The sequence below is a fragment of the Desmodus rotundus genome, chromosome 3 (genome assembly GCF_022682495.2).
Source record: "Desmodus rotundus isolate HL8 chromosome 3, HLdesRot8A.1, whole genome shotgun sequence".
NCBI lineage: Eukaryota > Metazoa > Chordata > Mammalia > Chiroptera > Phyllostomidae > Desmodus > Desmodus rotundus.
The window spans coordinates 5,219,629-5,358,006 of record NC_071389.1 but is presented as its reverse complement, the minus strand read 5'-3'; the positions used below and the strand labels follow the sequence as shown (position 1 = coordinate 5,358,006).

Below are 138,378 nucleotides of genomic sequence, written 5' to 3'. Positions count from 1 at the left end.
TGGGGCCCAGGTGGGCCTCCCGTTGACGCCCTGTATGTAAATCTTCATTTGCTTTAAGATAAACTCTAGGAGTAGGCCATATGCTTTTTTTTTTTTTTTAAGATTTTATTTATTTATTTATAGAGAGAAGGGAAGGGAAGGAGAAGGAGAGGAAGAGAAATATCAATGTGTGGTTGCCTCTCACATACCCGCTACTGGGGACCTGGCCTGCAACCCAGGCATGTGCCCCGACCGGGATTCGAACCGGTGACCCTTTGGTTCGCAGGCCTGAGCTCAATCCACTGAGCCACACCAGCCAGGGTGGCCATATGCATTTTTAAGCAAAGCAGTGCTTTACCTGACTGACAGGTGTGATTTAGGCAGTTAATGTGGAATTTTAGGAGGGCACAGAGAAAATTTGGAAGAGTTTACTACTGTTGCTGTTTTGGGCCCTGCAGCGCCTTCAAAGGTGCTGGTTCTCCGAGAGCACCAGTCTCCTCCTGCCCCAGCACTGCACAGGGGACAGGGCACCCAGCAAGTGCCAATCCCAGGTCCCCACTGCTCTTCCCAGAGGCCCTCCCTATGGCCAGTCACCTGCAGAACTGTCATCCTTGTGCAGTGCTTTGCATAGGCCCTTGTCCGGGTGTTCCGGGGCCATAAGGGACCCCATCTAGACATGGCCCGTTTTGCTAAGGAAGCTCTTGTCCCTTCTGTTCCCCTCTCCTTGGCCTGGGAGCTGTATTACTGGCTCAGTGGCTCCACCCGCCTGTTCCGGCCTCTCCCTGATCACACTTTTCTGTAGGAGACTTTCCAGGGAAGGTCCCCAGCCTGGAGCCAGCTGGGTTCTCTCAGGGCTCTGCTGGCTTTGCCCCTTGGAAGCCAAAGCTGCTGGCTTAGGGAGGGCATGCTGCCAGAGAGCCTAAAATAGGTCCTTCGGTCTCGGGGTTATGCTGGAACCTTGGTAAAGTAGCTGTAGCCTCGGGCAAAGCAGCAGGGAGCCAGCAGCTCACAGGGAGTGGCCCACCCATGGCACTTCACAGCTGATGGCCTCACTTGACCCTCTCAGCGGCTCTCCACAGAGGTGCTGGCACCATCCTCTCCATTTTACAGCCAGCGTGGTTCCTGGAATCCTCTCGAACACCCTTCTGTCCTCTCACTCCCTCCATGCAGCCCTCCCTGGCCTCTTTCGGGCCCTCACAGCCCCTCCTCTTGCTCCTGAGCTGTGTCCCCAACCATACGTTATGTCAGGACCCCCGTGGGGCCAGGGTCTGTGCCGTGTCCTGCTTCGGGCACAGAGCGGGGATTTGCTGGACCCGTGCGTGGGCCCAGGCTTCTCCCAGAGGCCCCCGTGATGACAAACTGGGCCGGAATGGTGGTCAGGCCCTGGGAGAATTCCACTCTGGGATGGGAAGCTCATCTTCTTTAACTTAATCAACACTTAACATGAGAATTACCTGTAACCTAAAAACTTAAAAACTGAACCAAAAAATTCACATATACATTGAATCCAACTGAAAAATCAACCAGGAAGACTTGGTATGTGATAACTTGAATTACAAATAAATAAATAAATAAAACCCAGAGAGGGGAAGGAATGTGCTGAAGCGCAGGCCAGTTGCTCAGCTCCGCGACTGGTTCCGGCCCGGGAAGGGCTGCTTTGACCCTCCCTGGCCACTGTTAGGGGTCCTTGTTCAGGACTGAGAACAGAGGCCTCCGAGCCCCTGTGCCACCTCCAGACGCCCTGTGAGAGGCCGCCCCCTGCCTTGGACAAGAGCGCCAAGGGACCCGTCTCCCGACGATGGGACACTTCCGCTCACGTTAGCCCCCGGATCTGTGCGCCAGGCATGGTGCCAGGTGATGGCCCCGCGCTGGAGCTGTCGGTGCAGCAGGGTGGACACAAGGACAGACGTGTAGAGAACTTTGGACACACAGGTCCCAGGAGGACTGATGGATCCTGAGAGAAGGGAAACTGACCCGGGAACCCACGAGAAGATGTGCTGTTTGCCTGGGCTGGGAGGATGCGTGGGGATGTGGACGTGGGAAACCTGGGGTGGGGGGCCGTCCCAGGCCGAGGGGGCCCCTGGGGCTTGCCCAGCCTGTGCCAGTGTTGAGTGTCTATGTGTTCCCCTGGTGTGGCAGTCGCCGGGTGGGTGGTAAGTGGTTGGAAAGGCAAATGGGCTCAGGATGCAGTTCATTGTGAAGACTGCAAGGGGTCACCATGGGCCTGAAGGGGGAGAGAGCCAGGCCAGTCGTCATCCACTAAGGGTGCGCTCTGGGGAGAGGTCATGGGCCAGAGGGTAAGGCAGGGAGACAGCTGGAAGGTCACACTGATGTCACATGCAAAAGGATGCACATGCATCTCAGAGGTGAGTCACTTAGGACAGAGAACCTGCAGGTGGGTGGACAGGTGGGGATGGGATTTGAGACCAGGCTCCTAGTGGATGAGGCAGGAAGGGAAGCTCTAAGGGGGAGGAGCATGTGGGCGTCCACGAAGGGGTGGGAGCACGGTCAGAGCATGGGTTCGAGGTGGGAGGAGACAGGACTGGGTGTGGTTGTTGGTAAGACATGGAGTGGGGGAGGGTGTCACCCAATGGAAGGAGGCAGAGGGAGCTCAGTGAGCACAGCGCCGAGGACAGCAGGAGGACGCCAGGGAGCCCTGGGAAGACAGGAGGGTCGGCAAGGTCACCGTCAGGGCTCCCTGGCTTGTACTGAAGAGATCTGTGGTGACTTTTCTCAAAACAGTTTCTGGGGATCCCGGCGGGAAGCCAGGTTGCCGGGGGCTGAGCAGTGAGTGAGACGCGAGGAAGCGGGAGCAGGACAGGCGTCCCTTTCAGAACGCTGGCCGGGAAGGGACAGCAGCTCGGGGGTGGGGAGGGGCGGTCGAGGGATGGTTGGCAGCATCAAGTTCTCAGGGTGTGGGCTGCAGATGACCACTCTGGAGTCACCGAGGGCACTTGTCACACATGCAGACTCCCCGGCCCCACCTCAGTCCCATGGAGTCAGACAGACAGCCTGGGAATCTTTAGATTTGAAAGAACCCGCAGGTGGTTCTGATGCCTGCTAGAGTTTGGGAACGTGCCAGGACTCTGAAGACCTGGTCACCCCTGACCCCTAGAGGGATCCACCCATGCCCCCCAGATTCTGTCCCTTTCCCGCATAGCCAAGCTCTGGTCTAGGAGAACTTAATTTTGGGAGACCAAAGAATGAGAGTGCGGAGAACGGGCATCACGCTCACCTGGTAAGACAGACCTTAGGGGTAGGTGGTGTGTGTTGGGCTCAGGGTATAGGGGGTAGGAGGGGGCGATATGGGTTTGGGGGAGCAGGTCTGGGACTAGAGAAGGTGGGTTTTGGGAGCAGGTCTGGACTAGAGAAGACCAGATGTGGTAGCACCTGAGTTGTGACCCCACAAGATGCTGTTTGCGATGCTTTGTGCTGCAGGCATTGCCCTCGGTGCTGAGACTCATCGTGTTTTGCAGATGGAGAAACAGAGGCGGGTGGGCGAGTGGGCGGGACCCCGCCCCGCACCCCACACTAGGTGTGGTCAGGCCCAGAGTCGGGCTTGGGGTACCAGCATCCACAGAGGCAGCCCAAGTCCAGGGAGGGCCTTCAGTGGCTGGTCAGGAGGCCCCACAGCCTGCTGGGAGCTGGCTCCATGCTCCGAGTGCCTCGCCTTCCGGCAGCCTGGGTGCCTGGTGATGGTTGTCAGCTGGGAGGCCAGTAGGTGCCACCAAGCCTGGAGGCCTGTTTGGCTGTGAAGGCCTTGGTGGATCAGGGCTGCTGTCCCCGTGGCAACCAGTGTCTTGCTGTCTCTGGGTAAATCCATCCCCCCGGGGAACTTTGGGCATCGGAGCTGAGACGTGTAGAACCCCAAGCTCATAGGCTGTGGCTGCTAAAAGCAGTGATGCCACCCAGTGCTCAGCGTTTGTCTGGGAGGATGCCTAGTCCAGGGTGGCGCCCAAGCCTCATCTCCAGGGAAGTGTTCCCCCTTGGCGCAGTGTCTGCGACCTGCTTTTCCAGGGGCCCTGCTGCCTGGCTCACCTCCCCAGAGCTGGTAGCTGAGTCGCTGCAGTTTTCTATAGCCAGGTAGCAGACTAGCTGGTATAGCCAATGAGAGTGACCATGACAATGAGGTCATTGGGTGAAGAGGTGCCACCACCAGAAATCACATGGTCAAAGAAGGGGACAGGTGTCGGGAGTGTGTGGCCGTGTTTCCTCTCCAGCCTCGGCTATGGGCATGGAGGGTGTCTGGGCCTGGAAACCAGGTTTCCTAGATGGCTTTGGGCACTTAGCCAGAGCTAACACCCTTCGCTGTCCCCCACCTCCAGTGCTGTGGGATTTTGGAGGCTGGGGTTTCAGGGTTGTATTTCTGAGTTTCTCGCCCCAGTGGTTTATACTCCTTGGGAAGGTATTAGGCCCCTTGAGAGAGCAGGTCAGGGGATCCCTGCCCCAGCATGTCTGGCCCTGGAGTAGTTCTGGGAAGTCCTGCCCAGCGAGGGGTGTGGGGGTTTCAGGGAGCCTCTTGTCCCCAGAGCACATGGTTGTGGGGGGCTGGGCTTAGAGGAGCCCATGGCTCCAGATTGGATGACGTGGGTGCCCCCTGCCCGTGGCAGGTGCTGCTTCTGGGAGTAACCCCTTATCTGCGGGCGAGGGTGCGGGGCTCCACGAGGCTTTCCGGCCTGGTCTGAGAAACAGACTGTGAGCACCCTAACTCCACTCCTCCCCCTCAGCGCTGCGGCTGCCTCCCTGTCCCTCTTTCTGTTCTTTTTCACCCACCATCACTGACCCAGCTATAACCATGCGGCCGATAAAAGTATGTCTGACAGTTCTGGAAACAGATTGAGGTGCCTAGTGACGAAAAGACCTTTTTGGAAAGACATTAACTTAGAGCCTCAAATGTCGAGAGTGACTGTGTAGATGCTGGGGGTCGCGTCTCATGCCTTGGGGACTTTCTCCAAACCACGCTGCTCCCTGCGCCCCAGCACCCCCGAGTGAGCTGGGCTCCCTGGTGGCGACGTGGAGGTTCCCTCCGGGCAGCCAGGACGTGGGCCCGGCCGGGGTGGTGCTGCTGTGTGCGGCCTGTGCTGGGCTTCCCGTGCTGCTGTTGTGAATTCATCCGGAGCTTGCACACGGACCACTGACCCCATTGTCTGTCTCCCGCCCCCGGCTGGGGGCCAGCTTCCCTTTTTTAAGCTCCTGCATATTTGTCATTTTTCCCTCCGAGGTCACTTGACTGGACTCTAAAAGGGGCAAAGCTGGTGTTGGGCGTGGGCTGGGACGGCCCGCAGGGGCCCCTGCCTCTGCTAGGAGCTGCACCCTCGCCAGCTCCTCGGCCCTGCTTTCCACAGCAGGCGAGCCTGGGACCAGGGAGGTGTCTGGCAGGCAGTAGGCGTGGGGACCAGGACAGGCGTCTGGAGGCGGGGCTGCTCCCAGGGTGGCCTTCTGGGTTCCATGTTGAGTGTTCTCCAAGGCACCCCAGGGCTGCCCCGATGTTGTGTTTTCTCAGTCCCGGTCTTGGTTCTCCTCTGACGGGGGTGGATGGATTTCTCTGGCAGGAGGCCCGAGCAGCCACAGCTCGGGGCGACTGGAAATCAGTCGCTCCCCCTCCTAAGGGAGTGGCTGTGCAGGCTGGACTCGGGTCTGTGTCCGGCCCCGAGGCACCGAGCTGCTTTTTCTTGCTGAGCTTACAGGCTCTGCACCCGTGCAACAACAGAGTCCTGCCTCCCCGGGGACTTTCCCCGGTGCTGTGAATATGTGAGCAGGTGAGATGGAGCCCTGATCCTATGGAACGTTCTTTCCAGTGGAGAAACAAAGGTCACGTCAACATGGCACTCCGGGGTCCTGCTGAGCACGCTGAGGCTGGCTGCGGTGGCCTGGCTGACACGCGGCACCGTTTCGGCAGTGGTGGTCGGGGTGGAGGGGCCTCCAGGGATGGTGTGCAGAGACTGGCGTGAAGGACAAGAGCTGTGAGATAGACTCGGGAAGAGCGTTGAGGCAAAGGAAGCCGCAAGTGCAAAGGCCCTGAGGTGCAAGTCCTTGTGCCTGGGGGCGGGCCAGGAGCCCCTGTGGCGGGAGCACAGGGGGGGCGGGGTGTGTGGCAGGCAACCCAGAGGCACCCAGAGGCCAGATGCCGTTGAGCCCTGCAGGCCCCGGTGTGTAGAGCTGGAGTTTACTCTGAACGGAATGAGACATCTTGAGACAAGATGCCTTTGGAGAGTTTTGAGCAAAGGAATGGCAAGTCTGACCTGTGTTTTTAAGAACTTGCTTCTGACTGCTGTGTGGAAGATGGACTGTCGGGGCCAGCGCGAGAAGTCCAGGGACAGGGGGCTCAGGAAGCTAGTGAGGGGTGGTGGCCCGGACTGGGGCGGTGGTAGGGGAGATGGTGATGACACGTTCAGGATCTATTTTACAGGTAGAGTCAGGAGGATTTGCTGATGTGTTGTACGTGGAGGGGGTGGGAGTGGGGCGATCAGGAAGACCCCAGGGTTTCTGGCCTGAGTGAGGACGAGAGAAGGGAGGTGCGGTCAGCTGAGGCGGGAAGGCTGTGGGTGGGGCAGGCTCAGGAGCTGGCCACTTGCCATTTCCACCAGCAATGAAGGAGGGTTCCAATCTCTCCATGTCCTCGCTAATGTTACCGTCTCTCTGTTTGCTTCCCGCCACCCTAGTGGGTGTGAAGTGGGGTCTCATGTGGGTTTTTTTGTCTCGCATTTCCATGGTGACGAATGATGTTGAGCATCCTTTCGTGTGCTTGTTGACCACTCACATATCTTCTTTGGAGGAATGTCTACTCAGGTTCTTTGCTCATTTTCAAAATTCGGTTGTTTCACTGTTTATAATTATTGAGTTTTTATTTAAAATTTCAGACACCTGTCCCTCACCAGAGGTGCGCATTGCACACATCTCCTCCCGTTCCGTGGGTCGCCTTTCCACTCTTTTTATAGTTCCCTTTAAAGCACAAAAAGTTTCCAACTTGGATAAAGCCCAAATTGTCTGTTTTTTTATTTTATTACTTGTGCTTTGAGTGTCCTATCTCAGAAGCTCCTTCCTGACCCCAGGTTGTGGGGATTCGCTCCTGCGTTTTCTCCAAGGGCGTTGTAACACCAGCTCGTGTATTTACGTCATTGGGCCATTTTCAGTTAACTTTTTAATATGGTGCGAGTTAGGGGTCCGGTTTCATCCTATACATGTGAGTATCTGGTTGTCCCAATACCATTTGTCCACTTCTTTCCCCCGAGTCACCAGGGCACCCTTGTCAAAACTTGATCGGCGTGAACAGGAGGGGTCGTTTCTGAACTCTCCATTCTGTTCCATCCATCTACACGTCTGTCCTCACGCCATGCCCCTTGGTCTTGTTTCCCGTAGCTTCATAGTAAGTTTTCTAAAGGTTTTGTTTAGTTTTAGAGATAGGGGAAGAGGGGGAGTGAGAGAGGGAGGGAAACATCAACCAACTGCCTCTCACATGTGCCCCCAACTGGGGACCCGGCCTGCAATCCAGGCATGTGCCCCAAGTGGGAATCAACCAGCGACCTTTGGGTTTGCAGGGCGACGCCCAGTCCACTGAGCCACACCAGTCAGGGCTTTGCAGTACGTTTTGAACCCCGAAATTGTGAATCCAACTTTGTCCTTTCTCATGGTTATTTTGGCAATTCTGGATCCTAGTGTCTCCATATGAATTTTGGGAACAGCTTGTCAATTTTTGGAAAAAAAAAAGGTAGCTGAGATTTTGATAGAGATTGTTTTGAATTTTTTTCAGTGATGTTTTGAACAATGATGTTTTATATATTTTAGAGTACAAATGTTGTACTTCATTTGTTAAATTTACTTCTACTAAATTTATTTATTTTTGGTGCTATTGTAAGTGAAATTGCTTTTTTAAGTTTATTTTCAGATTGCTCATTGGTAGTGTATAGAAATGCAAATACTTTTTGTATATCGACCCTCTACCATGTAACTTTAACTTGTGTATTAGTTCTGATCGTTTTGTAGTGGGTTCCCTAGGATTTTCCATGTTTGAGATCCGGGTCATCGACAAACGTAGCTTTACTCCTTCCTGTCCAATTTGCGTGCCGTTTGTTTCTGTTTCTTGCCGGATTGCCCTGCGTAGAACCGTCAGCACGATGTTGACCGGAAATGTGAGAGCGCAGACACCCTCCTCTTCTTCCTAACCTCCGCGGGGAAGCGCGCCCAGTCTCTCCTCATTGAGTATGATAACAGCTGTGGGTGTCTAGTGAATGACCTTCTCCAGACTGAGGGAGTTCCTTCCATTCCTGGTGGATTGGAGGTTTTTACCATGGAGAGAGGTGTTGAATTTTGTCGGATGTGTTTTCTGTGTCTTTTCAGATGATATATGGTTTTTGTCCTTTTTTCTATTCATTAATTGACTTTCTGATGTTAAACCAACCTTGCATTCCTGGGATACATCTCGTTGGTCAGAGCATGTAATTATTTCTATGTGTTGCTTTTTCTAGTTTGCTATATTTTTGTCTGTATTTTTGCATGTCATGGGTACCATGAGCATCTATATTCCTAAGAGATGCTGGTCTGTGGTTTTGCCTCTTGTGATGTGTTTGTCAGGTTCCGGCTACTTTTGTCTTTTGCTGTGTTAGCGAGCACGGGCAGGAGAGATGGACGGGCCAGCCTCCCCCTCCTGCACTCACCCACGTCTGGTGGGACAGACGAGCAGAAGCTCTGCACCGAGTCCAGACAGTGTGCCAGGAGGACCCCTGGGTGCGCCCGGCCTCCCTGTGAAATGGGAGAGGAAACCTAGCCGGCCGCCTGGAGGCGAGGGCTGGGCCTGCTGGCCTCTGAAGGAGGAGGAGGGACTGTGGTGGCCATCCTCTGAGGTCCTGCCTGGCTCTCAGTCCCAGCAGCTTGACTTATGGCGACTAACAGAGCAGCTCAGCCCCCGGGAGGTAACTGGCCCAGATGCCTTGGAGAAAAGGAGAGGGAAGGGTGTTCTGGCCTAGAGGCCTGCTGGGTTCATGGCCAGGCACATGGGGAAGGGTGGGTGTCGGCTGCCGGTGGTGAGGCTAGGTCGGAGAATGCTCTCGAACAGCCTCCCCGTTCTTGGGCCCCGAAGGAAAGCAGATCCCTGTGTTGAGGCCTGGAAATCAGCAGGGCCCTTTAGGGACAGAACAGGGTCCAGAATGGGCAGCAGCTCTGCAGGCTCTTTCCACATGCGGCTCCCACAGCAGAGTGGGCGGCTCTATAAATGAGAGCTGTGGATTCCCAGCCTTCCCCACCCCAGCCGGGGATGGAGCCACCAGCTGGCACCGTGGCATAGGCGAGACTCTAGCAAGTCCTCTGCTTTAGGTGTCTTGTTAAATGGTCACCGAACTCCCCGGGTGACCTTGAGGCGGTTACTGCCTTCCCCAACTCTCAGAGTGTGGCCTGGATGCACACACTGGGCAGCTGTGGGGTGGGAGCCCTGGCCCTGGGTCTGGGCTCCTCCAAGAAGCCAGGGGCCCTCCCCTCTGCCGACTCTCGGTTCCCTCCTGGGGCCACCAGTGCCCTTTCTGTGACTACAGCTCAGGACAGAGGCCCAAGTCCCTGGGAGAAAGCCCCTGAGACAGGCCAGGAAAGAAGCGAGGGGGCTGGCACCGCTCATTGCAGCCCAGGAGTCTCGTGCTGACAGCTCCCCTGTCATGGTCTCCCTCCCGCCCCCCTACTGGTTGGCGAGCTGGGGAGGTGGCACCGGGGAAAAGTTGGCATCTGTTGGGTAACCGGCTCAGCTGCCATGCAGGGTATGATGTAATCCTGGATGCGGTGGTTGCTAGGAAAATTCTGCCTGCAGTGATATTGCGTGGTCCTGGGACTGAGGGACTGAGGGACTGAAGCGAGAATAGAACGTTCCTGAGAAGACACAGGAAGGATTTGTAAGGCTTCCCAAGCAAAGGAGCCCCATCCCAAGGAGTCAGACAATCCGGGCTCCTTCCCAGATCCCTGTTCCCCTGTTCAGAGTGAGCTGCTCAGAACCCTGTCTAGGCAGGGTGCGTGGTTACCGCGCCTTGTGCTCTGGCGCCAAATTGAAGGCACGTTTCTGCCATGTTCCATCCTTGTGGACAGGCCCTCCTTCTACCACATCTGTGGCAGGGTGCCCCCTCCGCTGTCCACGAGGCAGGACAGGCAGGAAGGAGGTCAGTAGGGGACTGCCAGTGTGAAAGAGAGAGTGCCCTGCCCTTGGCGTGGGCAAAGCGGCCAGCTCCGTGCCTGGGGGCAGAATCCGGCACTCTCTCCACTCCCGTTCCTCAGGCCAGAAGCTCCACCACGCACCTCCCACATTGGCTGGCCTTTTGGCGGCCTTTCTGTGTCTGCTGTTTCAATCCTCCCCTCCCGGGAGAATTCCTCCAGTTAGTACAGAGGACAAGTATATCCGAAAGGCCACGGGCACCCGCCTGTCCTTTAGAACGAGGGGAGAAAGTGGCAGGACGCGGAGGGCCAGGGCCCAGGAGGCGAAGTAGGACCCGCGGGGTCTGTGCCTCAGGCAGGTCAGGATTCCAAGTGCTTTCCCTCCCCCCTCTTGCTTTGCTGGCTGCATGTCAGAACCTGTCCGATGGAAACCAGGACAAAGGAAGTGATTTCATGAGTGCCTGGACCAGATTCTCAAGTCCATAAGAATGATAACGATTATGGCCATCCTCTGTCTCCAGAGGAGCCAGACCCACTGCGGCCTGGAAACAGGCCTGGCCATGCTCCTTGGAACGGGTGCTGGATTTGGGCAGAGAGGAGTGGCTCCAAAGGGTCCCTGGCTTTGGTGACTTTGGAGCAAGGGGTCCGAGCAGGGCCTCACTCCAGGACCAGCAGTGCTGGTTCTTTCACTTTTTCTTAGCTGTGTGGCCTTGAGCAGGCCTGAGCCTCACCCCCGGCCCATGGCCCCACGCTGCCCCTCCACCCCGCAGCAGGGTTGCTGGCACACCCCCTGGCCAGGCTGTGAGGAAGGCCCAGAGGGAAGGTGGGCTTCCTCAGAAGCACTTGGCACTGGACAGGGTGAACTGCCGCTGCCCCTGAGGGCCAGGACTCTTGGCCTGGTCCCAGGCTGCAGCCGGATGTCAGGGGCCCACCCAGCAAGGCTCTTCCCCTGGTCTGCAGGCGCAGAGGACGTGGTGATGGCGTTTTCCAGGTCGGAGACAGAGGACCGGAGGCAGTAGCGACGAACCCCTTGGAACACCCTGAAAGCTGGCAAGGGCCAAGAGATCTGTGTGAACCTCATCCGGCTGAGCGGCAGCAAGCAGGTCACCTTCCCCACCCTCGGCACCCCACCTACCCCGCCCCACGGCCACTCGGCAAGGCCGCATCGAGGGAAACTCCAGTGGTGTGGTTCTGATTGGCTTAAAGGGACGGACTCACGATTGGCTGCAGGAAGAAACCTTTTTATTTTTAAATCTTGACCAATGGAAACATTTTATTTTTATTTCTGACTCTTACTTTTTTTTTTTTTTTTTTTAATTTGCTCTTCAGTATATGGCTTCCCAAGAAGCTCTCCAAGCTCTGGTGCTTTATTTGGGTTACTTTTTAGGAATGTGAAGATGTCGGATTGGCTGGCTGATGGGAAACCGTTTTTTTTTCTTTGATTGGCTGCAGGTGTTCTGCTGATAGCACCAGCTTCTCTCTTTTGAATGCTGAAAACAGGGTTTGGGACATTGGTGGTTATATCTGACTTGAAAAAAAAAAAAAAGAAACCAAGTGCGCTTTGCAATATTTATTACACAGAGCTTGCTGCTTTTACATGTTTTGTGTTTGCATTTGATTGGCTCTCGGTATGTGTGTCTGGTTTCCCATCGGCTTGCCCGTGACTCCCTGTTGCCACGGCGTCTCCCCACTCTGCCGCACACAGTCCCTCTGCAGCCGGGTCCACCTGAATGGTGCATTTGCTTTAATGGCCACACCTGGCTCTGCCAGCAAGGGGACCTCGAGGACCCCAAGCAGGATCCACAGCTGGAAAATGGGGCCCCCAAGGAGATTTGTGTTGTCATGAAGGAGCAGCCCGGGGCTTAGAGGTGGCTGACCATTAGCCAGGATTGTGTGAATCACTTCCAGGAGCTGGCAGCCAGCCAGCTTCCCTGGCCAGGATGGAATTGCTCCTCCAGCCCGCCTGTGCTGAGCCGAGGCTCGTGGGCTGGGCAGCTCCACCCTGTCGCCATTCCCTCTGGGTCCCACTTCCTGAGGCCTTGTCTGGGGGCTCCTCCTGTACAGGGCAGGAGCTGCTCCCCCAGCTGTGGTACCCCACCATGTAGCACAGGTCTCTGCCCAGGGGTCTGGAACCACACACAGACCCCAGCTGGGCTCATAAAGCCTGTGAGTGCTTTGACCCCAAACACCCCCCACCCCCACCCCAGCAAGGCTCCCAGCCGGCACGCAGTGTTCTCTCATCCGGGCCTGTGCCTCTCACTGCTCTGCCTTCCAAAGGGTCTCTCCACGTCCGCCCGGAAGGGACAGAGACGGTGTTCATTTACGAAGTGCTTCCCTGAGCCAGGCCCAGCAGGCTGGTGCTCAAGCCCAGCCTGAGAAACACCCTGCAGAGCCCTGTCTTTGAGTGGCTGCGGGCACCCCAAGTCTTTCCACCTACCCTCCCCCTCCCCCTGGGGGCATCCTGCCCTTCTCCCCCGTCTCTCACAGGGGTGGAATCTGGGTGCAGAGGTGGAGGGAGACACTGGCCTCAGAGAGGGAAGCCTCCACCCTCCCCTCAGGCAGACGCCCATTCCTGCCCCCAGGACCCAGAACCAGGAGAAGACTCTCAGAGCCAAACACCCCTCTTCTCAGGTCTCGGGCTGCCATGGAGCACAGGGGCCGACTGTCACCGTGTCCCAGGCGCGATCCCTGGAGAGCCCTGTGGTCTGTGGGAGAGTCACGCTGTGCTGAGTCCCGCCCAAAAGGAGGACTCGAGTGTCAGGGCCTGGACCCCATGTCCTCGTGCTCCTCCACGCACAGGGCCCTGGCCCTGGTGGCTGACTGTTAACTGCAAAGGCTGTGGGTCCCCAGGGGACAAGGACTGTGGGGACCCAGTCCCTTGCTCCAGGGGGCAGTGTGTGCACACATGTGCCAGTGTGAGCACACACACTTACAAACACACTCACGCTCAGCTCAGTGCCCTGCAGCTCCAGCGGAGCCCCTGGGGAAAGGTGCATTTCTCCCTCCCCTCCCCCCAGGTTGCAGCGTCCGTTGTCCGGTGTAGACGCCAGTGTTGCTGGCTGCCCCTCTCTTTGTACCTGTCGCTCCCGTACAGGGTCCGTGCCATGGCCCGTGCTGTGTTCTCTGCCCCAGCCTGTCCCTGTCAACGTCACGGCCACCCTCTTGTAACAGTGGTGGCCTGATCTGTCTCATCTTCTGAAGGAGAAAAGTGAAAGTATTGCTGTGGCTTCTTATTTCAACTAAAAACATATATCTGTTGGAGAAGAAAATTAGCAATAAAGATTTTTAATAGCCTGGTGTGTGAGCTGTGTCATCTCCCTCGGAGTTAGGGGCATCTGCTGACTTCCACACATCACGTGGGCTGTGCAGCCCAGCCCCTCCCTCCCCACAAAGGCACCTGGGAGGGACCAAAGCGCGGTTTGCTGGTCGAATTGTCTGTGACCTGGAGTGGAGCTCAAGATTTGGGAGAATTTCCAGATCTATCCAGCCCAGCTGACAGGTCCATAGGAAGGTGGACCCCCCTTTTTGACCTGGAGATTCCAAATATCCTCCTAGATGAGACAGAGGCCAGTAACCTCTCAAGGCGACCTCACCCTCCCAGGTCCTGAGCTGACACGGAGCATGCCGTAGGCGTGGGGACCCTCCCCTGCTACACACTCCAGCGTCCGCGTGAGGGCAGTGGTTCTTAGAGTGCTTGCAGCAAAGGTCCAGGCAGACCGGCCGATCCGCCCGTCATCCCGGAAATGGAGGATTTATTGGTGCGTAGATGTAATCCAAGTTTGGAAGCTGCAGTCATTCCTGCTTTAGGAATTTTTGCTTGGGAAGCATTTTCTAGAATTTTTTATTTCTACATTTCATCATCCCATTTTAGTCTCTCTCTTTTTTTTTTTTTTTTTTTTTTTGCTCACTGCTTCTATTTCCTTTCTGAAGAGTTTCGCTGGATGCTAAATGATACTGGGTTGATGGAATATGGTGACAGATGACACAATTGCCATCGTTCAGGCTTAGGGTTGAGACAGATGCGGGGGTTACTCTGCATCCCATGCAGTGGCCAGATGTGTGAGCCCCTCTGAAACATCCCTGAAATGGGCCTGTCCCACCTTTGCTTGAATACCCTGGGGAACTCACTACCTCGATCTGCCTTTCTCTGGAACTTCCTTTTCCAGGAAGAAGTTCACAGTCACTGAAAGAAAGACAAAACAGGACAGCTGTGTTACCTAGAAGTTACATAGAGACACATATCAAGGGCTCATGTTAGGCATAGAATTCCCCCAACCCCACCCCAGGGCCTGGAGTGGCACTGTGGGGTGGTTAACCTTGCAGTTGGCCGGCTCTTCTAAGCAGGACCGTTGAGCAGAGCAGGAGGGGCTGGCGGGCCCTGGTCCCACAGGCCTGGGGCAGGCACGGCTAACAAATGCGGAGATAGAGGCATAGAGTGGCAGGGACAGGCTGAGAAAGGGGAGCCCTCCGGAGCTGTCTAACTCCCCTGGTCTGCAATGGGAATGGGGCCACATAGGAAAGATGACGCTCTGGCAGGCAGAGAGAGGACACTGGGGGCAGTGCTGGGTCTTTCATGGTCCCTCGGACCACACAGCAGGCCACCCTCCGCGGCCGCCTTCCCAGGTGCAGGCGCAGGTGCATGCACAGGTGAGGACTCCCAACGGGCAGGACTGAGACAGCTGGGGGCCAAGCTGGGCCCGGGAGGCCGGGCTCCCTGCTTTGTTGGTGTTTCCCAGCCCTGGGGGCAGGGTGGTGGAGAATGAATGAAGTGCTTCATCGCCCTGTCCCCGCAGGTGAATAGCAGCTGCGAGAATCCAGGCTGCTCCAGCCTTTGAACGGGAGGGCCCTTTGTAGCAGCGAAAACGATCCCTCTGAGGCACCTGGTTCAGCAGTGGGGGTAGGAGCTCCGAGGCCCCAGGGGGCCCCATCACCACCCACCTGCCCTGCCTTCCTGGGCCAGTCCTCTCTCCTCTCTCCCTGCCCCTCTCTCTGCTGCTCACAGCTGGGCACCCCTTTCCCTGTCCTGGAGGTGAAATCAGCCCATACTGACTCTGATGCCATGTGTAGAAAACACTTCTCTGTCTAATGAAGCATTCTCTTCTGGGGCAACAGCTGGGTGTTTAGGAAATTGGGGGGGGGGCTAGGGGAGCCATGGCTGCTAGTCCTAATTTAAAGAAAGGCCTCCTCAAAGGATAAGGGCGGTGAAATGCGTTCTGGATATCAGCCAGGGACTTGCCTTCACTTTTCTCCTTGGCATTGGAACCGCCCCCTCAGGGCCGGTTTCCCAGGGACGGTTTCTGCCAGGCCTTCAGGCAGGGAGGTCAGGGGAGCTGCTGACTGTTGATGAGCGGAGCCCCACCCTACCTGGGCCTCTTGCCGAGTCCCCAGGGAAGGAGCAGAGTGTGTAGCAGGTGGCCACCCTGTTTGCACACCTGTGGGAGAACCCCCACCTGCACAGCCCCAGGAGGTGACTGCAGACCCAGAGCCTCTGAGACTCTCCACCTCCTGGCCCTTGGACTTGGCCTTGGCTTTGTCCAAGGAAGGGGGTGAGTTTTCACAAACATCTTTTATGCAGGTGTCTCCGCATCCCAATCTTAACACAGCAAGTATGCAGTGGGTGCTGCCTGCGTGCAGGTGCGCAGCATTCCACACCCCCTCTTCTGTCTCGTGTGAGGTGAGTAGGCGATTTCACAGAAGAGAAAATAGGTTACGTAGTTTGCTAAAGTGTGGTACAGCCAGAACTTGGGCCCCGGTTGTCTGACCCCAGACTCTGCTTGTAGCCACTTCCAGCCTTGACACAAAGGGGTGGGGGGTGGGGGGTAAATCCTGAATCACCGGGTTGCCCGTGCCCTCTCCCCGGCAGGCTCTGAGACCCCAGTACCAGCCTGGTATTGGCTCTGTCCTCTAGCCCATCACGTCCTGTTGCAGTAGGTGACTAACAAACATTTCTCGGTGGGTCAATCCTGCGCTGGGTCCTGGGGCCCACCCTGGCCTCCCGAACAAAGCTGCAGCCCTCCCAGAATGCACATGAAGCTGGCCTGCCACCAGCTGCCCGTGGGGACCCAGCCATCCTCCAGGCTGAGCTGGTTTTTCTAGAATTCGCTGCTCCTTCACTTGGTATGACTCTTCCTGTTCACAGCGGCCCTCTGGCCATCCTGCATGGATGCACACCTGCCCCCAGGTGTGGTCAGCAGAAGAGCTCCGAACTGGAGACCATGGCCCTGCCTCCCTACTGTGGCCTCTGTACCCTTGGCAGGTCTCGCATTACTTTTCTCATCTGTAAAATAATAACACAAACAATTGTACCTTTGACAAACTCTACACAAAAATGCTTTGAACCCCGCAAAGCCCTGCTCCAACGGTCTTCTCTCCTGACTTCCATCGGACTGCTTCCTGCCACAGGACAAATCCTCGTCTTCCTGTAGCTGGGGGCCAGGGACACACTCCGGCCGGGGGGATTAAAATCTGGGTCTGACACTTGGCCGCTGTGTGACTTGGGGCAAATTATCTAACTATTGGAAGAAAAGGGGAAACAAGAGCACCCCATAAGGCTGCTTCTGAGAATGAATGAGAGGGGGCATGTGACAGGCTTAGCCGGGTGACCTGCCCACAGCGGGTGGTCAGCACATGTGGTCAGCACATGTGGTCATCATTAAGTCCCCATGAGAGTGTCCCCAGCCCATCTTCTCTGCTTCTTGTCCCTTGTCACTCGGAGCAAGGCTTTGTCCGCAGTTCCTGGGTGAAGGAGTGCAGCCCCAGGGCCAGTCAGGAGCTTGTTGGGTGCTTTCTGCTGAGGATGAAAGAGATGGGATGACCCTTGGAAAGAAGCCAAGTCGAAGCTGCCTCCTGCTCCCCACCCCCACCCCTACCTCTCTATGCTAGGCAACTTTGCCTGGGGGAGCCGCTGGAGTCCCTTCGCCTTCCTGAGTTTGCACAGTGAGGGGGTCCCCCACGTGGACCTTGTCGTGGCTGGCACTGGCAGGGAGGCACCTTGAGGAGGCTAGGGGTGGGAGTTTGGTGTTCCAGGGACCCTCCTTCTCGCTAGCTCAGCTCGTGCTGAAACTCTAAATAGACTCAGAGCCAGCCAGGGAAGGGGATAAAATTAAATTCTTTATCGTGATCAAGTGGTTAAAAAAAGCCTTCTGTCAGAGGCTCCTTCCCACTGCAGCAGTCTCTGCTTCAGAGCCAAGAGGAGGAGGACAGGGGAGCTGCGGGGCCCTGAACCCTGAGTACCAGCACCCTAACCTCCCTCTGCCCCTCAAGCCCCCACCCCAGGGCCCGAGGGTCCTTCTCCTACTTCCCACCCATCCCACCTCCCACTCCCATCTTGCCCAGAGCCAAGCAGAGCTGGGATAAAACCCCTGAATGCCTCTTAGTGTGATGGCTGCCATGGGGAGAGACCTCCTGCACTCTGGGCTCAGACCTGGGTTCGAATGCAGACTTTGCCGGCTAACTGCCTGCCTGGAGCCAGGCAGTAGGGGAGGTACAGGCTGGAGAGAATTTCAAAGCAATAAAACTGACTCTAAGTCTGGTTTCCCTTTTTTTTCTTTTTAATTTTGTCCCCATGTACCAGTAACACTGACCCTGGGGCTGCCCCCAACCTTTGATCTCCTCTTAGGCTGGAGCCTGTTCAGCAGAGGCCCCTGGAGCCTAGGTGAGCCATGGAAGTGGGTGGGCTGTGGGAGTGTGAGAGGGCTGAGATGCCCACCTTGGCAATGGGTCTGCCAGGCCTGGCTCCGGCACCCCCTGTGCCCCCTCCCAGCCTCACCACTGGCTCACCCGGCAGCCCCGTCTCTTCCAAGGCAGACCTGAGGAACAGCAGGTGGCTGAGCTGCTGGCACCTGGCAGGGCAGAGCCTGTGGTCCCGGCAGGCTCAGGGAGGGAGGACCGAGGTGGACCTTGGCTGGGGACCTAGGACACTGAGAGAGGGAACAATAGGCGGTAAAAATAGTCCTTTGTTTACCATAGGCCACACATCCTCATGAGTCCTGTGGGGAAGAAAACACCAACCAGCTGGGGCGCCAGAGCCAGCAAGAGGGGCCCCAGGCGCGGTGGAGGGGCCACGCTGTGAGTGGGCAAGGGGCCTGGCCCAGGGGGAGGGCAGTCTCCCCCTCTCTCCCCCTCTGCTGTTTCCACAGATCTTGCCACCGCCCTGAAGTGCCCAGGGCAGCCTCTTCTGGGCCACCCCTGGCCAGGCCTATTGTGCAGCCCCCCAGCCCCCCAACACTCTGCCCAGAGGAGGCCCGTGGCAGGCCCAGGGGGCACTGGCTGCCCCTGTCCACCAACTCCTTCACGCCACACCATTCCCTGCTGGCTGGCTTGCCCCTTTGGGAACCTGTCTTGGGGGTGGCCCAGCCTCCCAGGGGAAGGCAGGTAGTGATCTTGTCTCTGGGCAAATCTCCCCCGACTCGTCCTCTGCAGCTGTGCTCAGTGGTCAGGGCAGGGGCTGGCAGAGGCCTGCGCTTCCACCTGGGTGGTGGTCCCTGGCTCATCCCCAGCAGTCAGAGGGAGAGAGATGGAAGCTGGAAACTGCTCCTGAAGAAGGAAACCTTTGTGGCCCTGGGGGTGGGGGTGGGGGTGGGGTGGTCAGGTCACGGCAAGCCCAGTCTCAGGCACACTGTAACCCATCCGGCCTGGGGGGTTCCTGCTGGCACTGGGCAGCTGCCAGCCCTCGCTCAGGCCTGCTCTAGCCACCCCCTCTGGGCTGTGTGATCTATTCAGGGCCCCAGACGTTTGTCTGGGGTGCGGGAGTGGAGGAAGGGCAAGGGGAGGCGTCCTAGTACCTTGTCCCTCCTCCAAGATGCAGGGAGGATAAGCTCCTGTTTGTGTGTGGAAGGCTGGAGAAGCTTATGAGATTAAGCTCCTAGAGGTCATGAGGCAGAAGGGGAGGGTGGGTGGGGCAGTGTGGAGAGGGGGTGGGGCATCACAGACAGAGGGCTGACCTTGGTCCGGGCCTGGGCACTACAGCCCGCTCTGCTGGGAACCTTGGGCAATTCTGTCCATGTCTCTGAGCCTCAGTTTCCCTCTAAAACGGGGTGTGGAAGCCATTGGTGCTGCTCCCTGGACACTCCCAGCTCTGTATCTTCTGGGCATCCAGAAGGACGGTGTCCTCCCGGCGCCCCTCTTTCCACTTGAGTGTGGCCACCCTGACTTGTCTGGGCAGAGGAACGTGGGCGGCAGTGATGGGCCATTTCAGGTGGAAGCTTTCAGATCCACTTGGTCACGAAACAGAGGCGGCCTCCCCTTCCGCCCGGGTGCTGGCGGAGCCCCTGGCCAGTCCGAGAGGGAGTGAGGAAGAGTGTTGCTGTCCTGCGCCCGAGGGTCTTGGGCCTGCGTGTTTCTGCAGCTCACTTGGCCTCTCCTGACCACTAGATTCTCAGACACTCGGAGCCGCCGCAGGGCATTATGGCTCTTGCTGTATCAGAGAACACTGTCCGCTCCCCGCTGATGAGCCTCCCCGAAAGAATGTGCCTGGGAGCCGCCTGCTTTTCTGGAACCAGAGAAAATACAAGCAAGGCAGCGGCTGCCCTTGGCTGCCCTTGGCATTCAGGATAAAATCTCCCCTCCCTCTGGTGGGAAGCCAAAGGTCTGGGTGACCTGCCTTCTGTGGACCTCGTCTACCAAGCTCCCCACCTCGCCAACTCTGTGCACCAGCCTCTGGCTTCCTTGGCCCCTCAGATGTGCTGAGCCTGCCGCTGCCTCAGGGCTTCTGTGCTTGCTGTTCCCTCGGCCTGCAGTGTTCTTCCACGTAGCTGACTCCTCAAGTTGCTCATGTCAGCTCCAATGTCACCCCCTGTCTTGGCCCGTTCAGGCTGCTATAACAAAATATCACAGACTGGGTGGCTTATACACAGCAGAAATGTATTCTTCATAGTTCTGGAGACTGAGACCAAGATCTGGGCGCCAGCAGGTTAAGTGCTGGCAGTGGCCCTTTTCCAGGTTGCAGACGCCAACTCCTCACCGTGCCCTGGCGTGGGGGAAGGGGCAGGGCGCTCATGGGGCCTCTTTCAGAAGAACGGAATCCCATTCACGGGCTGCACCCTCATGTCCTAAGCACCCCCACTGGCCCCGCCTCCCAGTACCATCACGTGGGGGGTTAGGGTTTCAACATTTGACTTTCGGAGGAGGAAGAACACAAATATTCAGACCAAGGTCTTTACTGACCACCCTATTTTGCTTTCCACTCTCTGACATGCTCTTTCCCAATTTCCTGATTATTTTCTTTATCTGAAATAACCGTATTGATGAATTTCTTTCTTTGTCTGTTTCTCACGCCTCCCATTAGAAAGTAAGCTCGTAGGATCCGGGACCCCATCAACCTTCTTCTGCTGTGTCCCCAATACCTGACATACTGTGGGTTTTCAGTAAAGGCTTGTTGAGTGAATGAATGAATGAATAACCTTGACCTTGAGTTTGCTCTTCTGCTGAGCCCTGTGTGACCTACAGGTACAGTGACCCCATTTTCTGAACTAAAATTGTACTGACAACAAGGAAGCCTGGGCCCTGTGGAGAAGAGGACATTGTCTCTCTTCCTCTGGCTGAGGCCTCAGGGCAGGTTTCGGTGGGGCGGGGCCCTGGCACCTGTGTGGCACCCATATCCACAGTTTTGTTAGGCCTGTCTTGGCAGGTAAATCAATTCTGGGCTCCTGTAGAGGCTCGGGGACTTGTATTGGGCAGAACTTTTTGGTTTCCTGGCAACAGAAACCCAATTCCAACTGGCTTATGTCATTGGGGAGGCTCTGAGGGTAGTTCATAAGATTAAGGCAACTGTGGCAGCAACCAGGACCTCAGGGACTGGAACTGGAGCCTGGATGCTTCCAGAACATTCTCTCCCTTTAGGTCCATCTCTGCCTGTTTCTGCTTGACTTTGCCTTTTGGTCTCATCATCTACTTTCAGACTGACCTCCTCCTCCGACAGCAGAACGGGCTCCCGGCCACTTCAGTGGAAGGAATGTTCTTTCTCTTAGAGCCCCGAACAGTCCCAGAGCAGCCTCTGATTGGCTCTGCTTGGGTGATGTACCACCTGTTGGGCCAATCACAGTGGCCAGGGACTTAGTCATATCTCCTTCCTGTGGCCAGGGAGGGGCAGGCTATTGTGAATGTGATGGCCACCAGAGCCACACACAGTGGAAGCCGTGGTGCCTGAGTGTGAACAGGGACAAGCTGTCACCACCAGGCTCTGATGCTGGCTGAACCCCAGAGCGTGAGAAATCCCAGAGTCACAGCAAACTGGGTGGTCAGCCAGCCCAGTACGGGGGAGGCAGAGAACAGGGGCAGGAAGGGAACCTGCTCATTGACATCAGAGTTTTCATCTTCCCCAACGAGACCTGTGCCGTCCTACAGTGCCACTGTGGTGTCACGTAGCCCCGCCTGGAAAGGTAGGTGTCCCAGAAAAGTAAACCAAGTCTGTAAAATGCTGCGTGTTGTATGAATTCTTCCAGAGTCACTGAGAAGTCCTACAGGAAAGACATCCTTTTCATTTAGCTTTCCCCGCATCTGTTCGACCCCAGAACGCTTCAGTTTTTTTAAGGATTCTGGGGAACATCCAGCGAGAACTGCTGCTGTGGAGAAAGAGCACAAGGTACAAAATCGAGCTCAAGTCTGAGCCCTGCTACTGAAGTGTGACTCCTCCAGGCCTCGGTTTTCCCCCTCTGTGAAATGGGTGAGAATACCAACCCCCAGAGGGTTGTTCTAAGTGTGGAATGAGAACAGGTCTTTGATAAGTATCTTGTAAGCTGTACAAGCTGTACAGCACTGGGCAGACGCCTGACCGTTACAACTGGTTTAACCTGGAGAATAACACGTACGTTCTTTACCTTCTAAGGTAAAAGATCAGGGGAAAACAAAGGGAAAGGGAATGACGCACCTAGGACTGGCGGAGCCAGGTGACTAATTAGAGATGGGCGCAGGGGGAAGGAGGAACTCCAGTACCGGCGCTTCAGAGAATAAGGGTCCAGGGGCCAGAAGTACAGAGGTGACATTGATGGTGAGGAGCCTGGGGAAGCCTGGGGAGCCTGGGGAAGAGGAGCCTGGAGGGAGGGAGGGAGGGGCCTGCTATTGCTGCAGATCCCTTCTAGAGACTTCTGAACAGACAACAACGCTGGTGCCTCCTCTCTACACCCCTCCTTGTCCCACCCAGGGGACTCTGCCTGGGACACAGGGAGATCTCTGAGTTTGCTTGGACCACCTTAACAAAATAGCATAGGTGACTTACACATTAGGAATTTATTGCCTCACGGTTTTGGAGGCTGAACTCCAAAATGCAGGTGTGGGCCGGGCTGTTCCTCTGAGGACCCGGCTCCAGGCCTCTCTCCTCGGCTGCACACGGCCATCTTCTCCCTCATCTCTCCACACCGTCTTCCTCCTCGGCGGCCATATTTCTGCTTTTTATGAGGACACTAGTTGTACTGGATCAGGGCCCACCCTAATGACCTCATTTTTTTCCCTTTTATTTATTTTTAGAGGGAGGGGAAGGAAGGGAGAGAAACATCGATTGGTTGCCTCTCATACATGCCCTGACCAGGGAACCGAACCCACAACCCAGGCATGTGCCCAGACCGGGAATTGAACTGGCCCAGCCAACTGAGCCATAGCGGTGAGGGCCTAATGGCCTAATTTTAACTTGATTACCTCTGTAAAGACCCCAGCTCCAAATAAGATCACACTTTGAGGTACTGGGGGTTAGGTTGTCAACATAGGACTTTTGGGGAGACACAGTCAACCTGGAACAGTGGGTATCCTTCCCAGGGGGCATCTCCCTGGGTCTCACCAGCCCACCTCCTTGGCCGAAGGCATGTGGATTGTGTCCTGCCGGAAGATAGAGGGCCCGGAATTGTGTTCATTGCCACAATACCAGATCTGCAATTAATATGCCATGGGAACAAAGAGCAAAGACACTAATCACACATAATTGGGCTTAAACTACACCCTCAGCAGAGCTCTGCCACAGAGCCCCACTGTTTATGCTCCTTTTCAAATTAGCAAATTAGCATCCGTTTCCCCTTCACCCTGCTCAGAGCAGAGCTGTGGGGGAGCCCCTGGAGGAGGAGGCCTGGCGGGCAGGCTGACCGGATCCTGTCCAGAACCAGGCACCTGGGCCCAAGCTTTGGAGCAATGGTGACTACCTGGGGCCCTGGGGCAGGTTTGGAGGCTTGAGGCTCAGTGGTACAACCATCTCCTTCCATTCCTGGGGTGGCAGTCAAGTTCGGGGGCAGGTGGCAGATGCCCCCTAGAGAGACGGAGAATGAATGTTCTTGTCCCCTCTTCCTTCCGCTCCCTCAGCACATGGGCCTGATGGCTCTGTGTCTCCATGGCCCTGGGGACAGACTGTCTGGAGTCTGCCCTGCCCGTGCTTGCCTCCTGCAGCTGGAAGGCACCGCCCAGGCCCGGAGGTGGCTGGCACAAGCTTTAGTCCTAACAGGCAGCATCCCCTGCCTGGCCAGTGCCAGGCAGGGCCTCCCCTGACCCCAGTGTGCTGTGTCTGGGGCTCCCTGCCCTGAGCTTCTTCCTCCAGCTCCCTGGCCTTGCTGCGCAGGCGGGCTTCCCTTGTCATCTACCCACCCGACTCCTAGCTGGGTCTGTGCAGCGCAGGGGGCAGCATGGGGGTGGGATTCACAGACTCCTTGGCTGGGCCCTCCTCGCCCCTGCAGGCCACCAGATTACCTGCCCCTGCCTCCCAGGGCTTAGGGGAGGGCAGGAGGGGCTCTTCTTGTTCTGGCACTTCCCAGCAATTTGCCTGGCTGCCTCTCCCAGGTGGCTGGGCCTCCTGCCTGGCTCCCGCTGAGCTAGCCACACAAAACTCGAGCGGATTCGCAGGGCCTTCCGTGAGGCTGCTTGGAGGAGAAGATGTCTTCCTCCCACAGGCAGCCTCCTCCTTCCAACCCCCTCACTCAATGCCCTGGGATGATGGAGGGCGAATGAGGGGGAGGGGACAGGAGGCAGGAGCCACCCCCCTTCCTGCTGCCTCCTAGAAGTACACAAAAAGCAGGGGCAGAAGTGCCCCCCTAGGTAAGCATCCCCTTCCCCTGGTTCTTCCTCTGGGCTGGACAGAGAGGGGACAGCGCCAGGCCTGAGCTGGCCAGGTTGCTGGAGATCCCGACGTGCCAGCCTTGAAGGTGGCAGCTGACTGGGCCCATGGGCACCTGGCTCCGCCTCCCTAGTCAGTCAGGCCAGAACTTGAGCCTCGGGCCTCTTAAGGAATGAGTGGGGTTTGAACAGGTGGAGAGAGGAGGGTCAGTCACTCCTGCCTGTCTGCGCCTGGAGCTGACCAAGAAGGGACCTAGCTGGAAGGACAGCCATCGTGTATGGAGCACTGACAACACTCCAGGAACAGGGCTGCACACTTTCTGTGTGGCATCCGGTTTAAGTTTTGTCCACACGACCTCTGTGTGTGCCGTTGTGATCCCATCTGACAGATGATAAAACGGAGAGGACAGGCCGCAGAGCTGGGAAGCGGTGGACTCAGGTTAAAAGCAAGAAAGCTCCACAAGGACAGGTGAGAACAGTCATGTCTGCAGTGGTGTGAGGGCAGGAGCTGGCCTGGGATGATCAGGACAGACCTGTCCATTGACAGAGGGGACCGTCCTTTGGGATGGGATGAGCACAGGTCCTTGGTCAGGACACTCCCTTCCCCGTACTGCCCCACCCCAGCATCTTGGATCCCCAGCCTGACTACCCTGCATACCACGAGCTACAGCAGGCATCAGTCTGGACAGGGATCAGCCAAGCGCTTCTCCCACCTTGGTGCCCCTCTGACTTTCTGTGGCTCTACAGACACCGTCCCCACTGGAGTGGTTTCTGGGAGATAGTAAGGTCCCAGGTAAGAGCTTCCTTCGGCTTTGGGGTGTGACGGATCTGGGTTTGAATCCTGGCTCTCCCACTTAGCTGAGTGACTCTGACCTCTCTCAGCCCCAGCGCCCTCCTCTATAAAAGCAGGGCAATCACTGTGTTCCTTGCGTGCGATCGCCGAGCCTGAAATCAGATAATGCACAGGAGAGAGAAGGCTTCCTACAGGCCCAGCCCACAGCCGACACTTGTGCAGATGAGGAAGGAGTAGGAAAAAGTGGTACCTGAGCAACTCAATGAGCTGGAGGCTTGAAAGGGCCTGAAATTCTGGAATCTGGCTCTTGATTTTTGTTCGAGTTTGCTGACCCAGGGGGCTTCAGGACTGGGAGAAAGTGCAACACGACCAGAGGAGCCTCGTCTGAGGCCTGGATGGTCTTGGCCGGTCCCTCCACCCCTCTGAACCCTAGCTTCCCATCAGTTAAACAGAGATGGATAAACACCTGCCAGGGAGATTGTTGTGCGTCCTGAATGCACCCAGTGCCCTTGAGAAAGGGAATATGCTCGACCAGCACAAACGGGGAAAGTACCTCTTATAGCCAGCACCTCCCTCGACTTCCCAGAGTAGGTTCCCACGTGTCATCAGCATCGTCGCTGTCATCGCGAGAGCAGCCACCACTACCTGAGTATCTTCTAGGTATCCCGGACTGAGCAAAACCCCTACAGGCATCCTCTCCTGTAATCCTCACAATAGCCTAAAGGAGGAATTTGATGATGACGAAGACGATGATGTCCATTTTACAGATGAGGAAACCGAAGCGCAGAGTAATTAGGCTGTCTAGTCTTTCCTGCTAATAACGAACCAGCGTCTGTCTGAGGCAAGACCATATGAGTGAACCATTCCTCCTGTTTTTTAAACTGCTTTATCCTACAGGCTCCTCTCGGTTCTGAGGAAACAGGGCGGAGCCGTGGAGAGAACCCAAGCCCGCTGCTGTCCTCACTGTGCTGGAACCTCGAGCGGGTTTCCTCCACGGTGCTGCGAGGCTGGCTCTTCCTGCCCTCGCCCTGCCCTCCCCTCAGAACCCAGGCCGGTCCTTCCCACTGGGGCGTCGTGGGCAGACAGGGCGCATGGAGCTTGGCTCGTGTGCCCCCAGAGGGACCGCGTCTGCCCGTATGTCCGTGTGTGTTGCACAGGTGTGGGATTCGTGCTGCAGAATTACCATATTTTGATGCATATAATGCGCACCCACATTTTTGGCCCAAACTTTCAGGAAAAAAAAATCTTGCGTTTCAACTTTTAATTCCATTATTTATTTATTTATATTTAGAAACAAAACCAGTGATTGTACTCCAGGGTATTATTTTGCATATGGAATCGTTATTGCTTTCTAGAGTTACACTCCTAACGCATAGCAAACACATAAATAAAAGAATGGAAAACATTTATATAGATATGGAATTAGTACTACCCATATATAGTGCACATCCTTATTTTTCCCTCAAAAATTGGGGCAAAAAAGTGCGCATTATACACAGCAAAATATGGCAAATAGCTGTCCCCTCCTCCCCCACCACGTGCAGAGCGGAGGGGATGGCAGGGAGTATGCTGTGTGTGACCTTTGGGAGGGAGTACAGCTGGAAACCCCAAGCTCTATCCCACCTTTGGGGTGCGGGTTGGGGGGCAAAAGTGCAAGCTGCCTGGCTTCCCTGGGAAGGTGAGGTGTTCTTTCCCTGGAAGTTTTCACCAGCCAGCGATGGCTGACCCTTCCTGTGTGGGAGTTCTTGGTTTCTTTGCAGGTGGAGAGCCCTAGAAAGTGGTAGGGAGTCTGCGCCTGCTTCCCTGGAGACCGCAGCAGTGCCGCCGGCGAAGCTCGGAGCCCGGGACGGTAACGAATGAGATGATAATGGCTACTGTTTAATGTTGGGCACTGGCTCCTCTATTCCCTGCAAGCACTGAGGTGGGCTCGGACTCCCTCTGTTTACACATGGAGATCCTGAGACGTGAGACGAAGGGCTTCACCCGAGGCCACAGAGCAAGTGAGAAAGGGCACAACAGGCCAGAAATACAGAAAAGCTGGCCACCAAACTCTTTAAAAGGGAAGACTGGAGAATGCCCTCAGTCCATAGGGGACTGAGGGAATCAACCCTAGTATGTCCGCACCAGGAAAACTGTTTCTCTACTCACAATAGCGCAGGTGTGGGGTTTCGACACCAAGCAATTCTCTGATTCTCTACGCGCACCGTCTGTCTGGCAGCTTCATTTAGTTTTGACACTCGAATGGCGACCTCAAGTAGTGGGTCCCCAGGTTGCCCACTCTTCTGTCTGAATTGGCTACAATTCGAGAGTTCCCATGACCCCTTTCTCAACTTTGATAATTTGTCGAAATTTGATAATTTACTTACCTCTCCTGGTTTATTATAAAGGATACGAATGGACAGCCAGAGGAAGAGGCACATAAGTCGAGGTCATGGGAAGGGTCCCATGCAGCTGGGGCACATCACCCGCCCCGCACGTGGCTGTGTTCACCGACCCAGAAGCTCCCCGAATCCTGTGGTTCAAGGATTTTTATGGAAGATTCATCCCATAGGTATGATTGATTATTGACTCAACCTCCAGCCGCTCTCCTCTTACTGAGTCTGGGGGTGGAGTGGGGCCAGAATTGCCAAGCTTCTAATCGTGGCTTGGTCTTTCTGGTGACTGGCCCCCATCCTAAAACTCACCCAGGAAATTCCAAGGAACTTGGGAGCTTTGTGCTAGGAACCAAGGAGGATATATATCTCCTTCTTACTATACCATAATATCATATCATGCAAGGGAATACTATGCAGTTGTGAAAAGGAGCGAAGCCTGTTTGTGTACTGAGGTGGAGCCATCTCTGGGAAATTTTATTAAGTGAAAAAAGCAAGATGCAGAACAGCAGGTGTGATATGCTGCTTTTCATTTAAGAAAGGGGCAGGAAATATATTCAAATAGTTGCTGTATTTAAAAAAATAATAAACCTCGCAATGGAAGGATAAGCCCCAAACAGACAACATGGTCATCTCTAAGGGGAGGAGACAGGAATGGAACTAAACTTCCCTGAGTGTCCTGCTTTCTAGATTTGACTTCGAAACTATGCAAATATTTAATATACCATAAAATAAAATTAAATTACCCTGGCTGGTGTTGCTCAGTGGATTGGGTGCCAGCCTGGGAACCAAAGGATCACTGGTTCGATTCCCAGTCAGGGCACACGCCCGTGTTACAGCCAGGTCCCCAATTGGGGGTGTGTGAGAGGCAGCTGATTGAGGTATCTCTCACACATCAATGTTTCTCTCCCTCCCTTCCCCTCTCTCTAAAAATAAAATGAATAAAATCTTTTTAAAAACAAAATTTTACAAAAGGGAAGGAAGTGGGTAGATACGCATTTGAACGCAGGTCTGTCCGACCACTCTTGCCCTAAACCACATCCTTTATTACCCCTTCTAACAGCAATGGAGTGACCTGGCCAGGCCCCTGGAAGGCAGAGATGGGGCCAGACCCAGTGCCTGGCGGGGCTCCAGGTACATCCTGGTGGTGCTGCTGGGGGCCGTGGTTTTAGTACTTTCGGGAGGTCGTAATCAGCGGCTCTCCTCGGATTTCTCCCAGCCTTCTCCCCAGCATCCCTGGAGTGGGTTTGCTCCCAAACACATTGTTAGGCGAGCAGTTGTGATGGCTGCTTTGCCTGCCTCCAGCTGGGTTCCGTGAGCACTTGCCAGAGACTCCCTGCGCTAACAGGAACAACAAGCTCGCCTCCCGCTGGAGAGTGTCCCGGCTTCCCTGCACAGAGCTTTCCTGCGCGCGATCTCACCTCATCCTCACGGGGACTAGGGATGGTTTTCCAGGAGAGGTGAGGAAGTTTAGTCTGGGTGAGGACCACCACCCGTGGCCTGGTACAGCCGGAGGGTGGCAAAGCCCCCCTCTGACAGTGCGGCTCCCAGCTGGGGGTCCTGTGCCAGGCGTTTTTTCCGTATCTGGGATGTAACTTCACATAAGGGCCGAGGCACTGTTTTGGGGCTCAGGCAGACATGAAGCCGAACCCCAGGGCTCCTTCCTAGCAATGAGCTCTTGTACAAATGTTCCATTTTTCTAATCTGGAACAACAAAAGTCCCTTCTGGAGCTGTGTTGCTGGAGACATAAATGATATGAGCTTAGTAGAGGCTGTTGTTATCGGCAAGGCTCATTTCAAAAGATGCAGCACCCTGGATATTCTGTGTCCTCTCCAGCTACGGCTCGTTCAAGAGTTCAAATGTTCACATCTTCCTTGCCTGGCTGACAAAGCCACCGCCTTCTCTTCCCACATGTAAGTATCCCTTAAGGACAGGCCTGGGTGGTGCCTCGCTCCCGGGTGCTCCAGGGCCCCTGGCAGGGCGGACTCAGAGAGGCAAGGCCCCTGTCTGCTCACCAGAGCACCAGTCTGCATCGACCCCCTTCGCAGGGCCATTTTGAGAATTAACTAATCCATCACGTGGAGACCTTTGAAGAGCGCCAGCATGGCCGATGCTATTGTCAGGCCAACCGGAAATGGAGTTCACTGGTTCCCTGGCTTCCAAGACATTCGGGTGGAGCCTTGCTGCTGGACGGCCTCTCCCGTGGGCAGATCTCAGTGTGTGCAGGTTGCCCTGGGCTCACCGGCTGTCTGCCTGCCCTCCTGCTGCTGGGCCTGTTTGATCTGCCTCTTTGTTTCTTTAAGGGACCATGAGGGTGAGAAGATAAAGGGATCAGGATTCCAGGCACCAGAGAGCTTTTGTTTGTGTTTCTAATAGAACTGAATACATTACACTGTCCCTCTTGGCTTCAGCCTGGAGACTCAAAAAACGCAGTTCTGAGATTATACCTTTTGGATTTTGTTTTGTAAATCTCGAAGGTCCTTGGGAACCTACGGGGCAGTCTTTTACTCTCTGATGTAGGATCTCCCCAATAAAAACAGAAACAAAACAAAACACAGAAATTCACTTAGTTCATCACTGGATTTTTATTGAGTTCCTACTGTGTGCTCAGCAGTACACTAGGAGCTCAGAAGGCTCCTGAGGGAGAAAGAAACTGCCAAATGTTTAGAGCTACTGAATACTAGCCTCTGTGAGGCACTTCAAATGCATCATTTCACTGAATTCTCACAATTAGGAAAAAGGTACTGTTATCCCGTATCATTGGTGAGGAAAGACTCGGACAGTTCCTAAGTTGTCCAAGGTCATCTGTAGGAGCAGGAGCCAGAATTCCCATTCTGGGCAGTCTGACTGTATCATCTGGGTCCTTCCCACTGCAATAGTGGGGAAGGGAAAAGGACACAAAGTAGCAGATCATCAAGTCTCGGCTAGTTAAGTGCAGGTGGGGTTTGGGGAGGGAGGGTTGATAGTCAGGAGGACTTCCTGGAGGAGGCAGCCGAGGGGTGCATTGTAAGGACCTGAGGCTCAGGGCAGAGGTGGAGGAGGGTGTACCAAGTGATGCTGTTCCTGGGGAAGAATGAACTGAAGGCAGATAGTGGGGACAGAAGGCCCTGAGGTCAGCTGGGTGGGGCCTGGGGCTGAGAGGTGGGAAGCCTGGCAGAGCTGTCTGGACCCAATGAGGTGGCCAGCCTCTAGGAGCCAGGGAGGGATGGAAGTAACAGCAATGCCTGGAGAGGATGACTCTGCAGTGCTGTGCTGGCTGGAAGGAGCGGAGGGGTGGCCTGGAGATGGCAGGGGCCAAGCAGGAGCCTTGGTAGGGGTCCACCCAAGGGGAGTCTAGTCCTCCTGGACGAGGAGGGGGTGGCAGGGGAAGCAGAGGTGGAATCTTCAGGCTGTGGTGGAGGATGCCTTTGAGGGACAAAGGACAGGGAGGAGCACATTCATTACAGATGGGTTTGATACCCTCAAGTCACATCGTGCCTTTGTACACTGCTGTTCAGGGTCGTCCCTGTAAGATTAAGTCCAAATCCCTCAGGCTGTCACTTAAGGCACCTCACAATCTGGCCTCGGGCTGCCTTTTTGGGCTCCTCACCCACGACTCTCCAAAATCGACTCTCCAAAATCAGTGCTCCGCTCTCCACAACCGGAGTGACACCCTCCCAGTCTCCACAGCTGCCCACCCCCCTGCACCCCACCCCACCCTGGTTGCCACAAGCCCACTGGCCAGCCAGCCCCTCTCGGGTGTGACAATCCTTGTGCAGTGAACCGGCTTTGATAGCCCTTCCAGCACAGTCTGGAACAATTAGCATTTTATTGTCATTTAACTTTTGTGGTTGGTGTCTCCTGAATGCACCCGTCCTGTCAGGCCAATTTTTCTTTTTACAGTAGTTGTCTCAGCTGGGGACGTCATCACCTGTCTCAGTTTCCTCATCTGCAAAACAGGATCCAATAATGTCTCCCAGGGCCTGGCCCACAGGAGCCCTCCGTGACTGTTCCAGTTCTTCTCTCCAGCATGGTGGGGGGGTGGGTCCCTGGACAGGAAAAGGGAGGACCCAAGACCCCTCTAGGGAGCTACCGGAACGTCTCTTTTACCCATTTGGGTCTCTGCATTTCTAAGGGGGGCAGCTAGCATCACACTAAGATCTTCTAGAAGGGGCGAGCACAGAAGCCACCTTTAAAAAGCCAGAGACGGATTTCTTCAGCAAATGGAGAAACCTTGCAAATTCAGGACGGCCTCCCTGGGACCCGCAATGCCCCGCACCCCGCGCCCGCAGGGCCGGAACCCCTGCAGCACGTGCAGCGCAGCTCCCCGCTGTTTACAAAGCGCGGTTCGCTGACCTCCTCTCCTTGAACACCTATCGTGACTCCGCGAGCTCCCCCTCATCCGCTCCACTTGGCAGACACCGAGGTCCTGGGAGGACGGGCCACGACGTGCCCGAAGGGCTCAGCGTGTTGGCGCTCAGGGGCCATACGCAGGACCCTCCAGCGGGGTCTGCACTCCTTGCGGGCGGGGGTGGCACGGGCAGAAGGGGAGGCCCGGGCCGCGGGCCGCTCCGGTATCGGCTCTGGAGCCTGGGAGCGCGCGTGGGGAATGAGGAGCTGATGCGCTCGGCTGCGGCCGGGGCGGGGAAGCAGTCTCCGGGGCCCTCCCCGCCACTCCCGAGCCAACCCTCCGGGCGCGCCCCGCGGGCGCGCGCGCCGACTCCCGCCCGCGACCTCGGAGGCGCGCGCGCCCCAGTCCCCGCCCTCCCTCCCGCGTCCCGCGCGCTCCCCGGGCCCGCCGCGCGCGCCTCGGCCGCGCGCCCCTCCCCGCCCCTCCCCACTGCTCCCCGCCCACCGCCACCCCGCCCCGAGCCGGGTACCGTCGCCGGACCCGAGAGAGAGCAACGGCGCCATCTTAGTTGCTGCCACTGCCTCCAGCGAGGCGCTTCCTCTGCGGACGGGAGGGCGCTCGCGGCCCGAGCGCGCGGCCCGGCGTCGCGGCGGCGCTCCCCCGCGGACCCTGGTGCTCGCCGCGGTACGAAGCGGCCGGCTTGGGCCGCCAGAGCCCGGCTCAGCGCCCCGCGCACCTCCCTGCAGCTCCCGCCTCGGGCCGGCCGCGGCGCCGGGAGCCCGAGAGATGCTGCGCCGCCCCGCGCTCGCGCTAGCCCCGGCCGCCTGGCTGCTGCTGGCCGGGCTGCTGCGCGGCAACGAGGTCGGGGCCGCGCGAGGTAAGTGTCGGGGCCCTGTCGCGGCGCAAGGCCGAGTGCCAGGAGCCAGGTCGGGACTGGGGTGTCGGGGCCTGGCGTCCCGCGAGGGGTCGGGGCGCCGGAGGCCGGGGGCGCGCACTGCAGTCGCCTGGGGAAGCCGGACTCTATCCCGGGCGGGGCACCTGGGCCCTGGCCGCCCCCATCGCAGTCCCGGGAGTTGGCGGCGCGGATTTGGAGGAGGTGCAGACGGGCCGAAGGGTCGGTCCATCTTCCTCGGCAGCGCCCGCAGGCTGGGGCTGCACCCCCAGGGGAGATGCTGTGTACGTGTGTATGTGCTCAGAATGTGCATTGGACGGGGGGTGCACGCACAATTTCTGGTGTGTGCTTGCTTACATAAGAGCCCACTCCTCCGCATCCCTTTCCAAGATCCCGAGTCTGCACCGCGGACACCGCATCTTCGCCCCTTCCCTCCTCCTCCCAGGGTCCTTTCAGCAAACAAGCAGAAGCTGGAACTTCTTGCTCCCCTCCCACCTTTTCACCCGAACGTGAGATTGTGATGAGGTTTACGACTGCGGTCTCACCCTGTGTTTTAGAAATCCTCGTCCCCTGCGCCCCCGACGCCTTGGTGCCCCTTTTCCTGACGGTACTTTAGATCGTGCAAGGGCCCCGATGGTCGCAACAGAAACGAGAGCCCTCCTTGATTCCTTAGGGCCGGAATTATTTTATGGTTAGTTGCCAAAAAAAAATTTCTTAGTGAATTGATTATCTTGTTGTTGTAACCGTCATCCACTTTTAAACGTTACCTGATTTCTGATGTTGACGGATCTTGCCAACGACAAGCTTACGCATTGCAGATACACGCTTCCGAATGGGTCTTGGAGTCGCAGCCACTTTCCTTGGCCTTGGAGCAAAGTAATCCAGTTGCAGTCTACAGAATACTTGAATGTATTCTTCTGATTTTTTTAAATAAAAGTTTTTTTTTTCGGGGAGGAGGACTGAAGCAAGTCCTGATTAAATGGCCATATTTCACTTTAGCAAGCTTTTAAAAAATTCTCATTTTCTCTTCCTTGGCTTGGCATACGGAGAGAATTACGGTGTTAGCAGATTAAAGGGCGGATGCGTCTTTCATGCCACGTTTCTTCACACGGAGGATGAGAAGCTTCCAATACTTTCATTTCATTCTAACGTTCTGTTGACTCTGTCACGTTCAGATCTTAGTTACTAAGTATCCGATTGCTAGCAATTTGATTTTTAAAAGTTACATTAAGCCAAATTTGAAATGTTTTTTTTTTTTCAGATGTGAAATGGAAGTCTGAAAGGCTAATATATCCAAGCAAAAATGTCAAAGTTTTCCTTCTCTTGGGAAGAACACATTTTTAAAATATGTGCTTGGATTGGGCACTTTGGGAATAATTCAAGTGCATTTAGTTTAGTCAGTTATAACTTTTCCTGTTAAAATCCATATTTTCTTTTTTTTTTGTTCATTCACCTACATTTGCTGTTCATTATTGAATTAGCAGATGGGCTAATTAGCCCATTGGCATTATTGAAATACTTAAACAATGTACATTTCAATGTCAAATATATTCATTATGACGCACTAGCAGGAATCTTATGTGAAAGACGACTTGAGGCCTTTGTAATTTGCTAACTTTCTCTAAGCTTTTCTTGGTGCATTTATCGTGCTTAAGAATTCTTAGTCTTCAAAATAAAAACACGTTTTTCAACATTAGTTACTTGGTTGCATTTGTTATTTTTTCTTCAGCTTGCAAATTAGAAAATGCCTCGTTACTACTGAATGAAATGATGATAGTACAATTTCATTTTGAAATGTTACAAGTGAATTTTCTGTGTAAATATACAACTTGTAGAGACACATTCTGTGGGCTTATTTTAAAAGATGATCGCTTCAAATAATTTTTTTACCGCTGCAAGACAGTATGACATTAGGAACTGTTGTTTGTTCTCTGGCTACCTCTAATAAATATTAATGGGATAAAGATCACGTAGAAGTTGCTACCGAGAATGTTAGATTTTGTGACCTAAATTGCATTTTGACTGTTAATTAGTTGTTTTATGGAAGAACCCATATTTCACTTTAATTGTAGCTATAGGTCTCCAAAAACATAAAGTAAACCAAAATATTAGAAGAAATATCTTTGGTGTATTTGGGGCTGCCTTCCCTCTCTCCAGTCCATCAATTAAGGAGGAATAGAAAATTGAAATAGAGAAAATAGAAAGCTTCTATGAATATTAAAAAAGAAAACAAACCCAACCGCCTTGGTAGAACGCACTGCAAAGCCGAATAAACAACACTGACCGTGTGTGCGGGGGCTGCTCAGGGAGGCCTCTTCTCCGGTACTGGTTGACGGTATCAGTCTCTCTCCCCCAACCCTTGAGTCCTACCCTCCCCCTTTTCCCCTTTGCCTCAGTGCTTACTCTGACACCCTCTCCTGTTACTTTGTTAATCCTCTTTCTCACCAGCATGGATGCCCCAGGGTGGAAGGGGGTTTGGTTTGTTTTGTGGGCGGTTGTATCCTGCTTTCACCTGACAGATACATATTATGTACTGAAAAAAGCATTACAGACCATAAACAACTTAAATTCTGCGACATGGGTATCAAAATTCATTAGTAGATAATTTTTCAGGACCCTTCCATTGATTTCAGTGTCAGGGACATTGGATCATCAAAAGCTGCAGCAGCTTGGGAAGGCTGAAGCTTTGCGGCCGCCACTTTCAGTCCATTTAAAACAACACTAATTCTTGGCCTTTTTAGAAAATGGTTTCTTATTTTATTACCTTGTTCTTCAGAAGGAACTTTGAGGAAAAAAGTCACTCGAATATAGACTTCAATATTATGCTTAATCTAACATTTTTATTGTTAAAGTAAATGTCATTTATTTCATACAGGAGGCCTATAACTGCTGAAGAAATAATAAAATATTAATAGTTCTGAATGTATTTTGATTTAAGAGCTGTGACCGATTAACTGGAATCTTCAGTTAAAGTCTTCTGCCTGTGTACTACTTTTAGGAGGAAAAACATAAAACCAGGCAGTTCATAGTAATTCATTTTCAAAAGGAAGTTTTAGAAGTGTGTCAATACTATTTATTTTTGAGCAAAAACAAAATTCAGTTTTAGATATGACAAATATGGCCAAAAAGTGAGATTTTAATGACATGTGATAATATTATTTTTGCATGAAATTAGAAAATCCTGTAATTCCATGAACTACTTTTGGGACTTGGTTAAGTTTATTAAACCAACTTTTAATGTTTAAAATGAAGAACCTGAGTGATGTTAAAATTTCAAGAAGCAAAAAAGGATTGACATATTTTTATTGCTTTCTAAGACAGTAAAATATTTTTTATTTTTGGATAAGGTCTTTAATGATTAAAAAAATAGGTTTTATTTATTTATCTTTAGAGAAGGGAATGGAGGGAGAATAAGAGCAAGAAAAACATCTATCGTTGCCTCTTGCTGGCCCCCAGCGCAGGCATAAGCCCTGACTGGGAATTGAACCGGCAACCTTTTGGTCTGCAGGCAGGTGCTCAATCCACTAAGCCACACCAGCCAGGGGACTGATGTCATCGTATTTGGAGGTGTGACTTTGAGGAAGGGGCTAGGTCACCAGGGCAGAGCCCGCATGGATCGGAGCAGTGCCCCTGATAAAGGAGACCTCAGTGACCTCCCTCGCCACTTCCACGGGGTGAGGAAGGAAGATGGCTGCCCGGGAACCAGCAAGTGGGCCCTCACCAGACGCCAAATTTGCTGGCACTGTGATCTTGGGTCCAGCTTCCAGAATGTGAGAAGTGCATTCCTGTTGTCTAAGCCATTCGGCGTGTGTTGGGTTGTTACAGCAGCCTGGACAGGCCCGGGCAGTGCTCCATCGGGCCTGTTGGAGCTCCGTCGGGTGGACGCACCACGCGGTCCTGCTGTGTGCTGACCACTGGACGGACAGAGCGGCCCCCCTCTGGCTGCCCTGCGCACACACGTGCGGGTTCTGGTGTGGATGCCCATCTTCCCTTCTCTCGGGTAGACACCTAGGAAGGTGGCATTGGGTCTTGTGACAGCTCCAAGTCCGGCGTTCCCAGGAGCTGCCAGACTGTTTTCCAAAGCGGCCGCTCCACCCTGCATTCACACTTGCCCCCCATGCTAGTGACTCCAGGAGCCTCTTTCTGGTCAGATTCCTACTTCGCAGCTGTCAGAGAGTTCTCTTACTGGACTGTTAAGTCGCTGATTTCTTTCCTGCTCTGGGGACAAGCTGGCGTTTTCTCCACCCAGCTTCTTCCTTTGCCACGCACCCCCCCTCCCCCATGTCGCTTCTCCCCAGGCCCTCAGACCCGGGGTTGAAAGGAGCTTTGAGGGGTCTGCCTGCCACACGTCCGCAGCCGTCCCTGTCAGACGGACCTGTCTTCACCTGTCCCCGCCCGCTGGCCGCTCAGCCCGGCACTTGCAAGCACATGAAGCGACACTTTTCCCCGGAACACCGAGCCTGAGGTTGCTTTCTTTGGGACCAAATCTTAATCAACCCTGCAGATCCTTGGTGGCGTCCATTCCTGCAGCTCTTTGTTGTCACCACCTGTCACTTTAAGAACGGCAGCAGCAGTCCAGCATCTGTCCCCCCCAGGCCCTAACTTCGGGCTCAGATCTGCCCATTGCCACAGACTGAGTGGGGACAAGCCTAGTGACACACAGACTAACTGGGTTCTGCATCATGGTTTACCTTTATGAAAGGGACTGGGAGAATCACTAGAATTCCGAAACTACAACTGGTCTAGAAAATGACATTTCTCTTTAAAAAAATATTATTTATTTATAGAGAGAGGGGAGAGAAATAGGAGAGAAACATGATGTGTGAGAGATACATCAATCTGTTTCCTCTTGGATGCTCCCACCTGGGGACATGGCCCGAAATCCAGGCATGTTTCCCGACTGGGAATCGAACCAGCAACCCTTCGGTCCACCAACCAGTACTCAATCCCCTGAGCCACACCAGCCAGGGCTGACATTTCTTTATTAAATTCTCATTCTGCTAATTGGCTAAAACGTGCGCTTTGTTAAAGTATGTTATTTGTCTGGTTCTTTGATTTTTATTCTTTAATTTACTCTTTTGTTACTCGCCCAATCTTCAGTCATAGTATAAAACACGTAGAAGTGTATCTTTAGCTCTGGCTGGTGTGGCTCAGTGGATTGAGCGTTGGCCTGTGAACCAAAGGGTCACCGGTTCAATTCTCAGTCAGGGCACATGCCTGGGTTGCAAGCCAGGTCCCCAGTAGGGGGCGTGTGAGGGGCAACCACACATTGATGTTTCTCTTCTTCTCTTTCTCCCCTACTTCCCCTCTCTAAAAATAAAATAAAATCTTTTTTAAGAAAAGAAAGAAATATGTCTTTAGATTCAAAGTGAATTTTAAACCTCAGTAGGAATGAATGTCATCTTTGTTTAATACCTACTTAAAGTCTAACAAAGACATACTTATTCTGGGCTCTTCCTAATACTGCAGAATTTTTTCTTATATGATGTAGTACTTTCATTTTAAAGACCGCCAAGGGAAAAAAATGGAATGTCATAAACTTAAATTGAAGTATGTAAAACTTAAGAATGATTTGTATAAGCTTGTCTATTAAGTGGCCTTTAAAGAGCATAATTTATTTCATCTTAAATGCGGAACCCAGTCACGTGCACTTTTGCGTATTTCAGATGTAGCTCATGATGCGTATTGATAGCGCCAGCTGCGTAATACATGCGGCCGAGGGCGGACTCAGAGTTCAGGGCCCTTTGTTCAGAGCTTGGGAATTTCAGGAGGGCAGTAGCATCATACCAAGCACATGGCCCATCGCACCTGGTAAACTGGCCCTGGGTATTGATAGACTCACTACTGCAGAGTGTTCTCAGTCAGAATGTGGGCCTGGCCCTGAGGTTTCAGCCAGAGCCCTTGGTCCTGGGGGTGGGGGGCCCTTACTGGTGAGCCAGCTGATGCGCAGCCCCCTGGGGGCACCTCCCCTCACCGGAAGACTTGTGTTCTCTGGTGGCCTCTGGGTGGAGGCTGCGTACTCATCTCTGTCCCCCGGCACCTAACGAAGAACAGGAACAGGCTGCGCAGATTCGCAGTAGACCCTGTGAGCTGGTCCCGTGGGGAGGTGGAGGCTCGCTTTTGATCGGGGGGATTAAAGCCTTCGCTTCTAGCAGGTTATGTGCACCTTTCAAATGCCCTAATTCAAGCCAGTTTCCTGTTGCTTATGGAATTAGTAACAAGAATAACAGAACTAATTAAAGTTCTCTGATAATCCCCAACCTTTTTTTTTTTTTTTTTTTTGGTCATGCATTTCAAACATTTGTCTGAAGAGCTAGTAAGCAAAATGCACTGGCTTGAGTTTCATTTTCTCCCTGGTGCCCGTTCCCTTTGGGCCCCAGTTACTGAAGGAACGGTGTGGGGACTGCATGGGGGCAGCAGCCGTCCTTGGTACCTGAGTGCCTCAGTTACTAGTGCTGTGTGGACGGCAGGCCAGCTCCCTGGCCCGCAGCCTGGGTTACAAAGCCCTGAGGCGGCTTTATATTTCTGATCTTGCTTCTGAGTTGTTTGTAACTATCCATTCATATCTGCCCATGATTCCTGAATAAAGCATTTTCATTTGGCAACAGTTTAAAAAGTCCACTCCTAAGTGTATGAAGTCTTCTTTTGCTTAATTAAAAGAAGCAACTAATAAGCACCTTCTAAATATTCAAAGCCTAGGATAGAGAATTACATAAGTGCTTCTTTATATGAAATCTGACGTTTTTAAACCTTTAATAACTGGAGGAGCAAGTACCAATGAGATAGTTTCTTAATAGAGTTTTCTCCCTAATGATGACTTGTGTTAATAAGAACTAATGTTAATATTTGTTTGATGAAATGCCAGTAAGTAATACATAGTTGCTTTTTCAGTTGATAAACTTTCTTAACCCCACTTATTTCTAGAATTATTATTTCTGAGTATTCTTGAAAGGTTTGAGATTTGTTTTTTTTACTATTTTTAAAAAGTAATGCATAAAGTATGCCTTCACTGAATGTTTTTCTTATTAAGTATATATGGATATGGTTTCCGGTGCTGATGGACAGAGAGAAGCCGGGGGGCACTGAGACAGCAAATACAGGCCATGAGGGCAGGTTTTGGTTGGTTAGGCCTGAAGGGAGAAAGCTAAAAGGGTTTCCCGAAGTTTCTGTTTTATCTAGCAGTTCAGCTGAGTGGTGCAGGGGAGCAGAAAGGGATTGGGGGCAAAAGCCTTGTCTTGAAATAGAGCAGTCTTGGCTCTGCCTTCTTATCTGTTGGAGACCTGAGCATAGACAGGTAAACTGAGGCAGGCTGGTGCAGTGGGCAGGGGCGGAACCCCAACCCCTGAGAAACCCTCCAGAGCGGCGAACAAAAGTTAACCCCGGGCGGATTGAGGTCTGTTCTCCTGGAGCTCAGGCACGGTCTAGCTCTTCACCCTCTGGTTCCGTTGCCCTGGGTAAAGCACACTCACCCCTGGGTGAGATTCCGTCACCACCTCCACTCAGCTACCCTAACCCAGCTCTGTCTTGAATCGTTTCCTGGGACCCATTTTAGGTTCCCAGGTGCCCTGAAAGAGCAATTCATATTGATCTAGTAAGAATTCAACTTGGTACTCGAATTGTTTTCCCCTGGAAACATTGTTACAAATTGTTTAGGCTCCAAAAGTGATTGTGGGAAAATCCAGCAGATTTGCAGTAACACAGCACACACCCCGTCACTCTGTCGTTAGTTATACACGCCGACGACAACGAAGTGCTTGTTACAATTTTGGGGTAAGTGGGCCTTGAAGTAGAAGAGGGGCTTTAAAAATTTTGGGGGTACCACCCATGGTCAGGCACCTCTTGGCTCGCACTTGGAATGAAGAGACAGAGAGGCTGGGAAGGAGGGAGGAGCCCACGAGGGCTCCTGAGTGACCCAGCCTGAGAAGAGGGGGCGGCGTGGCCTGTTCGCTGTGCTCTGGAACAGGAAGGAAGCAGGAGGGAGCAGACAGGGGGGTGGGGGGGGGCAGGTGCCAGGTCCTGGGAAGTGGGGTGCGGGAGGCTGTGCAGCCCCTGCATGGGGACTGTCCATCTGGACAGGGACAGCTCACCCTTTTGCAGAATACTCCCTCAGTGCACTGATGCGCCCATGTTGGAGGATTGCTGAGTGGGGAGTAACCAGCATCCCTGCCACTAACCCGGCCCTGAACCCTTTCTGCAGTGCCTCGGGCACCCGTGTTCCGGGACGCGCTGCTCCGGGCGTCTCCCCTCTCCTCACCGTAGCAAAAGGAAAGTACAGTTCAGAGCAAAAACGAGGATGTTAAGACGGCCTCAGATACTGCTTCACTGAGACCACCAGTCCTAACACGCTTGTGTGTCTCTAGATGTTTTCCCCGCGTAGATAAATAAAAATGTATCCATACAAAGTTTTAAACAGAAAGAATTCCTTTTATACAGGGCGTTTATAATGTTCTTGATGTCATTCACTAATCTTTTGTCCCGGGTGTGGTGGGCGTGACAATCCGTCAGAGGGATGTGGTGGGGTCCGCTGGGTTCCCGGACCCTTTGGTGCCAGGACCCCTGTGCTGTCGGAGGTCACTGACGGCCGTAGAGGGCTGTGTCTGCGTGGGCTCGATTAGAAGTGAAACTGAGACCCCGTTAAAATAGTTTCTAACTTATTTAAAATAGCAGTAATAAACCCATTTGATGGTAACAATGTACTTTAGCTGAAAAGTAACTACATTTTCCAAAACAAAAAGCAATATAAGAAGAAGACTGGCATTGTCTTGCATTCCCGCTAAGGTTTAGGAGAAGACAGCGGGGATTCTGTAGTCAGCCTGTTGCTGCACTTGATCTCAGCCAAAAGCCTGAGAAACGATCTGTTGTTTCGTTGGAGTAGATGAAGAAAGTTCGGCCTCAAACAGATACGCAGCAGGAAAGGGAGGGCTCTGTGGACCCCTGATGGGGCCTTGGGGACCCCAGAGTCCTCAGGCCATGCTCTGGTAACTATTGCTGTCGGCAGCAGTTGGGCAGGGGCTGTGGCACCAGTGATTGGCTTCTAGATGAAGGCCGAAGTAGCAGAGGGAAGCCTTCGAGTGACTTACTGAAGAAAGAAAAAGAAAGTCAGAAATCAGAGTTCACTGTACTTACCTGGCCCCCCGTCTAGACCTGGGTCTGCCTATGCGTGCATTGCACCCTGCTGCCGCCAGGGAGGGGCCTTGAGGGGGCCGGCAGTGCCCTCCCTGTGTGTTTTGGTTTCCTTTTTCATTTTATTAAAGGATACATTCTTAATGGGGAAGAAGGCAGGAATAGATGAAAAAGCATAGTAGACATTAAAGTCAGGTTTATTAGAGCTTATTCTTTGGTAGCATATACTTCCTGTAGTAGTATTTTCTGTAGCATGAAATCTAGAAAAAAAAAATCAAGCCTTTTTTTTAAGATTACCATCTTTGCTCCCCCCCCCCCCGCCCCCCGTCATGAGATGGCCCTTGTGAGACCTTTAAATGGCTGCTTTCATCGTAAAGATGCTTTTGGTGACTTCCACAATAAGAGAAGCCCGTACTGCTGTTTGCTTAGCTTTCCCGAAAGATCGTTGGGCATTTTCTCAGAATCGGAGTAAGTTGTGCCTGGACTTGCACCTGTCCTGTTTGCCTTCGTGGGGACCGGTCGTGTGTGTGTGTGTGTGTGTGTGTGTGTGTGTGTTTGCTTCGCGGCGGTTTGCCTGGGATCCAGCTCTTGGCTCCCTACGTTCCACAACTCCAGTTTCCCCTGGGGAGGCCACCTCGTTGTAACCCTTCTCCCCTTTTAGGGTGAAGTCCTTCCCTGTGCTTTTAGATTCTGGCAGTTTGTCTTCCCTTGAAATAATTTCTGGTTACTTATATGTCATTACATTAGAATGCTAAGTACTTTCAAACCCCAAAACTTAAAAAATCTGCTAGTCTATCTTTAGAAAATCAGCTTCTGAATTATATGGCTAGAATTTTAGAAATGGAAGGGATTTTAGATGTCATTTAGCTCAATAAGCCCATTTACCAAAGAGGAAATGATTAAGTAGTTATTATTGTCAGTATGATATTTTTGTAGCTCAGAATATGGAAAGCAGGAATACAGCAGAGACCAGCCGAGAGTGTCTTTAACCCTGTGTCTTCTGTAGTAAATAATATTCAGAAACGATAACTAGGAAAGATTATAAAATCAGAGAGGCATTTTAAAAGTTCTGGAGAAAGGATACATTGTATTAACATACATTCTTTTTAATCTTGTAGCACTTTTCACGGGACTGTCTCAGAAATTTGCACACTGCTCAAGGCACAGTTGGGGATCCGGCAAGAGATTTAGAAACAGCTAGTGCCACATCTGGGGTTCCCTCTGCAGCCAACACTGCACTCAGTGAGCGCCCTCTGCTGGAGCGCATCTCATCCGGGACCCCCTTTCACCTTGCAGGGTGGCGGCTCCCCACAGACTCAAGGCTGGCACCGTGGAAACGGGGTGGGATGGTTGAGAACAGGGACTCTGGAGCCGAACTGTAAGGTTCAAATCCCAGCTCTGCCGTTCACTTGCTGTGTGCTGTTGAACAGGCTACTTAATCCGTGCCTCAGTTTCTCCATCTGTAAAAGGAGGGGAGAAGTAGCTGTCTTGTCGGGTTGTCAGGAGGAGCAAACCGGTTTGGTAAGTGTTTGGAACATAGTAGACATTGTGTGTTTGCTGTTTTATGAACTCAATTCCACATAATTCCCTCCTTTTTAAAATGTGAGGTGCAATTCACGTTGCACAAAATGGACATAGCTTTTTTAAAATTTAATAAACTTCATTTTTTTAGAGTGGTTTTAGGGTCATAGCAGAATTGGGTGGAAAGCACAGAGAGTTTCCACGCACCCCGGTCCCCACACAGGCACGGCCTCCCCCCACGGGTGACACGGCACCACAGTGGTACGTTCACTGCAGCCGAGGACCTGCCTGGACAGCACCGTCACCGCAGTCCCCGGTTCCCCTCCGCGTTCACTCTTAGTGCCCGACGTTCTCTGGGCTCGGACAGGTGTTCGGCGTGCACCCACCGTTGCGGCTTTGTACAGGGTACTTTCACTGCCCTAAGACGACTCTTGTTGCGTCTGCTCCCCCCTCCCTCCCTTCTGCCCCTGGCGACCACCTATCCTTTTTCCGTCTCCATAGTTTCGCGTGTTCCGGAACACCGTGCTGTCGGAATCACACAGCACGGAGCCGCTCAGGCCCGTTTCTTCCACTCAGCGTTCTGCACTCAGGTTCCCTCCAGGGCTCCTCAGGGCTTGACAGCTCGTTTCCCTCCATCCCCAAGTGGCACCCCACTGTCTGGGGGGACCGCAGATTGTCTCTTCACCTCCGGGGGGCCGTCTTGGTTTCTCCCAAGCTTTGGCAATATGAGCGAAGCTGCTATAAACATCCATATGCAGGATTTTGTGTGGACATAAGTTTTCCACTCATTTGGGTAAATACCAAGGAGCATGATTGCTGGATCATATGATAAGAGTCTGTTTCTTTCTGCAAGAAGCTGCTCGACTGTCTTGTAAAGTGGCTGTGCCTCTGCATGCCCAGAGTGCGTGCGAGCCGTCGTTCCACACCCTCCCGGCCTTTGGGGTCGGCAGGGTTTCGCGTTTGGGCCATTCCGGTAGGGGTGGATGGTATTGTTTTAATTTGCGTTTCCTTAATGACATATGATGTTGCACATTCTTCCATCTGTACTCATATCTTCCTTTTTCTTTGACTTTTCTTTTTTTGAGTTCTAATTTGAGGACGTGCTTATTGATTTCAGAGTGAGGGGAAGGGAAGGGGAAAGAGAAGGAGAGAAACATTGATGTGAGAGAGAAACATTGATTGGTGGTGTTTTCGTACACGCCCTGACTGGGAACCAAACCTGCAACCCAGGCATGTGCCCTGACCAGGAGTTGAACTTGAAACCCTTCAGTTTGCCAGATGACGTCCAACAAGCTGAGCCACGCTGGCCAGGGCTATGTATCTCCTTTGATGAGGTGTCTGGTTGCTTTCTTATTACTGAGTTCTTTGTACATTTTGGATGACAGCCGTTCGTCGGATGTATCTCTTGCAAATATTTTCTCCCAGTTTATGGTTGTCTTCTAGTGCACAGGTGGCAAACACAAGGCCCACACGCCGAGTCCGGCCCCCCACCTTGTTTTATCCGGCCCGGCACCTTGTTTCTACCCGGCAGCAGCACTGAGCTCCGTGCCCCTAGTGAAGGAGCAGCTACATGTACACAGTCCTACATTACATGCAGCCCTTGGAAGGCAACTGTGAGGCTGATGTGGCCCCCGGTGAAGATGAGTTTGACACCCCTGTTCTAATTCCTTTTGTAGAGCAGAAATTTTTAATTTAACTAAGTCCAGCTTATCATTTATTTCTGTCACAGATTGGGTGCCTTTGGTGTTGTATCTAAAAAGTCACCGCCATACCTGTGTCATCCAGGCTTTATCCTGTGTTACCTTCTAGGTGTCGTGTAGTTTTTTGCGTGTCACGTTCAGGCCTGTGTCCCTTCGGAGTTGATTTTGTGAAGGACGCAAGGTCTGTGTCTGGGCTCGGGCTTTGCATGTGGCTGTCCAGTGTCCAGCACCGCTTGTTGAAGAGCCTCTGCTCCACTGGGCTGCCTTTGCTGCTTTGTCAGGGATCAGGGGGTGGGCTGCGTTTGTGGGTCTGTTTCTGGGACCCCTGTTCCATTCCGCTGACCTGTGCGTCGGTGCCTCACTGGTTGATTACTGTAGCTCTGTGTACATTTTGTCCTTGTCCCTCAATATTGAGCTGGCTGTTCTGGGTCTTCTGTCTCTGATCCCCAAATCTGCCTGCCGGCCCGCGGTCTTTCTCCCCATGTGCTCCGTGGTTCAGGTGGCGCTTTTCAGGTGGGCGGAGGTTTCACAGAGTCCTGCACGGGAGCAGAGTCCCATTTGCCTGGGGCTCGAAGCTTCTGGCCGCCACATCAGACCGAAGTTATTTCCCCCGAACCCCCAGGTCCTCCCGCCACGTTGGGGTGCAACCAAGCTTCTCACCTCCTAACCCGAGGCTTTGTCCTAGTGCGGGTCTCGACTCGTCTTTGCTGCGCTTTATCTCGCCACGCGTGACCCGCCACTCCCTTCCGCCAAGTGATTCTGAGTCCTGACCCCACACCCCATCCCTTCATGTCGCCCTCCAGTTTGGTGTGAACGTTGAAGAGACCCATCCAAGTTTGAGCCTTCCAAAGGGCACGGGAGACCGTTCCAGGCTTCAGGGTCCATTATTCAGGGACCTCTTGGGTGGTCCTTAAATGGATGTGGGCCGCCCATCTTTATTTTCACCCAGTCTCCCTCTCCCGTCTTGTCACAGGACAGGCGGTGCTGCCGTGCAGCGCACGGTCGCTGGAGTCTCAGCTGAGCTGCGCTGCTTCGGGTGCCGGCCGGTGCTGGCGCCTCATGAGTTGCGCAGACCTGGCTCCAGCTTCCCCGTGACTTTCCGAGTTACCCTCGGGAAAGAAAATGTTTGGATGCCCTGTTCTTGTGAAGATGTCGCCAGCCCTCTGTGATTTCTTCTCCATCTCTAAAGGCACCAAAACCAGTCTAGAATTCTGTCCATGGTCAGAGCCAAAACCATAGAAGTGTCCTTTCCTTTCGGAACCAGGTGTTGGATGCTTGGCATGGCCCTTAAAGATCAGCCATAATGCGGGCTGGCGATTCCTTCATGGTTTTTCAGTGCCCTGGGGTGCAGACACCCAGAATAACTTGGGGAAGCATGTGCTTTTCTTCTGCCTTCTCATCTTCCCAGCCCTGGACTTCTGCTCCCTCGTTGTCATATTAATTCTCCTCTGTCTTATATAAATATGCTTTTTAAAAAAATTTTATATATTTATTAACAGAGGGAAAGGGAGGGAGTAAGAGAGGGAGAGAAACATCAGAGTGTGGTTGCCTCTCGCATGCCCCCTGCTGGGGACCTAGCCCGCAACCCAGGCATGTGCCCTGACTAGGAATCGAACCAGCAACCCTTTGATTCTCAGGCTGGCACTCAGTCCCCTGAGCCACACCAGCCAGGGCATAAATATGCTTCTTGAGAGACTCAGTGGCAAAGTAAAAGTGAACTGTTTACTTTTCTCTGTTTATTATGAAAAATGTTACAACACTTTATCAATCACGTAGGAGCCATGTAAATGCATTTGTCTTGCTATTACTAATGTTGTAAGAATGTAGGTAATAAAGAGGAAACGGGAGTAAGGACAGAATCGTGCTTTTTCTGACTAGCTGCCATGGATTTTTTAGACAGTTCTATCAGCGTGCGGCAGCCCTTTGGGTAACAGCTGTTAGGACCTTCGCAGTGACATCGACGGGTCTTGCATGCTGTGTGGCCTTTTCTGAACTGTAGATGATAAAGTTCTCCATTGTGGATGAAGGTCAGCAGACCAAAAACACACACAGGACTTGGAAATTACCACTGGACTATTAGGTTACGATTCAGGACAGCGCCCTGTCCTATTTTAACCCAAGACCAATGTATTGTTGATAAAGAAAAGGGCTGACCTGGCCTGTATTTTCTGATAACGCTGTGAAATAGGGAATTTTAGGAAACAGTGGCCTGTATGTTTTTGCATAACTGGATTTCTGACTGACTTGCATTGTAAAAGTTTGTTGATAAATGGACGCGTACAAATCAACAAATCGACATGTTCTATTGTGGTTTAGTCCCGTAAAAAACTGCACAAAAGCACATGTGCTCTGAATAATTTCCATGCATTCAAGATATGAACTGAGAGGCGTTAAAGGACGCAGTTCCAAAAATACTTCCTTCACCAGCTTGCAGGGTGCTCGGTTTTCTTCTCTTATTTTCCACTTTTGTATGAAGTTGTTGAAGTTCTTTGTACAGTGCAAGCGTGGGTACCTTAAGTCACTCTCCGTCTTCAGTACTCAACTCAGATTACTTTGCTAGACCAGCCAGCCGGGCTCAGCGGGGGGTCGTGAGGAACTGGAAAGTGGGAGCAGGTGGGTGTTGCCTGGGTGCAAAGAAAGGGGTCCGGGAAACCTGGAAGCACGTGCTGATGGGTGGGCTGTTGTGGACTCCAGCGGAAGCCCGAGGAACCTGGTGGCAGCGGGCACAGAAAGGCAGCTGAGTGACACTGAAAATCAAGTTCGCAGCTTTGCATTGCTTTGCCTGTGAGCAGTCCTAGACATTGCGTGGCAGAGAATGCATAGTCGTGCATGAGATGAATTCGCTCAAGGGGGCTCTTGTCCTAAAGCAAAAGCAAGGGGCCGGTGGCTGCAGCTGTACAGTTTTGAGTCACTAGGAGAGCGACACCGAAGACGGGCCCGGACCTGGCGGAAGGAGTGCTGCAGGGTGGGGGCGCACAGAAGGCGGGAGGATGTGGAAGAGAGCAGAAGCAAAGATGGCCCTGTTTCTCTCACAGAGGGACTCTCCCGATGCCTCTGTTCCTGAGCCTTCTGTGACACGCTTGTTCTTTGTGGGCGAGTGTGTCAGGTCTAAAGAACCTTCTGTTCCCACCTGCCCAGCCGAGCCCAGGTCAGTCTGACTGGCTCAGACTATAGGGTGTGGCCCAGGAGTGTCCTTGGGGGAAGATGTCTAGAATGTTCTGCCTCGTGTCCCAGTGACAGACCACTGCTCTGGTTGGTGGATTGGGGCATGGTCTTTGCCCTCTGTGGCGTGATCTTCCCTGTCTGTTAGGGTACCGGTTTTAATAATTTCAGTTAAGTGATGCTTCTCCGGTTTCCCACCTCTCCTTACACAGAGATGAACATCTGAGTGAGGAAGACACATCCTGCAACTTCATCCCTTCCTCCCCTCCCCCCTTCTTACTCCTCCCAGGACCGAGCTCTGAAACACTCCATCTCAGTGTTCCCGTGAAACACTTGCGGGCACAGAGCTGGAGAGTCGCCCTCAGGACCCTCGGGCCTCACCCAGTGCCCATCCGGTGCCCATCCACGGTGGGCGAAGAAGATCCCCCAGTTCCCCGGGGGTATCGACCTGCAAACACCTCCATCCTCCTGCGTCACCTCTGGGGTGTTGTGGGATTCAGACCAAGAGCCTCCTCTTTTTCCAGGGAAACTGTCACTAAGGGCTCCCGGCCCCAGGGCTGAGTCTGTGTCCCTGGCAGGGGAGCAAGGCTGGCTGCAGTGTGTTTGTTACTGGGCCTCAGAGAAATCCTGTGAGCGGGGGAGCACCTCCACCTGGACCCCGCCCGAGGTTGCAGCCCGAGCTTCAGGGAGAGCCCTCGCTCCCTGAGAGTTTAAGGACTGTCTTCCCTGTGCATCTAGAAGTCCCTGCGGAACTTCTAGAAGAGACGTGCGAGAGCTTTTGCCTTGGAAATCATGCAGGCAGACCCAGGGCTTCCCCCCCCCCCCCCCCCCCCGTTTTAGTGACTGCCGTATCACACGTGAGACATTAAAGAGAGGCTCGCAGTTGATACGCGAGGTTTATGAAATTCGGGAGGCCAAAGTAAATGGGGAATACAGAGGCCGTGAGACTCGCTGGCTGTGTTTCGGGTGGTGCTTGGCCTGTTAATTTTATGGGGTAGCTCTTAATATTGAGTAAAACAACTGAATTAGAAAAGTAATTGACTTCTGCCCTTGGTGCTATTGGAATGTTTTCATTTACTTGCTAGAACAGTTTGTGAATGTGACATTAAGTTGCTTTGGAAAATTAAAGAGTAACTTTTCATAAAATGAGATAATGGGTAACTGAAGAGTAGCCTCTTTAAATGTAAACATTTAAGAAAACATTTGTTGGAGACTTCTGTTAAAATTTCACATTTCTCCTGATAATAATGAATAAAATAGGCTCGCCATCCTTGATGACTTAGGATCAGGTGTTAGACTGTCGACCTTGCCCTCTATAGAGCTCACCTGGGGCTTGTTGACAGCGGGAAACCTTATATCCACGTGGATCCACCCGGCCTTCTCTCCCGTGTAGTTTTCTTTGATCTCTAACACTGAAGTAACTGTTTAATTATGCAGCCTCTTGAACAGTGGATTGCAGCGACCACCTATAAAAGTAACTAGCGGAACAAGACAAAGTTAACTAGTGGAACAAGGTGGGAAGCAACGCTCTTGGAAGTCATTTTACTTTTATTCTCAGTAAAAGCCTTGTGTTTCTTTCTCACTTGCACTCACTCCTCCTCATTGTTGCACGCTGTCATCTCAGCGTCACTTTCTCCTCTTTGTCACCCTGACCCTTTCTGTGCCACTAGCCTTCGCGGCCTCTAAAAATGCAACAACGTTGCACCTTATTGGTGTTTCCCAGGGGCACCCGTGAGAAATCCTCCTCCGTGAACTGTTAGGGTGTTGCTGCCAAACACCGTGAGATACAAGTAAAAATTGGGAACCACAGCGTAAAAGAAGCCTGGTTTTACAGCTTGATTTCCGGTTCCACTGAGCAGCTAGATGAAGAAGCCAGATTTCTGAGCATCGGCTCATCGTTCACTATTGGAAATAGTGAGTCTGCCTGGACCACTTTCCGCAGGTGTCCGAAGCCCCTTGAACCTCCTGCCCAGTGTTTTGTGTTCTCCCGTTTTGCCCTTCGGAGAGGATTCTCGAAGAGGTGATGGGCTTTGCTTCCGGAGGTCCTGCCACTTCGTGACAGGGCTGCAGTGACTTGCCCTTCTGGTTTGGGGATGCTGAATTCAAGCCAGATTTAATATCAGAAACGTTAATTCCACTTGTTAATTTTTTAATCCTAATTTTTAAAGGCACATTTGAGATAATCACACCCTGATTTCTGAAAAAGAGCACTGTGACTTGCTGTGTCTCGGCTCACCGCGGAGCTGCCCCTTTAGGCCAGTCTTACTGGTAAGCGAGGTCAGCACACAGGCCGGGGTGGGGGTGTCAATTGGAATATAGTAAGAAAAAGGTTTTAAATGGCAGTCTCACTAAAGCTGTTAAATAAAGAATCGTCAGTAAAATACGACCCAATGAAATCTTACGTTGTGTAAAAAGAACTGTACACCACGACCAAGTGGGATTTTCCCACATGCACAGGACTTTCAGCGCTCCAACGTCAAGCATCACCAAATGAAGGTTTTTAAAAGTCACACGATCATTTTGATTCATGCAGAGACAGCACTTGACAGAGTCTAACACCCATTGATGGTAAAAGCTCCCAGCAAGTTAGGCGGAGAGGGGGACTCTCTCAGCTTGATACAGAACAGCTGTAAAACCCTATGTAATAGACACAGTGTGAAAAAAGGGGAAGTTGTGGGAACCACTGAAGCCTTATTCTTTAAGCCTGATTCACGGTCTCAGGTTTTTCTTTCATGACAGGAGAATTCAGCTTGAAATAGCACACACACGTGTATTGAGTCAAACTGTTTGATATACCGAAGTGATCGGGTAAGTATGAATCCTGGTGGGACAGGTGATGCTGTTAAATAGTTGTGGTTTTTTTAGGTGACAATGCCTTTAAGGTTAGTTTTAAAGAGTCTTTATCTTTCAGAGTATTGAGGGGTGACGTTATATGATACCTGGAGTTTGTTTCAAATGACCGAGCCTTGTGGTAGGATTGGGAGTGTGTGAGTCCGACAAGATGGGTCCCGTGTTGACAATTGTAGCGGCTGAGTCCTGGGCACATGGGCCTTATTATTCTAGTCTTCCTACTTTTGTATCTTACATAATACAAAAAGATGAAATTACTTGATATAACACTTGTCTGCTCACACCCATTGAGTGGCTTCTGTAAAAACCCAGAAAATCCCGTGTCGGGAGCATGTGGACAGGGGAACTTGTGCTCCATTGGTGGGGCTGGAAAACGGCCTCGCCGCGGGAAGAAAACTGTCGGCAGTTCCTCCGAGAACTGAAAGTAGCATCGCCGAATGACCCTCGATTCCACTCCTGAGCGCAGACCCGAAGGAGCTGAAAATAGAGGCACAGACAGATCTTTGCACACCCTCGTTTGTGACAACATTATGCAGTCGCCAAAAGGAGGCAGCAACCCAAGTGCCCTTGGCAGATGAATGATAAACAAGATGCGGTCCTCACACGCCACCGAGTAAAAAGGTGACTCCTGCTGTAGCGGGAAGGGACCCTGAGGACGTTATCCTGAGTGAAGGAAGCCGGTCGTAAAAGGACAAATACCCACTTCCCAGCTGTGGCTGACTAAAAGTTTCCCTTTTTTGTGGAAAAAAAAAAAGCCAGGTGTTTTTGTTTGTCTGCTTTTTGTTTTACACTTAACAGTAGCACTGTGTAGTACCACCTCTCCTCTGCCGAATAGAAGGGATAAAATTAGCCTCTCCAGGGTCTGGGCCTGTAGGGATTTCCGGCAGCTGTACTTTGTGTTGAGGAAGAAGATGATGGGGAGGTTGTCATGGGAACGCCTCCTGAGTCTCCCTAGCTCTAGCCAGCCTGCCCCTGTAGTTTTTCCTAAAACATGGCCCCTGCTTCAGATGAATTTACCAACACAGACTTGTTGAGCACCCGTGAGGCAGGCACAGAGTGGGCTCTTCACTCACATTATTGGTAACCCTCAAAACCGGGATGTGGGCGGAAGTCCCATTCCCGCCCCGCACTGTGGAAATAGGCACAGGTGGCTCAGGAACCTGCCCCTGGTTAGAGGGAGCCAGAAACAGCTCATTGATTCACGGGGTCCCGCCTCTTCTACCGCACTGCGCCGTTTGACGCTTTCATCAGCCGCTTGCTGTCTGGAGAGTTGAGGGAGCTCCCTGGGGTAGCAGAGAAGGGGGCGTTCACCCTAAATCAAAGCCCCGCTCCAGCTGCACCTGCTTGTACGTACGTTTAACCCAGTCTTGTTAGTCCCAGGACGAGCCGTAGATTTTTCTACCTTTGTACCTTATTCCTGTGGTTTCTGTTTACAAACACTCCCTCAGAAGGATACTCCCTTTAAGGCCGTCCTTTGGAGACCTCCACCTGTGCTTCTGATGGTGCCCAGAGTTGGTCTCAGATGTTTCCTGCTCGCTCTCCCAGGAACATGCTAGAAATGCAGTTCCCCACCCGGTGCGTGTGGGTGGGGCCATGGGGCTAATTCTGGCCCACGAGTTAGGAGCCAGAGTGAGTTGTACCCCTTCTGGGTGGAAGGCCCAGCTCCCCCTGGGAGGGCCTCCCCACTGGGAGGGCTCACTCCTCCCTCCCCCTGGCAAGGGGCCTGGCAGTGTCCGAGGCGGAGGCTGTGTGCTCGCTGTCCCCAGCGCGGGGTGTGCGCCCGTCCCTGTGTTTGCCACACTTCAGCACCCTGCGACCACAGCCACATCATTTCAGGGTGTGGATGGCCCCTGGCACGTCTGTGTTCTCTGGCAGGTGTGCTCGGGAAAGACTGCTGGTCCTTCAGCTTCGGAACGGACTGGAAGTCCGTGGCGGTGGGAAGCCAAAAGGACCTTTGACGTTCAGCTCGTTTGAAGGCTCAGCGATGGTCTGGTCTAACTGGGAACTTATGACTGGGGACAGTGCTCAGAGACTCCAAAGAACACATGCTTTTTTATATTTTTATTTTGGAACTATATGAATAATTTACTCACTTTAGATGTTTTTTGAGAAGAAAGAATCAGCTGGAGATTTTATACTTACATGGTTTAAGACACTTTTCTATGCATGTTACCTTTAACGAGGGATCTGCTAACACTGATTTCCTGTCGTTCCTTTAGCAAGTCAGGCGCTGGATTTTTAAATTAAAGCCTGCTCATTGGCAGCATGTAATCCAAGCACCTATCGCCACCTAGTGGCAATGTTTCTTAATTGCAGATTCTTTCGGTGAACCAAGGTTAACTGTTCAATCTGCAAACAAAACGTAACGTTATCTGAGATATGCTGGTAAAATGCCTACAGTGTCTTAAAACATATAGCTGCCATTATTTATTATGTTGTTATTGGGTTGATATTACCAACATGGATGTTCTGGAATGAGAAGGTACACACCAGATTTGTTTTTGGAAAGAGGGGCTTTCTCTTTGTAAACAAACTTATCAGACGGGAACTCTGGTGCTGGGTTGGTGCCGGGGCTGCCACACTTGGAACCACCTTGCTGGGGGTCTGTGACTTGTATGACCTGGGCAAGGGGTCAACCTCTCTTTTGCCCAGAGTTGGGATATACTAGGAAGGTATACATTTTTATGTTTAAAGTTAACCCTGCCTTGGCTGGTGTGGCTCAGTGGATTGAGTGCTGGCCTGCGAACCACAGGGTCGCTGGTTTGATTCCCAGTCAGGGCACCTGCTTGGGTTGTGGGCCGGGTCCCCAGTTGGGGACGTGTGAGAGGCAACCACACATTGATGTTTCTTTCCCTCCCTTCCTGTCTGTCTAGAAATAAATAAATAAAATCTTAAAAAAAAAATTTAACCTTGAAGTTGACTATGGTATTTTTTTCACTTTGACTTTTAAACCATTGGCAATTTCATAACCACAAAAACCAGCCGTGTCTTAGAGTAACAGACGTGCCCCGGGACATAGCCCACGTCTGCAGGAGGTCTGGTTGATCGCAGCCTGGCCAGCCCCTGGTTTTAGTTAAGATTGTGCCATTCAAGACCACGTCGGCTTCTCTGTGGCCCTCAGAGTGAAGACACAGACCAGACTTCCAGCTCGGGCGACCTGTCCTGGACCTACGGCTGGCAGTCTCTTGCCTTTATTTGTGGGCTCTTTTGGAAGATTACAGAAACATCAGTCACTCGTTTCCATAAATATTTGATACTGCCAATTGAGTGTGATGAAATATTGAAAATATCATTTATTAAATATTTAAAAGTTCAGTCTTTGGAACTGGCCAGATCTCTTCATTCTACTGCCAGCCTAAAGGAGCAATTTAGGAAATTTGAATTGTAAAATTAGAATACTGGGAAAAAAAAATAAAAGAACTGGGAATATCACTATAAAATTATTTTTTACTTTGAACCGTTTAGTCATTTTCAGCTGAAGGCCCTTCCGTTAGGGGCAGCAGAAATGCATGTTTTATACTACCACCTTTTTATACATTCTGCAGTTGACCTAGTATTTCTACCTTCCTGCTGTGACTCAGAATACTCCTCAGTTTTATTTGCTGTGCTTGTAAGTTTATTAATAAAACCATAACTATGAAAACAAATTGGAATTGACCGTTGCTCTTAATGGTACATTATTAGCAGTAAACTGAATTAACAGCTTCCGTGTTTTGAAAGGAGAGATTGGTGACGAACAGGGGAGGTTTGGGGCGCTTTCCTTGCCATGGCCCGTGTGCCTGCATCACACCTGCGGCGCCAGCGGTGTTCCAGCCTGCGTCACAGCACACGGCCCAGCGGGCTTTCTGGAGCAGATGGGGAGCGTCAGCCACTAAGGAAAGCATTCGGCCTGTTATTTTCTGTGTTCAGTGGACCCCCCAGGCCGAAGGCTGCAGCAGCTCGGGGCCCACGCCCAGCACTGTGCCAATGTTTCTGAAGGAGAAGGGCAGGTGCACCATAAGCTGACTGTTTTACCAAGGGCCTCGCCCCAGGAGCAGCTCTTGTGCAGGGATTCTTTTGCGCTTTTTGTCGTTTTATTTTAGTACCTCGTGTTTGTAATTTTATACTCATCCATCTCGTCGATTCTGCACCTTTGTTGTACATTTTTGTTTGCAATGCTGATTCTAAGTGTCACTGTACTGTCAGAAAGACATAGCATTCTTCTCTGTGGCTTTTCTGTGAGGGGCTGCAAACAGCTCGAGTGTGCCTGCTGGCCATCAGCTCTTTCCCTTTGATCTCTGGAGCGGAGTCTGGACTCCGGTCGTTTCTCCGTTACTTACTCCAGAATTTAGCATGTTGTCCCACTGGGGTCTCGACCCCAAACTCTGCAACAAAAAATGCAAGGGCTGCCTTCCAGACCAGCGGGAGTTGTGTTATTTTAACAGCTTTGTGTCTTCAAAAGCAGTTCAGTTAAAAATAGCCATTCTAACCTGCTGTATTTCCCTGTCTTTTTAAAATGCAGCGAACAAGCATAAGCCGTGGCTCGAGCCCACCTATCATGGCATAGTGACCGAAAACGATAACACCGTGCTCCTCGACCCCCCGCTGATCGCCCTGGACAAAGACGCCCCGCTGCGGTTCGCAGGTAGGAGCGGGCTTCTTATTCGCTCCTGGTACCCTTGGGCCGGGTGGGCTGGGCGGGAAGCGACAGGGTCGTTTCCCAGCCTTTCTCAGAGGGTCTTGGTGGCTAAGGTGGTTTGTGGCTCCCGGGCACCATGTTTTCCTGTTTGTTTTAATAGTTGGGGCCGCCTGACCAAAGCCTGTCCTTGTGGTTGAAAAGCAAGGTATTTCATCACATCATATATCCCTTGTCTTGATGTCATCGGACACGCCACACCCAGGCCAGTGTGTCTCAGATGTCACACACACTCATTGCATCTGAGGGTCGTGTTAAGATGCAGATTTGGATACAGAGGGTCTGGGGGACCTGAGATTGTTCTTCTAACCTGAGGGTGCTGCAGGTGCTGCAGGTTCGTGAGAGGCGAGGACCCGGGTGATTGCAGCTCCAGGTCTTCCTTGCGCCACCTCGGCTTCAGTTACCTGCAAAGATTTATTGGAAAACGTCGAGCAGTCTTTATAGAGAAATCCTTTGGCTTAGATTTTACTTTCTTTTAAGATTTCTTTTTTAAAGATTTTATTTATTTATTTTTAGAGAGAGGGGAAGGGAAGGAGAGAGGGAGAGAAACATTAATGTGTGGTTGCCTCTTGCACACCCCCTACTGGGGACCTGGCCCACAACCCAGGCATGTGCCCTGACTGGGAATCGAACCAGCGACCCTGTGGTTCGTAGGCCTGCACTCAATCCACTGAGCTACACCAGCCAGGGCAGATTTCACTTTCAATACGTTTTTAAAGTGGAGGTACTTCATAGGATTGTGACCTGATGGCAGTGACAGATCTGGGGTCGCTTGCACATTCTCTGCTCTGCTGGCGTGTAACGGCACGTTGCCCGTGTCAGAGCGGCTCTTGCTTTAGTTGTGTCCAAAGTAACTTCCCCGACGGGCGGGGAGCTGGGCCCTGTCACCTCTTCTTTGCCTCAGAGTCACAGTCGACATTGTGAAGTCGATTTTTTTAAAGTATTTATTTATGTTTTTAGAGAGAGGGGAGGGAGCGAGAAAGTGAAGGACAGAGACATTGGTGTGAGAGAGAAACATCAATCGGTTGCCTGTTGCATGCACCCTGACTGGGCACCAAAGCTGCGACCCGGGTGTGTGCCCTGACCCAACGGGAATCGAACCCGAGATCCTCCGCTTTGCGGGAAGACGCTTAACCAACTGAGCCCCGCTGGTCAGGGTGTGAGTTGATTTTTAAAAAGTGGTTGTTAGGTGATAGTTTTCCAGGACAGAACTTCTCACGTTAGCGTGTGCTGTTTGCCTAGGGACCGATAGGAAAAATTCAGCTACCTCATATAGGTCAGATGGCCCAGTAATTTCACTGCATGTAAATTGAGGGACACGAATGTGTTTCTGAAGAGCTATTTGAGCAATAAATTTGTTCTTCTTTCTCTACGAGTGCCACATCCTGTTGTCAGGAAAACCACCAGAGAGCCGGCTTGAGCTGTTGGGGCAGTGGTTTTGCCTGTTGGTGGGTTTTGGAGAGAGATCCGATGGGGCGGACTGTGGACCGTGGAGCACTCTGGGCTGGGAGCACACACGTGGTGTCTGTCTCGTAGCCGAAGGGGTTTCCTGATGTTCCCGCCTTCCTCCGAATTTGAGATCATTTTTAGCATTGCATGTGGGTTTCCTCTGGAACGAACTAGATGTCTGAGCGTTTGTGTGTAGCCACCCCCACCCCGTGTGCCGTGTGCCGAGTTTAGTTGTCACCTACGTTCCTCTCTGTGGGAGTGACATTCGGTGCTGTGTGAGTCATTTGGATAGGATTATCAGCTTGTGTGTTGGAGCAGACGTACACATTCCTGGCATTTCAGGCATTTTCGGGTCTGCGGTCCTGGGGTTCACGCCAAGGCCAGTGCCTGGGACTGGTCGACACCCTGTGGATATTGTCGGAGGAACGAGTGAGTTGCCCGGGATCACACAGCTCACAGGTGGTGGGGCCGCGTCCCGGCCAGGCCGTGGACTCCAGCCGCGATTCGCAGGTTCTCTGGGTCAGCTCTCATGACGCCACCTTCAAAACATCACAAACATCTGGCTGGCAGTCTTGCCCCATCCCGGGAGTGTGGGTAACCACCGGAGATTACTTGTCAGGCGTCTGAAATAAATACGTGGGCGACGCCGGTCGCTTAGTCACCCCAGCGCGTTGTAAACTGCCGCTTCATCAGACCTTCGCGTCGAGGGCACAGGGCCGACTCCAGACTGTTTCTTAGGGTGAAACAGGAGAATAGTCTTGGTATTTGTCAGGTAGTGAAGGAAATTAAAATGACTGAATTTCTTTTTAAGATTTTATTTATTTTCAGAGAGAGGGGAGGGAGGGAGAGAAACAGTGATGTGCGAGAGAAACATCATTTGGTTGCCTCTCATGCCCCCCTCCCTCCAACCAGGGACCTGGCCCGCAACCCAGGCATGTGCCCTGACTGGGAATCGAACAGGCGACCTTTTGGTTCACAGGCCGGTGTTCGATCCACTGAACCACACCAGCCAGGGAAAAATGACTAGATTTCTTACCCAGTCCCTTTCCCTTAATCGCTAAAAGCCTGGGTGAAGGTGGGTAGGAAATTTTGTTGTCCATTGTGTGTTTCTGACGGGGAGTGAAAAGCCCGAACCCCTTCCAGGGGCCATGTTGTTGCCTGTTTGGACCATCGTCCCTTCCTCATTGCCCGTGTCAGATGCCGGACACGCCACCTTGTCAGCCCCCCCTTTTTTGGCTCTTCTTTGCAGAAGGTGGTTTTATCCCAGCATCCTTTTCTGCTTCCCCAGACCGAGTACAGAGACTTTATTTTTAAGATTAGCTCCACAGTTACGGTAGAAAGAGACTCCGCAGAAATTACAGGGCAAGAACGGGGACTTCCTTCTCGTTGCTGGTCAACTAGAACCAACTCTGAGCCCTTTCTCCATGTTCTCTGTGACGTGTGTGACCTGGGCCCTGAGGGCGGCCGGTGGGGCCCACCTCGGCGCACCACCATCGCCCAGTGTGGCCTTTCCCGCGTGTGCGGCAGGCCGAGGCTGTGTTTGTGGCGATGCACTGGATTTGTTTGGTTAAGCCACGTGAAGTTGCCAGTCTTATATTTGAAACTATCAAAATATAAGGCAGTAATCAGCTGAGTAGCAGTTTGAAGCGAGTGTCTGAATATTAGGACAGAAATATCATATTAGTAGTTACTGACTGGGGTAAGCTCGTTTTGGGTGCAGTTGCCTCCAGGAAAGGTCTGGGATCCATAATCGTTCAACGTCAGCACCTGGGCCAGGTCTCTGGAGAACACGAGAAGCATAAATATTGGCCCTTGTTTGCAAAGCACTGATGGGGTGGGCAGTCCAAACCAGCACTGACAGTGCCGGCCCCAGGTACTGGGAGGCTTCTCATTCGGCGCCCCGTGAGAGGGGCCGCACACAGGGTGGACGGGAGGGCACTAAAGGCGGGGGAGTGCCCCCGCAGGCCGGGGAATGGACACGGGCAGTGGAGGTGGGGCCTGGCAGGGCTTCCGAAGCGCCAGGTGAATAGCTCGCCTGAGTGGTAAGTGGCGTGGAGGAGCAGAGGGTTGGGAGTCAGCCTGCGGTCACATGGTTCTGCTGTGGAGCGGGATAGACGGGATGTGGCCGCGCATGGGCAGCACACCAATGCTGGGTTCAGACCCCCTGGGGCCCGGACACCCAGTGCAGATTCCGAGTGGAGGCTAAGAAACCCGGAGCAGCCAGTGGGGCTTCAGAGCAGCCTGCAGCCTGCAGCCTGCCCGCACCGGGACCACCAGGCGGCGCTGGTTAGAACCACAGACATCTGGGCTCCCAGAGCCACCAAGTCAGAGCTTCTGCAGGCGGGCTGGGTGTCCTGGAAAATCACGTTTTGAACAAACTTCCCAGGCAGCTCTTGGCACTGAACTCGGAGAGCCAGTGCCGCACTCAGTGAGGAGCCGGGGGTGACGTAGCCCGTGGGTTGTGGCGCGGGGGCTGTGAGCGTGCTCCCTGTTGGGGGTGTGTGCTTTGCTGCTGTGAGGCTTCCGTGCTTGAGAGACTGTGCTGCTGAGAGCCACCTGTGAGCTGTCCCCGAAACCAGCGTGGACCAGTCACCAGAAATAAGCCTCAGCCTGAGGTCCAGCTGGTGAGCGTGGGCACCAAGGCTGAGTAAAGGGAAGTGGGTTGGGGATGAGAGCTTCCTTAGAAGGGACCAGTGTACCGGCTGCTTGCTGCTCAGCGGGTGTTGGTTCTCCCTGGTACCCGATTGGTGGGTCTATGACCAGTTGCCCCGCCTTCCCCAGCCACAGGTGTGCACGACCCAGGCCTTGCCACCAGGTGCGCTCTCCCTGGGATGTGCGTGTTGAACAGAGGGACAGGGGCTGAGGCCGGCTGCGGTTGCATTCTGTCTGTCCGGGCCAGCTTGCTCGCTAGATCCTGGTTACTGGAGCTGCCTTGGGTTCTGGCTGTTTCCAGGCCCCTTTCTCTGGCCTGCAGTCAATTCTGCGAGTTCGGAATGGCCTTTCCGTGACGTCCCTTTGGCCTGGGTGAGCTGAAATGCCTCTCTGTTGCTCGCAGCCAGAGCACCTAGTGTCCGAGCCAGCCTAGTGACCTTTACTAGGGGTGCAGCGCAGGGCAGGGTGGCCTGAGGGGGGGACTGTAGGCTTGGCGGCAGAGACACCGAGGTTATTTTCAGGTTTGGAAGAAGGCTTAGAAAGATGCAAAACCAGCCTGAAGCCCAGGCTTCCTTAGAGGGACAGGTGAGGAAAGTGAAGGCTAGATGCTGTCAGCCGAGGGCCCTGGACATCACTTTGGGTGCCAAGAAGTCAAATCTATGGTGTGTTGGGTTCATCCATGATTACTCTTTTATGATTTGCTTTTTAAAAATGCTGAAGTGAAGTTTCTCTGATGACGGGTGTCTTAGATGACCCTGGGGGACTGAGGGGGAGAGGCGGGAAAGGTTTGGTCTGTCCCAAGGCTTGCAGGTAGCTGGAGAGGTCGCCTGGGAACCCTGGGGGGTGTTTCCCACGTGGTGGGAGGGGGTTTAGGTAGGCTTTCCTAGCAGAGCAGGCACCCGTGGTCCACGCTGAGTGGGAGGGGCCGGGCAGGAAGAGAACAGAGTGTGGCAGGTGGCGCTGAAAGGCCTTCCCGGCACAGGCTGAGAGAGGGTGAGTCCAGGTGAGGACTGAGGACCAAAGGGGTGGGATGCACCCCCGCAGGCAGGGAGTTGCCCAGCTGCGACCCTGTGTCATCGATGTGTATAGCTGCACACAGGGAAGCAGCCTGCACATGTGACTGCGTCGGGGACGGCGGAGAGAGGGAAGAGGGATAGGTCAGTGACAGCTGTGAAGTTTGAAATCAGCTGCTGGGACAGTGGGGCGGCACTGACAGAAGCGGGTCCCTGTGCGGGGCGGGGAGAGTGAGGCTCGTCGTTCGTCGCTCGAGAGGCAGCAGGAACTGCCTGTGAGCACCTCTAGGATCCGCGGGGAAGGCCGTCGGCTGTGTGCAGTCAGGTTGAAGAGCACACCTCTCTCTGTCAGAGGTGCCTGGTGAATTCCGCAGGGATGAAGCAGTCTGATATGTATGGTATATACGTATATACCATACATATATTCGTATGGTATACAAGTACATCTGAAGCGAGACGTTGGACAAGTGAAGCAGGCTCCGGACACCCGCCTTCCTCCTAAGCCGCTCTTTCTGTCTCTGCCTCGTCCCCTGAAGGTCCCCAAAGGCCGGGGAGTTACTCTTTCCCTTCCCTGATCCAGTCGGGTACAAAGCCCTGCTCCTCCTCCTGAAGGTCCCGTGTCATCCAGAGGAGCCGCCTTGGTTCAGCCTGGTCAGGTTTTGCCTCCTCCCTTCCCCTGGCTGCGCTCCGAGTCGCCTCCTGCTTTCGTGTCAGGGTCCTGGGTGGGGTGAGGAGATGGGCCCACCACAGGGGGGCACTGGCTGGTTTGCAGGTGACGGCTCGGCGGTGACATGTGGGTCTCGCAGCCGGTGCAGGAAGCCCGTGCTGCCCCAGCTGTGCGGGTGACCCCCTGGCGCGGTGGCTCCTAAGGGCCCAGCCTGCCTGGCGATGTGAGAAGTGCCCGTGGACTTGAGGCACCCGGATCTGCGGTGCAGCCCGTTCGAGGAGCCAGCAGTGTGATCAGGGACGTGTGGAAAGACACCAGTGTGTGTTTCTTTTGCTCTCACTGTGAACAGACCCGGTCTTTCAGAGAGCCACCTGGAAATACATAATGAGTGTCCAGATAATTCATATTCTATTTCTGAATCCTCACCCAAGGATATTTTAGAAATTGATTTTTAGAGAGGTTGGGGGGGAGAGGTAAAAGAGGGAAACAGCGATGTGAAAGAGAAACCTATTGCTTGCCTGCCATAGGCGCCCCAACTGGGAATTGAACCTACAACCTTGTGTACAGGCTGATGCTCCAGCCAACTGAGCCACCCGGCCAGGCCCAAATAGTTCATATTCTCATATTTGATGATACCTTTGAGGCGCCATTCCTTCAAAACTTGTAGTACAGATGCAGGTTTCAAGCTACAGGACAAATCCCCCTCCTCCCTCCAGACCTTCCTCCCAAGGCTCTGCCAACGTGCAGTTTTTCGCTCACAATCCCACAGCCTGGGCCTTGCGTTGAAAACATAGCCTAGATCTGACCACTTGTGTCCACCCCGTGCCCCTGGTTCTGGCCTGCAGCACCTCCCCCTGGGATCACCCCAGTAACCGTCTTTGCCGCTTTGCCGTCTGAGAGGCTGATTCTCAGCACAGCAGCCAGATGGAGTCTTTCGGAATATAAGAAATGTGTGTACTTTTCTGCTCAGAACTCTCCAGCCATTTCCTCCTCACCTGGAGGACAAGCTGCAATTCTTGTAGTAGCCAGAGTAGGTTAGGTTAGGGCTCTGACCTCATCTCCTGTCCTCCCCTTTGCTCGGCCAGGCTGGGCCCCGGCTGCCTCCGGGCCTTTGCACTCCCTGCTCCCTCTCTGAAATTCTACGCCGGTGACCATGTTCCTTTAGTTTCTTCCGGTTTCTCCTCAGGTGTTGTCTTATCCATGAACCCTTCCTGGAACACCCCGAAGCACAAAAGCAAAGCATGCCACCGCCTTCCCACACTCCACGTCCTGCCTCCCCTCCTCCCAGGGTGAGACCTCGAAGGAGAGATGTGGGGAGTTGAGTCTCTCAACAAAGGGTTCCACTCCTCACAGAAACACCTCAAGGGTGCTGCCTGAGTGACGAGTGTCGTTGGCCCCTTTCTCAGCAACGGCGGCATCACCACCGTGCGCCGCCCTGCGCAGTGGCCCTCGTCAGGAAAGCCCTCGGCACCCCACCAGTTTGCCAGCTCAGGTCACACGGCCGCCTCACTGGTCCCTTCTCAGAGCAGTAAACTCCGAGGTGACACTGAGAGGTTTTCTCCGAGTCAAAGATGGGCAACTCGACTCACTTTGAAACGTATCATGCGGTGCCGTTATACCCCCGAGTGCGTAAACATAGTGCAGTGAATCCGCACGTTCTGGGGGCAGACCTGTCCGCACCCGGCCCTTCTGCCCATAGCTGTGTCTCGGGAGCTGTGCTCAGCAGGCTTCTCTGTGGAGGGCCGGACAGCAGGGGTTCTGGCTCTGTGGCCCCCGTTGTCTCTTTGGCAGCGAGACTCCCCTTTGCCACCGTCGTGGGAAAGCAGCCCTTGACAGCGCATAATCCAGCATCGTGTTCCAGTAAAACTTCGCTCACAGACACTAAAAATTGAATTTCACATAATTTCCCTGTGCCACCATGTAGTGTTTATAAAAGATAAAAGTGATTGTTAGCATGCAGGTGGTTCAAAACCGTGACGCAGGTAGAGCCGGCCCACGGGCCCCAGGCAACCTGCCCGACGGCGGCCGCAGCGCCCCCGGTGGCGGTGGGGAGCTCTGGTGTCTGCATCCTCCCCTCGGGAGCTCCTAGGCCCCTGCGGCTGCTGAAAGGCGGCCAGTGCGACGGAGGACCTGGGTTTTTAATACTTAATTTTAACGTGAACTTTAATTCAATTAGACACAGCCCCATGTGGCTGGCGGCTTCGGCGGTGGCCAGCCCAGATCCAGAGAGACATGTGGGTGCAGCAGGACCGCGGACAGAAAGACCTGTCACGTCTTGTTCTTGTTCGTTGACAGCAGAGACCAATGGCTGCGGTCATGGCAGACGCTGTCGAGGGCCTGCTTCGTGCCGGGCGGCGTGGAGTGCTCCGCCGGGTCAGCTCCGCGGCTCTCACTCAGGTCGCAGAGAAGCGACTGTGCTCTCGCCCGCACGCCGTCCGGGACGACGACTGGTCTTAGATGCGCAGGCTGGGTGAGAAGGCAGGACACAAACGTTTTATCCACGCGGTTGCATTTTTCAGACCTTAAAAACAAGCAAAACGAAGCAACACTATTCAGGATATACAAATATATGGTAGTAAAACCATTAAAAACAAAAAGCAAGGGGATTCAGGCCATGATGCCTCTGGGTGGGGAGAAGGTGCCCGGTGCGGCCACACTGAGCGGGGGCAGCCCTGCCCTCGGGGGTGGTCCTGGGCCAGGTAAGCACGGCCGGGTGGGCATGGCGGGCTGGTGTTTCCACGCAGTAATGATGGTGGCCGTTGTGGCGTCGCTGCCGTTAGTGTTGAGTCTGGTTTCAGTTCCCACTTACGCAGGTGTTCCTTTCAAAGAGGTGTTTCTGTTTGTTGCCTGGGTTGCGTTAGAGCCAAGATTAGATTAGAAAACAGTTATGTATTCAGCTCGAGAACAGAGGATTAAAATAAAGCCCATGGCTCCAACTGTTTGTGTCACTGATCTGACGATGAATTGAATGGTACCGGACTGACCACAAGAACCGGTACTGAAAATGACAGTCTGAAAAGTGGGAAGGACAAATAGGTGTACGTCTAAATTGTTATCATTAAAGTGTTCATTTAACACCCTAACACACCTGAGGGGTCGTGAAACTCTCTCGGCGTCTCAAGGGCAGGTCAGTGTGGTTTCGGAAGGAAATCCCGCGGGAGGCGGTGGTAAGTAGGAGCGGGAGCGGTTGTGTGGCCGGAGGTCCAGGTGTGCGGTAGCAGCCCCAGCAGGCAGCTCCGGAGCTGATTGTTCGGTTGTGCCCGGCTTTTCCGTGTAAGATGTGCATCTTTGACGTTTTTCCTTATTGTTCTGTCTTCGTTCTTTCCTGCATTACTGACATGGGTTTATCTTTTCTCCCTTCAGAGAGTTTTGAGGTGACAGTCACCGCAGAAGGTGATAAGGGGTTCTTTCTATCCCTCTTACGAATATTAACCCACTAACTTTGTCTGTAAAATTGGGAATCAGCCCTTAAACAGAAGAAGCTGCCATGTTCTTTTGCCCCCTTTTATTCTCCTACTTTGTTTCTATTTTTAAATATATCGATGGAAATTGTATGTAACCAAACCCCTGGCTAGAAATATCTGGAAATCAGACATCCATTTGAACTGTGTGGGTAACGTTGTACATTTTTTCTTAATTGAACTTAAGAGACTGAGTAACCATTTCCTATCAGTTGTATATAAATTGGGAAGAGTTCTAGCATATTTTTACGTGGAATACATTTTGTGAAGTTTTCTATGCAATCAGAACATTTACATCTGTTCTCCCATGGGCAAGAACGGAAACCCAGATTTAACCCCTCGCCGAGCTGGTAAGCCAGCGAAGAGGCACTTACATTCCCAGGCAGGCTCCCTTTCCAGGTCTGGCAGGATAGAGTCCGAGACGAGGGCAGTCCAGCACATCTCTCTGCGTAAAGGACACTGCGTCTTACTGGTAGACACTAGCTGTTGAAATGGATGCCTGAAAAGTTGGTATTTCTACCTCTCGTTCAGTAGTTTGCTTTGATTCCCTAATTTTAGCCAGGCTCATTGCACAGGAAGACTTGTTTCTGCTGATTTTTTTTTGACAGACTTGTCTATAATTTTGGTGCTGAACCTGTACCTCACGCTGCTTCTTCTCTCGACACCTAACTGTGCATTTTCTAGCCTCCTCTCTGGTCCAAACCAGCACAGCTGCCCAGCTGCCCCCAGGGGCCGGGGCAGTCTCTCGTTGTGGCCAGGCCTGGGCTGCTTGCTAACGAGCTCACTTTGACCCTGGAGCTGTCCTAAGTTCTCCTGTGAAATGCCTGTCTATATTTCCTCTTTCTCTCTTTTGTATTCCTGCATGAATGGATGCAAAGTTAAACAAGTTGCTTGGAAAGCCAAAACATGCTTCTTTTTACTAAAGCCCCAGAACTGACCCTGTTACAAAGCCCGGTGCCCCTGCTTTGTCCACAGACCCTCTGAACCCCTGGCTGCCGAGTTGTTGTCCTTGATTTTCTTTGGGGGGTGGGGGGAGGGAACTGATTCTGCAGATGGTGCTTGTGGCAACCGTTCTCACCTGCGCTGCTCCGACTTCCCAGGTGAGATTTGCGGATTTAAAATCCACGGGCAGAACGTCCCCTTCGACGCGGTGGTGGTGGATAAGTCCACCGGCGAGGGACTGATTCGCTCCAAAGAGAAGCTGGACTGTGAGCTGCAGAAAGACTACACGTTCACCATCCAGGCCTACGACTGCGGGAGGGGCCCCGGCGGCAGCGCCAGCGCGAAGAAGTCCCACAAGTAAGTAGGCAGGCTGGGCGGAGGGTGTGCGAAGATGGGGCGGGCTCAGTGACCGTGAGGCCCCGCCCCCAGGACCTCTCGCTCTGTTGAAACAGAAGACAGTGTTCCCTGGCTCCCAGCCAGGACCGGGCGCGTAGTAGTTGCTGAGTAACTGAATGCAAGGGATTTTATCCCACCAGATACTCTAGTCAAGGAACCCAGGCCCCGCAGTGAAAATCGGAAAGTCTGCTTTGTCCCTAGGAAGATGTTTTGTAGTTACGTTTATCTTTGGTCTGTAAATTCTGGGGGCGCAAAATTCGCTGGAGCTGGTGGAAGAAGGCTGAGGGCGGTGCCCCTCCTGGATGCTCAGGTCTCGCCGCTGGGGAGGACCGCTGGCGAAATGGGGGCGCTCTGGGCGAGGCAGGGTCTGGAATGGAGGTCGTCCCCTGCCCCTGCTCTGCCCTTCGGCATCGGGCAGGTTTGACTTTGTTGAGTCTCAGTTTCTACGTGGACTTGGGAAGGAGAGGCCCATGGGTGAGATGATGTCACGTTGCCATCGTGAGGGTCCGGGTGGTCGGTGGTGGGGGGCAGGGGGTCTCGGTGAACGTTGGGGTGCCGAGTGCCAGTGAAGCACTCCTGCTACCTTGTACACACCGCTGTCTGTGCAAACGGCCTTCCTTCAGGCAGGGACCTTGTCCGCTTCAGACCACGCCCCACCCAGCAGCCCTCCAGACTGCGGTTTTCTGTCTTGGGAGCCTGGTCTGACGACGCCTTAATTTTCTCATCCCCGAGCTGCGAGGTGGAACCTGGCAGCACGGGGTTCACCGGGCAGGGCAACACCGAGGTCCCGAGTTGTTGGATTGACACCAGGCCATGTCCCAGCCTTGGGTCCCTGATGGTCTCTGTCCCTTGGAGGCTGGACAGGACTAGTTTCCCGGCTCCCATCTCTTTCTCACCCCTTCTTCCTTTGGCTTTCGTTGCTTCTGAGGTCTGCAACAAAGTATTTTTAACTTTGTGACTAGACAGCTCTCAGATGTCTGGGATCGTTTTATCTCGCTGCTGCGTGGCATGTCCCCCGTTGTCAAAGAAGCTCCTGAGATCCTCTTTCCGTGACTGCGCTCTTAGCTGCTGCCCTATTCCTCGGACCTCCGAGAACCCACCCAAATTCCTGCTTTAACTTCTGTTGTCTCTGCGCTCAATTAAGAACAGCAAATTGTTTAATTTTATCTTCACCATAAAATTTAATGAAAGATACCAGAAAGGCAGGGCAGATTTTGGGGGGGGGGCGGATAAGAAGCAAACCGAGCGCATGGCCTTGTCCTCTTCCAGAGCCACGGTCCACATCCAGGTGAACGACGTGAACGAGTACGCGCCTGTGTTCAAGGAGAAGTCCTACCAGGCGGCGGCCGTCGAGGGCAGGCGGTACGAGAGCATCCTGCGGGTGGAGGCCGTGGACGCAGACTGCTCCCCGCAGTTCAGCCAGATCTGCAGCTACGAAATTGTCACTCCGAATGTGCCCTTCACTGTCGACAAAGACGGTGAGAACAGGGCCGAGGGTCCCGTACCCAGGGGCAGTCAGGGCAGGCCGTCCTGCAGATGGGGGACGTGGGCCATCCAGGCGGGTGGAGCGAAATGCCCCAGCCTGGGCGGCTTTAACAACAGATACTTATGTCTCACAGTTGTGGGGGCTGGGAAGGCCGAGATCAGGGTGTTGGCCCATTTAGGGTCCCTCGAGGGCCTGCTTCCTGGCTTTCTGCATCCTCCTATGGTGGGGAGACAGGGCACTTTGGTCTCCAGCTCTTCCAATGAGGACACTAGTTCCAGTGCGGGGGCCCCCCTCATTGCTTCACCTAAACCTAAGTTCCCCCAGGGGCCCCGCTGCCTCATACCGTCACACTGAGGGTTGGGACTACATTATGAATGTCGGGGCCCAGGAACGTTCCGTCCGTAGCGGAAACCTAATGAGCTGTGTTTGTTTTGTGGTCAAGGTTTTCCTCTGCCCCTTCTTCCTTTCCCATCAAACTAGTAAGAATCCCCTGCCTAACCTGTTACTGTCCCCCCTCACCCTTCTGTCAGTGTGCATCCAGAGAAGGTGGACCTTTCATTGGTCCCGCTCTCTGTTCTCCAGTAGACTTGGGTCCTCTGCCCGTTCTTGAAGGTGAAGGTTTATACCTTACTGCCAGCTCCCCTCCCTCCTCAGTAATGGAACAGAATCTAGAGTTTAACTTCATGAGGTTATGGCTTCCCAGTGATACAGTGTCTCCACTTTTAACGCACAGTCCAGGGTCTTTGCTAAAATCATGTTCAAGGCAAACACTTTGCAGACACCTGTACTCATGGTCGAAAGTAGGCTTTTCTTCTAGTGGGTAGGGGAGGAAATCTCTAGCTAATAAAGTAAATCGTCCAGCAAGAACTATTTAACACAGCTTGATCTCGTATTTAATACTTGGAGAACTTGAATTATCTTGCCTTTTTTATTCTTTTATATGTACATGTTAAAATAAATATAAAAACAAAAACCGTCTGTGAGAATAAATGGAGCGAACTGTGTGGGCCCTCGGAGGTGGGGCCGGTGTCGCGTGTGCTCAGGAAAGCCAGGTTGCTGCCGCCCCAGGTGCAGGCTGGTTCCCCGGCCAGTGCGCACTCGTGTTTCGGCAGAGGACAGCGGCGGTGCGGGCCAGCGTGGGCTTGGGTTCTCACTGTTGTTCCCCCCCGGAAGGTTATATAAAGAACACAGAGAAGCTGAAGTACGGGAAGGAGCACCAGTACAAACTGACGGTCACCGCCTACGACTGCGGGAAGAAAAGAGCGGCGGAGGATGTGCTGGTGAAGATCAGCATCAAGCCCACCTGCACCCCCGGCTGGCAAGGTGAGCTCCATTCTCATCTCTGCGCTTGCCCCTGTTCTCAAAATCCGAGCGGCACAGCGACCTAATGCATGCGTTTCCTCCTCCTCCCCTCGGACTTGCGGGCCGCTGCAGGATGGAGCGACAGGGTGGAGTACGAGCCGGGCACCGGCGCGCTGGCCCTCTTCCCCAACCTGCACCTGGAGACGTGCGGCGAGTCGGTGGTCTCAGTGCAGGCGACGGTGGAGCTGGAGACCAGCCACATAGGGAAGGGCTGCGACCGCGACACCTACTCAGAGAAGTCCCTGCACCGGCTCTGCGGTAAGGAGTCCTGCAGTTCTCAGCAGGCAGCAGCGACCCTCGCGTGGCAGGTGGGAGTGTGTGTGTGTGCCGGTGCGTGATCACGTTCTGATGCGGCTGCCACCGCCCCACCGGCTAAGTGTCATACTGGATGGTTTTCAGGGGTGCGTGGCCCCATGAAAGTCTCCAAGGCATTATGTGTATGTGCATTTTTAAGAACTACTGATGTGGCCCTGGCTGGTTTGGCTCAGTAGGTTGAGCTCCGGCCTGTGAACCAAAAGGTTGCAGGTTCGATTCCCAGTCAGGGCACATGCCTGGGTTGCGGACCAGGTCCCCAGTTGGGGATGTGTGAGAGGCAACCAATCAATGTTTCTCTCGAACATTGGTGTTTCTCTCCCTCTCTACCTCTCTCCCTTCCCTTCTCTCTAAGGAAAAGTAAAATAAATACATAAAATCTTTAAAAAAGAGAGAACCACTGATTTGAAGACAGTATTTCTTGGAGATATACTGAGAATCATCAAAATAGAAATTACATAGGTGGAGGGAGTTTTAAATGGAACGAGACGTTTACTTAAGGACTGAGGGGAAAACTGCAGGTCGTGCGGTAGCTGTCGGCAAACGTGAGGGAGGAAATCCAGACTGGACCCGCCACCTTGCATCTGGTTTCCATAGACGGCAGACCACAGGCTCTGTGTGCGGCGGCTGAGAGGCAGGCTCCCTGTCTCCACCGTCAGCTGGGGAACGTCTTCTCTTTTATCTCCGTGTGAGGTGTGGACGCCTCTCTTGGAAATGCTGTTCCTTGGCTGGTGATAAGGTGCCAGTAACTTCGACGGCCTCTTCCTAAGCCGAGGGCCTTCTGTGTCTCGGGAGCTCCGCAGCGTCAGCTCTGCAGGGAGCGTCGCCCGACGCCCGCCTGCCTTCTCACTGGCCTGCCCACGGCAGTTCGGGCTAGACAGCGGCGTCCGTGTGTGACTGGGAATGGTGGCGTTGTGAAAAAGCAGAAGGGGAAAGGACGTGCTCTGCTGGCCCGTCCCAGCGATGAGTGCGCTCGGGTGTCTCCCAGCGCCGAGTCCCGATTGCGTGACCGCGCACCTAGTGCATGTGAGTAAGCGGTCTGGCGTGCCTTCCACTTTAAACTGCGTGTGTGGGGATAATGTAGAAAACTTACTTTCTCCTAATGCCGTTTTTATGCTATTAAATGAACGTTTTCTCAGCAGAACAGTTTAAGGGCAGGGAGAACGGGAAGAATTCCACATTCCGGCATTTACTGTGATGTCGTTCCACATGAGTTACCTCACATAATCTTCCCGCCTGGCCTGCGGAGAAGGTGGTGTTGACCTCGCTTTCGCAGAGGAACAATGGAGGCCGAGGGAGGCTGAGTCGCTCGCCCAAGGCCACACTTGGAGGAAGCGGCAGAGCTGGGGTCTGGACTGAGGTTGGATGTCACGCGAGAGACCAGCTCGTTCTGGCTAAATCATGCTGCTCCTGGGAATTGAGACGTCAAGGACCAGCAACTGGGAGAGCTCGCAAAGTCTTCTGCAGACAAAAAAAATTTTTATCCTCACCCAAGGACATGCTTATTGATTCTAGAGAGAGGGGAAGGGAGGGAGAGAAACATTGATGTGAGAGAGAAACATCAATCAGTTGCTTCTCATACGTGCCCCCAGCTGGGGAACAACCCGCAACCCAGGCATGTGCCCTGACCGGGAATCAAACCTGTGACCTTTCGGTTTACGGGACAATGCCCAACCAACTGAGCCACAGGAGCCAGGGCTGACAAATTTTTTTAAAAATTGAGCTTTTCATTATGTAAAATAGTAAATTTTTCATGCTTTTTTTGGCATAGTAATTCCATTTCTGGGAATTTGTTCTGCGGGAATAATCATGGAGACATGCGAAGGTGCTCCTCAAGGCGAGGTTTGTCCTGGGAGAAAATGTGCAACAGCCTCAGTCCCCCAGGGAGGTCAGCTCGGTACACGAGGGTGCAGCGGCCCGATGAGATGGGAGTCGGGTGTTTTCGGTTGGGCTGTAGAAGCGTGTGGATGGGCACGTGTGTGCGCGTGTGTGCCCAGGGCTCCGCTTTTATAACACGTGCATGTTCGTAAAGGACGGGAAGCGCTTAGACGCAAATGTTCATTGTAGATTACAGGTAATGCTGCTGCTTCTCTTCCTAGCTTTTAAAAAAAACCTCATGCTTATCATTTAGGAATTTTCCTGGTAATAAAAACCCTTCTTTTGTGAAAAGTGAAGTGCATCCAGCAAGCTGTACGAGCCCCAAGACAAGGACAGTGTGTCGCGTGGTTGTGCGAGGCTGCTGTGCCCTTCGGGCTCTTGGCACACTGCCTACCAAGTGTTGCTGTGCTGTTTCAGGTGCTGCAGCTGGCACCGCCGAGCTGCTCCCCTCCCCGAGCGGCTCCCTGAACTGGACCATTGGCCTCCCCACCGACAACGGCCACGACAGTGACCAGGTCTTCGAGTTCAATGGCACGCAGGCCGTCAGGATCCCCGATGGCGTCGTTTCCGTCAACCCGAAAGAGCCTTTTACAGTCTCCGTGTGGATGAGGCACGGGCCCCTTGGCAGGAGGAAGGAGACGATTCTGTGCAGCTCAGACAGAACAGGTTAGCGTTGCTGGGAAGGGGGGTGCTTCCGTGGCCCCAGAGGCTCCCAGGGGCTGGTTGGTGACGTGGGTGGTTCTGTGTTTTACACCAGGGCGCCCTGTTCTCAGCATGGCGCCCTGATCTTTGGGCTTTCGACAGTAAATCCCACATATGCTGGTTTCTAAACTCTGTCTTGGCCCAACTAGGGAATTCGTTTACGCTGATAAAGCCGTGTCTTCAAAATCCATTAAAGAAATAGCTTTTAGTTCTCCTTCGGGTCTTAAGTTGGCAATTTACCAGTCGCATTTCTCTTTGCAGACATGAACCGGCACCATTATTCCCTGTTTGTCCACGGCTGTCGGTTTATTTTCCTCCTCCGTCAGGACCCTTCGGGAGAGCAGAAGTACAAACCTGCAGAATTCCACTGGAAGTTGACTCAGGTGAGTGCGTAGGAGGCTCACCGATTCTGCTCTTTTTGGAGAAAGAAACGAGTTGGGGCAACCTTGCATGGGCCTGGCGACTTCTGGGCAGTGTATACTTTTTAAAACATTTTTAATAATTGTTGACACTATTACAGATGCCCACAAGTCCCCCTCTACCACCCCTCCTTGCTGGGCAGAGTATACCTGTGATTTTACGATTTCTGTGGCTGTGGGTCTTAGTACAGCAAACTAAATCCATTGAACTCCTTCCCACTGAAAGCCTAAGTAAGGGTTTTTTTTTTAATGTATATGTCTTTTATACATAAAATATTAAAGAAATCATATCTTTAAATTCAAAAGACTGTGTTATAATTTACTGAAAAAGCAGCCCTTGCTTAAAAACTGGGATTGACACCCTTGCATTTATTGACTCATTATTTAAGGCTTTCCCTCCCAGATGGTGCCAGGGAGCCCCAGGGGCCTCAGCAAACGCAGGGGTGGCGCCGAGGGGTGGCTAATATTTTCCAGGAGCCAGTGATCTCGACCTCTTTCAGATGGCACGGGCACTGCGAGCTCATGGGAGCTCGCAGTTTTAATATCGCTCACACGACGTGCTTTTTGACAAAGTCATGTCTTTGCAAAGCTGCCTTCCCGGCTGTTGCTGTGAGAAAAAGCAAGTATCGCATGAACAAAATGGACTTGTTACAGGAAACGAGGGGACGCGGAAGATGGAGAAAGCCTTTTCATTAAAATCTCAGCAGATCATTTCTTGGCTTGGTTTGGGGTGGGGACAAGAAGGAGACCTTTGGCCTTCGCTTGATTTTTTTTTCCTCATGGAGTAAGTGGGCAAGAGCTAATAACATGCGCCTGTAGTTAATGTCGGAAATGACAGTGTCTGAAACCGTCCCAAGGTAGACAGGTGAGAGCGTGAATGCGAAGGGAGAAAAGCCCATGGTCGTGGAGAGAGGAGGGGACCGTCCGGTTGGCTGCATTCATCTCTTACAGAGGAAATTTCTGGTTATGTGGATCATTTCTTTCGTAGAAACTTTCATCTTAAAATGTTTCAAGAAACTAAAGAAAGGTAAAGTCCAGAAGAAAATTGTTTTGCCCCACAGGTAAACATTTTAGGTACAGTTCCTTTACCGCAACCGTAGTCTGTACTTACATATTTAGTGTCTTCTGGGTACATTTTTTAGAACTCTGTTGTGGGAAATGTCAGTGTCTCCCTGTGCGTGTGCAGAAGGAGACGGACGAGTGTAAGGAGCAGCCCGCACATCCGTGGCTCTCAGCTCTTGGCCGGGCTCGTTTCATTGTCCCTGCCCACAGCTAACAACTGTCATCGCCCCCTGGACAGCTGCTTAGTGAATTCTGAGCAGACCCCAGTACGGCACTTGGTTCTGTGTGGAGGTAATGGACTGCGTATCTCTGAGTGATAAGCGCAATCACAGTACTTTTTCACACTTTAAAAGTCCTAACGATTCTTTCAGTTAGAGAGAGACAAATACAATAGGATTTCACTTTTTCGTGTAATCTAAAAAATAGAAACGAACAAAATAAACTCATAGATACAGAGAACATTTTGATGGTTGCCAGATGGGAGGGGGCGTGAGGGCTGGATAAAAACGGGGAGGAATTAAGATGTGCAAATTGCCGTCCTGGGGACGTGAAGCACAGCAGAGAGAGTAACGGTCGATGATGTCGTGATGACTGTGTGGTGCGTGGTGGGCACTGGGCTTACTGGGGTGACCACTCTGACTGCAGTAAGTTAATGTCTAATCACTGTTGTACTCCTGCGACGAGCACAATATCGAATGCCAGCTGTCATTGAAAAATAAAAAAGTCATTGTAAAAAATTAACAGCTTGCCCTGGCTGGTGTGGCTCAGTGGCTTGAGCGCCGGCCTGCAAACTGAAAGGTCGCTGGTTTGATTCCCAGGCAGGACACGTGCCTGAGTTGCAGGCCAGGTCCCCAGGTGGGGGTGTGCAAGAGAAAACCTAGCAATGTTTCTGTCCCTCTCTGTCTCCCTCCCTTCCCCGCTCTCTAAAAATAAATAAATAAAATATTTTTAAAAAATTAATAGCTCCTTAATCGTCAGATATCCAGTGTTCAAATTTCAGACCATCTCATACGTGGTTTTGTGTTCACAGTTTGTTTGTTTGAATCAGTGTCCGAATAAGGGGTCATACATTATGAGTGGTTGATGTGCCTTTTGAGTTGATTTTTTTCTATAGAATTTCCTTTTCCCTCTTGGAATTTATTTGGTGACGGAATCAGGCTTTTGTCCTGTAGTTTCCAGCGGTTTGGGTTTGGCGAAGTGCATCCCTGTGGTGCCGTTCATCACGCCCCCTGCCCGTGCACCTGTAACACGACAGTGGGGTCTGACAGCCGATCGGACTCGGCTGGCACATCCCTGGCCGTGAGCTCTGTGTCCGGTCGCTTCTCTTCCCGCAGTGCAAGCAGGTGGATGCTCAGTGCCCCCTGGCACTCTGCGTCTCTGCTCCCGGGCACTGCAGAAAGCACGTTCCCAGGACTGGGTCATAGGGACGAGAATTCCTGAGTTCTTACACGTTGTCTGAATAGTTTGTGGCTTTTACGCTAAGCGCCACTTTAGCTGGATATAAAATCTCTGGCTCACATTTAAGATTTCGAAGAACAGAAAATCTCTCCGTTGTCTTCTGACATAAAATGTTGCTGCTAAAATCTGGCGACAGTCTGATTTTCTTTCCCTTATAAACGCTTGGTCTTTAGCTTGGATGACCAGAGGCGGTCTTTCTTTTCTGAGTCAGTTAATTTCATGCGTGTGTCTGGGTTGTTTTGGGTCTGTTTTCCCAGATATGTGGTATGTTCTTTTTGTACGTACTTGGAGACATTTTGGTCTTTCAAGAAAATTGTTGTTATTGTTAAAGTTTCGGTGTTGTCTTCCATTGTGGTGGCTTGCTCCTCCCCTTTTGTTAATGTTCTTTTCCTGCTTCTCTGTCTGCCCCTTCCTGTTTAATTCCTTCCTCGGTGTTGTCAGCTCGTTTCTGAGCTGCTCTAATTATGAACTATGTTCATTTATACTTTGCGTCACTTTCTTAACGTCTTTTATTTATACTTTCTTAAAGATTTTATTTATTTATTTTTAGAGAGAGGGGAAGGGAGGGGAAAAAGGGAGAGAAACACTGATGTGCGAGAGAAACATCAGTCGGTGCCCCAGGCCTGTGCCCTGTCCCACTGCGCCACCCAGTCAGGGCCTCCTATCTAACATCTTGTAGCAGGCTCTGAGTATGTTATCCTTTTTTCTCTTCGGTGGGCATGCCCTTCAGGTATGCTTTCATTATCCGAACGGAAGGGGGCCTGGGAGTCTGCAGACCCCTGTCCTCACCAACAGCCGGGAGCTCCATGGATACGCCAGTTCACAACAGGAAAGGAACTCAGGGCCGTCTGCGTTCACGCCCCTGTTTATGTAGACCATCAACTTGGAATTGGGAAAGAAAATGCACGTAGTACCGTGTGCCGCCTTCTGAGACTGGAGGTGTTTGCAGTTTGATTCAGAAGAGGAAAGGCCAGTGGTCAGGCAACAGCAGGCGGGGGCAGGTGGGGGGGGGGGAGGGGCGTCCTTTCTGCCGATACAGGACTTTCCTGGTGTCACTCTCAGCAGAAGAGAGCTGGCAGCTCCTGATGTGGGGGCCCTGTCAGACGATGAGTGAGCAGTGCCCTGTGGCCTGACATACCCTAGGACGGCAGTGTGGCCTCGGCCCTTTTGGGTGAGATGTGGTTGGGTGGGGATGTATTTTGCTGTTAGATGCTTTTTAAAAAAAAGTCTTTTCCTTTCTAGGAAGATACATGTTCCTTATGGGCGACTTGCTCTCCATGTCCTGCTGTCCTGCCATCGTTGTCGGTCTCTGGATGAGAGGGGAGGTGGACATCGGGGCTCTAACCCTTCCCTCCACCTCCCGCAGGTCTGCGACGAGAAATGGCATCACTATGTCCTCAACGTGGAAATCCCGACGGTCACTCTCTATGTGGACGGGCTTTCCCACGAGCCCTTCTCTGTGATTGAGGATCACCCGCTTCATCCTTCCAAGATCGAGACTCAGCTCGTGGTCGGGGCTTGCTGGCAAGGTAACAGTCATGGACACCGCTCCCCTCCTTCCCTCGTCCCTTTTCCTGGGCAGAGCCGTTCTGGGGGCGTGGCCAAAGCTGTAGGAGCCCACTAAAGTCGTGTTTAAGGACTGGCTTGCGCCAGCACCTTTCCTGGGAACCGCGGAGGGGGCGCTGCACAGCGGAGAGTGCAGCCGAGGAACGTCTTACAAATTAATCAGTTTGTTGAAGAGTTTATGAAGATGAGGAGGCGACGGCCCTGCACGGGAGCGTGAGTACGCTTCGGCCCAGAGGGCTCTTAAGGAGCCTTTAGCACTTGACAGCGAGGTGGGGACACCTCCGGCGAATGCTACGTTGGGAGGGGTCTGCGGACCTGTCTGCGAAGGACCAGGGGCGGCTGTGATGACAGCTGCCAGGGCAACAGTGCCGTTTATGTGTGCTTTCTAAGTGCTGATCCCCCTGCGAATTTGTCTCGTTAACCCTTATTACAAGTCTGCAGGGCAGAAGCTACTGCTCTCCCTATTTTACAGTGGAAGACACGGAGGCTCTGAGAAGCAGCGAGCCTTGTTCCTGGCTGGCCACGGTGGCCAGCGTGCCCAGGGCCAGAGCCCTGACCCCCAGAGCAGGGGCTTTAGCCTCTTTGCGCCATTGAGCTGTCCCCAGGGTATTCCTTATTAATCTATAAAATAAAATGCCCAGGGCTTCAAAGGTAATGGAGTAAATTGAGATACAGTTAGCACAGTACGAACAGACTACACGTGTGACACGTGAACACCTGTGCTGCTTTGGCAACCGATGAAGAGCAGGTGCCCTGACCAGTGTGGCTCAGTGGCTTGGTCATTGTCCTGCAAAATGAAAGGTTGCCAGGTCGATTCCTGGTCAGGGCACAGGCCTGGGTTGTGGGTTTGGTACCCGGCTGGGGCTCATGTGAGGGGTGACCAAAGAGTGTTTCTCTCACATCGATGTTTCTCTCCCTCTCTGTCTCTCCCGTCCCTTCTCTCTAAAAACAAATAAATAATAAAATCTTTAAAAAACAAAACAAAGACGAAGAGCAGTCCTTAGCAGCCAGTTTGCTACCTGCCATGACGTCAGAGCAGCAAGGGACTTTATGATGATTCTGTGATGTCTCCAGCAGTGTGACGTGAGAGGAAAATACCAGTGACCTCTCCTGGCGACAGAGTTGCAGTTCCTGCTAATACTGCTGTGGCTTGTGACTGACCATTTACAATCAAAGGAAAACTAAATTTCAGAAGTTAGTGGAAATAAGCATGTAATTTTTCCCATCCAAGTTCAGGGGCTCCTCAGTCCATGCTCGAGGTTCATGGGCCCCACATTCGCCCTTGCACTTGACCTGTGTTGGGTCATGTCAGGGTGCCACCATCACTACAGGTACCTGCTCAGTAGATCTTTTTATTTCCTCTCTACCGGAAACATTGCACCATGGATCAGATGAGAAATTTGTGAAAGAGCCTTAATTCCTAAGACAGCGTTGATGCTTTTCGGAGATTTGAATTTCATAACTTTCCTGCAGATCTTTTGAAGTTTAGTTTTGATTTTTAGAGGGAAGGGAGGGAGAGAGAGAGAGAAAAATCAATCAGTTGCCTCGCGTGTGCCCAGTGTGGGGACTGAACCTGCAACCCCGGTGTGTGCTCTGACCAGGAATTGAACCGGGGGCCTTTCGGTTTGCGGGACAACGTTCAACCAGCTGAGTCCCTCCAGCTGGGCCTCCTGCAGATCCTTTCAAATGAAAAGGAATAAGACAGTGATTAGAGTGAATCTCTTCGGCTAATTCCCGCATTTAATTTTGATGACAGTTCATCTGTGAGCAAGTGGAATGCAGAGACCACGGGATGAGGAAGAAATTATTAGGGAAGCAGGAATTTTTTAGTTGCTGTTGTTAAATTTTCAGTTCAGATTTGCTTCCCAAATTAAAAAAAAATAGTTCCAATACGTTATTTTTAAGATGAAAATATAAGTGCAAACCGAAATGTTATTTTACATTTATGGCTTGCGTTAAAATAGACCACATCATAAGTGTGACGATTGGGGGTTCACGCTCTTCTGTGACATGTGCCCCCCATAGCCTTGTTACCACATTGGCACATTACCCGTCTGACATGAAAAATAAATAATTAAATAAATAATTTTAAAAATAAAATAAAATGGACCCCATGTCCCACCCTACCTGCCTATACTGCCTTGGTCCCTGATCACGTCACAACAATGCTGCTGCCATCAAAATGGCAATTTTCACCTCAGTCCCCAACATCCTCAGCCAGAAAAATCTGCGTCAATTTCCAGACGAGACACAAATTCTGAAAAATGTAATTGACAGGGAGGAAGGTCTTCATTCTTCCTTTCAGAGGCTTTGAAGCCCCTCCCTTCCAGATTCAGCACCAAGAGCCTGGCTGAGTGGTGGAGGAGGCCCAGGAGCTGTGGGTGCTCCAGGCCTCCCCTGCCCCCGACCCCCCTTGCCCCCAGTGCCTCCCAGGCTACCGTGCATGGGAGCAGGGCCTTGGGGTGTGGGGGCAGTGAGAGCAGACAGCTCCCCCCCGCAGCAGGATGCTTAGGCCACCAGACCCGGAGCTCCGGGAGCTGTGGCTGGTCAGAGCCCCTGGCCCACCACGTGGGATGGCCTGTCTCCTGGGTGAATTCCTTAACCTCGGACTCCCCCTTCCTGGTTGGAGAAAGGGGTTGAAAATGCCTTCTTTTCCCTGTCACTTAGAGATTAAAGTCTAGACCGATGTGAACTTGTTTTGAGCTTTCAAAAAAGACGTACTTTTCCAAGCTTGCTGTCCTCCAGCCTGTGGCCGCGTACGTGTCCCCGTTGGGAAGGACAGCACTGGGGGCTGGCCAGGGGGTCCCTGCACCTAGCCCATCTGTGTGGTTGGCATGAGCGTGGCCCTGGGGTGTCTGGCCCAAGGCCAGGGTTGAGGAGACAAGTCAGTGCACCTGCTTTGATCCGTTTTATTTCGGGTCCAACCTGCGTTTGGGCTGGGAGGACGTGAGCAGGTGGGGTAGAGAAGCGTGAGGTGGTAAAGACCCTTCTGGGCAAGGGTGCTCAAGGACAGGTTTACTTCCAGGTGGAGCATGTCCCCTTGGGGGACATGAGGGGAATTTTTCTCTCTGAGTTCTGTATTTGGTAGCTTTTCAAGACTGACGTTCAGGGTCCAATTTGAAAAGCCTAACCTCGTGGTCCTTCTCTGTTGTCTTTGTCTTGCTTCCCTACAGAGAACTCAGGAGTCGAAAGTGACAATGAAACTGAGCCTCTGCCTGTGGCCTCCGCAGGTCGCTGGATTTTTCCCTACGGTTCACTGTTGTGTTTCTGTTGCGTTTCATTTACATACGAGACACCGGTTCATCCCACATTTTGCATGAAAGGCCCAAATTGCATTTTGGTCCCTGACACCATCTCAGCTGCTGCTTTGCATTATTCACCCCGCCCCCCTCATTGCTTCATAGGGTTTCCCTTTCCTGTCCCTTCTGATCCCAACTAAAGTGAGCAAATGATGCCTCGCTGCAGTGCACTGGTGGGACTTGATTCCTCTCACCAAGTTTCACCCTGCTCCCGCTGCCTGAGGCTTGCTGCGGAATCTCCTGGGCCAGGATGGGGGCATGTCCTGGTCCTCAGGTGGCTGAACCCTGAGGCAGGAGAAGATTCGGTCCCAGATACTCTTAACATGACTGCTACTGAATTTTAAACGTGTTTCTTAGATATCTCCATCCCTAGCGATAACTTGTAGTGTCTAGTGTCCTTCTCAGGAACGAGAGCTGAGGCCGAAAATTGGCCTCGTCCCCCTCGTCAGCGTAAGGCCAAGGTGCAGTTTCACGCGGGCTGTGGTCTCTTAGGGCCCGGTTCCGGGTTTCTGTGTTCCTTCTAACACCTCACGTCCCAGGCACTCTCCATAGTAGGAGACGGGTGTGGTAGCACTGGACACCGTGGCCCCTGGAGGGCCCGATCTGAGGCTTGTCATTGTGGGGGGTGGGTATTGTGAGCATCCCCTTTCTCTAGCTAGTTGTGCTGTATAGGTTCACCCCGAGTTTGCACACATCCCCGAGCATGCTCAGGAAAAGCAGCCCAGAGTGTGAACCAGCTAGATGACAAGACGGGTTGAAGAGGCTGGTGCTAGTAGGTTATGTCACTTGTGCCCTTGGTGACAGGTGTGGGCCTGGCCACCCTTACCAGCGAGTGGCCAGATGTGTGGGGACACTCATGGGACCTCTAGGCTTCCAGGCTTCGGGTGAGGGACCCCGAGTCCTCTCTTCTCCAGGCCACATGCATGGTCACAAACGGTGTGATTTCTTCATTGCGCGTCCACGTAGATCGCCGGGCTAACAGGGTGCCATCTGAACTAACCCGCATGTCCATCCATCGAGCTGCCACCATCGGTAACACTGTGTTGAGAAATGAAGCGGGAGGCTCTGGGCTGCACCCCTAACCGCCTGCCGTCTCCCTCCCACCGTGTCCCAAAGGTGGTGACCTGCACATGACCCAGTTTTTCCAAGGTGACCTGGCTGGCCTGACGATCCGTTCGGGGAAACTCACAGACAAGAAGGTGATCGACTGTCTATATACCTGCAAGGAGGGGCTGGACCTGCCTGTCCCTGAAGACGGCGGCAGAGGAGTGAAGGTAACGCTGGCATCCGCCTGCACAGCATTCGCAGCCCTGGGCAGTGGGCACGGGGTTGATCTGTGACTTTTCCTGAGCTGTCTTCACTCCCGACACCTCTGACACAGAATGTGTGGGGTTTTTCCCTCGTGCCAGCGCATCCCCCAGCTCTCTAGACACCAGCCCTCCAGGTGTCCCTCAGTTCCATTCTGACGCCACCTGGATTCAGCTTCAGACCCTGCAGGTCAAGGGCTCAGTCCCACCATGCTACTGCCAGTGGATGCTGAGGTGGCAGCTGCAAGAATCTGGGCCCTGGGTTACCTGCTCTTCTGTCGGACTTGGCTGTGAAGTTGGGGGTTCCCATGATCTCTACACCCTCTCCCTTTTTAGGAGCAACAATTTGCTAGAACTGCTCAGAAAACACTTCACTTACTTTGCCAGTTTATTGTAAAGGGTAGAGCTCAGGAAAAACCGAACGGAGGAGGTGCACAGGGCAAGGAATGGGGGCTGGCACATGAGGCTTCCTCGCCCTGCCCAGGCACGCCACCCTCCCAGCCCCTTCTGTGCTCAGCAGCTGCAGCGCCCAAGCCTTGTGGTTCATGGAGGTCTCATGTAGGCGTGATTGATTAAGTCATTGGCCATTGCTGATCAACTCCATCTGCAGCCCCTCCTTGTCCCCATAGCTCGGGGGGTGGGGCTGGATGTTCCAACACTGGTCACAGGGTTGGTTCCTCTGGCAACCAGCTCCCGTTCTGAAACTACCTAGGAACCCCCCGCCCCCACCAAGAATCCCCTCATTCACCAAACTCTGGGGTGATTGGAAGGGACTTACTACGAGTAATAAAAGATGCTCGTGTCACTCAGGAAATTCTAGGGTTGCCGGAGCTCTGGGCCAGGAGCCAGGGGCAGAGACCGAAGGTGCATTGCGTGTACCACAGACAGGTTTGCGCCTCTGGGCTGCCGTTGCGGGAACAGGGTCTCGGCCCCCAGAATTGCATGCATTTTCTTCTCCATGTCACAACTGAAATCAGTCCCCAGCTCACGTCCTCTTTGCCAAAGCGTTTGCAATTTCAGCCTCTTGCAGTGGGAACCTTATCCCTCTCCTCTCCCCGTTGGGCACGATTTCAGATCCAAGCCAACCCCAGCCAGTCGGTGTTGACCTTGGAGGGAGAGGACGTGGGGGAGGTGGAGAAGGCCCTGCAGCACGTCGCCTACCTGAACTCCCGGCAGTTCCCCACCCCCGGGATCCGGAGACTCAGGCTCACCAGCGTGGTCAGGTACGTGCGATTCTCAGCAGCGAGCCTGTCTGTGCTCGCTGGCCCCTGAGAATCTGAGAAGAAAATGTGTGTATTTAGGTTTCTCAGGCAGCCCAGACTCTGGTAAGGAAAAGAGAGCCAGGAAGGTAGAATGATGTTTGTTAATAATGTTTGGCAGCACGTTCTGGGAGTGGCCGCTGTCCTGTATATTGGTGGCATCCCTTGCGTGTGCTGTCTCCGCGTGCCTCTCAGAGCCCTGGCCTTCTGCTCCCTCCCCTGTCGGCAGGTGTGGCAACGAGGCTGCCTGCATCGCAGTGCCCCCAGTAGACGGCTCCGTGATGGTTTTGCAGCCGGAGGAGCCCAAGATCAGCCTGAGTGGCGTCCACCACTTTGCGCGAGCAGCGTCCGAGTTCGAGAGCTCGGAGGGGGTTTTCCTTTTCCCTGAGCTGCGCATCATTAGCACCATCACGAGAGAGGTGGAGCCCGACGGGGAGGGGGACGAGGACCCCACAGGTAACAGCCCCTTTGCCTGGGATGGTCACCTTGCCTTGGCTTGCAGCTGGGCGGCCGAGAGAGCCTTGTGCTGCGGCCCACATCCTGGGCCGCCCCTCGGGCAGTTTGGGAGGTTTGAGTGTTTAGATGCTTCTGAAGTCTGACCTGAGGGCAGAGCTCATTACAATTTTTGGAAACCCACCGGGAGGGTCCTTCCACTTTCTGGCTTGATGGTCCGAATCGCAGAGCCCTGAGGAGGCAGCCGGGACGGACTGTTGCAGGGAACGCTGTCACTCTGCTGTGCCTGGGCCGCGCCTCTGCTGGCCGGTCAGCCCTGGGAGGACAGGCCTTCCCAATGCTGGTCCTCCTAGACACATAAAGTACCCGCTTTCTTGGAAGTGCCTCTCCTGTGCCCCTGTCATTGGTCCTTAAAAGGACTCTGAGTTGGAGGATGGGCCTGCAAACTGCCCAGCGTGACCCTGCCCTGGGCCCACGGCCGATATGATTTCCGGTTGGGCTGTTTTTGCAGTTCAAGAGTCCTTGGTGTCTGAGGAGATCGTGCACGACCTGGACACCTGCGAGGTGACAGTGGAGGGGGAGGAGCTGAACCCTGAGCAGGAGAGCCTGGAGGTGGACGCAGCCCGCCTGCAGCCCAAGGGCATGGAAGTGAGCCACTCTGACCTGGGCGTGACCTTCACAGGTGAGCGGCCGCAGCACCCATTGGGCCACTGGGCCGGTGGCAGCCTGAGCCCTGCCTCTGCCTTGTGCCCCAGGACCTGGAGAGTGTCCTGGGGGAGGTGGGAAAGGTGCCATTTCCCAGGGTCAGACGAGGAAGTGCAGGCACTCCCTGCCTTATGTCCTGTCCCTACGAGGGGGCAGAGGTCAGGCGTGTGGCATGTCCCCTCAAGGGGGGAAACACCCTGCACACCTGGCATTTGCTCCTGCAGTTCTTGGAAAGCCAGAACGTGTGCCCGCTGGCCCCACTGCCCCCGGCTCCCGACTCCAGCCTGCCCGGGCCCGGCTCTGCCCCTGTCCCCAGCTTCAGCCCCCAGCCCTGCTCTCACCCCCACCCCGCAGGCGTGGACACCATGGCCAGCTACGAGGAGGCGTTGCGCTTCTTGCGCTATCGCAACTGGCACTCCAGGTCCTTGCTCGACCGGAAGTTCAAGCTTGTCTGCTCCGAGCTGAATGGACGCTATGTCAGCAACGAGTTTCAGGTGGAGGTGAGTGTCGGGCTCCCGTGGAGAAAGGCCCCCTGCCTGGCTCTGGCTCTGGCAAATGCCGAGGTTTTGAGCGTCTCTAGTGGCAATGACTTGGGTTTGTCCCAGGGTGTAGCCTTGTCCGACTGGGGCTGCTGCTGGTCAGACCCACACAGGGTGGGGTCACAGGTCATGCGGGGTGGCTAGGGTGCTCCCCTGTCACAGGCTGCCTCAGCCCGAGAGCCTGGGGGCCTTTGGAGGGAGGCGGTGTGGGGACAGGGCTGTTTCCTGAGGTGTGGCGTGGCTGTGCGCGGCTGGCCCTGCTGCAGACATGTTCTCGGCTTGGGGCGAGGGCTGCTGGTGCAGGGTGGGCCTGCCGTCGCCGAGCCTGGTACTGGTGACTTGGGCCACGATGGCCAGAGGGCCTTGACCTCCTCTGAGTCTTCAGGGCCTACAGAGCAGCCCTTATTACTCGGGGCTTCTGCCGTCTGGACAAACGGACCCAAAGTCGCTGTGACACTGGGATGGCTCACGTCCACCGGGCCTCCTGGTGGCGGAGGCTCAGCTCGCGTGCAGGAGACTCAATGAGTGTTTTGCCTGAACCAGAGGGTAACAAGTCAGAAGTAAATGGTTACAATGTGCGCTCTCCTTCATGCACACGGCTGTGAGTCCAGGGAGCAGGGGCCATGGTCTGGGCAGGAGCTGCTCAGACCCGTAGGGAGGGCCCAGCACTGTCCCCTGGCTCCTCCCCAGCCTGCTGTACGCAGGTTCTTTTATAAAATCCAGTGAAGGTGAATTATTTGAACAGCAGCGTATTCCTCGGGCGTGTGACAATGTCACATTGTCACAGCAGTTTCTAAGTGCTTGCTCTTGGTTTCTTCTGTGCTCCCGTTGTCGGCGCTGCTCTTGGTTTCTTCTGTGCTCCCGTTGTCGGCGCACCGGTGCCAGTGCAGGGAGCCCCAGTGGTGCCAGCCCCTGGCCGGCACATCTGGCTCACGGACACCTGAAGGCTACTTCTTGCTCTTTCCCCTCTGCAGGTGAACGTGATCCACACGGCCAACCCCGTGGAGCATGCCAACCACATGGCCGCGCAGCCGCAGTTTGTCCACCCTGAGCATCGCTCTTTCGTCGACCTCTCGGGGCACAACCTGGCCAACCCCCACCCCTTCGCAGGTAGGACTGGGGGCCCCTCCCCGCTCCCTGCGGGAGCCCAGCCCCAGCCTCAGCCCCAACTCAGAGCAGGGGTGGTTAGTCTGGCCACCCGGGAAATGGAAGCACCGACTGGGGCACAAACTCAGCCACAGCTGCAGGGCTGTGGCTGGACCTGGGTTCGAAACTCATCCTGAGCTTTTGTAATGTTTCCTCGGGTCCGACGAAGCTTCCTGTGTCTGCATGGAGGAAGTCAGACACGATGGCCCCCCAGAGTAGGGTTCGTAGTCACGGACCCCTGCTGCCTCTGTCTCGTTGCAGTTGTCCCCAGCACGGCCACCGTTGTCATCGTGGTGTGCGTCAGCTTCCTGGTGTTCATGATTATCCTGGGGGTGTTCCGGATCCGGGCCGCTCACCAGCGTGCCGTGCGGGACCAGGACGCCGGCAAAGAGAACGAGATGGACTGGGACGACTCCGCCTTGACCATCACCGTGAACCCCATGGAGGTAGGCGCGGGCGGGCCACCCCACGCCTGAGCGCCCTGCGGGCCAGGCCTGAGCTGGGCTCACCTCAGAGGAGTGGTGCGGCCACAGCACCTGTGACCCACACAGTGACTCTGAGGTGCAGGTGTCCCGTTTTTCAGGTGGGTAAACTGAGGCCCAGGGAGGCCTTGTCGAAGTCATGGCACCCAGTGCATGTAGAGATGCTCTATCCCCACGTGCAGACCCTGCAGGGGCAACCAGAGCTCTGATTTTCATTTCATCCTTGATGAGGTGGCTTCAGTGCAGTGCAGCCCGTCCCGCCGTGGAGCGAGACACGGAGTCCCTTCCTCCAGCTCCGGAGACGAGAACGTGCATTGGATGGTTGGGTCCTGAGCTGGGGTGGGGGCCAGCAGACAGGCTTACGTGGTCGTCTCTTTGTCAGACGTACGAGGACCAACACAGCGAGGAAGAGGAGGAGGAGGAAGAGGAGGAAGAGAGTGAGGATGGGGAAGAGGAGGATGACGTCACCAGCGCCGAGTCGGAGAGCAGTGAGGAGGAGGAGGGGGAGCACGGGGACCCGCGGACCGGGAACAGGCAGCAGCAGCTGGAGTGGGACGACTCCACCCTCAGCTACTGAGCCGTGCTGCGCCCTCTTTCCGCTTCACAAGACTCTGCTGTCATCTCCGTGCCAGCCCTGAGGGTCCGCGATGTACAAAGTTCTTCTGGCCAGTAGGTCTGCCGGCCCTCCCTGTCGCCCCTGCTTGGTGTGCAGGACCCCAGGCTCCCTCCCTGCCCCTCCCCCGCCCGGATCTCTGTCACGTGAGGAGCTGACACTGGCACTCTCCTGTCACCTCGATCCGCGTGGCCCCTCACGCCTCCAGAAACACCGATTGACTGGACTCGGTGACCAAGGGTTAAAATCTCACTCCCACCTGGTAATCCTTTTTTTTTTTTTTTAATTTGTTTTTCCAAACTAGTGCATGTATAAAATGCAGAATGGGGGTTAATATGTAGATGGCGAACTGACTTTTTAATATTTTGTAAATAAATTGGGATTCCTCACATCCTCTGTGCTAGTGTAACCCAGGACCAGAGTGCAAAGTGCAAGACACTGAGCATGGAGACCCCCCACCCCGAGCTCCTGCTCTCCCCAGCGAGGAGAAATGGGCCTGCCCCCTTGGGCACCCAGGACTGTCCCAGCCTCAGGTCTCCGTCCCCAGGTGGGGCCAGGCCAGTCTGGGGCAAGGACTTGGTGGGCTGCTTGGTGGGCTGGTACCCTACCTGGAGGCTGAAAGTGGCTGGGGCCCCTCTTTGGGATTCCATTTCTCATGTGGCAGAGGGCTGGGCAATGGGGCCTCCGGCCCGTTGTGCACACAGCTGCTTGTGCAGGAACCTGGACTCCTTGTGTGCAGCCCTGGAGCTCACACTCAGATGTGCTTTCACACTCCCAGGCCTTAGGGATAACATGGACGGTGCAAACCGCTTGTGTGGAGACAGCTGTGGGCCCGTGACCTGGGAACACGTGCTGAACACACAGCCAGTGGCCCCAAGTCGGAATCAGACCCAAGACTTCCTGCAGCAGCCGGTGCTCTGCTCTCCTCCCCAGAGCGGTGGGGGGCGGGGTGCTTCTGCTGCTGAGCTTCTCCGGGGAAGGAGAGGGAGCGAGAGTCAGGAGCTAAAGACGCTGTAGCACTTCGTTGTTTTTAATTTACATGTAAAGTTTTAGATTTCTAAAAGGGGGGGATAATTTTAAATACTGTTCTGTAATCATAACTGCTAGTCTCGAGGCCGCTGCCGCTGTCCCGTGTCTGTGTGGCCATCCCTCCCTCTGTGCGCTGTCATGTAGCCGCTCCGCATAGACCACGGACAGACGCCAGCGTGGAGGCGAGCCGCCCTCGCTGTCGTAGCCGCCGTGGCCCCACTCTCCCGACGTGTACATTGATGACAGGCCAGACAGTGTCCCTGCTACAATAAAGTTCTGGTTCTAACTCCAGCGGGAGAGCGCGTGGTCTTTCATCTGCGTTCCCTGTTTCTCTCTGTGCCGAGAGCAGGATGTACAAAGGCTTTATTCCTTGTCATCTTTCGCCTCTTGTTGCAAGGTTTCACCGCACGCCGCTGGCCTCCATCCTCCATCCGCTCTGTTGGACTCGCCTTCCCCACCCAGAAACATTACATGATTTAAAAAATAGATGATTTTCTTCTCACCAGGCACACAGGCCGTGCTCCCAAATCAGAAATTGCCGTGTAAATGCAAAGTGTGCTGCCCATGCCAGGGAGCACACAGACCCCTTTAAATAAATAACAGACACACACTCGGCTTTTCTATATCCGAGTGGGCGACTGGGCCTAAGGAACGCACCACTTAGCTGGGAACCGGTGTGGTCAGCGCTCTCTGGGGAATACTGATGGCTCCTGGGCTGCGCCTCATGGCTGCTTCTGGTAGCAAAAGGAAGTTGGCCCATAGGCTGTTGGGCCTTGCAAGGTCTTTGTGAGATCAGCAGTGTCACCTGGTGGGTCCCTGTGGGTTCCTGGCCCCATCCCCATGACCAGCTTCAGAAGGTTGGGAGCTGCTCAGATCTGCCCAAGGCTACTGTCAAGCTACATACCAACAGAGGGAGTTTCCTCCGCACCCCTAACTCACACCCTGGTACCTGATTGCTCGCAGCAGGTTCTTGAAGGCTAGAGTTCTGGAAGAGCTCAAGTCCTTCCTTAAAACCTGCTTTAAGAGGCTGCTCACAGCCCTGGCTGGTGTAGCTCAGTGGATTGAGCACAGGCTGTGAACCCTTAAGGGCTGCAGGTTTGAGTCCCAGTTTAGGGCACATGCCTGGGTTGCAGGCCAGGTCCCCAATGTGGGCCACACCAGAGGCGACCACACATTGATGTTACTCTCCCTCTTTCTCCCTCCCTTCCCCTCTCTAAAAATAAATAAAACCTTTAAAAAAAAAAAAGGAAGCTCACAGATAATTGCACTAAGTACTCTGACTTGCTTTTCCCCTGACCCATGACCAGAGTGAGCTAAATCAAGCTCAGATGTTTTTAATACATCGTGAGGACCAGCATGTGTTATACTTTACTGAGCTGAGACTGTTCCCCCAGCGGTAGAGGTTCAATGTTTGGATACTTTGTTTCTTACCCGCAAACAAAATCACTTTACAGCAGAGAGATGAGAATCCCGTACCCAAGAGTCACTTAAAAAGTGGAAAGCAAGCATCCCTGAATCGAGAGGGCAGAGAACTCAGTCCACAGAGAGCACGAGGGCGGAGGGGTGAAGGGAGGCGTGGGCCCCCCTTCTGGACAGCAGGCACCAGGTAACCAACGAGGGCGCCCAGCAGCCCCAGGATCCCTGGGAAGAAGGCGGATGCCCAGTGGGGATCAGAGTGAGCTGGGTCTGCATTCTCCTGCTGCGAGACCGGGGCTACAACCCTCTACCAGGTGGTCTCCAGGGGCCCCACGTACAGTGTCTCCTCACCCAAGCCCAGGGCTCTGATGGGGACGCTGACGACAGCGCCCCCCCCTGCACAAAGGATGCATTTCCGTTTATGGCTATTTAGTTCCTGAAACATTTCAAGTCATTAATAAATAACCAGTGTAAACAAAAGGCGGCTGTGAGAGTTCTTCCCCTTAGGGTGCAGCTCGGGCTTTCGGCTCTGCGGAGCCCGGCTCCCAAGGCCGACGGTCTGCTGGCCTCCGGGCCCCGGGCGCGGGGGCAGGGCTCCGCGTGCCGCGGGGAGGGGCCGCTACTGCCTGTTGTCTTTGGACACGTTGTGGGCCAGCCAGTTCACTTTGGTCTTCCAGCTCTCGCGGAGGGCTTCGTTGAACTTCACGCGGAAGTGCTTCAGCGCCTCCTCCTCCGTCTTCCCCAGCGCCAGCGAGTCCTGAGGCCGGGCCACGAAAGCACTGAGGGGCCTGGGCCCTGCTCCGCGAGGCAAGCCCGCCCGCCTCCCCGGACTAGCCCCCTCTCTGGGCCGTTCAAGCCCCCTCCTGAAAGAACGGTGGGAAGAGAGCGCCACCCAACGTCTCCCTTGGGAAGAGCTCTTTATTCTGATCCCTGACGGAGACAGGCTCCCAGACCCACCCGCAAAATCAGATGCCCACTCGTAACAGAACCGGGCTACCTCCGGCCGCTTCCCCCGGCCGCCGCTGGGTCCCGACGCCCTGCGGGGTCCCCCACGCTCGGGGGAAGGGGTCCCGTGGGCTCCCCGGGCTCCGGCGGGCGCGCCCGCCCCGGCCTTTACCTTGAGGTACTGGATGTCTTTGGAGCAGCTGAGCTCGGGCAGGCCCGCCGCGCGCATCAGGGCGAAGAGGTGCAGGAAGAGCAGCCCGTGGCGTCTCAGGATGGTGTAGGCTCTCTCGCAGTAGCCGCGGAACCTGCGGGCGACGCGGGCCCTGGGTCCTCCCAGCCACGCTCCCCCCAGACCCCTGGAGACAGCCCCATGCGCAGAGCCCCCGCCCCCGCCTGCCTCCTCCCGCCGCCCCCTCCAGGCGGGCTGACAGCGCCCCCTCTGCACCCCGTCCGCGGCCCGGGAGCCCGGGGGCATTCGGGGCGTCTTAGGCACCCTCACCTTTCAAATTTCTCACTATTATTAGTCTTCCCCTGCTGAATCACGTGGACAAAGTCATAGGTGAGGATGAACGGGACTCGCTCACGGTTGATTCCAAACTTGGTCTTGAAGTTCCCCAGAAAGTGGCCAAAATCAATATGGAACAGCTAAGAGAAGAGAAGGGAAGGGAAGGGAAAAGCAAAGACTGAGGAGGAGCGGGAGGAGCTTGGAGGGGCTCCGCCCAGAGCTGAGAGCAGAGAGGGAAGGCCGAGGGTGGGGCCAGCAGGCAGGCACCAACCCCTACCTGCCCATTCTCTCGGATCATGATGTTGTCGCTGTGCCGATCGCCAATGCCCAGCACGTACGTGGCCACGCAGTAGCCGGCGCAGGACAGGGTGAACTCCTCAATGGCTCTGTCCAGAGTCTCCCTGGGTGGGAGGAGGGGGGATTGGAGACCACGGCCTTGGACGCCTTGCAGCTCTGAGCCTTCCCCGCTACAATGAGGAGAGGCCACACGCAGGGCTCCAGAGAGCCACCCTCCAGCCCAGCCAAGCTACCAGATGCCGGCGGCCGCAGGTGGGATTCCAGCAGAAAGGCCCATTCCGCTGCGCCAGCTCAAGTGGTAGATTCTGAACCAATGATAAGTGGGGGTGGTTTTAAGCCCCTAAGTTCAGGGTGGCTGCTAGCACTGGGGAACAGAGACATACCCCACCCCAACACAGACGGGAAGCCACAGACTGTCACAGGCCCCTCCCTTCACCTTTGACTCCCAAACCTCCTCTCTTGGAACGGAGGAGGCATCTGTCTCCGAGGCCTGAAACCTACCCAGGGTTCTTGGACTTCAGCCAGTTGAGCAGGGCGTCCTTGTTGAAAGCGGCCGTGGCTGCCATGTTGCTCTTGTTCAGCTGGATGTTGGCAATGGTGTCAGAGTGCAGCACCACCTCGATGAGGCCTGTGCGGTCCCCGGTGGAGAGACAGCCGTAGGGCGTCATCCTAGCCAGGCGGGAGGAGGGGCAGGCCATTGTCAAGGGCTGTCCCTGGGGCTGCTTGACCCCTGGGGAGCTCCAGAAACCCAAACTAGCCACAGGAGATGCTACTCAAGGAGCAGAAAAGGAGGAAGATGAGCGGCAGCTGGGGAGAAGGGGGGCCCTCCGGGGAAGGCTGCTTCCTGCAGTCAGCACCAGTGCCCAAGAGGCGGAGAGAAAGGGTGAGCACGTGTTCGCTCAGAGAGAAAAATGCACGTGTCTCGGGGGATGATGGCCAGGGATGCTCGGAGTGAAGAGAACAACTGAGAGACAGGTGCTAAGGCCAGGCCGGCCTCCACCCCCACCCTGTGGCCCTATTGCCCCCTGGGGCCCTAGTGTTAAACTGGTCCCTGCTCTTCTCAGAACAGCCTTTGCCCCTGAGGTGGTTGTGTCAGCCTTGGCAGAGGACCCTCCTCCCAAAGGGACAGGGTCCCAGGCCTGGTGCCGGCACAGACAGCCGACAGGGGGGCCCCTCACCTGAGGTCCAACCCCTCCTGCTTCCACAGCACGTCCATGAGCTGGATCATCTGCAGGGTCAGCATGTCCTGGCGGAGGTCTGCACCGCCAGCCCCCGGAAGGACAGAGTGTGAGTTTCTAGCGGGCCCTGCACGCCCAGCCATGCCCGGCCCCCAGCGTTCCTGCACTTCTCCTCAGCTCGCCCTCCAGGGACCCCGAGGGCCGCGTGGTGGGGGGAGGCCCTGCCTGTCAGCTCACCGTCCCCGTTCTTAAAGATGATGCCCACGCTGCCGTTGCTGCCCGCCTCCTCGTTGCAGTACATGACCCACAGCGGCTTCATCTTGGAGTCCATGAAGGTGCACTGCTCCACGCTGCCGGGCAGAGGGCGGTCAGCCGGGCCCCCCATGCCAGGCCTCGGCGGGGGCGGGGTGGGGAGACCCACGCTGGGGCTCACCAGACTTCAGCCAGCAGGATGCTCGGGTCCAGTGGGGACTGCAGGTGGGACAGGGCCTCCAGGTAGGCCTCTTGGCGCATGCACACGTGCATCAGCTCCTTGGCCTGAGGCTTGGGGGTCTTCTGGGAGCTCACTTTGACAAAGTCGTTCAGGGCCTTCAGCTTGCTCAGCGCTTCTCCCTGGCCGGGAGAATGGGAGGGTGGCGTGGGCAGGCCAGGAGATTCTAAAGGGGCCTGGCTGACCCTGCCCCAGAGTGAAGCTCAGCCTGGGGCAAGGGCACGGGGTCCCGAGCCTCACCTGCTTCATCAGCACCCTCATGTGGTGGGTGCTGCCCCTACAGTAGGCCTCCATGATGAGGCCGAAGCGCAGGGCCACCGATGGCACGTGCATCTCAGAGCTGCAGGGAGGAAGAAGGGGCTGAGTCCTTCCTGGCAGGGCCGCAAGACCCTCCCAGCCCGATCAGGACACCCCAGGCCAGCAGGGAATGTGAGGCCAACAGGCAAGAGGACCCCCCTTCCCATGGCCTTCCAGGGAAACCAGCTGAGTCCAGCTACCGGAGGTGCCAGAAGAGGAAGTGGCCGATCTTGCGGTTGGCCAGGGCCCGGTCCAGCAGGAACTTGGTCAGCTCGCAGTCGAGGTAGGACTCATACTTGAGCACCTGCACCAGCTGCAGCAGGTACTGGAAAAGCTCATCATCCCTGCACGGGAGGGAAGCTGGCTGGGGCCTGGAGCTTCGTGGCTCGTGGCTCTTGGCTTGGGACAGAGGTCTGCAGCTGGCCAGGGGGCAGGGCAGGAGCGAGAGGCCAGCTTCCCCTGAGCAGGCCCCAGGGAAGGTTCAGTCCCCACCCTGTGCCCACTGCCAGGCAGTCGGGGCAAAGCCACCCCCTCCCGAGGAGGAGCAGGAGCCCATCGGACTCACGTCAGTTTCCGCAGGGACTTGATGGCGAAGGAGCCCACGTGCCGGTCGGGGAAGCTGGAGTCCAGCAGCTCCAGGGCGCTCAGCACAGGCAGCTCCGGCCAGGAGCACAGCAGGTAGAGCATCTGAGGGAGGTGGGGGTCAGGGTGGGGGTCTCTGCCCACCCAGGCTGCCCCTCCTTCTGGGCCCTAACCCCCCCGCCCACCTGGGCCACGTCCTCATGCTTGTTCCACTTGGTGACCAGCAGCAGCCGGGCCAGCGCCTCAGGGAAGTGCTCCTGGATCTCGTGGCGCATCTTCCACACCAGGTCCTTCTCATGCTCGTACAGCTCCCCAGACCCACGCCGCTCCAGGATCTCCCGAAGCTGCAGCTGCTGGGGGCGCAGGGGAGTGAGGCTGCAGCCAGCTGCACACCAGGCTCCAGGCTCTGCACCCTGCACCCCACTGCCCACGGTCCCCACTCACCTCCTCCTCGGTGAAGCGCCCATGTTCCCCGTGCCGCCCCAGCTCCAGGATCTGCAACAAACATCCCTGTTCTCAGTGGCACCCCCAGGGCCTGGGCCAGCCCTCAGGGCCCTGGGACAGTTGACTGCACTGCTGACTCATGGGCCAGTAACCCTCCATGATGGGGACTGTCCTGTGGTGTTTGAGGCCTCCCTGGCCTCCAGCCCTGAGAAGCCCGGAGCATCCCTCCCACTAGCTGTGACAACCAAAACGGTCTTTGGATATTGCCTGAGGTTCCCTGGGGGCAAAGCTGCCTTGGGGGCAGGAACTGTACTAGGATGTAGGAGGGTTCCAGAAAGTCAGGGGAGCCTCTAAATGTGTGGGGTGGCCCAGCCCTCACCCTGGGCAATGCCCAGGGCCCACATTCTGGGGAGCCCCAGAGGCAGGGTCAGGAAAATTCACTGAATTCAGCCCCACAGCCTCTGAGCAAGGTGGGCCCGGACCCCAGGTGGGGAGGGGCCTCACCGACCTTGTCCAGGGCAGGGTAGTACACAGGGGAGGGGGCCACCTCCGGAAGACAGATGACAAGGGCGGCAGCGCTCTCGGTGTTGGGGTTGCTGCATACGGTCCCCGTGGGGTTCAGTAGCTCCCCTTTCTCGTCTGGACACAGGGACAGATGGGGTTACCTGGGGAATGGCCCCCTCTCAGGGGACCCCCCCCAACCCCTCCCGGCCTGGGCCAACCTGGGACGGAGGGCCACATGTAGAGGCAGTATTCTCCAGTCTTGAGCTGGTCCTTGTAGTCAAACAGGGTGAGGTTGGCCCAGGCGATGGGGCAGTCCTGGGAGAGCACGTGGGAGGTCAGGGCTGGTGCCCGGGCCACGCCCTGCTCATCTGCCAGGTGGGCCCAGCCTCTAGGCCGGCTTCCCTGCCCGGTCTCAGACTCCCTGAGAGGAGGCCAGCAAGTCAGCCCCCTCTTGGCTCCCTTCTGCTCCCCACTCCCAGCTTCTGGAGGAACCCCTAAACCAACCACATCCACCCCAGAAAACTGGCCAAGCTCAGGGATGGGGGAGTCAGCACAGCTCAGTGGCCAGTCACATCCTGGGGCCCGTGACTCAGGGCTCCACTACTGCTCCTTCCCAGCCAGCTGCTGACTCAGGCTGCCCTGCTGCCTGCGGGAGAGTCTCCTTCCACCCCCTGCAGCGGCCTCCCGGTTCCCACGACGACCAAAAGGCTGAGCCGGTATTCTGAATCAAGCCCAGGAACCCAGAACCGGCACATGGCAGGGGCAGTGGCTGGGCTGGGAGGGGTGAAAGGATGGAGTCCCCAGGCTGAGTGGCCCCGGGCCTGCAGGACAGGACTGGGCCCAGCAGGGAGTGCATGGGCTCTCTGAGGCTGCCCCAGCCTCCCAGCCGGCCCACCCACCGCCTTCTTGGACTTCTTCTTGGTGGAGCGAGCCTTCTTGGCCTTCTCGATCACGGCGTACAGCGCGAAGCAGAGACGAGCCATGCGCGGCAGGTCGCAGATGTTGATGTCGAACTCCAGGCGCTGCTTCCAGACGGGCTCCGAGCACACGCTCACCTCCGAGCTGGACACCGTCTTGCACAGCGTCTCGTTGCCGTGAAAGAGCCCGGCCTGCACCACCAGCTAGTGGAGGTGCGGGCGTCAGTGACAGGTGGCAGGGTCCTGGCCCCCTCTCCCCTTGTGAGTCTCCCACCCATCTAAGGCTGGAATCTCCTCCTGAAACGTCCGCATTCCATGTGGGTCTGAATCCCACGTGCCACGTGGAAGGAGGAGGGATGCAAGAGGGATGGCTGGCTGCTTGAGTGGGACGCGTGGCCATGGGCCCAGGGGGTGGGGGAAGCGAGAGGGAAAGGTGCCGTGGGCTGCGCATGGGGGACTGGTATCGGCTCCCCAGTGACTCTGTGGGACCCCAGGGTGTGATGCTTCCTGCTCTGGCCTCAGTTTCCCTAGCTGGGCTCAGGAACTCCAGGGGCCTTTCAAGCCCTAATACCCGGGGTCTCCCTCCACTGCTCAGAGTCCTGTGAGCCTCTGCGGCTGGGGAAGGATCTCATGCCTCAGGGACTCCGGGCCCTGCCTCCGCCTGCTCTGCTGCACCAGAAAGCTGTCTGTACCCAAACCTCCGTGGGCTGCCAGGGGAGCCCAGACCTGCCGGCTTATGAAATTAGTCCAGAAGACTGCTCCCCAGAGAGCCACCCCCTGTGGACCCAGGTGTCACACCCTGTAGACAGGACGATGAAACCGGCACCTAGCAGGCTGTCCCTAGGACTGAGGGCTCAGCCCCCAGGGGTCCAGGCACATACCTCTACCCCACCCTGCCCCCTGGGAACCCCAAAAGGCCCCTAGCCCAACTATAATGGCTCCTCTTCCAACGCCTGTTACCTCCCTGACTGTGGTTTCCACATGCCTGGGCTGGGCCCGGCTCCCCAATCTCCACCAAAGTCAAGTACCCAGAACTCGCTGGGCCCAGTTTCTACGAATCGGCCTCTCTGGCCCCCGACCTGCTCCCCTCCCCTCTTCCTGTTTTGAAGCAGCTCACAACCACCCTGGGCAGGGATGCCGGGTAATGTGGTCAGCCACATTCGTGTGACCCCCGCTGCTTCCTCTGCCATCCCTCCAAGGCCGCAGCCACCTTGTTTGTGCAAAAAACACCGCCCCCCCCCCGCCCCCCGCAGCCCGGGAACCCCTACCTTCATCCTCTCGTCAGCGTTCACTTTGCTGCCCTGAATCAGCTCAATGCAGAAGGGCTGTTCCAGGGACCACAGGGACGCGGAGGAGGGCTGGGGGGGGAGAAGCAGGGCTGTGGCAGTGAAATCGTCCAGAGTCTGGAGTGGCTCGTGGGGGGTGGGTGGGACTGTTGGAGGTTTGTGGCGAGGCACAGGTAGGTACCTACGGCCAACTCCATCCTTTCCCAGAAAACTGAAAACCTGCCGTGCGGTGGTCCAGGGGCCCCACCTGCCTTGCGCCCTGCAGGGCACGGAGTTCTGCCTCGAGTGCAGGAAGCAGGGGGAGTATGAGGAGGAAGGCAGCGGGGAGCCAGGCCTGGAGGCTGTGCCAGGAAGCTCAGACAGGCTCCCCCACCCCAGCACATCCAGTCATGTTGGCTGCCCAAACTGAAAGCCTCAACTCTCAACACTGACCAACAAGGGGCATGAGATGAGGGGCCCCAGAACCCACTGCCAGCCTGGGGCATCGCCCACTAGGCTCTAGGGTTGGACAGCAGGTGGGATGAAGGGATGGACCAGAGGGTAAGCGGGAGGCCCAGCTCACCTTCTTCATGGGAATGGGGGGCGGTTTGGTGCGCGGTTTCTGGACCTGGGGGGTGGGGTTGCTCTGTTCGTCCCGCATGGCCAGGATGGAGGAGGAGTGCACCATGGTCAGGTGGGGGGTCAGCCCGCTGTGCAGGCAGCTGCAGATGTACTGAGATGTAGGGGCAGAGTGAGTGGCCGACAGGCAGTCCCAGCCATTCCCCAGATAGATGGCTGTCCGGGGACTCCCCCTGCTGACCTCTCCCAGGCCTTCTTTGCCTTTCCCACTGGCTCTTCCTGGCCCCGCCCACCTCCTGAAGATGGAGCCTTCCTTATGTTCATAGGGAGGGTCAGCCAGGCCACAGCGAAAGGACACTCTTGCCGTGACCCCCAAAGGCTGGACTCATCAGGTTCAAGAGAGACCAGAGAACCAGCTCCCCTAACCCTCCCCCAGGCCTCTGCCCGGGCCATAGGGTACCCGGGAGCCCAGGGCTGCTCAGCCCTCAGCCCTCACCTGGAACTGGCAGAGGGGGTAGCTGCCATACAGGTACTCGTGCTTGCCGTTCACCTGCAGGGTGTAGTCCTCAGGCTGCTCCACCAGAGGTTGCCGGAACACTGTGGCCTTCTTCCGGAGGGCACAGGCCATCAGGGCCAGGGGCACGTCCTTGGTGGACACCTGGAAGGTGAAGCTCTCCTAGGGGGAGGAGGGAGGGTCAGGCCTCCACCCTGCTAAGGGACCACAGGGTCCAGGGGCATGGGAGTGGGGTGGCCTATTTGCCATAGTAGGCCCGCCCTGCCCCTCAAACATGAGCTCCAGGAGGCCAGGGTCTGATGCAGGCACAGCACTGTGCCCAGGGTACATTTGGTGAATTAATAAACAGACCAATGACCAAGGCCATTTTTCTGCCTCACAGAACTTGCCTGGGAGGGTGTTCGGCTGAGCCCCAGGGATGCATGGATACCCCACAAGTGCCATCTGATGCTACAGGGAGGAGAGTGAGTTTGGGGGTTGGTGGGTGACTGGAGAGTTCCACAGGGGCAGCATCCCCCATGGACCTGCGGCCCCAGCAGGAGCCACGGCTCACCTCACTGCCCTCAAACTTGACGTTGACCAGGAGGGCCCGGTTGGGGACCCGCAGGGTGCCCGCTCCCCAGGTCCTTGCAGAGGGCTCCAGCTGCAGGGGGAAGCAATACTGCAGCCAGGCCTCCCAGCCCAGCTGCTGCCGGCGGGTGGCTGCCTCCTCGCAGAACTGGCGCATCTTGGCTCGAAAGTCATTCACTTCCGGGTCGCACAAAGAATCAAACTCATGCAGGCCTGAGAGGCAGGGAGGAGCCAGGTCAGCCTGGGGGGTCAGGGGTGGGGCTCCAGTGGGACAGGGCATCTTGGAGCACATGGCCCACCCTGGCTGGGTACCTTTGCCAATGACGAGGCTGATCTGCGAGTTGATGAGCTTCTTTACCCTGTCACCCTCGCGGGCCACCAGGCGCAGGACCGGCAGGAAAGGCTGGATGTCGCAGAGCCTCCGCTGCTCGTCCTCCAGCTCCTGCTGCTCCGCGGTCTGGTTGACGCAGGTGAACACATAGGCCTCGGGGTCACTGAGCATGTGGAAGAGCGGCTCATACTGGGCTCGGTGCCACAACACCTGAGAGGACAGTCACCAGTCAGCCCCTCCAACACAGGCAGGCAGTGCCCCGGGAAGTGAGGAGGTGGGTGGAGGCTGGCCTCGCTCTGGGTGTTCCACTCTGCACGACCCCTACAAGAAGGCAATAATGGCAAGATCCCCAGACCACCACCCTCTCCAGACCCCTGGGGCTCTGACCACGTGGGGTACCAGGTATGCCCTCACACCTGGAGCTGAGTGGTGCATCCTGGTCTCCACTGTAAGTTATTCACTCTGAGAGGTGGCCAGCTGGACATGACCCCCTGGCACCCCCAGCTAATCATTCCAGGGTTCATCGCCCTGATTTGTAAATGCTGCAACCAGTTCAGAAATGTCTCACACACTGAGGGGGACATAAAACCGCCTGTGGGCTGTGTGCCCTCCAGGAGAGGTGTCCCCAAGGATCGCTGGGGAGCCACCTAACAGGCCAGCTTTCGTGCAAAGGTGTCCACCGCCGAGCCCCAGAGAGGACGGACAAGGAGAGAACAGCCTGAGTTTTCCCGAGGCGGGTAGCTATGGCCCAGAGGGCAAAGGGCCCACGCAGGGGCGGGACCCAGGGTCTAGGGACACCGGAACCACAGAGTGCACCAGGATCCATCAGTGAGAGGCAAACAACCGGAGCTGTACCACCGCAGAGGTGATTCCAACCCATTTCATAAGTCAGCAATAACAAACAGTAATTACATAGATCAGGGTTCCGCCAAACCCCAGGTTACCGGAAGACAGCCACGCCCCCTCATTTACATATCGTCTGAGGAAGCCTTGGCAGCACAGGGCAGAGTCGGGAGTAGTTGCAACAATGAGCAAAGTCTAGAATATTGACTCTCTGGCTGCTGGCATAAATAAATATATGAAGAAACTGCAGGACAATTGGGCTGTGAGGGGAGACTGCTGGGACCCACGCGTTGCGTAACACGCGTGTACAGCTCTGTAAGCGGAAAAATAAGATTAACCTCAAAATGCTATTTACCTAAAGTTAACAACCTGAAAAAGATGTTACCGTGTTAACTCTGAAATAAAAGGACACAAAAGTTCATCATCTGAATTTATCCCAAAGAAAAAATACTACACTGTATATAAAAAAGAAAACAAAACAGCCAAAGAGTTAACTGCGGCCCTCTCACAGAGCTGGATCATAGACCATTTTTTCTTCCACTTTTCCTTAGGTTGCTAAATTTCAATGCGTTCATATTACTTTTGAAATTGGAAAAAAAAAAAAAAGAAATGTAGTTTTTCAAGAAATCTCCCAGAAAGGGAAAATTTAAAAAACCCACAAAAACTCACAGAAGGTCCATTGCTTCTCTCCTTTTTGTTTCTTCCAAGTATAGCTTTTAAAATTCTGAGCTAAGGCCTTGCGCTGTGGCATGACCCATTAAATTTCACACGCCGTAAGTGGAACAAGCCAGTCACTACCAAATACCATCCAGGTGTCTAGTCTTTTGATTCAGTCATTTACCCTGAAAATTATTCAACAATGTGGAGAGCGGGACCCATAAAATGGCACTGGTCCGATCACGGCAGCATCAAGTCTATAAAACACAGTGGGGTCACTCACGCCAACTAAAACGGCAGTCAGTCAGCCATGACACTTTGGTGCAAGAGGAGAATTACCTAAGTCAAAGCAGACACATCTGGCCAGGAGACATGCCTAAGATACCTGCCCACGTCTGCAGAGCGGGACCACTCCCACACAGGCTCCTGGGGAAATTCCATACTTGGCATCTGGGGGGCCAAGACATTTATCGAAAAGACCCTGAAGGGTGGAGTCCACCACTCTCAAGGGTATAACTGAGGCGGGCTCCAGCCCACTGCTGAGACAGCCAAGCTCCACACACCAGAGGGCTGCTCCGTACCACGCTGGTCTCCCTTGGCACCGGCTGGAGGCTCTGCCCTGCTGAACTGAGACCTCGTCTGCCCTGATGCCCACCCAGCTCCAGAGATCCTTCCTTGCAAGATGCTGACGGCTCCCTTGCCCACAGTGCCGTCTCCTGGCCCTGCAGGCTGAGACTCTGGGACTTGGGCTCGTTACCCCCCATGGATGGCTGTGCGTACGTTGTTTCTCTTAGACTGTCCGAGTGTGAGCAGGATATTAATGTGTGTTGATGCTCTACTCTGAGCAAACCTGCATTCGTTAAAAGCTGAGTGAAGAGCACAGTTACCTTGTGTGACTCTCGTCTATTCCTTGGTGTCGGGCGGCTCAGCAGGCAGCGAGCCGAGCAGCTGCCTTACGGGAAAGACTACATCACGAAGCAACGCTCGTGACAAGCAAAACCAAAAACGATTCCCAAAGATGTTTACCAGGGCAGTGGCTCTAAAGACAGAAGACCAGCCAAGCTCTTCGGCGACGCGGGTGGGGTGTGCTCATGAAGAGAATGAAAGGCCACAGGGGACCCCACCCTGAGCTCACGCCTGGGTCATGTGCACCATACGGGGAAGCTGAATTCAAATGCTGGGCAGACTCTGACTACAAGGGTTTTTGTTTGTTTGTTTTTTAAGTTTTTAAAATTGCATTTTAGAAAGGGGATAGGAGGGAGAAGGGGAAACATCGATGTGAGAGAGACACATAGGTTGGTCGCCTTCTGCCTTCTGCAAGCGCCCCGTTGGGGAGCCGAGCACAGAACCCGCAACCCAGGCATGTGCCCCCGTTGGGAATCAAACCAGCAACCTTTCGGTTTGCAGGAGGCTATCCAACCAACTGAGCCATGCCAGCCAGGGCTAACGGCAAGTTTTTAAACAATTCTTGGATATTAGCGATAGCTTTGAAAATTCGTATCCGGGGCTCTCAAATCTGAGAAACGACGTGTGTGTGAGTGTGCATGTCTGTCCTTCCGAGTTCCAAGCTCTAAGGACTAGTTTTAGGGTCAAGATCATACCTTCTTGATAGTGCTGAGGTTGGCATTTCGGGACACGGAGAAGTTCAGATAGACCCCTGTGGGCAGCAGGAAGTCAACCGCCACGTTCTGATTCTCCTCGCTGGTCCAGAATTCCATGGGGCAGTCCACCCCCGGGGGCATTCTGCTTTCTCACTTCTCAGACAGCAGTTGCCCTGGAAAGGAAGTGAGGGCACAGTGAGCCGGCGCACGTGTGCGGTGTGAGTCCTTTGAAAGGACCCTTCGGAAAACAGGGTGTCAGGACTTTCGCCAGCAGAAGGCTCAGGATGGAGGTTGGGTTCCCAAAGCTGGCCTCCCTCTGGGCCTTGTCCTGCCTGGGGTAGCTTGTGGCTCCTACTGCCCCAGGTCACCGGCTCGGCTGAGTGGCCTGTCATCACAAGTGGTTACTCTGTCTGCGTCTCCCATAGCAGTGGCCCAAGTTCAAGACACCAACAGACCCATTCTAGGTCACTTCTTCTCAGGGACAGGCACGTGTGGGAGACCTCTGCCATGGCCACCAACTGGCAAAGGAGCCAAATGGCAGGTCCTGCTCAGACACCCCAGGACTGGAGAAGGGCCCAAGGCTACAGCGCTTTGAAACTTTCTAACCAGAAACCAGGTGGCCTAAAGCTGGCTTTGGGCCATCAGACAATTTGTTGAAACATCTCAGTCATATCAACCCCATGTCTTAGCCACTCCCCAGTGAGTAACAAAGTGTGACAGACACAGTTAAAGGTCCCCCAGTGTCTTCCCACCCCAACTTCAGATTACCACCGCCTGCATTCTGATTGTTTATAATACCCACCGATTTTCTTTTAAATCCTTACCCAAGAATATGCTTATTGATTTGAGAGGAAGGGAGGGAGGGAAGGAGAGAGAGAAGGAGAGAAACACTGATGTGAGAGAGAAACATCAACCGGTTGCCTCCTGCATGCATCCCGACCAGGGATCAAACCCACACCCTACGATGCGCCTTGACCGGTTATGGAAGCCGCGCCCTTCTAGCTTAGCTGCCACCTTTCAGTGTACAGGACGATGCTCCAACCCACTCAGCCCCCTGGCCAGGGCTCCACGGTTGTTTTCATACTTGTATTCTACTAATATGTATCCACAAACAATTCCTAATATTTTTGCATGCTTTAAAACTTTGCATGAATAGTGAGTCTTCCGCAACTTGCTTACATCCTTTAGATTTATCCATTTTGACACATGTAGCTCTAGTTCATTCACTTTAACTGTGGTGGTATTTCACTATGTAAACACACCACAATTAATTTACCCCTTGTTGAGGAACCTCAAGGTCTGTTTCTACTGTGGTTATTACAAACAGCGCTACAATGTATATTCTTGCTCGAGTCGCCTTGTGTGCATTGACAGTCCCAGATGAGCGCTCTCCAAGAGAAATATGATGTGAACCTCACGTACAATATCAAAGTTACCAGTAGCCACATTAAAAAAAGACACAGACAAAATTAACATATTTGATTTAACCTACTATATCTAAAATACAGTCATTTTGATGTTATCAATATAGAAAAATTATTAAGGAGATATTTTACATTCTTTCTTCTGCTACCATTTTGAAGTCTTGTGTGTATTCTGTGACTCAGACAATAGATTTTCATCTCTCAGTGGATTTCATACAATTGCCAGGTGAAAAAGTAGGTTCGTAGATGCAAGTTGTCCCAAATATACTTCCAAAAGTTTTCAAATAAATGAATTCAATTCTCACATTTAAATGAATTAAATTTAAGTAAAATGCTTAAAAGTTCCATTCCTCAGTCCTACACTCCCAAGTTAGGTGCTCCTGAGCGACATGTGGCTGGCTGGCTGGCTGGCGGCCACTGCGGGTGGAATGCAGCCACACTCGGGCTGGAACTGCCAGGTCATAGGTAGAACCTGTGGCAGGTGCAACCACAGCATCAACTTTGCCAAAGTAAAGCGGTGGTGCCTGTTAGCGATAGCAGCCCTTGCCCCTCCTCTCTCGCCAACACTTGGAATTGTCCGACTCACTCGTTTGTGCCAACCAGACAGGCGTCCGATGCTCTTGTTATTTTAATTAGCATTTCCCTGCTTTTCTATAAAAGGTTTGTCTTCTCCAAGAGCCTGCTTATAAACTTTGCCCATTCTTCTGTGGAATTATTTGTCTTTTTCTTATTAGCTTATAGAGTTACTTTGTATACTCTAGATTGAATTATTTTGTTGATTAAATGAGTTGGAAATGTCTCCTAGTTCCAGTCAGCTTTTCACTTGTTGATAGTGGGTTTTTTTGATGAGTAGAAGTTTTTACTGTTGGCGCAGCAAATTTATCAACATTTTCCTTTATGTTTTATGATTTTTACTTTTTTTAATCCTCACCCAAGGACATGCTTTCATTGCTTTTAGAGAAAGAGGAAGGGGGGGAGGGAGGGAGGGAGAGAGAGAGAGAGAGAGAGAGAGAGAAACATCGATGTGAGAGAGAAATGTTGATAGGTTACTTTCTCATATGAGCCCCAATCAGGGATCGAACCCACAACCTGCGGATGTGCCCTTACTGGGAAATGAACCCACAACCCTTTGGTCCATGAGACGATGTTCTAACCAACCGAGCCACACCAGCCAGGGCTGATTTTTATCCTTTAGAAAAATACTTCCCTAACCTAAAATACTTTCCTCACGTCCTTCTAGATTTAAATGACGTTTAAAAACAGTTGAAAGGAAATGCTGAGTGGGAGACAGACACCCCAGTGTCAGATGGGCCATGCCTCGCCCCGGGCTGGATGCAGAGCTGCTGGGAGCCGCCCGGTGAACACGCCACCCTAACACCACCGGCGAGGTCCCCGTCCTCTGACTATGAAGCCACATCCTACTTCGGGTTCCTCTTTCTCAGAATGGTCAGGCCAAAGGCTTTCTTTTGATTCAAAATGTTGGGGCTCGTTGGGAACCCTGGAGAACCCACTTACAATCCTGCCTGTGCCTTGGCCGAGCTCCAGAAGTCAGGAGCACCCCTCACTCCCCTGCCCCTCAGCACCAAGGAGATGCAGCCTTCAACCACTCACATCCATCTGGAGTGCGGGGAAGCACTTGGACATAAAAACTTGTTGCTAAAAGGGGAAGAGACTTGGGACAGTATGAGCGGCCCATAATCAAATGCCAGGCATGGGACAGGAGAAAGTAGGAACTCCTTCCCTCTTTGGGGGCCCAGGACCCAGGGTGCAGCTGCTAATAAGCCCCCAACTGCCCTTGAAGTCCAGACTTGTTGCTCTGCGGTGTGTGGGGGGCCCCGAGGCCAGCTAATCCAGGGGCTTCGGAACTGCTCCAAGAATGCAAACTGGCATGACCACTTTGGGGAACTGTCTGACAGTATCAGCTATGCCCGATGACCCAGCAATTCCCTCCTGGGGATATGCCTACCAGATATACAAGCATGTGTACCAAAAACAAGTCCAAGAGTGTCTGCAGGGCCTCTATTCATAACAGCCCACACTGGAAGCATCCCAAATGCACATCAGCAGTCAAATGGAAAAATAAATCATATCCGCTCCCAATGGAATGTTATAGAGCAATAAAAATGATCTACAAATACACACAACAATATAAACGAATCTCACAAACACAAAGCTGAGCAAAAGAAGTCAGGCACAGAAGAATACGTGCTCTTGATTTCAATTACACAGAGAACAGGCTCAGGCGGGACTAAATCTATGCTAGCGGAAGAGATGGGGCTAACCCCTAGGGGGGAGCAGTTACCCCAGAGGAAAGGGGCTTGAGGGACTTCTGGGTGCTGAGAATTGTGGCTTTCTTGATCTGGAAGCTGGGGACTTTTCACCAACTCAACACATCCTCACCCCAAGTGGTTCAGATGAGTTGACTTCACTCCTGGCCTAAGATCCAGGCCCCGCCAATCAGAGCCCTGAATTCCCCCAGGTGTGGGGATTGGACTGCAAGTGGGAATGACACTTAGGTTCAGCCAATCATTGTGTGTCATCTTTACAGAGATTCCAGGATGTGCATGTGAATGTCAAATCAGTACAATGGGTTTTGACATCTGGACTTCCTCCAGGGGTAGCAGAAAACGTAGACTAACAATCCAGAGCCGCTGGTGACCATTGGCTGCCCTTACAGGGTAGGACCTGAGAAGAGACCAATGTGAAGGGAAGCAGAGTTCAGCTCAGAAAGTACAATTGGGTCCTGAGGACAGACTTTGATTTCCTGGATCCAGCCACGCCTGAAGCTAGGCTCTATCCCTGGACTTGTCAGTTCTGCCAGCCAATAAATGCCCCCTGCTTTTTTTACTTTTTTAACTTAGAGCAGTTTGAGTTGGATTTTTTGTCACTTATCGCTGGAATGATCTATTTCCATTAATGCAACAACACATTCCATTTCGGGAAGCTTCTAGTGTTTAGAAAGTTCTTTCCTTGGCCATTAGTCCGCCTCCAGGAGCCACCCCTGTGCTTTGTGCTGCCTTTGAGACACACAGGTTGCCATCTGATGGCGCTCTGCTGGATGGTGGCCCCGGGACCTCTGACTGTTCTCCCCACCACATGGTTTTTACACTCTTCTTGCCAAAGTCCAGTACCCTGGACTAACAAGACGCTCCATAGGGGGTCTGACAGGCCAGCTGCAGAAGAACATTCTGGGCACCAAGCTCCCATTTGCTCAGCCTAAAAGGGTACCAGGCTCCCCCACCGCACCCCCAGGAAGTTCTCTGGGGGCCATATCACTGAGCTGGCTGGCTGCCAACCCTCCCGACATTTCTCAGAGTAAGCCGGGTTCTCCCAGCCTGTAGGGAAACACAGTTCCTGAATCTGAAGAAACTTCTGGAGGCACGCGGCAGGTTTTACTCTTGCTAATTCCATCTCATGGAAATAATCGCCACTCCCACATTCCTGGATTGGATATTTTATGCACATCACGCATCTGAGATATATTAGTTTACTCAACTGGTATTTATTAAGCGGCAAGAATCACTTACTATTGGGAGGGGAGACACACACACACACACACACAGGGACACGGGAGGGAAGGATGATCACGAAGTGACGGGACAGAGGGGCTACTCCAGGAGCACTGGGTGGGACTGGGACAGGAGGGTGTGGATGAGATGGTTTGAAGAGGCCAGCAGGGGCCAAGTCTCCTGCAGGGCCTTTAGACCAGGGATGATGCCTGATCTAAAGACGCCTGGTAACAGTGAAGGGCAGCCCCGGAGGTAAGTTTTAGGTGGGGAGGTACGGGACCTGGTTTGCGTCTGAACCGAAGCTTTGGGTGCGGGTGGGAGGCCTGGGGAGAGGCCACCTGAAGTGGCACAGGGTGGGGAGGCGTGTGCTACCGATGGAGTGACGGCATCAGAACTGGAGAGGGGAGTCAGGTACATTTAGGAGCTTGGGCGGATCAGAGAGGGGACAGTGAGGAGGAGGTAAGGGTGACAGCCAGGTTTGGGCTTGGGAGGTTGGGTGGGTGGTGGAAAGTTCCTGAGGGGGAAAGTATAAGGGAGAGACAGACTTTGGAGGCAGTAGAATAGCACGAGCCGTGTTTTGGACATGCGGAAACTGAGTTGCTTGTTGACCAACCCAGTGCAGACAGCCAAAGGTAAGGTCCCGGTCTGGAGCTCCGGGGAGAGGTCCTTAGGGTCACAGAGATATAATTTGGGGTCAGTAGTTGACACACAGATGGGGATCCATGGGGACAGATGAGATGGCCTAGGACAGAGGGCAAGAAAGGGCCCGGGCCACCCCAAGGCGCTGGGGATCGAGCAAAGGTGAGCCATGAGTAATCGACACTTCCTTGCTCTGAGTCACCCAGAATCTAGATGCAGAGGTCATCTGTCCACACCTGAACCGTTAATAAACTATCAAAAGGAAACTGGACAGGAAGAAGCTCAGTTCCTTTCACCTTCCACTCCTGGCCAGCCAGCACAATGCGCAGAAACAGCCGTGTGACGGCAGCAGCACCAGCTACAGGTCCGGCCATCCCTGTGCCAGCCGTTCCCAGTTAGAGGCACTTTCTCTGGCCCGAGGCTGAGGCCCAGGTTCTCCAGCTGAGAGTGTCTAAGGGGCCTGACCTGAGTCCTGAGCAGCCAGCAAGTTCCTCCAAATCTCTCAGTAGAAGTACGTGGGCCTCCACCACCCTCCCTGCCAGCAGCTCCAGGGGCCTGGGTTTATTTCTGAGAAGGATGCCGTAGCCCAGAGTCACGAGCACTCCCTCCAGACTGGGAATGAGGCTGAAGCCCATCCGCAGTCCCCTGGGCTGGCAGACCTGCTGGCCAGTGGCTTGTCCTAAGCTCAGAACTGCTGAAAAGATCCCTTTCATTCCTTTGGAAACTCCGTGGGCCTGGGGCTCTGCGTGGGCATCTCCTGAGTCCAGTGGCACCGAGAGCTGCTGGCCAGCCTTTGTCAATGCAGAGATGCGCTTTCTGGTGCCCCAGGCACAAGTCCTGGGGAACAGCTTCCCGAGGGAACGCCTGAGTCACACCCTCAGCAGGCTCCGAGCAGCAGGGAAAGGAGAAGTGTGTCCTGCTGATTCCCCCGAGGGTGTCCTCAGCAAATCCTGCCATGTGCCTCCAGAAGTTACTCCAGAGCAGGGATGTGAAGCCCACGCACCCCCGCTGCCCCCTCTCCATCATTCCTAGGAATGTCTAGGAATAGACATTCCATAGAGAGATGCTCATTAGTCCTGGGACAAAACATCTGCCAGCACCTGCATTTCAGAACTGAAAGTGACAACCCCAAAAGCCCAAGAGAAGGAGCCTCAGAAACCTCTAGAAGGGGGTCATACACTTAGTCCAAGTAGGTACCATCCACCCAGGCTGGGAGGACACAAGACCAGCAGCCACCACAACAAGGGACAGGGACCACAGTGCTTAACAGAGCAGAGTCTGCGCTGGGCCTCCTGACCTGGGTTTACCTGCAGGTACTGCTCAGCCTCACAAAGTCCTTCTACTCAAGCGCTCTGTGTCCCGGGCAGCCTCCCATGGAGAACGAAGTAGACACTCCTCCGATGGCCCAACTTATGTGGGAACAGGATCCAAGTGGGTGCTTTACTAGAGCACCCAGTTCCCAGCGGAGCTCCTGCACGTGCAACCCCCAAGGAGCACTCTAGAAACCAAGCCCCTGCTCTGGCTGCCAGGAAAAGCCCAGAGACCTGCAACCCCAGAGACCTGCAACCCCCTGTTCTCTCGGGGAAGAGAACGTGAAGGGGCCCCTCTCTGTCCCAGAAGGCTGTAGGCCCCGAGTCCTGGTCATTCGCTTACCCATCCATTCAGCAAACATTGACTTGAGCGTCAGGAAATGTGCTAGCCCCCTCCCTGCTCTCACGGAGTTTCGAGTCCAACAGGGGTTTTCAGAAAGCGGAAAAGGACGATGAACACACAGAGTGATTTCAGACAGCGAAAGGGCTGGGGTGGGAGAACAGTGAGCTGGCAGGGAGGGTCCCCCGGTCAGGCAAGGGTCCCAGGTGAGATTGCACTGGAGCCAAGGCCCACATGAGGAGAAGGGTCCCTAAAAGCTCTCTGACCCAGGGTTCCAGGCGTTGGGAGTGGGAAGTGCAAAGGCCCTGGGACCAGGGAGGCGGAATCAAGGCCCTGCAGGGAGCGGACTGGGGGGACAGCGAGGAGGTCACAGGGCGGGGCAGGGCAGCTCCGGGAGGAGGCTGGGTGTTGCTGTCACTGAGGTGGCCAGTCCTCTGAGCGTGTTAAGCAGGAGGTGGACACAGCCTGACTGTATATTTTACACAGAAGACGCTTCCATTGCTGTGTGGAAAATGGAAGGGAGGGCGGCGAGAATGGAAGCGGGAAAGGCTCTCAGCCAAGGCCACAGGTAAGGCCAGATCCCTGGGGGATGCGCAGGGCCCTCCAGGCCCCCAAACACCCTAGTCCTCGCTTTCACTGAGGCCCAGGTGCCCCGGGCCGCGGGCCTTCAAGTCTGTCCTAAAGAACCTTCCTGACCAAGAGCTGCAGCTACAAACCGGAAGGAAAAGTGAATGGTCCAGGGTCCCCAGCAGGTAGAGTTTTAGGACAGATGTGCTGTTCTCCCCAAATACAAAAGCGTTCACGGGAGCTTCTGCAGAGCAGCTCTCGGGGAGGCCTGACCGACAGCTCCCTGCCTCCCTGGTGGCCTTCGCGGTCCTCGGGGCAGAAAGCTGTCCCACCGCAGCTGTGAGCTGCAGCGACAGGGAGGCCTCGCAGAGAAACCCAGCGCAGCCGCCCCTCTGCCATTCTCTATTCCTGTAACGCAAAGCGACTGGCAGGTGGTGGTCAGCTGGGGGTGGGACATGTGTCCAAAACAGGAATGGGAAGGGACTGTCCAAAGGCTGGGCCAGGCAAGTAGGACATCCCGGAAACCAAGCCCAGGACTAGACCAGAAGGGCTTGTCAGGAGGGCTGCAACACCCCAGCTCCTGCTGCAGGAGAGAAGGGGGGGCGGGGAGCGAAGGGCGAGACCAGAGGACACAGCAAAGTGCCGGGAGCCAACTGTGCCTCAGCCCCTGGGGCTCTCCTCTACCCACCTCTGCCTCCCTGCCAGCTTTTCAAGTTACTTCCTCCTGTTCAAAACTTTTACTCTCCCCCACTTTAAATGTGTCTCTCGAGGCCACAGTTTTTCAATAGGACAGTAACTTTTTTTTTACATTTTAAGGACAGTAACCTTTAGTTTGAATATTTAAAAAGGAAAAAGGATCTCCAGTAGGGGGGCGGGACCAAGACAGACGTCAGAGGCGAGAAGAGGTGTGGGTCTCTGGAAAGTGTGTTCCATGGGAGGCAGGGGCGGGGGTGCTCTGACTGCTGCTGCTCTCAGTCTCAGGAACAGTAGGCCAACCACGCTGCCCACACGTCTATCCCCGTTCTCTCTTCCGATGTTCAGCTCATGGCCCACCCGAGTGGAGCCCCCGGCACAACACGTCAAAATCAATAGCAAAACCCGCAATCTCACATCTGGTAATTTGGGGAATAAGGAATGGTCATCGAGAAGCAATTCAAAATTTTAAAAAAACAGCTACATGCACCAAGATATTCACTGTGGTATCGTTTGTGAGACGGATAAATCTAAAACAAAATGGAAATGGCTGAGCCCATGAGCACACATTAACTGTCACCTGAGGACACTGTTTTCCCCATTGCTTTTAGAGAGCGAGGAAGGGGGAGAGAGAAACATCGATCCAGCGCCGGGACAGGGGATCGAACCCACAACCCTTCGGTTATGAGGTGATGCTCCGACCCACTGAGCCGCACCGGCCAGGGCTGGCCACACATTCACTTAAAGAGTGAACGTGTTCATCACACGGACGCCCGTGCGCACTGCACAGCACTGCATACACTCCCCACGGGGAACGACACCGCCACGCACATACCCTGTCCCGGCAACATGTCTTCGGGCAACGCACTTCGGGAAGTGTGGAGAACACGGAAACAGGGATACCATGGGTGCCTAGGGGTGGCACAGTGAGGACTTTCAAGCTTTACTATCTATGAAAGTTATCCAACCGGATTTTTAAAATTACTTAAAACTAAAATGCTTGCAGAAAAAAATAAAATAAAATAAAAAAAATCTCCTGACCCCCGCAAGCAAATATACTACCCTCGATCTACCCTCGATTTCAGTTGTTTCTTTGGATAGTTATCTCTACATTTCTGAATTACAGGTTCGTGCTGATATTTCTGGGTTTTCAGCTTTGAACTTCTTAGCTTAGGAGGTGAGTGTGTGCTTCCTTACATCTACACACATGCGCACATCCCTCCTCCAGCTTCTGAATGGACCGATGGGGTCGTTTTTCGCTCATCAAACGTCGGTGCTGACATTATTGTGACTGTGTAAATATTGTTCAAAGCTAGGCCACATTGTATATTGTGGTTTTCTTTCTTTTCTTGTTCAACTTTCTGTTATTCCTGTAGTTAATAGTTGCCTTACTTTTCATTTTCTTTGTTTTCTGTGTCTGAATGTGTAATTCCTCCCCAAACTCTCCAAAGAACTACAGAACTCCTCAGAATGCAGCAGATACGGCAGATAACCTGCCAGCTCCATCTTTTTTCTTGAAGCTACTCCCCCAGGGCCCTCGGTCATCCTCCTCCGAGTGGGGCTGCTTGCTCTCAGACCAGCCGCACGGCTGCAGTGTTGGGACGTCCCTCCACCATCTTTCCGCCAGGCAGGTTGCTTGGCTGCGAACACAGAGGCCACCTCTCACTGGTTAAGCAGGAAGGAGCTGATGGAGTATGACCTTTGCTGCACTGTGAGGAGTTCATAGGTCTGCTGGAGAGTTTGAGGAAGGATTAGTAGTTCTGCTGGAGAGTTTGAGGATGGATGAGCGATTAGTACCTTGAAAACAAAGCAAATAAAAAGCTGAGGCAACCATCAAGTCCGGGAAAAACAGAAAGTTGGACGAGAAAAGAAATACAACCGTGGTCCACTATGTGGACTCCACACTGCCCATCTGGTGGCAAGACTGCTTCTATTGCCACTTGGTACTAGGAGTCTGTTTGTACCCCTGCCGCTTCTGTGCCGAGAACTTGACCTTGCAGCCCATCCCTGCTGCATGGGTATAGTCCATCACCACCCCCTCTTCTCTGTCGAAAACACGACATCAGTGCATCTCACAAACGGAGCCCAGGTCACAGGTCCTGGCTACTGGGGAGACTCGGAAGTGAATACTTCTCAGTTCCTCTGGTGGGGTAGGTGTGTGTTTCTTTTCTCTCCCCACTCCTCAGATGCAAAGTAAAGTAACAGCTGAAAGACAGAAAGCCATTTGGCAGCTGAGCCAAATGAGAACAAGGGACAATTGCACGTTGTACTACTGGTTCCTCTTTCTCGCTTTACTTTCTCATTTCAGTGGAGCACACCCTCCCAGTATCTTCCTGGAAAAGGGATACAAAGAAAGGAGGGTAGGTTTTGAAAATTCACGCCTAAAAAAATCCTTATTGCCTAATTCTGCTTGCATGACAGGCACAAAATCCTGGGTTGGGAATGGATTCCTCGTGGAAATTTGAGAGTGGCTCTGCTGTCCTGTGCAGCCTCTGGCGCTGCTTTTGCAGAGTCCAGTGCGTTCTGTTCTCCGATCTCCTATATGTGGCCTCTTTGTTGGCTCTTTGTAACTTTTCTCTATCTCTGGAGGGTTGAAAGTTCATGCTGTGTCCCACAGTACATCTCATTCTTTTATGTAGTGTTTCTTTTATTATTATTCGTTGTGCTGAGTGCTACTCAGAGACACTTATTACAGGGACTCCTTCTGTTCTGGGATTTTCTCCCGTAGTTTCGTTGATAACTTCCCCTTCTCCATGTCTTCCCCCCTTTTTCTTGAGCTCCTATGAGATGGATATTGAGCCTCCCAAACCGATTCTCCAATTTTCTTATCTTTCCCAAAGACTTATTTTTCAATCTTCCAGCTCTATCCTATTGAAGTTTTTACTAATAACTTCATCATTTTCTATCTAAGAGCTTACTACTGTTTTATGAATATTTCTTTTTTAAAAACAACCAAACCACGTTGATGACTTCTGATCCCTGTTTTCTGCTGTTTGGGTCTCTGTCGTTCCTGGTTGAGGCCTCCGCCCACACGCGGTGATCTGCCGCTGCCCACGCCAACGGATGTGCCGGGCACTCAACGCTGTTTGGGCACAGGTAGGGCTCGTTGCTAATAGGTGTCACAATGAAGTGACAAAGTAGCAATGTAGCTTTTCCCCAGGGTCCCCCTCAATCAATGTAAGCATCTGAGGGTCACTTTTCTCATGAGGTCAATTTCCTCAGAAAGAAGTTCATGGCCTGGCCTGGAGGGTGGGGAGAGTAAGTCAGGCTGCCACGTTCTGGGAGCCCCCAGGAAAGGGTGCCTCTGCTCAGCATGCCAGCTGGCACTGAGTCCTCCTGTTCTCAGTCTAGTGCCTCCTCCCAGTGTCCCTGTCCCAGGCTGGTCCTGGGTGGTTCTGGTCCGAGCTGCCTGCAGAAAACCCAGAGCCTTCTGCTGGGGTGCAGCCAGGAGCCGCCTGACTCTGAGGGCTCAGCAAGGGTCTGTTGCTCTAACGCACTCTTCTGCCCAGTCTTCCCGCTTCCCACCACCCTTTACCCCAGCGTCACCAAGACCCTCGGTAGCCCCTAATTCTTGTACCTGGGGGGTCGGTCCTGTGGACATACCGGCTTGCTTTCCCCACAGCGTGGGACACTCAATGTCCTGCTCGGCTTCTTCCCCCAACCCCCCCGTTTTCTACTTTTTCAACATTTCTTGCTCATACCCCTCCTCCTCTCTCATCCTTCCCGTTTTCTTAAGGATTTATCCCTTTACTCTCGTTTTAGTGGGCTTTTGAAACAGAGCAGAAACAAACATCTCATCCAATCAGTTATGTTTATGTGGAAGTCCGCAATAACCCTTAACAATAAATAAAAATCAGGTGTCCAAAGACATACACAGAACACTCTCTGGTGGGTGGGGGAGGGTATTCCCACTATTCCCACAAGGAAACAAGGGTTGGAGGTGGAAATAAGGGAGAGTTACGCTTGCAATTTCTTTTTGCATTTTGCAAATTTGGACAGTGAATAGGTGTTTTTATAAATAAAACCACATGGGGGTTAGAATTATCGTGAAAAGACATCTCCCAAAACGAGAATCGGGGCAGCACAAACAAGTGTGTAGAAGAAACTCTAATCACCACAACAGGTCAACAAGAGCCAGGGTCGCGCCTCTGCTCCGGGGCCCCGGGTCCAGCGAAAGTACCCGAGGCCTCCAGAGGGTGGCACTGCTGGCAGAGGGGCTGTGGGGCACAGAGTTCACGGCCAGTCTCTCTGCTTGTGCCACAACGCCTGTCTGTTTTTAGCTGCCTTATGCGTCAACATTTTGCTGAATATGTTGATCTTTTAGAAGAGATCCACATGTAACAAAAAAGTCTGGAAAGTACCGATGAAGATCTAGAGAAAATGAGGTCGACGGGTAGGGTGGCTTCCCAGGATGACCCCGCGCTATCACGCAAACCCCTTTCCATCCTGATATGATGGTGGCCATTCAAGGGTCTGGATAAGGAGGAAATGGGCTGTGTGCCCACAGAAGACAGATGTGCCCACAGAGCTTGTGAAGGGGACCCCTGGCCTATGGACCCCGGAGCTTGCTACCCAAACCCAGGTACTCCCAGAGGCCAGAGAGCGGGGCTGAGCTGATGGCCAGCCAATGCCAGTCTCTGGCCTCAGTTTCTTCATTGCACAATGAAGGGACTGCATTAATCTCCCAGGCTAATGTTCTAGAAGCTCCAAGGAACATTCTCTTACTGATACAGGGACTGTCAACTTTCTGGAGGAACAGAATGTCCCCAGTGAAGACTCCTCGAGAAGCAAAGATACCGAGTTATCGAAATTCAACCCACTTCCTTTGGGAGAATGTTTTACTTTTTCTCTCCCCAGCTAGACCAGTCCAGCTCCACCACGACCAGAGCAAGTTAAATACCAAATGTTGCAGCTTCATAACAGGCTCCAGGGCGCCTCGGAGCAGAGACGGCCCTTCCTTTCCCAAGCAGTGGCATCCCTCTCATGGGAAGCTGGCTGAGGTCTAGTTCACTTCCCGCTCATAGGCTCCCAGTACAAATTTGGGTCATTCTCTTCCTTCCGGCTCTAGTCCTACAGATAGGCCCTCCTTTGGCTGAATGGTCAGGGAGGGCAGGGGACTACATTCAGATTTCAACCTATCTACAAAATGACATCTCTTCTTCTCCCAGCACCCCACTGGTCTCCTTTGCACAGCCTACCTCTCTGGAATGGTCCAAGAAAGACCAGCAGCAAAGGCCCCTCCGCCTGGCAGATTAAAGATGCTATGGAATCAGTGAGCGTCATTCCGCCCTTGCTTGACCCTGAGAGCTCCTTATCTTTCTGGAAAAAAGGAAGAAAAAAAAAGGAAAAGAGTCTCAGAAACCTTCTGTGCATTCTCTTACAGAACTTTAGCTTAAAAGCAACTGTTTCACCCAGGCTCCCTTTTTGCAAACCAGTCACATTCTGCAGGATGGGCCTGGTTCACCATCTGTGGCAAAGCAGCCCCGCTCCCTTTGGTGGCACTGAAGCAAACCGCAGGGGCACATCCAAGGCCCAAGGTAGGAACGTATATACAGGCGGATGACTCAGATCAGTTTTTGAGATGTTTGTTGGTTTTGTTTGGTTTTTGAAAGCAAAGTAAGTGATTGGAGCCAAGCTCAGGTTTGAGTTCCACTCAATGGCTGCAAAAAGCAGGTTCCTGAACTTGAGGACCCCATTCAAGAGCCCAGTTGCATCATAAAGGAAGATCTGTCCCAGGTGCTGGAGGTGAAAAGGTAGTATGGGGAGGGGGCAGCCCGCTGAGGGCAGCTGTGGGCCACTCCTGGAAATAAGAGGAAGTAGGACCAGCCCCTTCACCTAAGTCGGGACCCTCGGCACAGCTACCTCCACCGCAGGGAGTCTCTTGCCTGGAACCCGCTGGGCGTGGCTGGGGAGGGGTCCCGAGAAGGAGGAACCCTAAACACGGGTTTCTCTAGGAGACAAAAAGTCCAGAGCTAGGAAGCCACTGGAGAAGGCACCCATTCTAAGAACACAGTTCCCAAGGACAAGCTGAAACTCTTCCCGCTGTCGGCCTGGTCCAGGAAGGATGTATCCCCACGGACCCCGCTGCAGGAGCCCAGGAACGGGGGCGGGGACAGTTCCTTCACTCCGCATCCAGGGGACGATGGCAAGAACTTCCCAAGGCACTGCCACCAGAGAAATGAGAGGTCAGCGCCGAGAGCTGAGGAAGAAATAACTTCCATTGATGATCAATGGAATTAACAAGAGACCAAAAAAAAAAAAAAAAACCCAACCCAGCAGCTCGGTCACGGGGAAATGAGACATGATCGTGGAGAAAGCACTTGCAAATCGAGGGAAGACAAAGAAAGCAGAAGGCATGATGGAGCCGAGAGAGGGAAGAGTTAGAGAAGGCGAGGAAGCAATCCGTCCTCCGGAATTCAGGTCAGGAAGTACGGGGCTGGGACTGAATTCACAAGAGGGCGGCCAAGGAGGAGGGTCTTCTCCGGGAGAAAGGTGGGTCTTCTGCTCTGGCTCCCAGGACCTCAGCACCTGGGTCTGCCGCGCTCTAGCCCTTTGGGTTCAAGGGCAAAGCTTGGGAGGCAACGCTAGGAATGGACAGAGAGCAGGATGCTCCGTCCCGAATCGGGGGCAGGGGGAGGGGAGGACGCGCGTAGCAACTGCTGGGTCCCTGACAAGTAAACAGCTTGCCCTGCCCGGCTCGGGGCCCTGCGCGTCCCATCAAGGGCGACAGGGGGACACCCCGACTCCCGGCCCTCCGGGGGGCAGGAAAGGGATGCAACGAGACTGAGAGGGGCGCGCGGGAAGCAGCCCACACCAGAGCGCGGCCCCCTGCCCTGGCCTCCCCCGCGGAGCCCGGCCGGCCCCGGGAACGCGCCCGCCTCCCCAGCGCCCATGCCCCTGGACCCTGGCAGCCCCCGGCGGACAAAGCCCCGCGCCGGGAGGGGCGGGGCGTGCACGAGGAGGGGGGCACTGAGACCCCGCAGGCGCGCACACAGGTGGGCTCCGTACCGGGTGTCGGTGCCGGGGGCGGGGCCCGGTCTCCCTGGAGACGGTTGCCCAGGGGACCCGGCAGGCGGGTCCCGGAGCGGCGGGAGGACGCGAGTCTCCGGGTGGCGGCGCGGAGCCCGCGAGGGCCTGAGGGCAGGCCCGCGGCGCGGAGTCGGCTAGCGGGGCATCGGCGGAGGGGCGCGGCCCGGGGCGGGGCCCGGACATCAGCGGGCGCGGGCGGCGCCAGGGGGCGGGGCGTCCCCGGGGCCCGGGCGGGGCCAGGACCTGCCGCCGCGCGGGCACCGTCGCCAAATTCTCACAGCCCCAGCCAGGCGAAGCGCAGGCGCGCCCGCCGCAGCCAGGCGCCAAGCGGCCGCGGAGGCAGATCCTCCCCGACCCCGGCCGCACCTGCCGGGCCTGCGGGGCTGGGTCCCGGACCTCCGCGCCGCCACTGGACCCCGGGCGGCGTGCGCACGCTGCCCTTTGCCGCCCTCTCGCCTTGTAACCGGAGGATATAAAGTGTCATTTGCAGAATGAGCGAGGACTGGTCGTCTGCCAAGTCGCTTCCGCTCCCGGGTTCCCAGGGACTCGCCAGAAAGGGCGGGGCTCTGGACCCTGTCACAGATCCAGAGCCGGGGTCACGCGAGTGACTGGCCCTCCCGCGCTCTGGGCTCGAATCCAGCGTGCGGGCTGCCTCCCAGCCTCCAGGCCTTCCTTTCCACCGGGGTTCCCCTCACAGGCCGGATTTAGAAAATAAGCAGGTTTCCCCGGGACTTTCACTAACGCGTCTTTCCATTACAAGGAGCTGCGTGCCAGCGGGCCCACCGCCCAGCGCTAACGCGGTCACGCTGCATTTGCACTGGCGTCGCCGTTGGCACACGGGCGGCACACAGTACCGCGGGTCCCGGTGTAGCTGGGGCTGTAACTGAGAAAACCCAGGCTCCGCGGCCAGGGACTGAGCCTCCCACGCGCGCGCACGCAGACACACCCGCCAGTGCACGAGCGCGCCGCCTCCTAGCGGCAGAGGATCAGAACTGCTTCGGTTTGGACCGGACCCACGGGAGCCCTGCCTGCTGCGTCCCACGTCCCCTCAAAATGGGCTTTCGGGTTACAGCCCTGGATGTAAATCCTTGAGACAGTGGAGGGCGAGAGGAGGGAGGGGGAGCGTGAGATTCAGAGTCACCCCAGCAGGGTCCCTTCGGGCAGAGCAGACGTGGGGGGAAGAAAGTGGTTGGGGGTCCAAGGTTGCCCTGCTCGCGCTCAGGTGTTCCAGGCGAGGCGCCCAAGGCAAACCTGCCCTTCCAAGCCCCCAGGAGCCTCCGCCGGTCCCGGCATCGCCCAGAGCCTAGCAGGGAGGGCAAGGAGCAAAACTCAGCCAGAAGCGTGAGAGAAGACCAGGTCGTGGGGGATCCTGCGCCCCCAGTACTAAGCAACCCTTAGGGCCAGGGTCCCAGCAGCCTGGGCATCTTGAGAAGTAAAAGGGAGGGGAGGTTCAGGCGGGAGGAAGCAACCCCCCAACGTATCTCCTTCCCAGAGGCCAGACACACACTGAAAAACATACTCGCATACACGTTCATATACAGGCACCATTGTGTAAACTGACACACGGCGACAGTCACGTACTCCTCACACACACTCAGCCGCAGAGACCAAAGACAAACAGATGCACACTTTCACAAAGACACAACCCCCACACACACAAATTATGTAAACTGACACTCACATAATGTCACATTCACCAAGACCACACACCCACTCGAGCACATCCACAGGCTGAACCTCATCCACCCACACGGTGGGGTGGGGCTGTGGCCTCCGAGGAAGGCGGGGCCTGGGCGGGTAGGTGGGGACAGCGCGGAGAGACACAGAGGCCCACGGTCCAACCCAGGGCTCAGCCTGCAGGCTTCCTCGACCTCCCTTTCACTCCTGTCCCCAGGCTGGGGAGGGTACTGGCGCAGCGGAAGACCATCTCTCAGCAGCTGGGGCCCCCTGACTCAGTGGGGTGGAGTAATGCCAGGGCCTCCTGCTGGGCCGCCCTTGACCTACAGGGTGGGGTTTCTAAAGATGAGAAATAAGCCACTGGGATTCCCAGCTGGACTTTGGATGGGCCAAGAGAAGCTGAGAATTCTCTGACAGCGCCCTGGCTGGGGGGTTGGGGGGGTGGTATCTCTAACAACCCCTAGCCAGGAAAGGATAATGACCTACAGTACCAGGGCGCCAAAAAGATTTTTCAAGGAGCAGACAGGCTTTGGTGGGTCCACTCCCCCCATCCCAGCCATGGGTGCCCTTCTCCCTAGTGGCCCAGTCCTTGGGACTTCCCTTTCTCTCCAGCATGGCTCTGCAGGGAAGCCAAGCTCGAAGACAAGGCCCTCATCAGCAATGGGACCCAGTGACCTGGTTCCTCTGGAGCCCAGAGAAAACTCTTAAGATTCTTTGGTATGACAAAAGTCACAAAAAGCCATCCTGCAGCGATACACTGGAACTGCACTGACAATTCCAGAAAGACATCACATCTGTTGCCGGGAGAGAAGTAAGCGAATTAATAACTGATACAAAGTCTCTAGCGCCTGGTGCACAGAGGAGATGCTGAGCGTTTGCTGTTACATGTGAGAAACAGACACAAAGAGATCCAGTGACCTAGCATCACACAGCTAGTCAGTGGCAGAGACAGAAGAGAAAACAAAATCTCCTGCCCTGACAGGTGTGGCCCAGGTGGGCGTCGGCCCTTAAAGCGAAAGGTCACCTGTTCAATTCCCAGGCAGGGCACACGCCTGGGTTGTGGGTTCAGTCCCTGGAAGGGACGCATAGGAGCCGGATGTTTCTCTCCCTCTCTTTTTCCCTCCTTTCCCCAGTCTCTAAAAATAAACAAATAAATGAAAATTCAAAATAAGAAACCAACTATTGGGGGAATCACCACTATCTGGAAGAAATGCTACTCGGGACCATCACCACCTCTTGTCACTGTACGGGGGTACAGCCCATTATGGGGGCTGGCGGAGATTTACAAATAATATAGAAATGGGAGTAACTGAGAACTTTGTCCATGGAGAAATGAAACCGAACAAACAAAAAACCGAACTGTCAACCACTTATTTTATCTTTTTCACAGTGGTTGATTGATTCATCGATGGAGAAATGAAAACAAACACAAAAATACCAACTGTCAAGCAGTTTATCTTTATTTTTTCCTATGGCAAAATTGTCTTATGGCCAAAATTGGTGATATGGTGAACAAGTGTGCAGCAAAAATGCTTGTGGCGATGATGTTTACAGGGAAAGTACCTAGAAGCAGAGTGGATGCAGTGGGCAAAAGGATGATTCACTCCCCAGGTGGGCTGAGATTTCATCATGCTGTTCAAAAGGGCGTGCCATTGGAAACGGATGAGTTGTTTATTTCTAGAACTCTCCACTTAATATTTTTCAGACCAAGGTTAACCGCGGGTAATTGAAACCGTGGATAAGGTGGAGGGAGGACTATTGTTGTTTACCATATAAATTCGTTTCTCCACCGTGAGAAAATCGGAGTAAATAGAAATATTCAAATCCCCTCCCCCACTTGCTACTGCCCAATGGGACAGATCCTGTCTGAAGTCCCCCAGCACGAGGCGGGAAGCCAGATGAGCCTGCTCCCACCCCCTGAGAGCCCTTGCTACATTCAAGAAGAAAGAGGGAAGTCTGCTTTCTTCAGCAGCCACTCCTCCCTCTCCTGACACTTCCAGGTAATGGCACTTTCTCCCAGCTGCCCACCGATATCCCAACCACCAATCATCCTGGGATTGGTTGGCTCTTTCTATTCAAATCCGGCACTCAGCACTGTAGGGGGTAAAATATGTCTCTCCAAAATACGGCACGGTGGCATATTATTTTGAATTAAAAGTAGTTGGGAAACAGCCAGTGCAAGAAGGACCTCTGAGCCTCCTGCATCCCCCTGAAAGCAGGAGACAAGCGTGAAGGTGCCCCCCCCATACCAGGAGGGTGGAATCCATCCTTATCACTAGAGAAAGGAAATCGAGGACCAAGATATTGCAAAAACAAACCGTGTTACTTCCACTTTCCTACTCCAGCTCGGACCCATTTGTCTCACCACCCCTTTGCACATTTATTGTCTTTTTGTCTAAAAAGTACAAATGCTTCCTGCTCCGGTCACATCTTTGAGTCTCACCTTTGCGGGGCTCCCGTACTTTCGTACGTAATTAAATTCTTTTTTGCTCCTGTTACTCTGTCTTTTTATTATAGGAGGGTTGCTGCCAAGAACCTAGAGAGGTAGAGGGAAAATTATTATTCCTCCCCTACAGCATTTTTGGGTGTGGTCAGATAAGACCCTGAGTGCGGATAACCGAGGAAAGCTAGAGGAAGAAAAAAATAACATAAAAAACAATAGTTAAATGTTAATTCCATTTGGAAAAATGGGAGGGCTCTGGGAAATAATCTCCCTCAAAGAGCAGAGACAGTGTCCGTAGTTAGACACACAATCCGCCTTGATCTTTTCGCTCAGGCACAAGGACAGGAGTGCCTGGCCCGGTTCCCTGCTGCCTTTCCGTGTGCTGGTTAACCTTGAGACTCCCGCCCCCAGTTAACTCAAAAAGTGGCTCATCTGTGATTAAAAAGCAATGGTAATTAGAATCTGGAGCTTGCTTCCTTTCCTTTTCCTTCCTTCCTTCCACCAATTCCTCTAGCTTAGACCCAAAGCCTGCCTCAATGGAAGTTTCTGGAGTTTGTGACCTGGGAGGGGGCAGAGAAAAAAAAATGATGCTCCTGTTGCGACGCTCGTGCTTGTGTCCACCTCAAAGCCTTCGCGGCTGCGGGCACTGTCCCAGGAAAGGCTGGGTTGGGAGCCCTGGAATTAGAGCCGGGTTTGGGTCACTGCTGAGTAGAGCTGCTTCCCGGAGAGAGGGGCCAGCCCACCGGCCTGGCAGTGGGGGGAAGGGGAGGTCCGGCAGGTGGCTGCCCACGGGGACTTCCCCTCGGACCCCTAGTTACACTCGGGTCCTGCCACTGCCTCCCGAGAGCCTTAGGTTTCCAGCCCTGGCGTGTGATCCCCGTGGGTGGACACTGTGGCTCAGACCTCCTTGCACCTTTCACAGAAGGAGAGATATTCCTTTGTTTGCAGAAAAGATCTATTGTGAATACTTACTGGGAGAACATCAGAGTAAGGGGAGAAAGGGGGCGCCCAGAACAACAGGGCGTTGCTCCTGAAAGATCCCCCGGAAACTCACAAAACGGATCTTCCAGAACCTGCTTGCGAAACCTCTCGGTGTGTGTGAGAAGCCACGGAGGGCAAGCAAATTGAGCTAAGGGCCAGGAAATTTTTTAGAGGTGGGGCCAAATTTGAAGCAGATGAGAAGAAAGAATTTGGCGGTATTAAACTCAACATACTCGCAGAGCTGATCCTTAAAGATCATTTAGTTAGGACGGGGGGTGGGGCTTGCTGGGGTCGCCCAGGTGGACATAGCTCTGCCAGTTTCTGGGCGTTAAGTATCGGTACCTGAGAGGCCCTGAACCCAGTTAATGACCCACACAGCGGCCGGACTGCGTGCAGAACGGTCGTCGCGTTAAATCCTTTACATTTATTGGGGACGTTTTAAGACATGGCGGCCAATTCTTTAACATCCATTGAGAGGTGTCATTTATGTCCCTCCCCTTAAATCTGGTGGACTTGAGACTTCTTAGAGAGAGAGAGAGAGAGAGAGAGAGAGAGAGAGAGAGAGAGAGAGAGAGAACAGCAGGAGTGATGCTGAGTGACTTGAGAAGTTAGGTCATAAAGGGCCTCGCAGCTTCCAACCGAGCTCTCCAGGGCTCCGCCCATCAAGAAGGAAACGCGATTGCCTGAAGCTGCCCCTCTGTGATGAAGCCCCAGCCAGAAGGAGAGGCCAGGTGTCGGCACTCAGGTGGACAGTCCCATCTGAGCCCAACCTCTGAGCCATCCCCACCCAGGCAGCTAGGTTTGAATGAAGAAATCTCTAGATGATTCCAGCCCTCCAAGAGTTCAAATTATTGGCAGCCCTTGGAGAGTCTTCCCAAGTGACCCGAGACATCCCGGCCCACAGCCAGGCTGTCCTGCCAAGCCCTGTCTCAGTTCCTGGCCCCGAGGACCTGTGAGCGTAATAAAGCAGGGTTGCTCTGCACCTCTAAGTTTGATGTGGTTTTTAATGTAGCTATAAATACCTGGAACTTTGCAAAATCTTATTAAATCCTCAGAACAGCCCGCTGGGGGTTATTATCACCATCTCCGAAAGGAAACTGAGGCCTATGACGTCCCCAAAGCTACACAGTCAGTGGCAGAAACAGGGATGAGACCCACTTTTAACCACCACCAAAAACTGCTTCTAACAACAGGTCTTTAGGGCGTGAGGCTTGGTTTTTAATGCATGGGTTACGACCATTTCATCAAGACCCGAACCTGCCCCTTCAGACAGTCTCATGGACCCCCCAGGAAAGGAGGGGTCTCCGGTGCCTTCTGTAAGAAAGTGTGACCCAGTGCCACCATGGGAAGGGTCAAGTCCACTGGGATGGGTCCTGGGGCCTGTTCCGGTCAACATCCTTCTTGACAATGTAAATGAAAGGAATTCCAAGAACTGGCTCTTTAATTGGGTAGAAATGCAAATAGAATTCATAGATACCTGGAGGAATCATCTGTAAAAATTCTCCTAGGAGCGGCGGGCAAATCTGGTGGCGCCAAGTGCAAGGCTGTATGTAATTACACGCTAACTTCCTTAATTACAGAGTGGGGGCAGGTGGAACCAGAGAAGTCTCAGCCCAAGGCTCCTGCCCTTTTTTTAATCCTCACCCAAGGATCTGTGTGTTGATTTTAGAGAGGAAGGGGGAGACAGAGAGAGACATCCATGTGAGAGAGAAACATGTATCTGTTGCCTCCTGTGCACCCCCTGACGGGATCTAAACCCACAACCTAGTTATGTGCCCTGACCGGGAATCGAACCAGCAACCTTTTGGTGCACAACGGTGCTCCAACCAGCTGAGCCACTGGCCAGGACAAAGGTCATCCCTTTATGACCGATTCGGCTGGGTACCAGGTATCACAAGGGCTACTCTCTGTGGGAAACTACATCCAATACGGCATCCCTCCTGGCAGTCACACCTTGACACTAAGTTCTAAGGGCACCAGGCACCAGGTGCGGGGTGCTCAGTACCAGCCTGGCTCATTGGCAAAGGGGGGTTTGCATGCTCATCTTTCAGGAGGCCCTGCCTGGTCTCAAGACGCCTGGAGCCCAACACGTGGAGTCCGGACAAGGCTCCGCCTTCCTATCCTCCGTAGATAATTCCACCCGCCCACGACTCACACCAACTCTCACAGGTGGGCTTTCTATCTGCCCAAGCCAAAGCCTTCACGCAGGAGGGGAGGAGGCCGCAAAACCACAGGTTGCAACTGTCCCAAAGGACGCTGGCCTTGTGAATGAGCTATCCCACAGAGGAGAGTCACCAACGGATGCAGGGAAGACGGTCCTAGTTGAATGCGCCACAAAAGGAGCCATGTGTTAGGACAAAGAAATGGACTTAAATGGCACAGAGTAAACTTGAACATGGTACTTAGGGGGTGGTTAGGACTGAAAACAGAAACTGCTTCAAAGCAGACTTTGAACAAGGCGTGGGGCAAGCATGTCTTCCAAGGCCCCAGCAGGTCAGAACCTTGCATCCCTCTCCTGCCTTTGAGGTTGGTTTCGGAGTCGGAACCTCAGAGCAGAGAAGCCAGTGGTGGGACCCCAACAGCCCTTTAGGGCACCCTTACAGTCTGGGCTGAACACAGGGGACACCCGGGAACCCAGTGGGGTTACTTCTAAGAGTGTCCTCACAGGACATTTCCTGGGGAGAGGCACCCTGATTTTCAGCAGCTCTTTATAAGGATTTAGAATCTGAAAACACTTAGGAACCACTGGGTGGTGGGGTCCTAGGGTAGGTGGATAAAGAGAGGCCCAGGCCCAATTCTAACCTGGAGGGTAGTTCCCCACCAACAACAAACAATTCTCGGACACCAGCAGGAAGCCCAAGATTTCAACTCAATGTTGACACTATCTACCCAGAGCTAACGTCATATTCCACAGGTTAAGGGTTCAGTCCTACGAGATTGACCTACATACATAGACATGGTGGCCACGAAGAGGGGACCCATCACAAGGTCTTAGCCACTTGGCAGGTCACTCCGGGTCCGCTCTGCAGCGGGCCACCCACCCAGGCACCCAGCCAGGGCCTTGCTTACACGAGTGCCCTCTCCTTCCCTCATGAAACCGAGATCAGCCGACACCTCTCAGCACTGGGACAACAGAGGCCTCTGGACAGCTGTCTGCCACCCATTGTCTGGTCAGTCTGTCCTTGGCAGGTGCCGCTGCCGCCAAGCACCTGCAGCGAGCCAGCAGGATTTAGGTGCCTTATGTCCATTTCCTCACTGGGTATGCACTGCGAGAGCCCTGGAGGCAGGCCTTCTGTTTACAAAGGGGAAGGCGGGGCCCACGGACCTTCCAGCTGCACGGCCAGTCAAGGGAGAGGCCAATTTGAACCCAGGGCGACTCCTCAGCCCTGCCCCTGCCCCACTGTGCCTCCCCCGGGCCATGGCAAAGGAGCCAGGTTTAGGCCACTGGCCAAGCAGACAACCGAGTCCTGTTGCTCCGATTGTGTCACCCACCAGCTCAAGAACCCCTGGGTTGATTTCCTGTAAAAGTTTCAAGAATTGGGCAAGGAGGCGATTGAGATTTCCGGGGCCAGGCCCTGCTTCCTCTGGACAGAGGGCACTCGTGGGCCCCACTCTACACAGACTGTGGCTGGGCCAGGGACAGGGCTGCTTCCTCCTGGCCCCTCTCACTGCAGAGGGACCGTGCCCAGGAAGCCATCTTCAACCAGGGACGAAGGACCAGGGAGAACAGGGAAGATGCCCTGGGACAGAGGCCCGGGTGGGAACGGAGCTGGGAAGCCCTCTGTGCAGCCAACTGACTCGCCGCTCCTCCTGCCTGGGCTGGCGGTTCCCAGGCCCCGATTTCATGCTTCCTCTTGGGAAATAAGGGGCCACATGTGGAGACAGCACAGGACAGTGGTCAGAAGCAGGCTCTGCCGCTTGCTAGCTGGGTCACACCCAGTAAGTTGCTAAGCCTCAGTTCCCTCTTCTGTAAAACAGGGATCACAGTAACACTTATCACATAATGTTGAATAATTTTTTAAAAATTTTTATTTATTGATTTGAGAGAGAGAAATATTGATGTGTTGTTCTACTCATTTATGTATTCTCTGGTTGCTTCTCATACGTGTCCTGACCGGGGATTGAACCCCAAACCTTGGTATATTGGGACGATGCTCTAACCAACTGAGCAGCCTGGCTAGGGCTGTTGGATAAATTTGTATCTCCGAAGTGCCCGAACACTGCCTCGCGCACAGTGGATGCTACAAAGTGTCTGTCATTGTTGTTGTTATTATTATTATTATCACTAAACAAAAAATGAGCAAGGTAGATTAACGAAGGTGGCAATTCTGAGCTGGCTAAGAGCAATGCTCCTAAGATCAGTGCTGCCAACGGGAGCCACAGGCGAAGAAGCTGGGCAGGAGCCCCCTCGGGCCCACCGCGCTCACTGTCAGAGCCAGGGCCCGTGCGGTTAGAGGGCAGTCCTAAGTCAGACCCACCTCCGGCCCTGGCTCTGTGACTGCTATCCGACCTCTTATCCAACCTCTAACCAGCAGAATCAGGGGTGAGTTGTCCTCCCCACTCCCTCTTTAATACATCCTGACCAGAGGTTTCAGCGTGCTGACCAAGGGGCCAGCAGGCTACTCCTCGGGCTGCTAGGATGCCAGGCCCCTGCGGGCTAACACGAGTCCGCCAGCCTTCTTCCCAAACATACCCACGCCAGGCGTTCACCTTGGCAATTACACAGCATAGTAAGTAGATAAGTGGACGAAATATGGGTGTGGGTCCCGGCCGGGTAGCTCAGTTGGTTAGAGCATCATCTGATACGGCAGGGTGGCAGGTTCCATCCCCAGTCAGGACCCACACGAGAAACAACCAATGCACGCATAAATAATTGCAACAGCAAATCTCTCTCTCTCTCTCTCTCTCTCTCCCTCCCCCCCTCTCCTTTCCTATCTCTTTTTAAAACCAGTAAATTTAAAAAAGAACATTAAAAGAAAAAGTAATATGGATGTGAGAAGAAAGAGCTGGGGCCAAAGCCCAGGGCCCTGCCCGTGAGTGCCTGCCTCAGCCCCCACACTGCATGGAGGAGCGCCTGGATGTCAGCAGCGGAAGAAGAGTCGCTGAGATGAATTCTGGACTCGACCACTAGCAAGTTTTTATGTCCTATTTCCACGTGACAGAGGCTGCAGGACCACTGGGGGACAGGGTCTTGGGGATCTGGAGAGTCCCCACAGCCCATCATAGCCCCTCTTCGCCCCTCGGGGGGAGCATCCCCCAGCATCGGTTCATTCGCTAGTCCCAGGGAGGTTGGCGCCCAGATCTAGCCAGGCAGCCGAGGGCGCGGTCCATTCCACCCACTCCTTTTAGGATCGGCTACCTCTAGGGCAGGAAAGTCGATCCCTGGGCATAACCTAAGTCCCTTCTGCTGAAGTGTGAAGCATCTCTCCTTGTTCAAACACGACGAATCTTGAGGGCGAACGGGGACTTGTTAGGTTAAATTATGATATTAACAGTAACAGCTAATATTTACTAAGTATCAACTAGGTGATGTTCATCATCCAGTTTACTACATTTAATTCTTAAGACAACCTTAGGAATGACTCCATTAGCTTCATTTTGTAGAAGAGGAAAGCAAGGATCAGAGAAGGTGAGAATTCAACTCCAGGTCCCACAGCGGGGAAGTGGGGAAACTGCAGTGTGAATCTGAATCTGATTCCAAAGTTCACGGGTTTCAGTGCTGCAAACCTCGTTCTATCCGTACAGCTAGCAACCAGAAAGAACACTCTTTAACCTTGTTAGTAATCAAAGAAACGCACTTAAGATGACTACCTTTTAGCCCTGGCTGGTGTGGCTCAGAGGCCGGAGCACCAGCCTGTGAACTGCAAGGTCACCTGTTTGGTTCCCAGTCAGGGCGCCCGCCTGGGTTGTGGGCCAGGTCCCCAGTAGGGGGTGTGCGAGAATCGATGTTTCTCTCTCACATCTGTGTTTCTCTCCCTCTCTTTGTCCCTTCCTTCCCCTCTCTCTAAAAATAAATAAAATCTTTAAAAAAAGATGACCACCTTTTAGACCTATGAGCAAAACATTTTTTTCAATATTATTCAATGCCGAAAAAAGTGTTGTGAAACTGTCGTACAAGACAAATCGGTCCAATCTTTCTTGGAAGACCGCTGAGCTCTCAGAGCTAGAAATACGTTCGCTGCCTTCGGGGCGGTCATTTTTGACTGTGAAAAAAGTCACACGCCTGGAAACGTCACTTACTGAGAGTGGTGTGTGTGTGCCTGTGAGTATGGAAGCAAACAAATGTCCCCTAACGGGGGGGGGGGGGACCTGCTTTGGGACACTTACGCTGGCGCTAAAGAGATGGCTAGGCTATGAAGCAATGTGGAAAATGTTAAGGAGCCAAAGTTATGGAAAAAAGCAAATTTCACGAAGGGGACGCACAAGTACAAACAGCCAGATACATAAGCAGTCACGGGGATGTCAAGTACAGCGCAGGGGATATAGTCAGGGATACTATGTGGGCACCAGACTTACCGGAGGCCCACCTCGTAAGGTATCGAAATGCCTAATCGCTGTGGCGTACACCTGAAGTAATATAATATTCCATGTCAGCTACAGGGTCGGCGGTCCGGCACAAAGAACGCCTTTTTAAAAATTACATGATCTTTTATTACAAAATCACAAGCTTGTAATTCTGTAACATATCAATATCACACTCAAGCACATCATACGATATTTTAAGTGAAATGTTCAAATTAAAACTGTAAATTATGACACCCCTATGATTACCCTGCCACCCACACTCAAGCAGGCCTTACTTCTGCCAGACCCTGTATGATTTAAAAATAAACAACAACAAAAAAGTAAACTACAAAAGCATATGCCTCGCGCCTCAGAAAATTCCACATAGAATTACCACGTGATCCAGCAATTCCGCTCCCAGGCACACGCCCAGCAGAATCCAAAGCAAGGAAGTGAACCGACGCGTGCACACCTGTGTTCACAGCGGCATTATTCACAAGAGCCGAAATGTGGAAGCAACGCGTGTGCCCACTGACGTGGGAGTGGATGAGCGAAAAACAAAGGTGGTCTGTGTGGACAGTGGGGTGTTATTCAGCCTTAAAAAGCAAGGAGATTGTCGCCCGTGGTGCAACATGGGCGAACCTCGAGGACGTCATGTGAAGTGAAATTCACTTCACTAAAGGACAGATACTGTGGGATTCCACTTACACAATTACCTTGAGCAGTCCCATTCATGGACACAGAGAGTAGGGTGGGGGCTGCCAGGGGCTGGGGGAGAAGAGGGAAGGGTGGGGGGTGGGTGTCTGATGGGTCAGGATGATAACGTCCGGGAGATGGAACGTTCTGGAGGCAGAGGGGGCCGCACAACAGCGTGAGGGTACTAAATACCATGGACACAATACTGGCAAGTGGTAAATCTGGTTATGTATATTTTATCACAAGTGAAACATAAAATTTAAGATAAGCAAGAACACGCCTACTACTTACATGGCAAGTAAAAATGCAGAAAACATGGGAAAGATACCCAAATTGGCAGTGGCTATGTCAGGTCGGTGGGATGATAAAACATTACTTGCGGGCCCCCCACGACCTCCAAGCCCCTTTGCGGACACTGCGCGTGTCCTGCCGTGTGCCAGGCACCTCCCACAGGACAATACAGGAGATCTAAGGCCTGACAGCGGGCATCGCTGAAGCTCGCTTGGGTTAGCGAGTTGCTGAAGGCCACAGTGAGCAGATAAAAAATGGCTGAGATTAACACCCAGTCTGGCTGCCTCCAGTGACACTTTGTCTCCCTAGTGACAATCCCCGATCTCCACCTCTGTACCCGTCCTGTCCGCACCCCCCCCCATGCACGCAAATGACTCTTCACACTGTCAATAACGGGGCTTCGATCTTGCTTCCCCATGGATAAGAAAGCACTTCTCCCAGATTTCACACCAAAGCAAAAAAAAAAAAAAAAAAAGCAATGTCCCCTCCCTAGGGAGGTGGGCTAGGCAGGAACATAGCCCTGCCCCCCCAGAAAGCTAAGGAGAACCCCCCATTGCACACCCCCACTTCCTCATCCTCCTTGTCCTTCCAGCACCACCAGCCCCGTCCTACCACTGCAGCCCCCTGAGGAGGGCAGGGGACACGCAGCAACACTGAGCCCTGCACCCCCTCTCCCAGGCCCTGCTCACCCTGAAATGGGAGGGGCTGGGGAGAAGAGGGGAGCCTGCCAAGGAGGGACCCAGAGTCCAGAAGAGGCTGGCCTTGAACAGAAGAAAGGGGAGGGCAGGAAGGGAGACCAGGGACAGGGAAGGTTCAGCTTTCTGCAGGTGAAGTTGGGGCGGCCGTGGTGGGGGAGGTGGGAGGGCTGGGGGACACAAATTTTCTTTTCTGTTATGGGGACCGTAGGGGTGGGGAGGCTGCTATTAGCCAAGCTGACTGCTAAGGTGGCGGCCAGCTCTCGGGCAGAGTCGGAGAAAGGGAAGCAGGAGCGAGGACAGGGAGACTAGAGGCCATGGGACAGCAGAGACCTCTGGGGACATCCTTGCGTAAGGTCCCCAAGGGAAACAGCGGCCCAGGAGCTGGAGGCAGCGAGCGTTCGGTTCCCTGCAAACACGACTATGCAAACAGCTTCCCCAGAAAGTACCAGAAGGAACACAGTCCTGTCCGTATCCCAGAAAGGTACATCCACGTCTCAGCCCCCGCCCCAACCTGGGAATTGTACTTGAAAACATGATTTTATGGGAAAAGGGCCTTTGCAGATGTAGTGAAATTAGGGTCTTGAGATGAGTCCATCCTGGATTACCGGGGTGGGGCCTAAACCCGATGCTGACAGCTGCCTTAACGAGATGGAGGAGGACAGACACGTACGGGCAGCAGCAGGGACTGGGGATGTGCTGCCACAGGCCCAGGGCCCCTGGAGCCCCCAGACGCCGGAGAGGCCAGGAAGGATCCTTCCCCAGGCCACTGGAGGGAGCAGGGCCTGCTCACACCTTGGTTTTGAACTTCTGGCCTCCAGAACTGTGAGGGAAGACATTTCTGCTGTTTTATGCCACAAAATGTGTGGTAATTCATTACAGCGGCCGCAGGGAAGGAACACAGCATCGCTCCAGGACGGAAAATCCGGAGCCAGGCAGCTTACCTTCTTTCCTTCTGCGGCTTCACCCCACCTTGCCCCCACCCCGCCATGCCCCCGCCCCCCAGTGTCTCTCTCCCGGCACTGGGTCTGAGTGGAAGGCAGTTTCCCCCAAGCAGAGACAGAAGCTACTGAAATGGCATTTTACAAACGCCACACCCATCCCTGCAATCACTCTCCCTCTGGCTCGGAGAGTAGGCAGCCTTGGAAAGCACCCATTTCTAGAAGCAGCCCTGACCTCCTCTCAGGGGTGAAGGTACCACTCCTGGGGGTGGGGAAGTGGTTCTCACACACAGGGAGCCAGCACCACTGGGGGGCAGGGGACGGTCACAGTGAGGCTCTGGGGAGGGAGAGTGCCCACAGTTTGGGATAAACCTCAGAAAAACAGTGTTTGTGTGCAAGGAAAGAGTGAGGAGGGAGGTTCCCGGGCTTTAATTTTTTTTTTTTTCCATCTTGAAACTGGCAGCATTTTTGATATGATTGCGGGGGATTTCCACCAACCAAATTAAAGAAAATTCCGTTTTAACAGTTCACTGCCAGGAGGGACGGAGTCTTGCAACCTTTTTCACTTAAAGATGAGAATGTTTGTCTCCCTCCGGACAAGGCGGGCAGGCTCCTGCTGCTGTCCAGCTGGAGCTCAGTCCCCCAAAGGTCCCTCGGTCCTGGGACAGGGTCAGGGACAGGGACAGGGCGTGTCCCCCAGGAGCAGTGCGGAGGAATGCGTTTGACCCCGGGTAGGGGTTGAGAGAGCTGTGCTAAGGAAGGAAGCATTTGGAGGGGCCCCAAGCCCCACCGTCAGGCCCACAGAAGCAGCTGGCCTCGGGGAGGGGGAAACTGCTCTCTAAACAAAAATGGTTTTGAAAAATCAGCCGACCAAAGGGGAATTGCTTCATAAGTTGCGCATTCACTTCTCCCTTTAACTGTGCAATTGAAGAAAAACAAGGTGAAGCAGGAAGTGACCCCTCAGCCCCCATTTACACCCCCCAAAACTCCCTCTCCACCACAGTGCTGGGCTGTGGGGCGCAGAAGCTAATGGGTCTGCGGCTGGTCTCCAATTCCGTGTAGACTGCGTGCCCTGCAAGCTCCCCGCCCCATGCTCCCCGTGACCCCGCAATCCGCTCCCCCCAGGAGCAGGCGCCCGCCCGGTCTCCGCACAGCACCGGCTCCCAGGGAGACCTCAGTAAACACTCGCTACACCTAGTACAGCAAGAGAAAGGAAGGCGCCCACAGGGCGCTGCAGGCCTGCTTTCTGCACCTGGCCTGGGGCTGCAGAAAGGCAGCTTGTCCTGCTGCAAGGGGACGTCGGCGCGCCCAGGAGCAGATAAAAAGTGGCTGAGATTAACATCCAGTCTGGCTGCCTCCAGTGACACTTTGTCTCCCTAGTGACATCTAATTCCAGAAACATCTATATTCTCAGGGAGGCCAGTGCTGTTTCTAAACACGGGCAGAGGAGGCGTGGGGAGCGGGGCTCCGAACGAGGTTGTCTGCGCAGCAGGCAACTGCCAGCGAGGTTTTAAGAGCACTCGGCCCGGCACGTCGGAGCGTCCTCTGCTCCTCGGAGAAGTCCGCGAAAGCACCGAAAAGGAATCGTCCCGCGGAGGCTCGAGGCTGTGCCCGCCCCCCTCCCCGCCCACCCGGCCGGGACGGCCGGAATCTTGAAGTGGGGAAACCAAACCACAGCAGCACTCGGAAATGCGAGGAGGTCTGCACTTTCTGCTGTAGAGCGGGCAGGAGAGAAGGTCTCCTTCTGACTCCCTGTTAGGGGCCAGCTTGGTAAATCGGAAGCTTCTTCACGCCCCACTTAATCACGTCCTTCGGACCTGGTGGTGGATGGCAGTGGTGCGTTTACAGCGAGTCCGCCCATCCCCAGCGCCCCAGAGCTGTTAGGAAACACCCTTCCAATCGGAAGGGAGCAGTGCCTCCCGCTGGTAAGCGCCCTGGCACCTGAACCAGCTGGGATTCTGGAGAGCTACTTGCAAATTGTGTGGGTGAGCGAGTTAACTTTCCTGAGCCCGCGTTTTCTCCACTGGACACGCGAGACCACATCATTCAGCCCCTGGTTAACCGAGAACACTCATGTCAAAAAAGGATCGACTCCAGGTGGGGGTGGGGGGGACAGAAAACTCTCTCTGGCATCATTCACTTGACGAGAACCCCAGGGCACTGTCAGGCACCCCAGGGGTGTCCGGCTCTTCCGGGAGTGAGCAGGGGTTTGGATTCTCGGTTTGAACGTCCCTTTGGAGCAGTGAGTCTTCAGAGCGAGGGCTCCCCGCGCGCCCAGGAAAAGACACCCGCTCCCCATACACGCGCGACTGTGCAGAGCGTATCTGAGGGTGGCGCCCGAGGGGGCTTCTCTGCAGAGGCCCGGGTGAAGAAGTCTGGGGAGGTTCCAGACCCGCCGGCGCCTCCTCCAAGGGGGCACCCGAGCCAAGGAAAGCTACCCAATCACCCGGGGGGTCGCGAACGCTTCATCCGCAAACCGGGCAGATCCCACCCTCGACCCGGGAAACCCGGTCCTGACCCTCTTCCACTCGAGGGAGCGCGCCTTTCAAGGCCTCCCAGCAGCCCTTTCCCAGCCCTCGGGACCCCCTCTCCCCACCAGGGCAGACAGCAGCCGGGACACAGGGCCCCCCATCCTGGTCGCCACGAAAGTTTTCCCTGTTCCCCTCGCCAGGGTTTCAAAATAAAGACGCGCAGAGGAGGAAGCCTAAATAAAAACAGGAAACTCGATTTTTTTTTTTAAGCCTCATTCAGGCTGAATTACCGGTAAGAGTATTAAAAAGAAGAAGAAAAGAGAGTCCGGAAATGCAAAGCTGGAGGCGGTTTTGCCGCTGCAACCTGGGATCCGCCGCAGATCTGGGGGCTGATTTCGGCGCGGCTGCAGTAAACACGCGGCGGGGCGGGCCAGGCCGGAGACAGACCGGCCGCACGTCCACGAGCCCGGAGCGAGCGCCCGGCACAGCTCAACCCCGGCCCTTTCCAGCCCGGGATCCCCGCAGGCCAGGGAGGGCGTGCAGGGTCAGGGCGCCGGGATGGAGTGCGTGCCCCTCTCCCCGCGCCTCCGCGGGAGCCCGGGGGTCGGCACCGCTCGTGAGAACGCAGCCCGCAGCCCGCCTGGGGCGGCCCCTCGTCCGGCTCGCCTGTGCTCAGCGCAAGGCGCACTCGGCTGAGCGCCCCCCACCTCCCGCGCCTCGGAGGGTGCACGCGAGGCCGCCCCACCGCTGGAAGTGGAGCCGGGACTCTGCCGCCGAGCCGGGGAGCTGTTTGTACCCCTCTAAGAGAGCGCACCGGGGGCGGCCCCGGGGCCCCTAGTTCAGCTCCCGCCCAGGCCGCAGCAGCCCGCCCGCGGGGCGCCCCTTGCCAGGCTCGCTAGAGCGGGGATGCGCACTGGGTAGGGCGCACTGGCTGTGCGCGCGGGGAGACCCGGCGAGCTGGCCCCACGGCTCCGCGAGGCTCCCTGAAGCTCTTGGCCCCAGTCCTCTCGCCCCCCCCCCCCGCCCCCCAGACACCGCCGCAGGCGAGCGCTTACCGGTCTCGGTGCAGCTGACAGGGCTGGGGTGGCTCGGCCCAGCGGCCGCCTTGAGCGAGGGCGCTGGGCGCTAGTGAGCCTCCAGGGAGGGAGGCGGGGCGTGATGGGGGCGCCCCGCCCGCTGACAGCCCGCACACTCCACTTCCCACTTTGCTTCCTTTTTACTTGCAACAGGAAAAACAACAGGTCCTCCTGCTGCCTCTTCTGCTCCCCTGCCCTCCCCACTCCCCACCCCACCCCGCCTTCGGCTGGAGGGTGTCACCCCATGTGCCTCTGGAAGCGACACCTTGCCCTTCTTCAAAACAAGTTTTTCTTCGTGTATATATAAATATATACGAAGGAAAACAACCCAAAAAAGGTCGTAGAGCCCATACCAGCCCCCCAGGGGCTCCAGGTTTACACGCCCAAGGAACTTCGACCGTGGTCAGAGTAGAGCGGAGTGGGGGGTAGGTGGGGGGTGAGGAAGGGTAGGCGAGGCCAGGAACAGGGTAAAGGCTCCAAGTCCACCCAACTCAGCCCTGGGGGTAAGTGGGGGCCTCTAAGCTTCCATGAGCAGAGAGGGTGAGGGTGGGGGCTAGCCCCCCTCAGGATTACAATAGTGACTTCAAATCACTCTGGGATATGGCGGGAGGGAGAGGCAAGCTGGTTAATTGATTAGTCTGTCAATGTAAGAAAGGTCCCCTGTAGAGAATCTTGGAAAGCAAACCCGGTGTAGCTCAGTGGGTTGGCCATTGTCTGGCAAATCGGAAGGTCACCAGTTCAGTTCCCGGTCAGGGCACGTGCCCGGGTTCCAGATTCAGTCCCTGTCCTCCAGGCACATTTGAGAGGCAGCCAATCAATGTTTCTCTCTGGCATTGACGTGTCTCTTCCTCTCTTTATCTCTCCTCTCCTTTCCCCTTCCTCTAAAAATGAATACATAAAATCTTAAAAATAATCACTTTATTTGAGCCAAACTGAAGACAGACACCGGGGAGCAAGATCTCAAATGCCCCACAGAATACCAGCCTCACAGTCTGTCTCTCTGATGCATTTGGAATCAAGGCGGGAACCTAAGGAAGATCACGGAAGGTGAGAGAAAGCAAAACGAGCATTGGGTTTCCAGAGGCGCGTGAACCTGGAGATGCACAGAAGCAATGGGCAGGGCTTGCTTACGACACAGAGAAGCCTTTTAGCAAAGAAGTTGTAGGCCTGGGGCATGTGTGACTCCCCGCGGTGACCGGCCCAGGTAGGAATTTATGATCAGATCACCCTGTGAGGTGACTTTCCATAGAACCCGCCTCCCTCCCCCCATCCATCCACAACCAGGTCTGGGAGGTGGAGCAGCTATTTTGTTCCCTCGGACAGAGGAGGAAACAGAGGCTCTTTCCACCCAAGCCCGCCCTACCGGCACAGGCCTGGGCCGGGCCATGGCGGCAGCAAGCAGAGGTGCAGAGCCGCTTCTGTTCTTAGCCAGGCAGGGGGAGAGAGCTTGGGCACCATGAGTGGGTTTTAGTTGGTCCCAGTTTCCCGGCTCCAGACCCCCCACTGGATACCTGTGGGGGAGCCAGGAGGGTCGACAGGTCCCTTTGGGGAAGAAGGTTGGGTCTGTCACCAGAAGTGTACCCTAATGTCCTTCTCACAGAACATCGGAGGCTCCAGCCTCACCCCGACGACCGCAGGCCCGGATCACTGGCCCTTTGCAGGGGTCTCCAGCCCCCTCCAGGGAGATCCCGCCAGAAGCCGGGAGAGAAATGAACGTTTTCAGACCTGGTGGCGAGGAAGGCAACCTTCCCTGGGGTTTCCCAACGCCTGTCCTGGCCCTGCTTTGGCTAGGCTGCAGTTAAACACTACTCCCTGGTTTTCGGCGTTCACTGGAAGAAACGGCCGGAGGAAGAATGTTTCTGCATTACCCAGAAGAACCCGTCAGGGAGTAGTATCTGCTGACAGCCATTCGAATCGTGCTTTGTGACGTGCACGGCTCGACGCGGTAAAGCTTATCACTCGCCCTCGAGGGATAAGAACATTGAGGCAGAGAAAGGCTGAATCATCTTGGATGGGAGCCACACCAGTGTCTAACAGCTTCCAGATCCTCGCTCTTTTGAAAGTTTCACTTTCCTGAAAACCTGATGCACTTCCTTTTTGAAACCACATATTCGGACAACCTCCTCTTGGAGGGGCGGAGGGGGGGGCAGGAAACTTGGGCTAACTGTAATGTCAGGTCTGTACTTATGCCCCCTCAGTCGTTCTTCTCCCCCAGGTTCCTGATAGACTTGCCTCCTTCCTTCCTCTATGGTTTCTGATGGCTCTTTCTCACTTTATTTTTAACTGTCGTCCTGTGTGCTTTGGAGGAAGCTACTTTACGTTCCTTTTGAATTGTCAGTGAAGCGGACCACTGAGGAACTGAGAGCAATCCCGGAGGAAAAGTGGCCCCTTGCTGGAAGGACGGCACCCTGTGTACGCCCGCCTGAGCTCCTGCCTAAGGAATCCTTTGGCCCCCCCGTTTTATGAAAGGAAAGGGGTCTCCATTATGAGAGGGCGGAGGGCACAGGCTCAGATGCACAGAGCAAGGCTGCAGGCCACGCGGAGGAGCATGCCCAGCCCTCCACGCCGTTTCCTTCTTCCCCGCCACCCACTCCTGCAGAACTTCCCCCTCCAAGAGCCAACCAGCCTCCGAAGCCTCTTGCAGATGCAGTTAGCAGCTCTGCTTTGTTCAGCCTCGAGCGCCTTTGCCACTGACACCCACGCATGCTTACAATCGGGGTTATCTCAGGGCAGCCAGAGCCAAGCTGAGCAGCCAGGCACTGGGGTGCAAGCTGGGGGGGGGCACTTCCTCGGCGCCTCCACGAATGAACGACTCCAGACACCTGCCTCCATGCCCATCCTGGCAGGAAGCCCACTTTGCTGCAGGTCCTTTCCTTCCAGGCAGAGCAAAAGTTATCCAGCTCACACAAACCCTTGTCTTTTTGCCTTGGCCAAGTGCAGTGAAGCTTCGGGGTTAAGGGCTTCTTCCCTGCAGCCAGACTGCCCTGAACTGCCACGGTGGGGCTGTGTGACCTCAGGCATGTGACTTAACCTCTCTGTGCCTCCATTTCTTCATCTGAAAGACAGAGATGCTGATAATGGCTCTCAGCTCTAAGAATCGCTGCTGAGATTGAACAGCACCTGGCACAGAGTGACCCCTCCAAAAAAACGTTAGTTATTGAGCTATTTTTTCTAGAACAGAGTATTTGTACTTTGCAGGGCTGGTGTTTCCACTTGGGACCAGAATTTTTCAATAGCAGCAATAGCAGGTTGTGACATATTAATACATTAGTGTACTGCGCATCCATTCAGCGGGTCAAGTTCATGATAATGGAGCGGAATCGAAAATACCCAGTTACGTTCTGTGTAGTCAGAGTGGGTACCGCTCCCCGAGGCTTCCGTCCCATGGAGAGGCTGGTGCGGGGGTGCGTTAACTCAAGATGTCAGATGCATGCCTTCCTGCAGCTCCCGGTCAGCACGGCCGGAAACCCGCTGCCCCGACCACGTCAGGGCAGTGGCGGCCAAAGGGGAGCGTGGCGGACAGTTAGAGGTCCCTGGGCAAGTCTGACTTTGAGGATACATTTAACCGCTGTGCTGCACACCTGAAACTAATACAAAGTAATATGGAAGGTCAATTGTAATTGCAAAATAATTTAAATTAAAAAGAAAAAGGTCAAAACTGGAAAGATTAAGTGCATCAGATAAAAAAAGGAGGAGCTGTTAGACCAAAAACAAATCAGTGAAAGAAGCAGCAGCAGGCTTTTAAACAAACCCTCTAACGTTCTTCCTGCTCTGGGGCGGAGGGACTGTGGAAAGGGGATTGTGGGGGAGCGGGGTTTGGGGTCCTGAAGCTGGACCCACCCTCAGCTTCCGTACCCTGGGGGTGACCCAGGCTTTGCGGCACTGACTCAGCCCCCCCGCTGTGAGCTGTGCTGGCCCAGCTCCCGGCTCTGGGGCACAGCACCGTGTAAGC

The 138,378-nt window shown here is 54.1% G+C and overlaps 3 protein-coding genes, 4 long non-coding RNA genes and 1 pseudogene across 19 annotated transcripts in view; 5 read left to right on the top strand and 3 right to left on the bottom strand.

Annotated features, from left to right (window-relative positions):
• Positions 1 to 11,702, top strand: part of CTNNBIP1 (catenin beta interacting protein 1) — a 42,135-nt gene extending 30,433 nt beyond the window's left edge. For all 4 annotated transcript variants that reach the window (XM_024554205.4, XM_045190504.3, XM_053920097.2 and 1 more), the window contains one exon: positions 11,065 to 11,702. In XM_024554205.4, the coding sequence (XP_024409973.1) occupies positions 11,065 to 11,123 (59 nt within the window). In that variant the 3' untranslated portion in view covers positions 11,124 to 11,702. The remainder of the gene's footprint in view (positions 1 to 11,064) is intronic.
• A 1,483-nt stretch (positions 11,703 to 13,185) lies between these two features.
• LOC123479105 (uncharacterized) lies at positions 13,186 to 18,296 on the bottom strand. Of its 3 annotated transcripts, XR_006654612.3 has the most exons (4): positions 17,884 to 18,296; positions 14,421 to 16,894; positions 14,236 to 14,287; positions 13,186 to 13,299 (listed from the first exon to the last, which is right to left on the bottom strand). It is a non-coding gene; the product is annotated as an uncharacterized lncRNA (long non-coding RNA). The 3 variants fall into 3 exon arrangements; XR_006654611.3 differs by having other exon boundaries at positions 14,236 to 16,894; XR_006654613.3 differs by having other exon boundaries at positions 14,236 to 16,891.
• LOC123479106 (uncharacterized) lies at positions 16,880 to 21,525 on the top strand. Its single transcript, XR_006654615.2, has 3 exons — positions 16,880 to 17,758; positions 18,073 to 18,171; positions 19,477 to 21,525. It is a non-coding gene; the product is annotated as an uncharacterized lncRNA (long non-coding RNA).
• A 7,138-nt stretch (positions 21,526 to 28,663) lies between these two features.
• Positions 28,664 to 29,949, top strand: LOC139440778 (uncharacterized). The gene is made up of 3 exons (XR_011650941.1): positions 28,664 to 28,754; positions 29,132 to 29,208; positions 29,344 to 29,949. It is a non-coding gene; the product is annotated as an uncharacterized lncRNA (long non-coding RNA).
• Positions 29,950 to 31,084: 1,135 nt separating this feature from the next.
• Positions 31,085 to 31,928, bottom strand: LOC112299421 (uncharacterized). The gene is made up of 2 exons (XR_002974260.3): positions 31,631 to 31,928; positions 31,085 to 31,223 (listed from the first exon to the last, which is right to left on the bottom strand). It is a non-coding gene; the product is annotated as an uncharacterized lncRNA (long non-coding RNA).
• A 194-nt stretch (positions 31,929 to 32,122) lies between these two features.
• On the top strand, positions 32,123 to 87,496 carry CLSTN1 (calsyntenin 1). 4 transcript variants are annotated; one of them, XM_053921951.1, is made up of 19 exons: positions 32,123 to 32,502; positions 55,375 to 55,497; positions 64,693 to 64,722; positions 65,891 to 66,089; positions 67,398 to 67,606; positions 68,788 to 68,937; positions 69,049 to 69,234; positions 71,584 to 71,832; positions 72,130 to 72,251; positions 76,174 to 76,336; positions 79,547 to 79,603; positions 80,789 to 80,946; positions 82,054 to 82,202; positions 82,468 to 82,694; positions 83,203 to 83,373; positions 83,751 to 83,896; positions 84,910 to 85,045; positions 85,343 to 85,527; positions 85,946 to 87,496. In XM_053921951.1, exons 1-19 carry the CDS (start codon positions 32,412 to 32,414, stop codon positions 86,138 to 86,140), a joined length of 2,946 nt encoding a protein of 981 aa, XP_053777926.1. In that variant the 5' UTR covers positions 32,123 to 32,411; the 3' UTR covers positions 86,141 to 87,496. The 4 variants fall into 4 exon arrangements, with proteins under 4 accessions (XP_053777926.1, XP_053777928.1, XP_053777929.1 ...); XM_053921953.1 differs by lacking the exon at positions 79,547 to 79,603; XM_053921952.2 differs by lacking the exon at positions 64,693 to 64,722 and having other exon boundaries at positions 32,172 to 32,502.
• LOC112299673 (small nucleolar RNA U13) lies at positions 78,338 to 78,433 on the top strand (annotated as a pseudogene).
• Positions 87,497 to 87,645: 149 nt separating the features above from the next.
• PIK3CD (phosphatidylinositol-4,5-bisphosphate 3-kinase catalytic subunit delta) lies at positions 87,646 to 134,546 on the bottom strand. 5 transcript variants are annotated; one of them, XM_053921946.2, is made up of 24 exons: positions 134,406 to 134,546; positions 114,821 to 114,941; positions 101,141 to 101,313; positions 98,021 to 98,249; positions 97,692 to 97,921; positions 97,121 to 97,300; positions 96,629 to 96,778; positions 96,049 to 96,138; positions 94,763 to 94,984; positions 94,082 to 94,178; positions 93,868 to 93,998; positions 93,360 to 93,410; positions 93,101 to 93,268; positions 92,899 to 93,020; positions 92,534 to 92,677; positions 92,277 to 92,376; positions 91,980 to 92,158; positions 91,784 to 91,896; positions 91,547 to 91,625; positions 90,870 to 91,037; positions 90,349 to 90,472; positions 90,066 to 90,211; positions 89,739 to 89,871; positions 87,646 to 89,378 (listed from the first exon to the last, which is right to left on the bottom strand). In XM_053921946.2, the coding sequence occupies exons 3-24, from the start codon at positions 101,279 to 101,281 to the stop codon at positions 89,241 to 89,243; spliced, it is 3,135 nt and encodes a 1,044-aa protein (XP_053777921.1). In that variant the 5' UTR covers positions 101,282 to 101,313; positions 114,821 to 114,941; positions 134,406 to 134,546; the 3' UTR covers positions 87,646 to 89,240. The 5 variants fall into 5 exon arrangements, with proteins under 5 accessions (XP_053777921.1, XP_053777924.1, XP_053777925.1 ...); XM_053921949.2 differs by having other exon boundaries at positions 93,101 to 93,265; XM_053921950.2 differs by having other exon boundaries at positions 97,175 to 97,300.
• Positions 134,547 to 138,378: the final 3,832 nt, after the last annotated feature.

Coding starts and splice junctions, on each gene's coding strand:
- CLSTN1 (XM_053921951.1), top strand. CDS start 32,412: ATGCTGCGCCGCCCCGCGCTCGCGCTAGCCCCGGCCGCCTGGCTGCTG. Junction 71,833..72,129: donor GTGCAGCTCAGACAGAACAG/GTTAGCGTTGCT, acceptor TTCTCTTTGCAG/ACATGAACCGGCACCATTAT. Junction 79,604..80,788: donor TCTGCCTGTGGCCTCCGCAG/GTCGCTGGATTT, acceptor CGTGTCCCAAAG/GTGGTGACCTGCACATGACC.
- PIK3CD (XM_053921946.2), bottom strand. CDS start 101,281: ATGCCCCCGGGGGTGGACTGCCCCATGGAATTCTGGACCAGCGAGGAG. Junction 97,301..97,691: donor TCAAGTTTGAGGGCAGTGAG/GTGAGCCGTGGC, acceptor TCCTCCCCCTAG/GAGAGCTTCACCTTCCAGGT. Junction 96,139..96,628: donor CCCCCATTCCCATGAAGAAG/GTGAGCTGGGCC, acceptor CTCCCCCCCCAG/CCCTCCTCCGCGTCCCTGTG.